Source organism: Chiloscyllium plagiosum, unplaced genomic scaffold (assembly GCF_037043375.1).
Source record: "Chiloscyllium plagiosum isolate Xiang-an unplaced genomic scaffold, Cpla_swu_hap1 HiC_scaffold_10, whole genome shotgun sequence".
In the NCBI taxonomy this organism is placed as follows: domain Eukaryota; kingdom Metazoa; phylum Chordata; class Chondrichthyes; order Orectolobiformes; family Hemiscylliidae; genus Chiloscyllium; species Chiloscyllium plagiosum.
The window spans coordinates 85,796,812-85,940,990 of record NW_028270148.1 but is presented as its reverse complement, the minus strand read 5'-3'; the positions used below and the strand labels follow the sequence as shown (position 1 = coordinate 85,940,990).

Below are 144,179 nucleotides of genomic sequence, written 5' to 3'. Positions count from 1 at the left end.
ACACAGCTGTGCAGGTTCACTGCTTGTTCACATAGCTATGATGGTTCACTGCAGGGTCACACAGATGTGCATCTTCACTGCTGGGTGACACAGCTATGCAGTTTCAGTGCTGCGTCACACAGTTGTGCAGGGTCACTGTTGGGTCATAAAGCTGTACAGGTTCACTGCTGGTCACACAGCTGTGCAGGTTCACTGCTTGGTCACAGCTGTACAGGTTCACTGCTTGGTCACACAGCTGTACAGGTTAACTGCTGGGTCACACAGATGTACAGGTTCACTGCTGGGTCACGCTATGCAGGTTCACTTCTGCGTCACGCAGCTGTGCAGGTTCACTGCTTGGTCACACAGGTATGCAGGTTCACTGCTGGGTCACATATCTGTGCAGGTTCATTGCTTGGTCACGTAGCTGTACAGGTTCACTGCTGCGTCACGCAGCTGTGCAGCTTCACTGCTTGGTCACACAGCTGTGCTGGTTCACTGCTGGGAAACACATGTGTGCAGGTTCACTGCTGGGTCACACAGATATGCAGGTTCACTGCTGGGTCACACATCTGTACAGGTTCACTGCTTGGTCACACAGATGTGCAGGTTCACTGCTTGGTCATACTGCCGTGCAGATTCACTGCTAGGTCACACAGCTGTGCAGGTTCTCTGTTGGGTCACACAGCTGTGCAGGTTCACTGCTGGATCCAACAGCTGTGCAGGTTCACTGCTGGGTCACACAGCTGTGCAGTTTCACTGCTGGGTCACACAGCTGTGCAGGTTCACTGCTGGGTCACACAGCTGTGCAGGTTCTCTGCGGGGTCACACAGCTGTGCAGGTTCTCTGCGGGGTCACACAGCTGTAGGTTCACTGCTGGATCCAACAGCTGTGCAGATTCACTGCTGGGTCACACAGTTGTGCAGGTTCATTGCTTGGTCACATAGCTGTACAGGTTCACTGCGGCGTCACGCAGCTGTGCAGGTTCACTCTTTGGTCACACAGCTGTGCAGTTTCACTGCTGGGTCACACAGCTGTACAGGTTCACTGTTTCGTCACACAGCTGTGCAGGTTCACTGCTGGACCAGACAGCTGTGCAGTTTCACTGTTTTGTCACACAACTGTGCAGGTTCACTGCAGGATCAGACAGCTGTGCAGGTTCACTGCTCGGTCACACAGCTGTACAGGTTCACTGCTGGGTCACACAGCTGTGCAGATTCACTGCTGGGTCACACAGCTGTGCAGGTTCACTGTTGGGTCACACAGCTGTACAGGATCACTCCTGGGTCACACAGCTAGGCAGGTTCAGTGCGGGGTCACACAGCTGTGCAGGTTCACCACTGGGTTACACAGATATGCAGTTTCACTGCTCGGTCACACAGCTGTGTAGGTTCACTACTGGGTCACGTAGCTGTGCAGGTTCACAGCTGGGTCACACAGCTGTGCAGGTTCACTGCTGGGTCACACAGCTGTGCAGGTTCACTGCTGGGTCACACAACTGTTCAGGTTCACTGCTGCATCACTCAGCTGTACAGGCTCACTGCTGGGTCACACAGCTGTACAGGATCACTCCTGGGTCACACAGCTGTGCAGGTTCACTGCTGCGTCACACAGCTGTACAGGCTCACTGCTGGGTCACATGGCTGTGGAGGTTCATTGCTTGGTCACACAGCTTGACAGGCTCACTGCTGGGTCACACAGCTGTACAGGTTCATTGCTTGGTCACACAGCTGTGCAGGTTCACTGCTGGGTCACACAGCTGTGCAGGTTCACTGCTGGGTCACACAGCTGTGCAGGTTCACTGCTGGGACACACAGCTGTGCAGATTCACTGCTTGGTCACACAGCTGTGCAGGTTCACTGCTGGCTGACACAGCTGTGCCATTTTCAGTGCTGGGTCACAAAGCTGTGCAGGGTCACTGTTGTGTCATACAGCTGTGCAGATTCACTGCTGGGTCACACTGGTATGCAGGTTCACTGCATGGTCACACAGCTGTGCAGTTTCACCGCTTTGTCACACAGCTGTGCAGTTTCACCGCTTGGTCACACAGCTGTGCAGTTTCACCACTTGGTCACACAGCTGTGCAGGTTCACTGGTGGGTCACACAGCTGTGCAGGTTCACTGCTGGGTCATACTGCTGTGCAGATTCACTGCTAGGTCACACAGCTGTTCAGGTTCACTGCTGGGTCACACACCTGTGCAGATTCACTGTTGGGTCACACAATTGTGCAGGTTCTCTGTTGGGTCACACAGCTGTACAGGTTCACTGCTGGATCCAACAGCTGTGCAGGTTCACTGCTTGGTCACACAGCTGTGCACTTTCACTGCTGGGTCACACAGCTGTGCAGGTTCACTGCTGGGTCACACAGCTGTGCAGATTCACTGCTGGGTCACACAGTTGTGCAGATTCACTGCTGGGTCACACAGCTGTGCGGATTCACTGCTTGGTCACACAGCTGTGCAGGTTCACTCTTTGGTCACACAGCTGTGCAGGTTCACTGCTGGACCAGACAGCTGTGCAGTTTCACTTTTTCGTCACACAGCTGTGCAGGTTCACTGGTGGGTCACACATCTGTGCAGGTTCACTGCTGGGTCACACAGCTGTGCAGGTTCTCTGTTGGGTCACACAGCTGTACAGGTTCACTGCTGGATCCAACAGCTGTGCAGGTTCTGTGCAGGGTCACACAGCTGTGTAGGTTCACTACTGGGTCACACAGCTGTGCAGGTTCACTTTTGGGTCACACAGCTGTGCAGGTTCTGTGCAGCGTCACACAGCTGTGTAGGTTCACTACTGGGTCACACAGCTGTGCAGTTTCACTGCTAGGTCACACAGCTGTGCAGGTTCACTGTTGGGTCACACAGCTGTGCAGGTTCACTCCTGGGTCACAGCTGTGCAGGTTCACTGCTGGGTCACACAGCTGTGCAGGTTCACTGCTTGGTCACACAGCTGTGCAGACTCATTGCTGGGTCACATACCTGTGCAGGTTCAGTGCTGGGTCACACAGCTGTGCAGGGTCACTGTTGGGTCAAACAGCTGTGCAGATTCACTGCTGGGTCACACAGGTATGCAGGTTCACTGCTTGGTCACACAGCTGTGCAGGTTCACTGCTTGGTCACACAGCTGTGCAGTTTCACTGCTGGGTCACACAGCTGTGCAGGTTCACTGGTGGGTCACACAGCTGTGCAGGATCACTGCTGGGTGACACAGCTGTGCATTTTCAGTGCTGGGTCACACAGCTGTGCAGGGTCACTGTTGGGTCATACAGCTGTGCAGGGTCACTGTTGGGTCACACAGGTATGCAGATTCACTGCTTGGTCACACAGCTTTGCAGGTTCACTGCTGGGTCACGTAGTTGTGCAGGTTCACTGCTGGGTCACACAGCTGTGCAGGTTCACTGCTGGGTCACACAGCTGTGCAGGTTCACTGCTTGGTCACACAGCTATGATGGTTCACTGCTGGATCACACACATGTGCAGGTTCACTGCTGGGTGACACAGCTATGCAGTTTCAGTGCTGCGTCACACAGCTGTGCAGGGTCACTGTTGGGTCATACAGCTGTACAGGGTCACTGCTGGTCACACAGCTGTACAGGTTCACTGCTTGGTCACAGCTGTACAGGTTCAGTCCTTGGTCACCCAGCTGTACAGGTTAACTGCTTGGTCACACAGATGTACAGGTTCACTGCTGGGTCACACAGATGTACAGGTTCACTGCTGGGTCACGCTATGCAGGTTCACGTCTGGGTCACGCAGCTGTGCAGGTTCACTGCTTGGTCAAAGCTGTACAGGTTCAGTGCTTGGTCACACAGCTGTACAGGTTAACTGCTTGGTCACACAGATGTACAGGTTCACTGCTGGGTCACGTAGCTCTGCAGGTTCACTGCTGGGTCACACAGCTGTGCAGGTTCACTGCTTGGTCACACAGCTATGATGGTTCACTGCTGGGTGACACAGATTTGCAGTTTCACTGCTGGGTGACACAGCTATGCAGTTTCAGTGCTGCGTCACACAGTTGTGCAGGGTCACTGTTGGGTCATACAGCTGTACAGGTTCACTGCTGGTCACACAGCTGTGCAGGTTCACTGCTTGGTCACATAGCTATGATGGTTCACTGCTGTGTCACACAGATGTGCAGCTTCACTGCTGGGTGACACAGCTATGCAGTTTCAGTGCTGCGTCACACAGTTGTGCAGGGTCACTGTTGGGTCATACAGCTGTACAGGTTCACTGCTGGTCACACAGCTGTGCAGGTTCACTGCTTGGTCACAGCTGTACAGGATCAGTGCTTGGTCACACAGATGTACAGGTTAACTGCTTGGTCACACAGATGAACAGGTTAACTGCCGGGTCACACAGATGTACAGGTTCACTGCTGGGTCAAGCTATGCAGGTTCACTTCTGGGTCACGCAGCTGTGCAGGTTCACTGCTTGGTCACACAGGTATGCAGGTTCACTGCTGGGTCACACAGATATGCAGGTTCACTGCAGGGTCACACGTCTGTACAGGTTCACTGCTGGGTCACACAGATGTGCAGGTTCACTGCTTGGTCATACTGCTGTGCATATTCACTGCTAGGTCACACGCTGTGCAGATTCACTGCTGGGTCACACAGCTGTGCAGGTTCTCTGTTGGCTCACACAGCTGTACAGGTTCACTGCTGGATCCAACAGCTGTGCAGGTTCTGTGCAGGGTCACACAGCTGTGCAGGTTCACTGCTGGGTCACACAGCTGTGCAGATTCTGTGCAGGGTCACACAGCTGTGTAGGTTCACTACTGGGTCACACAGCTGTGCAGGTTCACTGCTGGGTCACACAGCTGTGCAGGTTCACTGCTGGGTCACACAGCTGTGCAGGTTCACTGCTGGGTCACATAGGTGTGCAGGTTCACTGCTGGGTCACACAGCTGTGCAGGTTCACTGCTTGGTCACACAGGTATGCAGGTTCACTGCTTGGTCACACAGCTGTGCAGGTTCACTGCTTGGTCACGCAGCTGTGCAGGTTCATTGCTGGGTCACACAGCTGTGCAGGTTCACTGGTGGGTCACACAGCTGTGCAGGTTCACTGCTGGGTGACACAGCTGTGCATTTTCAGTGCTGGGTCACACACCTGTGCAGGGTCACTGTTGGGTCATACAGCTGTGGAGGGTCACTGTTGGGTCACACAGGTATGCAGATTCACTGCTTGGTCACACAGCTTTGCAGGTTCATGCTGGGTCACGTAGCTGTGCAGGTTCACTGCTGGGTCACACAGCTGTGCAGGTTCACTGCTGGCTGACACAGCTGTGCCATTTTCAGTGCTGGGTCACAAAGCTGTGCAGGGTCACTGTTGTGTCATACAGCTGTGCAGATTCACTGCTGGGTCACAGAGCTGTACAGGATCACTCCTGGGTCACACAGCTGTGCAGGTTCACTGCTGCGTCACACAGCTGTACAGGCTCACTGCTGGGTCACATGGCTGTGGAGGTTCATTGCTTGGTCACACAGCTGGACAGGCTCACTGCTGGGTCACACAGCTGTACAGGTTCATTGCTTGGTCACACAGCTGTGCAGGTTCACTGCTGGGTCACACAGCTGTGCAGGTTCACTGCTGGGTCACAAAGCTGTGCAGGTTCACTGCTGGGACACACAGCTGTGCAGATTCACTGCTTGGTCACACAGCTGTGCAGGTTCACTGCTGGCTGACACAGCTGTGCCATTTTCAGTGCTGGGTCACAAAGCTGTGCAGGGTCACTGTTGTGTCATACAGCTGTGCAGATTCACTGCTGGGTCACACTGGTATGCAGGTTCACTGCTTGGTCACACAGCTGTGCAGTTTCACCGCTTTGTCACACAGCTGTGCAGTTTCACCGCTTGGTCACACAGCTGTGCAGTTTCACCGCTTGGTCACACAGCTGTGCAGGTTCACTGGTGGGTCACACAGCTGTGCAGGTTCACTGCTGGGTCATACTGCTGTGCAGATTCACTGCTAGGTCACACAGCTGTTCAGGTTCACTGCTGGGTCACACACCTGTGCAGATTCACTGTTGGGTCACACAATTGTGCAGGTTCTCTGTTGGGTCACACAGCTGTACAGGTTCACTGCTGGATCCAACAGCTGTGCAGGTTCACTGCTGGGTCACACAGCTGTGCACCTTCACTGCTGGGTCACACAGCTGTGCAGGTTCACTGCTGGGTCACACAGCTGTGCAGATTCACTGCTGGGTCACACAGTTGTGCAGATTCACTGCTGGGTCACACAGCTGTGCGGATTCACTGCTTGGTCACACAGCTGTGCAGGTTCACTCTTTGGTCACACAGCTGTGCAGGTTCACTGCTGGACCAGACAGCTGTGCAGTTTCACTTTTTCGTCACACAGCTGTGCAGGTTCACTGGTGGGTCACACATCTGTGCAGGTTCACTGCTGGGTCACACAGCTGTGCAGGTTCTCTGTTGGGTCACACAGCTGTACAGGTTCACTGCTGGATCCAACAGCTGTGCAGGTTCTGTGCAGGGTCACACAGCTGTGTAGGTTCACTACTGGGTCACACAGCTGTGCAGGTTCACTTTTGGGTCACACAGCTGTGCAGGTTCTGTGCAGCGTCACACAGCTGTGTAGGTTCACTGCTGGGTCACACAGCTGTGCAGTTTCACTGCTGGGTCACACAGCTGTGCAGGTTCACTGTTGGGTCACACAGCTGTGCAGGTTCACTCCTGGGTCACAGCTGTGCAGGTTCACTGCTGGGTCACACAGCTGTGCAGGTTCACTGGTGGGTCACACAGCTGTGCAGGATCACTGCTGGGTGACACAGCTGTGCATTTTCAGTGCTGGGTCACACACCTGTGCAGGGTCACTGTTGGGTCATACAGCTGTGCAGGGTCACTGTTGGGTCACACAGGTATGCAGATTCACTGCTTGGTCACACAGCTGTGCAGGTTCACTGCTGGGTCACACAGCTGTGCAGGTTCACCGCTTGGTCACACAGCTATGATGGTTCACTGCTGGGTCACACAGATGTGCAGTTTCACTGCTGGGTGACACAGCAATGCAGTTTCAGTGCTGCGTCACACAGCTGTGCAGGGTCACTGTTGGGTCATACAGCTGTACAGGTTCACTGCTGGTCACACAGCTGTGCAGGTTCACTGCTTGGTCACAGCTGTACAGGTTCAGTCCTTGGTCACCCAGCTGTACAGGTTAACTGCTTGGTCACACAGATGTACAGGTTCACTGCTGGATCCAACAGCTGTGCAGGTTCACTGCTGGGTCACACAGCTGTGTACCTTCACTGCTGGGTCACACAGCTGTGCAGGTTCACTGCTGGGTCACACAGCTGTGCAGATTCACTGCTGGGTCACACAGCTGTGCAGATTCACTGCTGGGTCACACAGTTGTGCAGATTCACTGCTGGGTCACACAGCTGTGCGGATTCACTGCTTGGTCACACAGCTGTGCAGGTTCACTCTTTGGTCACACAGCTGTGCAGGTTCACTGCTGGACCAGACAGCTGTGCAGTTTCACTTTTTCGTCACACAGCTGTGCAGGTTCACTGGTGGGTCACACATCTGTGCAGGTTCACTGCTGGGTCACACAGCTGTGCAGGTTCTCTGTTGGGTCACACAGCTGTACAGGTTCACTGCTGGATCCAACAGCTGTGCAGGTTCTGTGCAGGGTCACACAGCTGTGTAGGTTCACTACTGGGTCACACAGCTGTGCAGGTTCACTTTTGGGTCACACAGCTGTGCAGGTTCTGTGCAGCGTCACACAGCTGTGTAGGTTCACTGCTGGGTCACACAGCTGTGCAGTTTCACTCCTGGGTCACACAGCTGTGCATGTTCACTGTTGGGTCACACAGCTGTGCAGGTTCACTCCTGGGTCACAGCTGTGCAGGTTCACTGCTGGGTCACACAGCTGTGCAGGTTCACTGCTTGGTCACACAGCTGTGCAGACTCATTGCTGGGTCACATATCTGTGCAGGTTCAGTGCTGGGTCACACAGCTGTGCAGGGTCACTGTTGGGTCAAACAGCTGTGCAGATTCACTGCTGGGTCACACAGGTATGCAGGTTCACTGCTTGGTCACACAGCTGTGCAGGTTCACTGCTTGGTCACACAGCTGTGCAGTTTCACTGCTGGGTCACACAGCTGTGCAGGTTCACTGGTGGGTCACACAGCTGTGCAGGATCACTGCTGGGTGACACAGCTGTGCATTTTCAGTGCTGGGTCACACACCTGTGCAGGGTCACTGTTGGGTCATACAGCTGTGCAGGGTCACTGTTGGGTCACACAGGTATGCAGATTCACTGCTTGGTCACACAGCTTTGCAGGTTCACTGCTGGGTCACGTAGTTGTGCAGGTTCACTGCTGAGTCACACAGCTGTGCAGGTTCACTGCTGGGTCACACAGCTGTGCAGGTTCACTGCTTGGTCACACAGCTATGATGGTTCACTGCTGGGTCACACAGATGTGCAGTTTCACTGCTGGGTGACACAGCTATGCAGTTTCAGTGCTGCGTCACACAGCTGTGCAGGGTCACTGTTGGGTCATACAGCTGTACAGGTTCACTGCTGGTCACACAGCTGTGCAGGTTCACTGCTTGGTCACAGCTGTACAGGTTCAGTCCTTGGTCACCCAGCTGTACAGGTTAACTGCTTGGTCACACAGATGTACAGGTTCACTGCTGGGTCACACAGATGTACAGGTTCACTGCTGGGTCACGCTATGCAGGTTCACGTCTGGGTCACGCAGCTGTGCAGGTTCACTGCTTGGTCAAAGCTGTACAGGTTCAGTGCTTGGTCACACAGCTGTACAGGTTAACTGCTTGGTCACACAGATGTACAGGTTCACTGCTTGGTCACACAGATGTACAGGTTCACTGCTGGGTCACGTAGCTCTGCAGGTTCACTGCTCGGTCACACAGCTGTGCAGGTTCACTGCTTGGTCACACAGCTATGATGGTTCACTGCTGGGTGACACAGATTTGCAGTTTCACTGCTGGGTGACACAGCTATGCAGTTTCAGTGCTGCGTCACACAGTTGTGCAGGGTCACTGTTGGGTCATACAGCTGTACAGGTTCACTGCTGGTCACACAGCTGTGCAGGTTCACTGCTTGGTCACATAGCTATGATGGTTCACTGCTGTGTCACACAGATGTGCAGCTTCACTGCTGGGTGACACAGCTATGCAGTTTCAGTGCTGCGTCACACAGTTGTGCAGGGTCACTGTTGGGTCATACAGCTGTACAGGTTCACTGCTGGTCACACAGCTGTGCAGGTTCACTGCTTGGTCACAGCTGTACAGGATCAGTGCTTGGTCACACAGATGTACAGGTTAACTGCTTGGTCACACAGATGAACAGGTTAACTGCCGGGTCACACAGATGTACAGGTTCACTGCTGGGTCAAGCTATGCAGGTTCACTTCTGGGTCACGCAGCTGTGCAGGTTCACTGCTTGGTCACACAGGTATGCAGGTTCACTGCTGGGTCACATATCTGTGCAGGTTCATTGCTTGGTCACATAGCTGTACAGGTTCACTGCTGCGTCAAGCAGCTGTGCATGTTCACTGCTTGGTCACACAGCTGTGCAAGTTCACTTATGGGACACACGTGTGCAGGTTCACTGCTGGGTCACACAGATATGCAGGTTCACTGCAGGGTCACACGTCTGTACAGGTTCACTGCTGGGTCACACAGATGTGCAGGTTCACTGCTTGGTCATACAGCTGTGCATATTCACTGCTAGGTCACACAGCTGTGCAGATTCACTGCTGGGTCACACAGCTGTGCAGGTTCTCTGTTGGCTCACACAGCTGTACAGGTTCACTGCTGGATCCAACAGCTGTGCAGGTTCTGTGCAGGGTCACACAGCTGTGCAGGTTCACTGCTGGGTCACACAGCTGTGCAGATTCTGTGCAGGGTCACACAGCTGTGTAGGTTCACTACTGGGTCACACAGCTGTGCAGGTTCACTGCTGGGTCACACAGCTGTGCAGGTTCACTGCTGGGACACACAGCTGTGCAGGTTCACTGCTGGGTCACACAGCTGTGCAGGTTCACTCTTTGGTCACACAGCTGTGCAGGTTCACTGCTGGGTCACATAGGTGTGCAGGTTCACTGCTGGGTCACACAGCTGTGCAGGTTCACTGCTTGGTCACACAGGTATGCAGGTTCACTGCTTGGTCACACAGCTGTGCAGGTTCACTGCTTGGTCACGCAGCTGTGCAGGTTCATTGCTGGGTCACACAGCTGTGCAGGTTCACTGGTGGGTCACACAGCTGTGCAGGTTCACTGCTGGGTGACACAGCTGTGCATTTTCAGTGCTGGGTCACACACCTGTGCAGGGTCACTGTTGGGTCATACAGCTATGGAGGGTCACTGTTGGCTCACACAGGTATGCAGATTCACTGCTTGGTCACACAGCTTTGCAGGTTCATGCTGGGTCACGTAGCTGTGCAGGTTCACTGCTGGGTCACACAGCTGTGCAGGTTCACTGCTTGGTCACACAGCTGTGCAGGTTCACTGCTTGGTCACACAGCTATGATGGTTCACTGCTGGGTCACACAGCTGTGCAGCTTCACTGCTGGGTGACACAGCTATGCAGTTTCAGTGCTGCGTCACACAGTTGTGCAGGGTCACTGTTGGGTCATACAGCTGTACAGGTTCACTGCTGGTCACACAGCTGTTCAGGTTCACTGCTGGGTCACACACCTGTGCAGATTCACTGTTGGGTCACACAACTGTGCAGGTTCTCTGTTGGGTCACACAGCTGTACAGGTTCACTGCTGGATCCAACAGCTGTGCAGGTTCACTGCTGGGTCACACAGCTGTGCAGTTTCACTGCTGGGTCACACAGCTGTGCAGGTTCACTGCTGGGTCACACAGCTGTGCAGATTCACTGCTGGGTCACACAGCTGTGCAGATTCACTGCTGGGTCACACAGTTGTGCAGATTCACTGCTGGGTCACACAGCTGTGCAGATTCACTGCTTGGTCACACAGCTGTGCAGGTTCACTCTTTGGTCACACTGCTGTGCAGGTTCACTGCTGGGTCACACAGCTGTGCAGTTTCACTGTTTCGTCACACAGCTGTGCAGGTTGACTGGTGGGTCACACATCTGTGCAGGTTCACTGCTGGGTCACACAGCTGTGCAGGTTCTCTGTGGGGTCACACAGCTGTTCAGGGTCACTGCTGGATCCAACAGCTGTGCAGGTTCTGTGCAGGGTCACACAGCTGTGTAGGTTCACTACTGGGTCACACAGCTGTGCAGGTTCACTGCTGGGTCACACAGCTGTGCAGGTTCTGTGCAGGGTCACACAGCTGTGTAGGTTCACTACTGGGTCACACAGCTGTGCAGGGTCACTGTTGGGTCAAACAGCTGTGCAGATTCACTGCTGGGTCACACAGGTATGCAGGTTCACTGCTTGGTAACACAGCTGTGCAGGTTCACTGCTTGGTCACACAGCTGTGCAGTTTCACTGCTGGGTCACACAGCTGTGCAGGTTCACTGGTGGGTCACACAGCTGTGCAGGATCACTGCTGGGTGACACAGCTGTGCATTTTCAGTGCTGGGTTACACACCTGTGCAGGGTCACTGTTGGGTCATACAGCTGTGCAGGTTCACTGCTGGGTCACGTAGCTGTGCAGGTTCACTGCTGGGTCACACAGCTGTGCAGGTTCACTGCTGGGTCACACAGCTGTGCAGGTTCACTGCTTGGTCACACAGCTATGATGGTTCACTGCTGGGTCACACAGATGTGCAGGTTCACTGCTGGGTGACACAGCTATGCAGTTTCAGTGCTGCGTCACACAGCTTTGCAGGGTCACTGCTTGGTCACACAGCTATGATGGTTCACTGCTGGGTGACACAGATTTGCAGTTTCACTGCTGGGTCACACAGCTGCGCAGGTTAACTGCTTGGTCACACAGATGTACAGGTTCACTGCTGGGTCACGTAGCTGTGCAGGTTCACTGCTCGGTCACACAGCTGTGCCGGTTCACTGCTGGGTCACACAGCTGTGCAGGTTCACTGCTTGGTCACACAGCTATGATGGTTCACTGCTGGGTGACACAGATTTGCAGTTTCACTGCTGGGTGACACAGCTATGCAGTTTCAGTGCTGCGTCACACAGTTGTGCAGGGTCACTGTTGGGTCATACAGCTGTACAGGTTCACTGCTGGTCACACAGCTGTGCAGGTTCACTGCTTGGTCACATAGCTATGATGGTTCACTGCTGTGTCACACAGATGTGCAGCTTCACTGCTGGGTGACACAGCTATGCAGTTTCAGTGCTGCGTCACACAGTTGTGCAGGGTCACTGTTGGGTCATACAGCTGTACAGGTTCACTGCTGGTCACACAGCTGTGCAGGTTCACTGCTTGGTCACAGCTGTACAGGATCAGTGCTTGGTCACACAGATGTACAGGTTAACTGCTTGGTCACACAGATGAACAGGTTAACTGCCGGGTCACACAGATGTACAGGTTCACTGCTGGGTCAAGCTATGCAGGTTCACTTCTGGGTCACGCAGCTGTGCAGGTTCACTGCTTGGTCACATAGGTATGCAGGTTCACTGCTGGGTCACATATCTGTGCAGGTTCATTGCTTGGTCACATAGCTGTACAGGTTCACTGCTGCGTCAAGCAGCTGTGCATGTTCACTGCTTGGTCACACAGCTGTGCAAGTTCACTGCTGGGACACACGTGTGCAGGTTCACTGCTGGGTCACACAGATATGCAGGTTCACTGCTGGGTCACACGTCTGTACAGGTTCACTGCTGGGTCACACAGATGTGCAGGTTCACTGCTTGGTCATACTGCTGTGCATATTCACTGCTAGGTCACACAGCTGTGCAGATTCACTGCTGGGTCACACAGCTGTGCAGGTTCTCTGTTGGCTCACACAGCTGTACAGGTTCACTGCTGGATCCAATAGCTGTGCAGGTTCTGTGCAGGGTCACACAGCTGTGCAGGTTCACTGCTGGGTCACACAGCTGTGCAGGTTCTGTGCAGGGTCACACAGCTGTGTAGGTTCACTGCTGGGTCACACAGCTGTGCAGTTTCACTGCTGGGTCACACAGCTGTGCAGGTTCACTGCTGGGTCACACAGCTGTGCAGGTTCACTGCTGGGTCACATAGGTGTGCAGGTTCACTGCTGGGTCACATAGGTGTGCAGGTTCACTGCTGGGTCACACAGCTGTGCAGGTTCACTGCTTGGTCACACAGGTATTATGGTTCACTGCTTGGTCACACAGCTGTGCAGGTTCACTGCTTGGTCATGCAGCTGTGCAGGTTCATTGCTGGGTCACACAGCTGTGCAGGTTCACTGGTGGGTCACACAGCTGTGCAGGTTCACTGCTGCGTGACACAGCTGTGCATTTTCAGTGCTGGGTCACACACCTGTGCAGGGTCACTGTTGGGTCATACAGGTATGCAGATTCACTGCTTGGTCACACAGCTTTGCAGGTTCATGCTGGGTCACGTAGCTGTGCAGGTTCACTGCTGGGACACACAGCTGTGCAGGTTCACTGCTGGTCACACAGCTGTGCAGTTTCACTGCTTGGTCACACAGCTATGATGGTTCACTGCTGGGTCACACAGATGTGCAGCTTCACTGCTGGGTGACACAGCTATGCAGTTTCAGTGCTGCGTCACACAGTTGTGCAGGGTCACTGTTGGGTCATACAGCTGTACAGGTTCACTGCTGGTCACACAGCTGTGCAGGTTCACTGCTTGGTCACAGCTGTACAGGATCAGTGCATGGTCACACAGATGTACAGGTTAACTGCTTGGTCACACAGATGAACAGTTTCACTGCTGGGTCACACAGATTTACAGGTTCAATGCTGGGTCACGCTATGCAGGTTCACTTCTGGGTCACGCAGCTGTGCAGGTTCACTGCTTGGTCACAGCTGTACAGGTTCAGTGCTTGGTCACACAGCTGTACAGGTTAACTGCTTGGTCACACAGCTGTACACGTTAACTGCTTGGTCACACAGATGTACAGGTTCACTGCTGGGTCACACAGATGTACAGGTTCACTGCTGGGTCACGCTATGCAGGTTCACTTCTGGGTCACGCGGCTGTGCAGGTTCACTGCTTGGTCACACAGCTGTGCAGGTTCACTGCTGGGTCACATATCTGTGCAGGTTCATTGCTTGGTCACATAGCTGTACGGGTTCACTGCTGCGTCACGCAGCTGTGCAGATTCACTGCTTGGTCACACAGCTGTGCTGGTTGACTGCTGGGTCACACAGCTGTGCAGGTTCACTGCTGGGTCACACAGCTGTGCAGGTTCACTGCTCGGTCATACTGCTGTGCAGATTCACTGCTAGGTCACACAGCTGTACAGGTTCACTGCTGGGTCACACAGTTGTGCAGATTCACTGCTGGGTCACACAGGTGTGCAGGTTCACTGTTTGGTCACACAGCTGTGCAGGTTCTCTGTTGGGTCACACAGCTGTACAGGTTCACTGCTGGATCTAACAGCTGTGCAGGTTCACTGCTGGGTCACACAGCTGTGCAGGTTCACTGCTGGGCCACACAGCTGTGCAGGTTCACTGCTGGGTCACACAGCTCTGCAGGTTCTCTGCGGGGTCACACAGCTGTACAGGTTCACTGCTGGGTCACACAGCTGTGCAGATTCACTGCTGGGTCACACAGCTGTGCAGATTCACTGCTGGGTCACACAGCTGTGCAGATTCACTGCTGGGTCACACAGCTGTGCAGATTCACTGCTGGGTCACACAGCTGTGCAGATTCACTGCTGGGTCACACAGCTGTGCAGATTCACTGCTGGGTCACACAGCTGTGCAGATTCACTGCTGGGTCACACAGCTGTGCAGATTCACTGCTGGGTCACACAGCTGTGCAGATTTACTGCTTGGTCACACAGTTGTGCAGGTTCACTGTTTGGTCACACAGCTGTGCAGGTTCATTGCTGGGGGGTCACACAGCTGTGCAGGTTCACTGTTTCGTCACACAGCTGTGAATGTTCACCGCTGGATCAGACAGCTGTGCAGGTTCACTGCTGGGTCACACAGCTGTGCAGGTTCACTGCAGGATCAGACAGCTGTGCAGGTTCACTGCTGAGTCACACAACTGTGCAGATTCACTGCTGGATCACACAGCTGTGCAGGTTCACTGCTGGATCACACAGCTGTGCAAGTTCACTGCTGGGTCACACAGATATGCAGTTTCACTGCTCGGTCACACAGCTGTGTAGGTTCACTACTGGGTCACGTAGCTGTGCAGGTTCACTGTTGGGTCACACAGCTGTGCAGTTTCACTGTTGGGACACACAGCTGTGCAGTTTCACTGCTGGGTCACACAGCTATGATGGTTCACTGCTGGGCCACATAGATGTGCAGCTTCACTGCTGGGTGACACAGCTATGCAGTTTCAGTGCTGCGTCACACAGTTGTGCAGGGTCACTGTTGGGTCATACAGCTGTACAGGTTCACTGCTGGTCACACAGCTGTGCAGGTTCACTGCTTGGTCACATAGCTATGATGGTTCACTGCTGGGTCACACAGCTGTGCAGGTTCACTGCTTGGTCACACAGCTATGATGGTTCACTGCTGGGTCACACAGATGTGCAGCTTCACTGCTGGGTGACACAGCTATGCAGTTTCAGTGCTGCGTCACACAGTTGTGCAGGGTCACTGTTGGGTCATACAGCTGTACAGGTTCACTGCTGGTCACACAGCTGTGCAGGATCGCTGCTTGGTTACATAGCTATGATGGTTCACTGCTGGGTCACACAGATGTGCAGCTTCACTGCTGGGTGACACAGCTATGCAGTTTCAGTGCTGCGTCACACAGTTGTGCAGGGTCACTGTTGGGTCATACAGCTGTACAGGTTCACTGCTGGTCACACAGCTGTGCAGGTTCACTGCTTGGTCACATAGCTATGATGGTTCACTGCTGGGTCACACAGCTGTGCAGGTTCACTGCTTGGTCACACAGCTATGATGGTTCACTGCTGGGTCACACAGCTGTGCAGGTTCACTGCTTGGTCACAGCTGTACAGGTTCAGTGCTTGGTCACACAGCTGTACAGGTTAACTGCTCGGTCACACAGCTGTGCCGGTTCACTGCTGGGTCACACAGCTGTGCAGGTTCACTGCTTGGTCACACAGCTATGATGGTTCACTGCTGGGTGACACAGATGAGCAGTTTCACTGCTGGGTGACACAGCTATGCAGTTTCAGTGCTGCGTCACACAGTTGTGCAGGGTCACTGTTGGGTCATACAGCTGTACAGGTTCACTGCTGGTCACACAGCTGTGCAGGTTCACTGCTTGGTCACAGCTGTACAGGTTCAGTGCTTGGTCACCCAGCTGTACAGGTTCACTGCTGGTCACACAGCTGTGCAGGATCGCTGCTTGGTTACATAGCTATGATGGTTCACTGCTGGGTCACACAGATGTGCAGCTTCACTGCTGGGTGACACAGCTATGCAGTTTCAGTGCTGCGTCACACAGTTGTGCAGGGTCACTGTTAGGTCATACAGCTGTACAGGTTCACTGCTGGTCACACAGCTGTACAGGTTCAGTGCTTGGTCACCCAGCTGTACAGGTTAACTGCTTGGTCACACAGCTGTACAGGTTAACTGCTTGGTCACACCGATGTACAGGTTCACTGCTGGGTCACACAGATGTACTGGTTCACTGCTGGGTCACGCTATGCAGGTTCACTTCTGGGTCACGCAGCTGTGCAGGTTCACTGCTTGGTCACAGCTGTACAGGTTCAGTGCTTGGTCACACAGCTGTACAGGTTAACTGCTCGGTCACACAGCTGTGCCGGTTCACTGCTGGGTCACACAGCTGTGCAGGTTCACTGCTTGGTCACACAGCTATGATGGTTCACTGCTGGGTCACACAGATGTGCAGCTTCACTGCTGGGTGACACAGCTATGCAGTTTCAGTGCTGCGTCACACAGTTGTGCAGGGTCACTGTTGGGTCATACAGCTGGACAGGTTCACTGCTGGTCACACAGCTGTGCAGGTTCACTGCTTGGTCACAGCTGTACAGGATCAGTGCTTGGTCACACAGATGTACAGGTTAACTGCTTGGTCACACAGATGTACAGGTTCACTGCTTGGTCACACAGATGTGCAGGTTCACTGCTTGGTCATACTGCTGTGCAGATTCACTGCTCAGTCACACAGCTGTACAGGTTCACTGCTGGGTCACACACCTGTGCAGATTCACTGCTGGGTCACACAGCTGTGCAGGTTCTCTGTTGGGTCACACAGGTGTACAGGTTCACTGCTGGATCCAACAGCTGTGCAGGTTCACTGCTGGGTGACACAGCTGTGCAGTTTCACTGCTGGGTCACACAGCTGTGCAGGTTCTCTGCGGGGTCACACAGCTGTACAGGTTCACTGCTGGATCCAACAGCTGTGCAGATTCACTGCTGGGTCACACAGCTGTGCAGATTCACTGCTTGGTCACACAGCTGTGCAGGTTCACTCTTTGGTCACACAGCTGTGCAGTTTCACTGCTGGGTCAGACAGCTGTACAGGTTCACTGTTTCGTCACACAGCCGTGCAGGTTCACTGCTGGACCAGATAGCTGTGCAGTTTCACTGTTTCGTCTTACAGCTGTGCAGGTTCACTGCTGGGTCACACACCTGTGCAGGTTCATTGCAGGATCAGACAGCTGTGCAGGTTCACTGCAGGATCAGACAGCTGTGCAGGTTCACTGCTGGGTCAGACAGCTGTGCAGGTTCACTGCAGGATCTGACAGCTGTGCAGGTTCACTGCTGGATCACACAGCTGTGCAGGTTCACTGCTGGGTCACACAGCTGTGCAGGTTCACTGCTGGGTCACACAGCTGTGCAGGTTCACTGCAGGGTCACACAGCTGTGCTGGTTCACTGCTGGGTCACACAGCTGTGCAGGTTCACTGTTGGGTCACACAGCTGTACAGGATCACTCCAGGGTCACACAGCTATGCAGGTTCACTGCGGGGTCACACAGCTGTGCAGGTTCACCACTCGGTTACACAGATATGCAGTATCACTGCTCGGTCACACAGCTGTGTAGGTTCACTACTGGGTCACGTAGCTGTGCAGCTTCACTGCTGGGTCACACAGCTGTGCAGGCTCATTGCTGGGTCACACAGCTGTGCAGGTTCACTGCTGGGTCACACAGCTGTGCAGGTTCACTGCTGCATCACACAGCTGTGCAGGCTCACTGCTGGGTCACATGGCTGTGCAGGTTCATTGCTTGGTCACACAGATGTACAGGCTCACTGCTGGGTCACACAGCTGTGCAGGTTCACTGCTGGGTCACACAGCTGTGCAGGTTCACTGCTGGGTCACACAGCTGTGCAGGTTCACTGCTGGGGCACACAGCTGTGCAGATTCACTGCTTGGTCACACAGCTGTGCAGGTTCACTGCTGGCTGACACAGCTGTGCCATTTTCAGTGCTGGGTCACACAGCTGTGCAGGGTCACTGTTGGGTCATACAGCTGTGCAGATTCACTGCTGAGTCACACTGGTATGCAGGTTCACTGCTGGGTCACACAGCTGTGCAGTTTCACCGCTTGGTCACACAGCTGTGAAGTTTCACCGCTTGGTCACACAGCTGTGCAGTTTCACCGCTTGGTCACACAGCTGTGCAGGTTCACTGCTGGGTCACACAGCTGTGCAGGTTCACTGCTGGGTCACACAGCTGTGCAGGTTCACTGCTGGGTCACACAGCTGTATAGGTTCACTGCTGGGTCACGCAGCTGTGCAGGTTCACTGCTTGGTCACACAGGTATGCAGGTTCACTGCTGGGTCACATATCTGTGCAGGTTCATTGCTTGGTCACATAGCTGTACAGGTTCACTGCTGCGTCAAGCAGCTGTGCATGTTCACTGCTTGGTCACACAGCTGTGCAAGTTCACTGCTGGGACACACGTGTGCAGTTTCACTGTTGGGTCACACAGATATGCAGGTTCACTGCTGGGTCACACGTCTGTACAGGTTCACTGCTGGGTCACACAGATGTGCAGGTTCACTGCTTGGTCATACTGCTGTGCATATTCACTGCTAGGTCACACAGCTGTGCAGATTCACTGCTGGGTCACACAGCTGTGCAGGTTCTCTGTTGGCTCACACAGCTGTACAGGTTCACTGCTGGATCCAACAGCTGTGCAGGTTCTGTGCAGGTTCACACAGCTGTGCAGGTTCACTGCTGGGTCACACAGCTGTGCAGGTTCTGTGCAGGGTCACACAGCTGTGTAGGTTCACTACTGGGTCACACAGCTGTGCAGGTTCACTGCTGGGTCACACAGCTGTGCAGGTTCACTGCTGGGTCACACAGCTGTGCAGGTTCACTGCTGGGTCACATAGGTGTGCAGGTTCACTGCTGGGTCACACAGCTGTGCAGGTTCACTGCTTGGTCACACAGGTATTATGGTTCACTGCTTGGTCACACAGCTGTGCAGGTTCACTGTTGGGTCACGCAGCTGTGCAGGTTCATTGCTGGGTCACACAGCTGTGCAGGTTCACTGGTGGGTCACACAGCTGTGCAGGTTCACTGCTGGGTGACACAGCTGTGCATTTTCAGTGCTGGGTCACACACCTGTGCAGGGTCACTGTTGGGTCATACAGGTATGCAGTGTCACTGTTGGGTCACACAGGTATGCAGATTCACTGCTTGGTCACACAGCTTTGCAGGTTCATGCTGGGTCACGTAGCTGTGCAGGTTCACTGCTGGGTCACACAGCTGTGCAGGTTCACTGCTGGGTCACACAGCTGTGCAGGTTCACTGCTTGGTCACACAGCTATGATGGTTCACTGCTGGGTCACACAGATGTGCAGCTTCACTGCTGGGTGACACAGCTATGCAGTTTCAGTGCTGCGTCACACAGTTGTGCAGGGTCACTGTTGGGTCATACAGCTGTACAGGTTCACTGCTGGTCACACAGCTGTGCAGGTTCACTGCTTGGTCACAGCTGTACAGGATCAGTGCATGGTCACACAGATGTACAGGTTAACTGCTTGGTCACACAGATGAACAGGTTCACTGCTGGCTCACACAGATTTACAGGTTCAATGCTGGGTCACGCTATGCAGGTTCACTTCTGGGTCACGCAGCTGTGCAGGTTCACTGCTTGGTCACAGCTGTACAGGTTCAGTGCTTGGTCACACAGCTGTACAGGTTAACTGCTGGGTCACACAGATGTACAGGTTCACTGCTGGGTCACGCTATGCAGGTTCACTTCTGGGTCACGCGGCTGTGCAGGTTCACTGCTTGGTCACACAGGTATGCAGGTTCACTGCTGGGTCACATATCTGTGCAGGTTCATTGCTTGGTCACATAGCTGTACGGGTTCACTGCTGCGTCACGCAGCTGTGCAGATTCACTGCTTGGTCACACAGCTGTGCTGGTTCACTGCTGGGACACACATGTGTGCAGGTTCACTGCTGGGTCACACGTCTGTACAGGTTCACTGCTTGGTCACACAGCTGTGCAGATTCACTGCTAGGTCACACAGCTGTACAGGTTCACTGCTAGGTCACACAGCTGTACAGGTTCACTGCTGGGTCACACAGTTGTGCAGGTTCACTGCTGGGTCACACAGCTGTGCAGTTTCACTGCTGGGTCACACAGCTGTGCAGGTTCTCTGCGGGGTCACACAGCTGTACAGGTTCACTGCTGGGTCACACAGCTGTGCAGATTCACTGCTGGATCACACAGCTGTGCAGATTCACTGCTGGGTCACACAGCTGTGCAGATTCACTGCTGGGTCACACAGCTGTGCAGATTCACTGCTGGGTCACACAGCTGTGCTGATTCACTGCTGGGTCACACAGCTGTGCAGATTCACTGCTGGGTCACACAGCTGTGCAGATTTACTGCTTGGTCACACAGCTGTGCAGGTTCATTGCTGGGGGGTCACACAGCTGTGCAGGTTCACTGTTTCGTCACACAGCTGTGCATGTTCACCGCTGGATCAGACAGCTGTGCAGGTTCACTGCTGGGTCACACAGCTGTGCAGGTTCACTGCAGGATCAGACAGCTGTGCAGGTTCACTGCTGAGTCACACAACTGTGCAGTTTCACTGCTGGGTCACACAGCTATGATGGTTCACTGCTGGGTCACATAGATGTGCAGCTTCACTGCTGGGTGACACAGCTATGCAGTTTCAGTGCTGCGTCACACAGTTGTGCAGGGTCACTGTTGGGTCATACAGCTGTACAGGTTCACTGCTGGTCACACAGCTGTGCAGGATCGCTGCTTGGTTACATAGCTATGATGGTTCACTGCTGGGTGACACAGATGTGCAGCTTCGCTGCTGGGTGACACAGCTATGCAGTTTCAGTGCTGCGTCACACGTTGTGCAGGGTCACTGTTAGGTCATACAGCTGTACAGGTTCACTGCTGGTCACACAGCTGTACAGGTTCACTGCTTGGTCACTGCTGTACAGGTTCAGTGCTTGGTCACCCAGCTGTACAGGTTAACTGCTTGGTCACACAGCTGTACAGGTTAAGTGCTTGGTCACACAGATGTACAGGTTCACTGCTGGGTCACACAGATGTACTCGTTCACTGCTGGGTCACGCTATGCAGGTTCACTTCTGGGTCACGCAGCTGTGCAGGTTCACTGCTTGGTCACAGCTGTACAGGTTCAGTGCTTGGTCACACAGCTGTACAGGTTAACTTCTCGGTCACACAGCTGTGCCGGTTCACTGCTGGGTCACACAGCTATGATGGTTCACTGCTGGGTGACACAGATGTGCAGTTTCACTGCTGGGTGACACAGCTATGCAGTTTCAGTGCTGCGTCACACAGTTGTGCGGGGTCACTGTTGGGTCATACAGCTGTACAGGTTCACTGCTGGTCACACAGCTGTGCAGGTACACTGCTTGGTCACATAGCTATGATGGTTCACTGCTTGGTCACACAGATGTGCAGCTTCACTGCTGGGTGACACAGCTATGCAGTTTCAGTGCTGCGTCACACAGTTGTGCAGAGTCACTGTTGGGTCATACAGCTGTCCAGGTTCACTGCTGGTCACACAGCTGTGCAGGTTCACTGCTTGGTCACAGCTGTACAGGATCAGTGCTTGGTCACACAGATGTACAGGTTAACTGCTTGGTCACACAGATGTACAGGTTCACTGCTTGGTCACACAGATGTGCAGGTTCACTGCTTGGTCATACTGCTGTGCAGATTCACTGCTAGGTCACACAGCTGTACAGGTTCACTGCTGGGTCACACACCTGTGCAGATTCACTGCTGGGTTACACAGCTGTGCAGGTTCTCTGTTGGGTCACACAGCTTTTCAGGTTCACTGCTGGATCCAACAGCTGTGCAGGTTCACTGCTGGGTGACACAGCTGTGCAGTTTCACTGCTGGGTCACACAGCTGTGCAGGTTCTCTGTTGGGTCACACAGCTGTACAGGTTCACTGCTGGATCCAACAGCTGTGCAGATTCACTGCTGGGTCACACAGCTGTGCAGATTCACTGCTTGGTCACACAGCTGTGCAGGTTCACTCTTTGGTCACACAGCTGTGCAGGTTCACTGCTGGGTCAGACAGCTATACAGGTTCACTGTTTCGTCACACAGCCGTGCAGGTTCACTGCTGGACCAGATAGCTGTGCAGTTTCACTGTTTCGTCACACAGCTGTGCAGGTTCACTGCTGGGTCACACACCTGTGCAGGTTCACTGCAGGATCAGACAGCTGTGCAGGTTCACTGCAGGATCTGACAGCTGTGCAGGTTCACTGCTGGATCACACAGCTATGCAGGTTCACTGCTGGGTCACACAGCTGTGCAGGTTCACTGCTGGGTCACACAGCTGTATAGGTTCACTGCTGGGTCACACAGCTGTGCAGGTTCACTGCAGGGTCACACAGCTGTGCTGGTTCACTGGTAGGTCACACAGCTGTGCAGGTTCACTGCTGGGTCACACAGCTGTGCAGGTTCACTGCTGGGTCACACAGCTGTATAGGTTCACTGCTGGGTCACACAGCTGTGCAGGTTCACTGCTGGGTCACACAGCTGTGCTGGTTCACTGCTGGGTCACACAGCTGTGCAGGTTCACTGTTGGGTCACACAGCTGTACAGGATCACTCCTGGGTCACACAGCTATGCAGGTTCACTGCGGGGTCACACAGCTGTGCAGGTTCACCACTCGGTTACACAGATATGCAGTTTCACTGCTCGGTCACACAGCTGTGTAGGTTCACTACTGGGTCACGTAGCTGTGCAGCTTCACTGCTGGGTCACACAGCTGTGCAGGTTCACTGCTGGGTCACACAGCTGTGCAGGCTCATTGCTGGGTCACACAGCTGTGCAGGTTCACTGCTGGGTCACACAGCTGTGCAGGTTCACTGCTGCGTCACACAGCTGTACAGGCTCACTGCTGGGTCACACAGCTGTGCAGGTTCATTGCTTGGTCACACAGATGTACAGGCTCACTGCTGGGTCACACAGCTGTATAGGTTCACTGCGGGGTCACACAGCTGTGCAGGTTCACTGCAGGGTCACACAGCTGTGCTGGTTCACTGTTTCGTCACACAGCTGTGCAGGTTCACTGCTGGGTCACACAGCTGTGCAGGATCACTCCTGGGTCACACAGCTATGCAGGTTCACTGCGGGGTCACACAGCTGTGCAGGTTCACTGCAGGATCTGACAGCTGTGCAGTTTCACTGCTGGATCACACAGCTGTGCAGGTTCACTGCTGGGTCACACAGCTGTGCAGGCTCACTGCTGGGTCACACAGCTGTATAGGTTCACTGCTGGGTCACACAGCTGTGCTGGTTCACTGCAGGGTCACACAGCTGTGCTGGTTCACTGCTGGGTCACACAGCTGTGCAGGTTCACTGTTGGGTCACACAGCTGTACAGGATCACTCCTGGGTCACACAGCTATGCAGGTTCACTGCGGGGTCACACAGCTGTGCAGGTTCACCACTCGGTTACACAGATATGCAGTTTCACTGCTCGGTCACACAGCTGTGTAGGTTCACTGCTGGGTCACACAGCTGTACAGAATCACTCCTGGGTCACACAGCTATGCAGGTTCACTGCGGGGTCACACAGCTGTGCAGGTTCACCACTCGGTTACACAGATATGCAGCTTCACTGCTGGGTCACACAGCTGTGCAGGTTCACTGCTGGGTCACACAGCTGTGCAGGCTCATTGCTGGGTCACACAGCTGTGCAGGTTCACTGCTGGGTCACACAGCTGTGCAGGTTCACTGCTGCGTCACACAGCTGTACAGGCTCACTGCTGGGTCACATGGCTGTGCAGGTTCATTGCTTGGTCACACAGATGTACAGGCTCACTGCTGGGTCACACAGCTGTGCAGGTTCACTGCTGGGTCACACAGCTGTGCAGGTTCACTGCTGGGTCACACAGCTGTGCAGGTTCACTGCTGGGACACACAGCTGTGCAGATTCACTGCTTGGTCACACAGCTGTGCAGGTTCACTGCTGGCTGACACAGCTGTGCCATTTTCAGTGCTGGGTCACACAGCTGTGCAGGGTCACTGTTGGGTCATACAGCTGTGCAGATTCACTGCTGAGTCACACTGGTATGCAGGTTCACTGCTGGGTCACACAGCTGTGCAGTTTCACCGCTTGGTCACACAGCTGTGCAGTTTCACCGCTTGGTCACACAGCTGTGCAGGTTCACTGGTAGGTCACACAGCTGTGCAGGTTCATTGCTTGGTCACACAGATGTACAGGCTCACTGCTGGGTCACACAGCTGTATAGGTTCACTGCTGGGTCACACAGCTGTGCAGGTTCACTGCAGGGTCACACAGCTGTGCTGGTTCACTGCTGGGTCACACAGCTGTGCAGGTTCACTGTTGGGTCACACAGCTGTACAGGATCACTCCTGGGTCACACAGCTATGCAGGTTCACTGCGGGGTCACACAGCTGTGCAGGTTCACCACTCGGTTACACAGATATGCAGTTTCACTGCTCGGTCACACAGCTGTGTAGGTTCACTACTGGGTCACGTAGCTGTGCAGGTTCACTGCTGTGTCACACAGCTGTGCAGGTTCACTGCTGCGTCACACAGCTGTACAGGTTCACTGCTGGCTGACACAACTGTGCTATTTTCAGTGCTGGGTCACACAGCTGTGCAGGGTCACTGTTGGGTCATACAGCTGTGCAGTTTCACTGCTTGGTCACACAGCTGTGCAGGTTCACTGCTGGCTGACACAGCTGTGCCATTTTCATTGCTGGGTCACACAGCTGTGCAAGGTCACTGTTGGGTCAAACAGCTGTGCCGATTCACTGCTGAGTCACACTGGTATGCAGGTTCACTGCTGGGTCACACAGCTGTGCAGTTTCACCGCTTGGTCACACAGCTGTGCAGTTTCACCGCTTGGTCACACAGCTGTGCAGGTTCGCTGGTAGGTCACACAGCTGTGCAGGTTCACTGCTGGGTTTCACAGCTGTGCAGGCTCATTGCTGGGTCACACAGCAGTGCAGGTTCACTACTTGGTCGCACAGCGGTACAGGCTCACTGCTGGGTCACAAAGCTGTACAGTTTCACTGCTGGGTCACCTAACTGCAGATTCACTGCTGGGTCACACAGGTATGCAGGTTCATTGCTTGGTCACACAGCTGTGCAGACTCACTGCTGGGTCCCACAGCTGTGCAGGTTCACTGCTGGGTCACGTAGCTGTGCATGTTCACTGCTGGGTCACACAGCTATGATGGTTCACTGCTGGGTCACACAGATGTGCAGTTTCACTGCTGGGTGACACAGCTATGCAGTTTCAGTGCTGCGTCACACAGTTGTGCAGGGTCACTGTTGGGTCATACAGCTGTACAGGTTCACTGCTGGTCACACAGCTGTGCAGGTTCACTGCTTGTTCACATAGCTATGATGGTTCACTGCAGGGTCACACAGATGTGCAGCTTCACTGCTGGGTGACACAGCTATGCAGTTTCAGTGCTGCGTCACACAGTTGTGCAGGGTCACTGTTGGGTCATACAGCTGTCCAGGTTCACTGCTGGTCACACAGCTGTGCAGGTTCACTGCTTGGTCACAGCTGTACAGGTTCACTGCTTGGTCACACAGATGTACAGGTTAACTGCTGGGTCACACAGATGTACAGGTTCACTGCTGGGTCACGCTATGCAGGTTCACTTCTGCGTCACGCAGCTGTGCAGGTTCACTGCTTGGTCACACAGGTATGCAGGTTCACTGCTGGGTCACATATCTGTGCAGGTTCATTGCTTGGTCACGTAGCTGTACAGGTTCACTGCTGCGTCACGCAGCTGTGCAGGTTCACTGCTTCATCACAAAGCTATGATGGTTCACTGCTGGGTCACACAGATGTGCATGTTCACTGCTGGGTCACACAGCTGTGCAGGTTCACTGCCTGGTCACATATCTGTGCAGGTTCATTGCTTGGTCACATAGCTGTACAGGTTCACTGCTGCATCACACAGCTGTGCAGCTTCACTGCTTGGTCACACAGCTGTGCTGGTTCACTGCTGGGACACACATGTGTGCAGGTTCACTGCTGGGTCACACAGATATGCAGGTTCACTGCTTGGTCATACTGCTGTGCAGATTCACTGCTAGGTCACACAGCTGTGCAGGTTCTCTGTTGGGTCACACATCTGTACAGGTTCACTGCTGGATCCAACAGCTGTGCAGGTTCACTGCTGGGTCACACAGCTGTGCAGGTTCACTGCTGGGTCACACAGCTGTGCAGGTTCTCTGCGGGGTCACACAGCTGTGCAGGTTCTCTGCGGGGTCACACAGCTGTAGGTTCACTGCTGGATCCAACAGCTGTGCAGATTCACTGCTGGTTCACACAGTTGTGCAGGTTCATTGCTTGGTCACATAGCTGTACAGGTTCTGTGCAGGGTCACGCAGCTGTGCAGGTTCACTCTTTGGTCACACAGCTGTGCAGTTTCACTGCTGGGTCACACAGCTGTACAGGTTCACTGTTTCGTCACACAGCTGTGCAGGTTCACTGGTGGACCAGACAGCTGTGCAGTTTCACTGCTGGGTCACACAGCTGTATAGGTTCACTGCTGGGTCACACAGCTGTGCAGGTTCACTGTTGGGTCACACAGCTGTACAGGATCACTCCTGGGTCACACAGCTGTGCAGGTTCACTGCTGGGTCACACAGCTGTGCAGGTTCACTGCTGGGTCACACAGCTGTATAGGTTCACTGCTGGGTCACACAGCTGTGCAGGTTCACTGCAGGGTCACACAGCTGTGCAGGTTCACTGCTGGGTCACACAGCTGTGCAGGTTCACTGTTGGGTCACACAGCTGTGCAGGTTCACTGCTGGGTCACACAACTGTTCAGGTTCACTGCTGCATCACACAGCTGTACAGGCTCACTGCTGGGTCACACAGCTGTGCAGGTTCATTGCTTGGTCACATAGCTGTGCAGGTTCACTGCTGGGTCACACAGCTGTACAGGATCACTCCTGGGTCACACAGCTGTGCAGGTTCACTGCTGCGTCACATGGCTGTGGAGGTTCATTGCTTGGTCACACAGCTGTACAGGCTCACTGCTGGGTCACATGGCTGTGGAGGTTAATTGCTTGGTCACACAGCTGTACAGGCTCACTGCTGGGTCACACAGCTGTGCAGGTTCACTGCTGGGTCACACAGCTGTGCAGGTTCACTGCTGCGTCACACAGCTGTACAGGCTCACTGCTGGGTCACACAGCTGTGCAGGTTCATTGCTTGGTCACACAGATGTACAGGCTCACTGCTGGGTCACACAGCTGTATAGGTTCACTGCTGGGTCACACAGCTGTGCAGGTTCACTGCAGGGTCACACAGCTGTGCTGGTTCACTGCTGGGTCACACAGCTGTGCAGGTTCACTGTTGGGTCACACAGCTGTACAGGATCACTCCTGGGTCACACAGCTATGCAGGTTCACTGCGGGGTCACACAGCTGTGCAGGTTCACCACTCGGTTACACAGATATGCAGTTTCACTGCTCGGTCACACAGCTGTGTAGGTTCACTACTGGGTCACGTAGCTGTGCAGGTTCACTGCTGGGTCACACAGCTGTGCAGGCTCATTGCTGGGTCACACAGCTGTGCAGGTTCACTGCTGGGTCACACAGCTGTGCAGGTTCACTGCTGCGTCACACAGCTGTACAGGCTCACTGCTGGGTCACATGGCTGTGCAGGTTCATTGCTTGGTCACACAGATGTACAGGCTCACTGCTGGGTCACACAGCTGTGCAGGTTCACTGCTGGGTCACACAGCTGTGCAGGTTCACTGCTGGGTCACACAGCTGTGCAGGTTCACTGCTGGGACACACAGCTGTGCAGATTCACTGCTTGGTCACACAGCTGTGCAGGTTCACTGCTGGCTGACACAGCTGTGCCATTTTCAGTGCTGGGTCACACAGCTGTGCAGGGTCACTGTTGGGTCATACAGCTGTGCAGTTTCACCGCTTGGTCACACAGCTGTGCAGGTTCACTGCTGGCTGACACAGCTGTGCCATTTTCAGTGCTGGGTCACACAGCTGTGCAAGGTCACTGTTGGGTCAAACAGCTGTGCAGATTCACTGCTGAGTCACACTGGTATGCAGGTTCACTGCTGGGTCACACAGCTGTGCAGTTTCACCGCTTGGTCACACAGCTGTGCAGTTTCACCGCTTGGTCACACAGCTGTGCAGGTTCGCTGGTAGGTCACACAGCTGTGCAGGTTCACTGCTGGGTTTCACAGCTGTGCAGGCTCATTGCTGGGTCACACAGCAGTGCAGGTTCACTACTTGGTCGCACAGCGGTACAGGCTCACCGCTGGGTCACAAAGCTGTACAGTTTCACTGCTGGGTCACCTAACTGCAGATTCACTGCTGGGTCACACAGGTATGCAGGTTCATTGCTTGGTCACACAGCTGTGCAGACTCACTGCTGAGTCCCACAGCTGTGCAGGTTCACTGCTGGGTCACGTAGCTGTGCATGTTCACTGCTGGGTCACACAGCTATGATGGTTCACTGCTGGGTCACACAGATGTGCAGTTTCACTGCTGGGTGACACAGCTATGCAGTTTCAGTGCTGCGTCACACAGTTGTGCAGGGTCACTGTTGGGTCATACAGCTGTACAGGTTCACTGCTGGTCACACAGCTGTGCAGGTTCACTGCTTGTTCACATAGCTATGATGGTTCACTGCAGGGTCATACAGATGTGCAGCTTCACTGCTGGGTGACACAGCTATGCAGTTTCAGTGCTGCGTCACACAGTTGTGCAGGGTCACTGTTGGGTCATACAGCTGTCCAGGTTCACTGCTGGTCACACAGCTGTGCAGGTTCACTGCTTGGTCACAGCTGTACAGGTTAACTGCTGGGTCACACAGATGTACAGGTTCACTGCTGGGTCACGCTATGCAGGTTCACTTCTGCGTCACACAGCTGTACAGGTTCACTGCTGGATCCAACAGCTGTGCAGGTTCACTGCTGGGTCACACAGCTGTGCAGTTTCACTGCTGGGTCACACAGCTGTGCAGGTTCTCTGCGGGGTCACACAGCTGTGCAGGTTCTCTGCGGGGTCACACAGCTGTAGGTTCACTGCTGGATCCAACAGCTGTGCAGATTCACTGCTGGGTCAAACAGTTGTGCAGGTTCATTGCTTGGTCACATAGCTGTACAGGTTCACTGCGGCGTCACGCAGCTGTGCAGGTTCACTCTTTGGTCACACAGCTGTGCAGTTTCACTGCTGGGTCACACAGCTGTACAGGTTCACTGTTTCGTCACACAGCTGTGCAGGTTCACTGGTGGACCAGACAGCTGTGCAGTTTCACTGCTGGGTCACACAGCTGTATAGGTTCACTGCTGGGTCACACAGCTGTGCAGGTTCACTGCAGGGTCACACAGCTGTGCAGGTTCACTGCTGGGTCACACAGCTGTGCAGGTTCACTGTTGGGTCACACAGCTGTACAGGATCACTCCTGGGTCACACAGCTGTGCAGGTTCACTGCTGGGTCACACAGCTGTGCAGGTTCACTGCTGGGTCACACAGCTGTATAGGTTCACTGCTGGATCACACAGCTGTGCAGGTTCACTGCAGGGTCACACAGCTGTGCAGGTTCACTGCTGGGTCACACAGCTGTGCAGGTTCACTGTTGGGTCACACAGCTGTGCAGGTTCACTGCTCGGTCACACAACTGTTCAGGTTCACTGCTGCATCACACAGCTGTACAGGCTCACTGCTGGGTCACACAGCTGTGCAGGTTCATTGCTTGGTCACATAGCTGTGCAGGTTCACTGCTGGGTCACACAGCTGTACAGGATCACTCCTGAGTCACACAGCTGTGCAGGTTCACTGCTGCGTCACATGGCTGTGGAGGTTCATTGCTTGGTCACACAGCTGTACAGGCTCACTGCTGGGTCACATGGCTGTGGAGGTTCATTGCTTGGTCACACAGCTGGACAGGCTCACTGCTGGGTCACACAGCTCTACAGGTTCATTGCTTGGTCACACAGCTGTGCAGGTTCACTGCTGGGACACACAGCTGTGCAGATTCACTGCTTGGTCACACAGCTGTGCAGGTTCACTGCTGGGTCACACTGGTATGCAGGTTCACTGCTTGGTCACACAGCTGTGCAGTTTCACCGCTTTGTCACACAGCTGTGCAGTTTCACCGCTGGGTTTCACAGCTGTGCAGACTCATTGCTGGGTCACACAGCAGTGCAGGTTCACTACTTGGTCGCACAGCAGTACAGGCTCACCGCTGGGTCACACATCTGTACAGGTTCACTGCTTGGTTACACAGATGTGCAGGTTCACTGCTTGGTCATACTGCTGTGCAGATTCACTGCTAGGTCACACAGCTGTTCAGGTTCACTGCTGGGTCACACACCTGTGCAGATTCACTGTTGGGTCACACAACTGTGCAGGTTCTCTGTTGGGTCACACAGCTGTACAGGTTCACTGCTGGATCCAACAGCTGTGCAGGTTCACTGCTGGTCACACAGCTGTGCAGTTTCACTGCTGGGTCACACAGCTGTGCAGGTTCACTGCTGGGTCACACAGCTGTGCAGATTCACTGCTGGGTCACACAGCTGTGCAGGTTCACTCTTTGGTCACACAGCTGTGCAGGTTCACTGCTGGGTCAGACAGCTGTACAGGTTCACTGTTTTGTCACGCAGCCGTGCAGGTTCACTGCTGGACCAGACAGCTGTGCAGTTTCACTGTTTCGTCACACAGCTGTGCAGGTTCTCTGTTGGGTCACACAGCTGTACAGGTTCACTGCTGGATCCAACAGCTGTGCAGGTACTGTGCAGGATCACACAGCTGTGTAGGTTCACTACTGGGTCACACAGCTGTGCAGGTTCACTGCTGGGTCACACAGCTGTGCAGGTTCTGTGCAGGGTCACACAGCTGTGTAGGTTCACTACTGGGTCACACAGCTGTGCAGTTTCACTGCTGGGTCACACAGCTGTGCAGGTTCACTGTTGGGTCACACAGCTGTGCAGGTTCACTGCTGGGTCACAGCTGTGCAGGTTCACTGCTGGGTCACAGCTGTGCAGGTTCACTGCTGGGTCACACAGCTGTGCAGGTTCACTGCTTGGTCACACAGCTGTGCAGACACATTGCTGGGTCACATACCTGTGCACGTTCAGTGCTGGGTCACATAGCTGTGCAGGGTCACTGTTGGGTCAAACAGCTGTGCAGATTAACTGCTGGGTCACACAGGTATGCAGGTTCACTGCTTGGTCACACAGCTGTGCAGGTTCACTGCTTGGTCACACAGCTGTGCAGTTTCACTGCTGGGTCACACAGCTGTGCAGGTTCACTGGTGGGTCACACAGCTGTGCAGGATCACTGCTGGGTGACACAGCTGTGCATTTTCAGTGCTGGGTCACACACCTGTGCAGGGTCACTGTTGGGTCATACAGCTGTGCAGGGTCACTGTTGGGTCACACAGGTATGCAGATTCACTGCTTGGTCACACAGCTTTGCAGGTTCACTGCTGGGTCACGTAGCTGTGCAGGTTCACTGCTGGGTCACACAGCTGTGCAGGTTCACTGCTGGGTCACACAGCTGTGCAGGTTCACTGCTTGGTCACACAGCTATGATGGTTCACTGCTGGGTCACACAGATGTGCAGGTTCACTGCTGGGTGACACAGCTATGCAGTTTCAGTGCTGCGTCACACAGCTGTGCAGGGTCACTGTTGGGTCATACAGCTGTACAGGTTCACTGCTGGTCACACAACTGTGCAGGTTCACTGCTTGGTCACAGCTGTACAGGTTCAGTCCTTGGTCACCCAGCTGTACAGGTTAACTGCTTGGTCACACAGATGTACAGGTTCACTGCTGGCTCACACAGATGTACAGGTTCACTGCTGGGTCACGCTATGCAGGTTCACGTCTGGGTCACGCAGCTGTGCAGGTTCACTGCTTGGTCACAGCTGTACAGGTTCAGTGCTTGGTCACACAGCTGTACAGGTTAACTGCTTGGTCACACAGATGTACAGGTTTACTGCTGGGTCACGTAGCTGTGCAGGTTCACTGCTCGGTCACACAACTGTGCCGGTTCACTGCTGGGTCACACAGCTGTGCAGGTTCACTGCTTGGTCACACAGCTATGATGGTTCACTGCTGGGTGACACAGATTTGCAGTTTCACTGCTGGGTGACACAGCTATGCAGTTTCAGTGCTGCGTCACACAGTTGTGCAGGGTCACTGTTGGGTCATACAGCTGTACTGGTTCACTGCTGGTCACACAGCTGTGCAGGTTCACTGCTTGGTCACATAGCTATGATGGTTCACTGCTGTGTCACACAGATGTGCAGCTTCACTGCTGGGTGACACAGCTATGCAGTTTCAGTGCTGCGTCACACAGTTGTGCAGGGTCACTGTTGGGTCATACAGCTGTCCAGGTTCACTGCTGGTCACACAGCTGTGCAGGTTCACTGCTTGGTCACAGCTGTGCAGGATCAGTGCTTGGTCACACAGATGAACAGGTTAACTGCTTGGTCACACAGATGAACAGGTTAACTGCCGGGTCACACAGATGTACAGGTTCACTGCTGGGTCAAGCTATGCAGGTTCACTTCTGGGTCACGCAGCTGTACAGGTTCACTGCTTGGTCACACAGGTATGCAGGTTCACTGCTGGGTCACACAGCTGTGCAGGTTCACTGCTGGGTCACACAGCTGTGCAGGTTCACTGTTGGGTCACACAGATGTACAGGATCACTCCTGGGTCACACAGCTATGCAGGTTCAGTGCGGGGTCACACAGCTGTGCAGGTTCACCACTGGGTTACACAGATATGCAGTTTCACTGCTCGGTCACACAGCTGTGTAGGTTCACTGCTGGGTCACAGAGCTGTGCAGGTTCACTGCTGGGTCACACAACTGTTCAGGTTCACTGCTGCATCACACAGCTGTACAGGCTCACTGCTGGGTCACACAGCTGTGCAGGTTCATTGCTTGGTCACACAGCTGTGCAGGTTCACTGCTGCGTAACACAGCTGTGCAGGTTCATTGCTTGGTCACACAGCTGTGCAGGTTCACTGCTGCGTAACACAGCTGTACAGGCTCACTGCTGGGTCACATGGCTGTGGAGGTTCATTGCTTGGTCACACAGCTGGACAGGCTCACTGCTGGGTCACACAGCTGTGCAGGTTCACTGTTGGGTCACACAGATGTACAGGATCACTCCTGGGTCACACAGCTATGCAGGTTCAGTGCGGGGTCACACAGCTGTGCAGGTTCACCACTGGGTTACACAGATATGCAGTTTCACTGCTCGGTCACACAGCTGTGTAGGTTCATTGCTTGGTCACACAGCTGTGCAGGTTCATTGCTTGGTCACACAGCTGTGCAGGTTCACTGCTGCGTAACACAGCTGTACAGGCTCACTGCTGGGTCACATGGCTGTGGAGGTTCATTGCTTGGTCACACAGCTGGACAGGCTCACTGCTGGGTCACACAGCTGTACAGGTTCATTGCTTGGTCACACAGCTGTGCAGGTTCACTGCTGGGACACACAGCTGTGCAGATTCACTGCCTGGTCACACAGCTGTGCAGGTTCACTTCTGGCTGACACAGCTGTGCCATTTTCAGTGCTGGGTCACAAAGCTGTGCAGGGTCACTGTTGTGTCACACAGCTGTACAGGTTCACTGCTTGGTCACACAGCTGTGCAGTTTCACCGCTTTGTCACACAGCTGTGCAGTTTCACCGCTTTGTCACACAGCTGTGCAGTTTCACCGCTTGGTCACACAGCTGTGCAGGTTCACTGGTGGGTCACACAGCTGTGCAGGTTCACTGCTGGGTTTCACAGCTGTGCAGACTCATTGCTGGGTCACACAGCAGTGCAGGTTCACTACTTGGTCGCACAGCAGTACAGGCTCACCGCTGGGTCACACAGATGTGCAGGTTCACTGCTTGGTTACACAGATGTGCAGGTTCACTGCTTGGTCATACTGCTGTGCAGATTCACTGCTAGGTCACACAGCTGTTCAGGTTCACTGCTGGGTCACACACCTGTGCAGGTTCTCTGTTGGGTCACACAGCTGTACAGGTTCACTGCTGGATCCAACAGCTGTGCAGGTTCACTGCTGGGTCACACAGCTGTGCAGGTTCACTGCTGGGTCACACAGCTGTGCAGATTCACTGCTGGGTCACACAGTTGTGCAGGTTCACTGCTGGGTCAGACAGCTGTACAGGTTCACTGTTTCGTCACGCAGCCGTGCAGGTTCACTGCTGGACCAGACAGCTGTGCAGTTTCATTGTTTCGTCACACAGCTGTGCAGGTTCACTGGTGGGTCACACATCTGTGCAGCTTCACTGCTGGGTGACACAGCTATGCAGTTTCAGTGCTGCGTCACACAGTTGTGCAGGGTCACTGTTGGGTCATACAGCTGTACAGGTTCACTGCTGGTCACACAGCTGTGCAGGTTCACTGCTTGGTCACAGCTGTACAGGATCAGTGCATGGTCACACAGATGTACAGGTTAACTGCTTGGTCACACAGATGAACAGGTTCACTGCTGGGTCACACAGATTTACAGGTTCAATGCTGGGTCACGCTATGCAGGTTCACTTCTGGGTCACGCAGCTGTGCGGGTTCACTGCTTGGTCACAGCTGTACAGGTTCAGTGCTTGGTCACACAGCTGTACAGGTTAACTGCTTGGTCACACAGATGTACAGGTTTACTGCTGGGTCACACAGATGTACAGGTTCACTGCTGGGTCACACAGATGTACAGGTTCACTGCTGGGTCACACAGATGTACAGGTTCACTGCTGGGTCACATAGGTGTGCAGGTTTACTGCTGGGTCACACAGCTGTGCAGGTTCACTGCTTGGTCACACAGGTATTATGGTTCACTGCTTGGTCACACAGCTGTGCAGGTTCACTGCTTGGTCACGCAGCTGTGCAGGTTCATTGCTGGGTCACACAGCTGTGCAGGTTCACTGGTGGGTCACACAGCTGTGCAGGTTCACTGCTGGGTGACACAGCTGTGCATTTTCAGTGCTGGGTCACACACCTGTGCAGGGTCACTGTTGGGTCATACAGCTATGCAGGGTCACTGTTGGGTCACACAGGTATGCAGATTCACTGCTTGGTCACACAGCTTTGCAGGTTCACTGCTGGGTCACACAGCTGTGCAGGTTCACTGCTTGATCACACAGCTATGATGGTTCACTGCTGGGTCACACAGATGTGCAGCTTCACTGCTGGGTGACACAGCTATGCAGTTTCAGTGCTGCGTCATGCAGCTGTGCAGGTTCACTTCTTGGTCACACAGGTATGCAGGTTCACTGCTGGGTCACATATCTGTGCAGGTTCATTGCTTGGTCACACAGCTGTACAGGTTCACTGCTGCATCAAGCAGCTGTGCATGTTCACTGCTTGGTCACACAGCTGTGCAAGTTCACTGCTGGGACACACGTGTGCAGGTTCACTGCTGGGTCACACAGATATGCAGGTTCACTGCTGGGTCACACGTCTGTACAGGTTCACTGCTGAGTCACACAGATGTGCAGGTTCACTGCTTGGTCATACTGCTGTGCATATTCACTGCTAGGTCACACAGCTGTGCAGATTCACTGCTGGGTCACACAGCTGTGCAGGTTCTCTGTTGGCTCACACAGCTGTACAGGTTCACTGCTGGATCCAACAGCTGTGCAGGTTCTGTGCAGGGTCACACAGCTGTGCAGGATCACTGCTGGGTCACACAGCTGTGCAGGTTCTGTGCAGGGTCACACAGCTGTGTAGGTTCACTACTGGGTCACACAGCTGTGCAGGTTCACTGCTGGGTCACACAGCTGTGCAGGTTCACTGCTGGGTCACACAGCTGTGCAGGTTCACTGCTGGGTCACACAGCTGTGTAGGTTCACTGCTGGGTCACATAGGTGTGCAGGTTCACTGCTGGGTCACACAGCTGTGCAGGTTCACTGCTTGGTCACACAGGTATTATGGTTCACTGCTTGGTCACACAGCTGTGCAGGTTCACTGCTTGGTCACGCAGCTGTGCAGGTTCATTGCTGGGTCACACAGCTGTGCAGGTTCACTGGTGGGTCACACAGCTGTGCAGGTTCACTGCTGGGTGACACAGCTGTGCATTTTCAGTGCTGGGTCACACACCGGGTCACTGTTGGGTCATACAGCTATGCAGGGTCACTGTTGGGTCACACAGGTATGCAGATTCACTGCTTGGTCACAAAGCTTTGCAGGTTCATGCTGGGTCACGTAGCTGTGCAGGTTCACTGCTGGGTCACACAGCTGTGCAGGTTCACTGCTGGGTCACACAGCTGTGCAGGTTCACTGCTTGGTCACACAGCTATGATGGTTCACTGCTGGGTCACACAGATGTGCAGCTTCACTGCTGGGTGACACAGCTATGCAGTTTCAGTGCTGCGTCACACAGTTGTGCAGGGTCACTGTTGGGTCATACAGCTGTACAGGTTCACTGCTGGTCACACAGCTGTGCAGGTTCACTGCTTGGTCACAGCTGTACAGGATCAGTGCATGGTCACACAGATGTACAGGTTAACTGCTTGGTCACACAGATGAACAGGTTCACTGCTGGGTCACACAGATTTACAGGTTCAATGCTGGGTCACGCCATGCAGGTTCACTTCTGGGTCACGCAGCTGTGCAGGTTCACTGCTTGGTCACAGCTGTACAGGTTCAGTGCTTGGTCACACAGATGTACAGGTTCACTGCTGGGTCACACAGATGTACAGGTTCACTGCTGGGTCACGCTATGCAGGTTCACTTCTGGGTCACGTGGCTGTGCAGGTTCATTGCTTGGTCACACAGGTATGCAGGTTCACTGCTGGGTCCCATATCTGTGCAGGTTCATTGCTTGGTCACATAGCTGTACGGGTTCACTGCTGCGTCACGCAGCTGTGCAGGTTCACTGCTTGGTCACACAGCTGTGCTGGTTCACTGCTGGGACACACATGTGTGCAGGTTCACTGCTGGGTCACACGTCTGTACAGGTTCACTGCTTGGTCACACAGATGTGCAGGTTCACTGCTCGGTCATACTGCTGTGCAGATTCACTGCTAGGTCACACAGCTGTACAGGTTCACTGCTGGGTCACACAGGTGTGCAGGTTCACTGTTTGGTCACACAGCTGTGCAGGTTCTCTGTTGGGTCACACAGCTATACAGGTTCACTGCTGGATCTAACAGCTGTGCAGGTTCACTGCTGGGTCACATAGCTGTGCAGGTTCACTGCTGGGTCACACAGCTGTGCAGGTTCACTGCTGGGTCACACAGCTGTGCAGGTTCTCTGCGGGGTCACACAGCTGTACAGGTTCACTGCTGGGTCACACAGCTGTGCAGATTCACTGCTGGGTCACACAGCTGTGCAGATTCACTGCTGGGTCACACAGCTGTGCAGATTCACTGCTGGGTCACACATCTGTGCAGATTCACTGCTGGGTCACACAGCTGTGCAGATTTACTGTTTGGTCACACAGTTGTGCAGGTTCACTGTTTGGTCACACAGCTGTGCAGGTTCATTGCTGGGGGGTCACACAGCTGTGCAGGTTCACTGTTTCGTCACACAGCTGTGCATGTTCACCGCTGGATCAGACAGCTGTGCAGGTTCACTGCTGGGTCACACAGCTGTGCAGGTTCACAGCAGGATCAGACAGCTGTGCAGGTTCACTGCTGAGTCACACAACTGTGCAGATTCACTGCTGGATCACACAGCTGTGCAGGTTCACTGCTGGATCACACAGCTGTGCAAGTTCACTGCTGGGTCACACAGCTGTGCAGTTTCACTGCTGGGTCACACAGCTATGATGGTTCACTGCTGGGTCACATAGATGTGCAGCTTCACTGCTGGGTGACACAGCTATGCAGTTTCAGTGCTGCGTCACACAGTTGTGCAGGGTCACTGTTGGGTCATACAGCTGTACAGGTTCACTGCTGGTCACACAGCTGTGCAGGTTCACTGCTTGGTCACATAGCTATGATGGTTCACTGCTGGGTCACACAGCTGTGCAGGTTCACTGCTTGGTCACACAGCTATGATGGTTCACTGCTGGGTCACACAGATGTGCAGCTTCCCTGCTGGGTGACACAGCTATGCAGTTTCAGTGCTGCGTCACACAGTTGTGCAGGGTCACTGATGGGTCATACAGCTGTACAGGTTCACTGCTGGTCACACAGCTGTGCAGGATCGCTGCTTGTTTACATAGGTATGATGGTTCACTGCTGGGTCACACAGATGTGCAGCTTCACTGCTGGGTGACACAGCTATTCAGTTTCAGTGCTGCGTCACACAGTTGTGCAGGGTCACTGTTGGGTCATACAGCTGTACAGGTTCACTGCTGGTCACACAGCTGTGCAAGTTCACTGCTTGGTCACATAGCTATGATGGTTCACTGCTGGGTCACACAGCTGTGCAGGTTCACTGCTGGGTCACACAGCTATGCAGTTTCAGTGCTGCGTCACACAGTTGTGCAGGGTCACTGTTGGGTCATACAGCTGTACAGGTTCACTGCTGGTCACACAGCTGTGCAGGTTCACTGCTTGGTCACATAGCTATGATGGTTCACCTTTGGGTCACACAGCTGTGCAGGTTCACTGCTTGGTCACAGCTGTACAGGTTCAGTGCTTGGTCACACAGCTGTACAGGTTCACTGCTTGGTCACACAGATGTACAGGTTCACTGCTGGGTCACACAGGTATGCAGGTTCACTGCTGGGTCACATATCTGTGCAGGTTCATTGCTTGGTCACACAGCTGTGCAGGTTCACTGCTAGGTGACACAGCTGTACAGGTTCACAGCTGGGTCACACAGCTGTGCAGGTTCACTGCTGTGTCACGCAGCTGAGCATGTTCACTGCTGGGTCACGTAACTGCAGGTTCACTGCTGGGTCACACAGCTATGATGGTTCACTGCTGGGTGACACAGATGTGCAGTTTCACTGCTGGGTGACACAGCTATGCAGTTTCAGTGCTGCGTCACACCGTTGTGCAGGGTCACTGTTGGGTCATACATCTGTGCAGGTTCACTGCTTGGTCACAGCTGTACAGGTTCAGTGTTTGGTCACACAGAAATACAGGTTCACTGCTTGGTCACACAGATGTACAGGTTCAGTGCTTGGTCACACAGCTGTACAGGTTCACTGCTTGGTCACACAGATTTACAGGTTCACTGCTGGGTCATGTAGCTATGCAGGTTCACTTCTGGGTCATGTAGCTGTGCAGGTTCACTGCTGCGTCACACAGCTGTGCATGTTCACTGCTGGGTCACATCAGTGTGCAGGTTCATTGCTTGGTCACATAGCTGTACAGTTTCACTGCTGGGTCACATGGATGTGCTGGTTCATTGCTTGGTGACACAGCTGTGCAGGTTCACTGCTTGGTCACACAGCTGTGCAGGTTCACTGGTGGGTCACACAGCTGTGCAGTTTCAGTGCTGGGTCACACACCTTTGCAGGGTCACTGTTGGGTCACACAGCTGTGCAGGGTCACTGTTGGGTCACACAGGTATGCAGGTTCACTGCTTGGTCACACAGTTTGCAGGTTCACTGCTGTGTCATGTAGCTGTGCAGGTTCACTGCTGGGTCACACAGCTGTGCAGGTTCACTGCTGGGTCACACAGCTGTGCAGGTTCACTGCTGGGTCACACAACTGTGCAGGTTCACTGCTTGGTCACACAGCTATGATGGTTCACTGCTGGGTCACACAGATGTGCAGGTTCACTGCTGGGTGACACAGCTATGCAGTTTCAGTGCTGCGTCACACACCTGTGCAGGGTCACCATTGGGTCACACAGCTGTGCAGGGTCACTGTTGGGTCACACAGGTATGCAGGTTCACTGCTTGGTCACACAGCTTTGCAGGTTCACTGCTGTATCATGTAGCTGTACAGGTCCACTGCTGGGTCACACAGCTGTGCAGGTTCACTGCTGGGTCACACAGCTGTGCAGGTTCACTGCTGGGTCACACAGCTGTGCAGGTTCACTGCTGGGTCACACAGCTATGCAGGTTCACTGCTGGGTCAAACAGCTGTGCAGGTTCACTGCTGGGTCACACAGCTGTACAGGTTCACTGCTGGTCACACAGCTGTGCAAGTTCACTGCTTGGTCACATAGTTATGATGGTTCACTGCTGGGTCACACAGCTGTGCAAGTTCACTGCTGGGTCACACAGCTATGATGGTTCACTGCTGGGTCACATAGATGTGCAGCTTCACTGCTGGGTGACACAGCTATGCAGTTTCAGTGCTGCGTCACACAGTTGTGCAGGGTCACTGTTGGGTCATACGGCTGTACAGGTTCACTGCTGGTCACACAGCTGTGCAGGTTCACTGCTTGGTCACATAGCTATGATGGTTCACTTTTGGGTCACACAGCTGTGCAGGTTCACTGCTTGGTCACACAGCTATGATGGTTTACTGCTGGGTCAAATAGATGTGCAGCTTCACTGCTGGGTCACAGCTGTGCAGGTTCACTGCTGGGTCACACAGCTGTGCAGGTTCTGTGCAGGGTCACACAGCTGTGCAGGTTCACTGTTGGGTCACACAGCTGTACAGATTCACTGCTGGGTCACACAGCTGTGCAAATTCACTGCTGGGTCAGACAGCTGTGCAGGTTCACTGTTGGGTCACACAGCTGTGCAGGTTCACTGCTGGGTCACACAGCTGTGCAGGTTCTGTGCAGGGTCACACAGCTGTGCAGGTTCACTGTTGGGTCACACAGCTGTACAGGATCACTGCTGGGTCACACAGCTATGCAGGTTCACTGCGGGGTCACACAGCTGTGCAGGTTCACCACTGGGTCACACAGATATGCAGTTTCACTGCTCGGTCCCACAGCTGTGTAGGTTCACTACTGGGTCACGTAGCTGTGCAGGTTCACTGTTGGGTCACACAGCTGTGCAGTTTCACTGCTGGGTCACACAGATGTGTAGGTTCACTGCTGGGTCACACAGCTGTGCAGGTTCACTGCTGGGTCACACAGCTGTGCAGGTTCACTGCTGGGTCACACAGCTGTGCATTTTCAGTGCTGGGTCACACAGCTGTGCATTTTCAGTGCTGGGTCACACAGCTGTGCAGGGTCACTGTTGGGTCACACAGCTGTGCAGTTTCACTGCTGGGTCACACAGAAGTGCAGGTTCACTGCTGGGTCACACAGCTGTGCAGGTTCACTGCTGGATCACATAGCTGTGCAGGTTCACTGCTGGGTCACACAGCTGTGCAGGTTCACTGCTGGGTCACACAGCTGTGCAGGTTCACTGCTGGGTCACACAGCTGTGCAGGTTCACTGCTGGGTCACACAGCTGTGCAGGGTCACTGTTGGTTCATACAGCTGTGCAGATTCACTGCTGGGTCACACAGGTATGCAGGTTCACTGCTTGGTCACACAGCTGTGCAGGTTCACTGCTTGGTCACACAACTGTGCAGGTTCATTGTTGGGTCACACAGCTGTGCAGGTTCACTGCTGGGTCACACAGCTGTGCAGGTTCACTGCTGCGTCACACAGCTGTACAGGCTCACTGCTGGGTCATGTCAGTGTGCAGGTTCATTGCTTGGTCACATAGCTGTACAGTTTCACTGCTGGGTCACATGGATGTGCAGGTTCATTGCTTGGTGACACAGCTGTGCAGGTTCACTGCTTGGTCACACAGCTGTGCAGGTTAACTGCTTGGTCACACAGCTCTGCAGGTTCACTGGTGGGTCACACAGCTGTGCAGGTTCACTGCTGGGTGACACAGCTGTGCATTTTCAGTGCTGGGTCACACACCTGTGCAGGGTCACTGTTGGGTCACACAGCTGTGCAGGGTCACTATTGGGTCACACAGGTATGCAGGTTCACTGCTTGGTCACACAGCTGTACAGGTTCACTGCTGGTCACACAGCTGTGCAGGTTCACTGCTTGGTCACATAGCTATGATGGTTCACCTTTGGGTCACACAGCTGTGCAGGTTCACTGCTTGGTCACAGCTGTACAGGTTCAGTGCTTGGTCACACAGCTGTACAGGTTCACTGCTTGGTCACACAGATGTACAGGTTCACTGCTGGGTCACACAGGTATGCAGGTTCACTGCTGGGTCACATATCTGTGCAGGTTCATTGCTTGGTCACACAGCTGTGCAGGTTCACTGCTAGGTCACACAGCTGTACAGGTTCACAGCTGGGTCACACAGCTGTGCAGGTTCACTGCTGTGTCACGCAGCTGAGCATGTTCACTGCTGGGTCACGTAACTGCAGGTTCACTGCTGGGTCACACAGCTATGATGGTTCACTGCTGGGTGACACAGATGTGCAGTTTCACTGCTGGGTGACACAGCTATGCAGTTTCAGTGCTGCGTCACACCGTTGTGCAGGGTCACTGTTGGGTCATACATCTGTGCAGGTTCACTGCTTGGTCACAGCTGTACAGGTTCAGTGTTTGGTCACACAGATGTACAGCTTCAGTGCTTGGTCACAGCTGTACAGGTTCACTGCTTGGTCACACAGAAATACAGGTTCACTGCTTGGTCACACAGATGTACAGGTTCAGTGCTTGGTCACACAGCTGTACAGGTTCACTGCTTGGTCACACAGATTTACAGGTTCACTGCTGGGTCATGTAGCTTTGCAGGTTCACTTCTGGGTCATGTAGCTGTGCAGGTTCACTGCTGCGTCACACAGCTGTGCATGTTCACTGCTGGGTCACATCAGTGTGCAGGTTCATTGCTTGGTCACATAGCTGTACAGTTTCACTGCTGGGTCACATGGATGTGCTGGTTCATTGCTTGGTGACACAGCTGTGCAGGTTCACTGCTTGGTCACACAGCTGTGCAGGTTCACTGGTGGGTCACACAGCTGTGCAGTTTCACTGCTGGGTGACACAGCTGTGCATTTTCAGTGCTCGGTCACACACCTTTGCAGGGTCACTGTTGGGTCACACAGCTGTGCAGGGTCACTGTTGGGTCACACAGGTATGCAGGTTCACTGCTTGGTCACACACCTTTGCAGGGTCACTGTTGGGTCACACAGCTGTGCAGGTTCACTGCTGGGTCACACAACTGTGCAGGTTCACTGCTTGGTCACACAGCTATGATGGTTCACTGCTGGGTCACACAGATGTGCAGGTTCACTGCTGGGTGACACAGCTATGCAGTTTCAGTGCTGCGTCACACACCTGTGCAGGGTCACCGTTGGGTCACACAGCTGTGCAGGGTCACTGTTGGGTCACACAGGTATGCAGGTTCACTGCTTGGTCACACAGCTTTGCAGGTTCACTGCTGTATCATGTAGCTGTACAGGTCCACTGCTGGGTCACACAGCTGTGCAGGTTCACTGCTGGGTCACACAGCTGTGCAGGTTCACTGCTGGGTCACACAGCTGTGCAGGTTCACTGCTGGGTCACACAGCTGTGCAGGTTCACTGCTGGGTCACACAGCTGTGCAGGTTCACTGCTGGGTCACACAGCTGTACAGGTTCACTGCTGGTCACACAGCTGTGCAAGTTCACTGCTTGGTCACATAGTTATGATGGTTCACTGCTGGGTCACACAGCTGTGCAGGTTCACTGCTGGGTCACACAGCTATGATGGTTCACTGCTGGGTCACATAGATGTGCAGCTTCACTGCTGGGTGACACAGCTATGCAGTTTCAGTGCTGCGTCACACAGTTGTGCAGGGTCACTGTTGGGTCATACGGCTGTACAGGTTCACTGCTGGTCACACAGCTGTGCAGGTTCACTGCTGGGTCACATAGCTATGATGGTTCACTTTTGGGTCACACAGCTGTGCAGGTTCACTGCTTGGTCACACAGCTATGATGGTTTACTGCTGGGTCAAATAGATGTGCAGCTTCACTGCTGGGTCACAGCTGTGCAGGTTCACTGCTGGGTCACACAGCTGTGCAGGTTCTGTGCAGGGTCACACAGCTGTGCAGGTTCACTGTTGGGTCACACAGCTGTACAGATTCACTGCTGGGTCACACAGCTGTGCAAATTCACTGCTGGGTCAGACAGCTGTGCAGGTTCACTGTTGGGTCACACAGCTGTGCAGGTTCACTGCTGGGTCACACAGCTGTGCAGGTTCTGTGCAGGGTCACACAGCTGTGCAGGTTCACTGTTGGGTCACACAGCTGTACAGGATCACTGCTGGGTCACACAGCTATGCAGGTTCACTGCGGGGTCACACAGCTGTGCAGGTTCACCACTGGGTCACACAGATATGCAGTTTCACTGCTCGGTCCCACAGCTGTGTAGGTTCACTACTGGGTCACGTAGCTGTGCAGGTTCACTGTTGGGTCACACAGCTGTGCAGTTTCACTGCTGGGTCACACAGATGTGTAGGTTCACTGCTGGGTCACACAGCTGTGCAGGTTCACTGCTGGGTCACACAGCTGTGCAGGTTCACTGCTGGGTCACACAGCTGTGCATTTTCAGTGCTGGGTCACACAGCTGTGCATTTTCAGTGCTGGGTCACACATCTGTGCAGGGTCACTGTTGGGTCACACAGCTGTGCAGTTTCACTGCTGGGTCACACAGAAGTGCAGGTTCACTGCTGGGTCACACAGCTGTGCAGGTTCACTGCTGGATCACATAGCTGTGCAGGTTCACTGCTGGGTCACACACTGTGCAGGTTCACTGCTGGGTCACACAGCTGTGCAGGTTCACTGCTGGGTCACACAGCTGTGCAGGTTCACTGCTGGGTCACACAGCTGTGCAGGGTCACTGTTGGTTCATACAGCTGTGCAGATTCACTGCTGGGTCACACAGGTATGCAGGTTCTCTGCTTGGTCACACAGCTGTGCAGGTTCACTGCTTGGTCACACAACTGTGCAGGTTCATTGTTGGGTCACACAGCTGTGCAGGTTCATTGCTGGGTCACACAGCTGTGCAGGTTCACTGGTGCGTCACACAGCTGTACAGGCTCACTGCTGGGTCATGTCAGTGTGCAGGTTCATTGCTTGGTCACATAGCTGTACAGTTTCACTGCTGGGTCACATGGATGTGCAGGTTCATTGCTTGGTGACACAGCTGTGCAGGTTCACTGCTTGGTCACACAGCTGTGCAGGTTAACTGCTTGGTCACACAGCTCTGCAGGTTCACTGGTGGGTCACACAGCTGTGCAGGTTCACTGCTGGGTGACACAGCTGTGCATTTTCAGTGCTGGGTCACACACCTGTGCAGGGTCACTGTTGGGTCACACAGCTGTGCAGGGTCACTGTTGGGTCACACAGGTATGCAGGTTCACTGCTTGGTCACACAGCTTTGCAGGTTCACTGCTGTGTCATGTAGCTGTACAGGTTCACTGTTGGGTCACACAGCTGTGCAGGTTCACTGCTGGGTCACACAGCTGTGCTGGGTCACACAACTGTGCAGGTTCACTGCTGGGTCACAACTGTGCAGGTTCACTGCTGGGTCACACAACTGTGCAGGTTCACTGCTTGGTCACACAGCTATAATGGTTCACTGCTGGGTCACACAGATGTGCAGGTTCACTGCTGGGTGACACAGCTATGCAGTTTCAGTGCTGCGTCACACACCTGTATAGGGTCACTGTTGGGTCATACAGCTGTACAGGTTCACTGCTGGGTCACACAGCTATGATGGTTCACTGCTGGGTCAAATAGATGTGCAGCTTCACTGCTGGGTGACACAGCTATGCAGTTTCAGTGCTGCGTCACACAGTTGTGCAGGGTCACTGTTGGGTCATACAGCTGTACAGGTTCACTGCTGGTCACACAGCTGTGCAGGTTCACTGCTTGGTCACATAGCTATGATGGTTCACTTTTGGGTCACACAGCTGTGCAGGTTCACTGCTTGGTCACAGCTGTGCAGGTTCACTGCTAGGTCACACAGCTGTACAGGTTCACTGCTTGGTCACACAGATGTGCAGGTTCACTGCTGGGTCACACAGCTGTTAATATTCACTGTTGGTCACACAGCTGTGCAGGTTCACTGCTGGGTCACACAGCTGTGCAGGTTCACTGCTTGGTCACAGCTGTACAGATTCAGTGCTTGGTCACACAGCTGTACAGGTTCACTGCTTGGTCACACAGATGTACAGGTTCACTGCTGGGTCACACAGCTATGCAGGTTCACTGCTGGGTCACATATCTGTGCAGGTTCATTGCTTGGTCACACAGCTGTACAGATTCACTGCTGCGTCACGCAGCTGTGCAGGTTTTCTGCTTGGTCACACAGCTGTGCTGGTTCACTGCTGGGACACACATGTGTGCAGGTTCATTGCTTGGTCACACAGCTGTGCAGGTTCACTGCTGGGTCACACATCTGTGCAGGTTCACTGCTGGGTCACACAGCTGTGCAGGTTCACTGCTAGGTCACACAGCTGTTAATATTCACTGTTGATCACACAGCTGTGCAGGTTCACTGCTGGGTCACGCAGCTGAGCATGTTCACTGCTGGGTCACGTAACTGCAGGTTCACTGCTGGGTCACACAGCTATGATGGTTCACTGCTGGGTGACACAGATGTGCAGTTTCACTGCTGGGTGACACAGCTATGCAGTTTCAGTGCTGCGTCACACAGTTGTGCAGGGTCACTGTTGGGTCATACAGCTGTGCAGGTTCACTGCTTGGTCACAGCTGTATAGGTTCAGTGCTTGGTCACACAGATGTACAGCTTCAGTGCTTGGTCACAGCTGTACAGGTTCACTGCTTGGTCACACAGCTGTACAGGTTCACTGCTTGGTCACACAGATGTACAGGTTCAGTGCTTGGTCACACAGCTGTACAGGTTCACTGCTTGGTCACACAGATTTACAGGTTCACTGCTGGGTCATGTAGCTATGCAGGTTCACTTCTGGGTCATGTAGCTATGCAGGTTCACTTCTGGGTCACACAGCTGTGCATGTTCACTGCTTGGTCACACAGCGGTGCAGGTTCATTGCTGGGTCACATAGATGTACAGGTTCACTGCTGCGTCACAAATCTGTACAGTTTCACTGCTGGGTCACACAGCTATGCGGTTTCAGTGCTGCGTCACACAGTTGTGCAGGGTCACTGTTGGGTCATACAGCTGTACAGGTTCAGTGCTGGTCACACAGCTGTGCAGGTTCACTGCTTGGTCACAGCTGTGCAGGTTCAGTGCTTGGTCACACAGATGTACAGGTTCAGTGCTTGGTCACACAGCTGTACAGGTTCACTGCTGGGTCACACAGATGTACAGGTTCACTGCTGGGTCACGTAGCTGTGCAGGTTCACTGCTTGGTCACACAGGTGTGCAGGTTCACTGCTTGGTCACACAGCTGTACAGGTTCATTGCTGGGTCACACAGCTATGCAGGTTCACTGCTGGGTCACACCGCTGTACAGGTTCATTGCTGGGTCACACAGCTATGCAGGTTCACTGCTGGGTCACATATCTGTGCAGGTTCATTGCTTGGTCACAGCTGTACAGGTTCACTGATGGGTCACACAGCTGTGCTGGTTCACTGCTGGGACACACGTGTGCAGGTTCACTGCTGGGTCACACAGGTATGCAGGTTCACTGCTTGGTCACACATCTGTACAGGTTCACTGCTTGGTCACACAGATGTGCAGGTTCACTGCTTGGTCATACTGCTGTGCAGATTCACTGCTAGGTCACACAGCTGTACAGGTTCACTGCTTGGTCACACAGCTGTGCAGGTTTACTGCTCAGTTTTCATCTCCCTTGTATTCCCTGCTTGCTCTCTATTCCTCCTTTTTTAAAGTGCTATTGTTTTGATTTCTTTTTTTCAAACTTTGAAAACAATGCATCAGCTTTGTGGTTCTGTTCGCCGAGCTGGAAGTTTTTGTTGCAAACGTTTCGTCCCCTGGCTAGGCGACATCATCAGTGCTTGGGAGCCTTCTGCGAAGCGCTTCTTTGATGTTTCCTCCGGTGTTTATAGTGGTCTGTCCCTGCCGCTTCCAGTTGTCAGATTCAGCTGTCCGCTGTAGTGGTTGGTATATTGGGTCCAGGTCGATGTGTTTGTTGATGGAGTTTGTGGATGAATGCCATGCCTCTAGGAATTCCCTGGCTGTTCTCTGTCTGGCTTGCCCTATGATAATAGTGTTGTCCCAGTCGAATTCATGTTGCTTGTTGTCTGCGTGTGTGGCTACTAAGGATAGCTGGTCGTGTCGTTTCGTGGCTAGTTGATGTTCATGTATGCGGATTGTTAGCTGTCTTCCTGTTTGTCCTATATAGTGTTTAGTGCAGTCCCTGCATGGTATTTTGTACACTACATTCGTCTTGTTCATGTTGGGTATAGGGTCCTTCGTTCTGGTGAGTTGTTGTCTGAGCGTGGCTGTTGGTTTGTGTGCCGTTATGAGTCCTAGGGGTCTCAGTAGTCTGGCAGTCAGTTCCGAGATGCTCCTGATGTATGGTAGTGTGGTTAGTCCTTTTGGTTGTGGTATGTCCTCGTTCCGTGGTCTTTCTCTTAGGCATCTGCTGATGAAGTTGCGCGGGTATACGTTTTTGGCGAATACCTTGTATAGGTGTTCCTCTTCTTCTTTTTGCAGTCCTGGTGTACTGCAGTGTGTTGTGGCCCGTTTGAATAGTGTCCTGATGCAGCTTCGTTTGTGTGTGTTGGGGTGGTTACTTTCATAGTTTAGGACTTGGTCTGTGTGTGTGGCTTTCCTGTATACTCTTGTAGTGAATTCTCCGTCTGGTGTTCTCTGTACCATCACGTCTAGGAATGGGAATTGGCTATCCTTTTCTTCTTCTCTCGTGAATCGGATTCCTGTGAGTGAATTCCTAGAGGCATGGCATTCATCCACAAACTCCATCAATAAACACATCGACCTGGACCCAATATACCAACCACTACAGCGGACAGCTGAATCTGACAACCGGAAGCGGCAGGGACAGACCACTATAAACACCGGAGGAAACATCAAAGAAGCGCTTTGCAGGAGGCTCCCAAGCACTGATGATGTCGCTTAGCCAGGGGACGAAACGTTTGCAACAAAAACTTCCAGCTCGGTGAACAGAACCACAACAACGAGCACCCAAGCTACACATCTTCGCACAAACTTTGAATGCATCAGCTTATAAAACAGTCAGTACTGCTCCAAAAATTCAAACAAACCAGCTCCAGCACTGCAAATTAATCAAATGGGAGCAGCTCTTACATACACATTTTTTTTCCCATTCTCCATCTTGGATTACCCAAATTCTTCCATATTCTGTAGTTGGTCTTCATTTAAACGGACGAAATGATGGATCGGATTGTCGCATCAGAACCCAATCCCTCATATCCAGCGTTCATCTTTCATCATTCCATTTGGAGGAATTGATCATTGGTATTCCATCTTTTGAGCCATCATGAGAGGAATCAACTGTCCCAATTGTTGTTCTAAAGGGCCAGTGGTGATTCTATTATCTTCGGCCTAATTTCCTAATCCCCAGTCATGGTTACTGAAGTTTGGTTACGATAAGTGCCAGCTCCCAGATTACTGACACTAGTCCTTTTGATAGTTGCTTCTATATTTAGGTTGAGTTATTAATTTGTTACTGAAATGGCGTTCAAAAGCCACCATGGCTTTTTTTTATTGGGATTGGAGTGACTGATATAACCTTTCACAGGCTTCCACACCTGAGAGATAATTTCAATAATGTTCACTCAGGGAATTATAGTGAATGATTTAAACACATAGCCTACACAAAGATTATTCCATTAGCAATTAATCTTTATTGTTTGTAATGGACAAGTACAACTTTGGAGTAATGAACTGTTACAAAGCACATTTCCTATGTTCCAAATTCGTAAGTAACTCCTGACTTCTAATTAGTTCATTAACAAGTTTATTGAGCCCCTATGCCTAACTTCCTTTGACCATGTAACACCAATTACCTTGTCTCCCAGACGAAAGGGAATCTTTCTTTCCTTGAGGCCCCTCCATCTTGGATTTCACCCAGATGGTCCATTGAGATCTCTTTCAGTGTTGGCCTTCTCCAGTGCTGCATTGTAGCTTTCTGGCCATTGGCAGTGGCTATGCTCCGCACCCTTTGTGGTCTTGGCTGTTTAGTGCCTATCCACTGGTCAGTTGTTTCATTTATAAAACCAAGATTGATTGTAGCAGAAGGAAGCAATTTCCCTTTTCTGGTTGTGATATGGATAAAAAATTAATTTAACCTATAACTCTGGATTAAATCTCCAATTTAATGGAAAATCAGGCACCAAATGCAAAGTGCTGAGGATTCTGAAGACTCATATATAAAGTACAGCTCCTTTGTCAATGGCAGTCGGATACAAAACACTGTCTAATATTCTGTTTTGAGTCCTAATCTTACCACACAAGAATCTCTGAAAAGAGTAGAATCGAATGCTGTTGCTCTCAGTTTAAGTATTCATGTACATTGTTAAATTATTTTTAGGACATGCACCTTTGCTGCGGAAGTATAGTATCCCGTGGTTAGAAATCTTCTCATGAGCCCATGCAGTTGCACTGGGGAAACTCCAACCACTTACATGTGAGTTAGCTGCTCCTTTGACAAAATGTATTCTTATGTACTGTCACTGAGCCCACATCATCATGAAGTTGAAAGACTGCGCTATCTTCTGGGTCTATAGATTGTTCAGATGCAAAGATGGCCTTTAGTAGAGTGATGTGCTCTTTCTGTCAGATGTGAGAGATTAGGGAGGGTTTCCACATTAACGATGATTATGTCTGCAGGAAGCATCGATCACATGGATAGATTGGAGCAGCAGTTAGTGGTAATGATGAGTTAAGAAGAGTAGGGGGTTGTGATGAATGACTGTTTCAGGGAGGTAGAAAAACCACAGATACAGTCAGGTAGATGGGTTACTTCAGGAAAGGTAGGAGGGGTAGGCAGCAGTCTCTGTGGCTATCCCTATCTCAAATAAATATGCTGTTTTGGAAAATGTAGGGGGTGATGGACTTTCAGGGGAATGTAGCATGAAACAGCCAAGTTTCTGGTACTGAGACTGTCTCAAATATAATGAGGAATACATCAAGCGGTCGTTTTTAGTAGGGGACTTAGAATCAGAGGCACAGACAGACATTTCAGTGACAAACACTGAGAAATCAGAATTGTATGTTGCGTCCCTGGTGCCAGGATCAAGGATATCTCAGAGATAGTGGAGATAGGGGAGAGGGACCAGCAGGAGGTCATTGTAAACATTGGAACTAATGACACAGGGAGAGAAAAGAAGGTTCTAAGGAAAGAATATAGGAAATTAGGCAGGAATTTAAAAAGTAAGTCTCCAGGGTAGTAATATCTGGATTACTCTGTGCCATAAGCTAGTGAGGGTAGGAATAGGTGGACCGAACAGATGAATGCATGACAGGAGCTGGTGCAGGGGAGAAAGGTTCACACTCATGGATCATTGGAATCTCTTCTGTGGTAGAAGTGATCTGTACAAGAAGGACTGATTGCACCTGAATTCGAAGAGGACTAATATACTGCAGGGAGACTTGCTGCTTGGGAGGATTTAAACCAGTGAGGGTGATGGATTTTGTGGGCTGAGGGTTGGGGTTCAGGCGAGGGGGGAATACGCCCAGCAAGATAATGAGGAAAGAGACCAGCCTGAGACTGGCACAGTTGGGAAAAGGAGCAAGTCAAACAGTCAGGTCAGGCAGGAATGAAGCAGAGAATAACGGAGGATTCATGCATTTAAATAAATGTAAGAGGCCTAACAGGTACAGCAGATGAACTCAGGGCATGGTTGGAAATTTGGAACTGAGATAGCAGAGCGATTACAGAGACATGGATCAAGAAAGGACAGGAGAAAGTGAGGTCTGCAGATGCTGGAGATCAGAGCTGGAAATGTGTTGCTGGAAAAGCGCAGCAGGTCAGGCAGCATCCAAGGAACAGGAGAATCGACGTTTCGGGCATAAGCCCTTCTTCAGGAATGAGGAAAGTTTGTCCAGCAGGCTAAGATAAAAGGTAGGGAGGAGGGACTTGGGGGAGGGGCGTCGGGAATGTGATAGGTGGAAAGAGGTCAAGGTGAGGGTGATAGGTCAGACAGGGGCGGAGAGGTCGGGAAGAAGATTGCAGGTTAGGAAGGCGGTGCTGAATTTGATGGATTTGACTGAGACAGGGTGGGGGGAGGGGAAATGAGGAAACTGGTGAAATCCGAGTTCATCCCTTGTGGTTGGAGGGTTCCTAGCCGGAAGATGAGGCGTTCTTCCTCCAACCGTCGTTTTGTTGTGGTCTGACGATGGAGGAGTCCAAAGACCTGCATATCCTTGGTGGAGTGGGGGGGGGAATTGAAATGTTGAGCTACAGGGTGGTTGGGCTACAGGGTGGTTGGGTTGGTTGGGCTACAGGGTGGTTGGATTGGTTGGGCTACAGTCCCTCCCTCGTCAGATCCACACCCCCCACCAACCCAACCTCCGCTCCCGGCACCTTCCCCTGCAACCGCAGGAGGTGCAAGACTTGCGCCCACACCTCCCCCCTCACCTCCCTCCAAGGCCCCAAAGGAAACTTCCATATCCGCCACAGATTCACCTGCACCTCCACACATATCATCTATTGTATCCTCTGCACCCGATGTGGCCTCCTCTATATTGGGGAGACAGGCCGGCTACTTGCGGAGCGTTTCAGAGAACACCTCTGGGACACCCGGACCAACCAACCCAACCACCCTGTAGCTCAACATTTCAATTCCCCCTCCCACTCCACCAAGGATATGCAGGTCTTTGGACTCCTCCATCGTCAGACCACAACAAAACAACGGTTGGAGGAAGAACGCCTCATCTTCCGGCTAGGAACCCACCAACCACAAGGGATGAACTCGGATTTCACCAGTTTCCTCATTTCCCCTCCCCCCACCCTGTCTCAGTCAAATCCATCACATTCAGCACCGCCTTCCTAACCTGCAATCTTCTTCCCGACCTCTCCGCCCCCACCCCAGTCTGACCTATCACCCTCACCTTGACCTCTTTCCACCTATCACATTCCCGACGCCCCTCCCCCAAGTCCCTCCTCCCTACCTTTTATCTTAGCCTGCTGGACAAACTTTCCTCATTCCTGAAGAAGGGCTTATGCCCGAAACGTCGATTCTCCTATTCCCTGGATGCTGCCTGACCTGCTGCGCTTTTCCAGCAACACATTTCCAGCTCAAGAAAGGACAGGACTGGCAGTTTGATGGCTCAGGAATGGATAGGATTGGCAGCTTACTGTTCCAGGGTATAGATGCTATATGAAGGATAGAAGGGGGCAGGAGAGAAGATGCAGGTTCTGGTTTGCAGACAGTAATCTGCTGATTTGACATTGTTTGAATCACCCCCCAGATCCCTGGTTCTGCTGCTGGACTTATTTAGGGAATGGTGAAATGAAGAAGGAAGTAGACAGGTATTTCGGGGTAAAAGAATCTCTGTATCTACTTAAATAAAAAAGGTAAGTGTAATACAAGAAGTACAGGGTAAAAGTACTGAACAATGAAATTAACACTATCAGTTATACAGAGGACTGTTATTATTAAATTAAACACCATTAGAACCTAAACAGCAGTTTTAATCCCAGAAACATAAATCAGGCTTCCTACCTGTGGGGTCCCATGTCCTTGCCTTCCCCTACCTGCTAGCTAGGTTGGAAGCTTTGGGGTCTCGGGAGTTTGAGCACACCACTGAGGAAAACAGGGGCGGCACGGTGGCACAGTGCTTAGCACTGCTGCCTCACAGCGCCAGAGACCCGGGTTCAATTCCCGACTCAGGCGACTGACTGTGTGGAGTTTGCACATTCTCCCCGTGTCTGCGTGGGTTTCCTCCGGGTGCTCCGGTTTCCTCCCACAGTCCAAAGATGTGCAGGTTAGGTGAATTGGCCATGCTAAATTGCCCGTAGTGTTAGGTAAAGGGGTAAATGTAGGGGTATGGGTGGGTTGCGCTTCGGCGGGTCGGTGTGGACTTGTTGGGCCGAAGGGCCTGTTTCCACACTGCAAGTAATCTAATCTAATCTAATCTAAGAAAGTGCAGCTGATTGCTCAGGTTCTGCCCATTGATTCTCTTGACTTAGAAGAGGCCTGTGTCCAGAAGCTCTTGTTCGGCTAACACTTGGTGGTTCTCACCCATTCCCCCCACTTTGTTGTGATGATGACCTTGGTTTGGTTTTTCAATTCAGCTTTTCTGTCTGGCCTCTGTGGTTCTTGATTCTGAAGCTGCTTGTTGGGGCTGAAAGCCTGTGGGGAGCTTGTTGTTGGAAAAGGCCCTCTCCCAGGTAAGACCAGGGCTAGCAGTTATGTCGACTGTGTGCCCCATTATCTTCTCTCAAATCTGCGCTGGCATTGTGTTTTTGGTGTTCCCTTTGAAGTCACTTGGTTTCCTGATAGTTAAGAGTATGTGTGAATGTATTTTGAATGAATGTTCACAATCTCTGAAGCATCATACTGTCTACACTGGGTATTCCAAGGTGTAAAAGCTTGTTTCAGTCCAGAGCGTTAGGTTTGGTTGATTCTACTCTTAGAGTAGAGATGGATATTGGAATTCCAGGCTGAACAATAGTCCAGGACTGAAATTATTCTGGATCTGTGTGTTTGTTGCAGCCTGAGCTCAGGATTTTGTCCAGTGCTTTTAGATATTAGAAAAGCCAGGGTCTTGTGTAGTATTTTAGATGAGAGGGTATTTTAGCTCAATCCTATGTAGCAGCAGTGGTATTTTTGATTAAGGATAACATTACGGCTGTACCAGGAAGGATATTCCTGGGAGTACATTCAGGCAAGTTATTTGGGTGGAATTCAGAAATAAAAAAGGGATAATTACTTTATTGAGATCGGGGAAGGTCTATGATACAATCATCAACAGGAAATTGAGAAACAAATTTGTAAGGAGATTTCAGTTATCTGTAAGAATAATAGGGTGATAATGGTAGGGGATTTTAACTTTCCAAACATAGACTGGGACTGCCATTGTGTTAAAGGCTTGGATGGAGAGAAATTTAAGTGTGTTCAGAAATTTTTCTGATTCAGTATCTGAATGTACCCACTAGAGAAGGTGCAAAACTTGACCTATTCTTGGGAAACAAGTTAAAGTTCTAAATTGGAAGAACATTAATTTTGACAGCATTCAGCAAGAACTTCTAAAAGTTGATGGGGGCGGGGGAGCGGGTAGATATTTGCAGGTAAAGAGACGGCTGGAAAGTGTGAAGTCTTCAAAAATAAGATAACAAGAGTTCAGAGACAGTATATTTCTGTTAGGGTGAAGGATATGGCACGTAGGTGTGTGGAATGCTAGATGGACAGAGAAATTGAGGTTCAGGTCAAGAAAAAGAGGAAGCATGTATCAGGTATAGTCAGCAAGGATGGAGTGAACCCCAGAGAGTATAAAGGCAGGAAAAGTATTCTTAAGGGGGGAGTCCTGAAGAAGGGTCACACCTGAAATGCTGACTTCTCCACTTCCTGATGCTGCCCGGCTTGCTGTGTTCTCCCAGCCTCCTGCCTGTCTACCTTGGATTCCAGCATCTGCTGGGTTTTTTTGTCTCTAAATGAGATAGCTTTGGCAAACAGGATTAAAGAGAATCTGTAGGGATTCTACAAATACATTAAAATAAAAGAGTAACAAGGGAGAGAATAGGGCACCTTAAAGATCAACAAGGCCTACTTTGCGTGGAAGAGCAGGAGAAGGGGGAGATACCGAACAAGTATTTTGCATCAGCGTTTACTGTGGAGAAGGATATGGAAGCTACAGAACTTGGGGAAATAAATGGCGATGTCTTGAAAATTGCGCATATGACACTGGAGGAGGTGCTGGACATCTCCAAATGCATGCAGGTAGCTAAATCCCCAGGATCTGATTAGCTGTACCCTAGAACTTTGAGAGAAGCTGGGGAAGAGATTGCTGGGCCCTTTGCTGAGATACTTGTATCATCAGTCCTGAAGAAACATTATGCCCAAAACGTCGACTCTCTTGCTCCTTGGATGCTGCCTGAATTGCTGTGCTTATTCCAGTGCATGCTTTGTCAACTCTGTTTCTCCAGCATCTGCAGTCCTCACTTTCTCCTGGTATCATCAATAGCCACAGGTGAAGTGCTAGAAGACTGGAGGTTGGTGAACATGGTGCCATTATTTAAGAAAGGTGGTAAGGAAAAGCCAAGGAACTATAGACTGCTGAACTTGACATCAGTGGTGTGTGTTGGAATAGAACAGGAGGGACAGTGCCAATCTGTAGTGTAGAAATAGGCCATTCAGCCCAACAAGTCCACACTGGAAGAGGATGCCACCCAGATACACCCACTCCCATCCTATTTCTGTAACCCTGCATTTTCCCCTGGCAAATGCACTATCCTGCATATTCCTGGACACAATGGGTAATTTAGCATGGCCAATCCACCTAACTTGCACATCTTTGGACTGTGGGAGGAAACCCACAAAGACAAAGGAAGAACATGCAAACAGGCAATCGCCTGAGACTGGAAGGGATCCTGAGAGCCAGGATTCACATGTGTTTGGAAAAGCAAAGACTGATTAGGGATAGTCAACATGGCTTTGTGCGTGGGAAATCGTGTCACACTAACTTGATTGAGTTTTTTTTGTGGAAGTAACAAAGAGCATTGATGAAGGTAGAGCCGTAGAAGTGGTCTGTATGAGTTCAGTAAGGCATTTGACAATGTTCTACATGGTAAATAGTTTAGCATGGTTTTGTCACATGGATTACAATCCATTTGAATATAGAACTGGCTTGAAGGTAAGAGACAGAGGGTGGTGGTGGAGGGTTGCTTTCTCTGTAGAGGGCAGTGTATGGGGAGTTTTTACTTTGCTGCCACTGTCATTGGAACTTGGGGGCTGAAGTGGTAACACCTGTTGTGACTGACAGTAGCTGGAGCTGTTTGAGGCTTGGAGCTTCTGGTGTTGCCGCCTGCCTGGAAGCATTTAAACCTGGGATTCTCTACTGCTGTTGACTTTGGCAGCCTGGTGGCCTGCATTTCTCCTCAGTGACTTAGACTGTTGTAAAATGATCTACTGTGCCAAGGAGAAGCTGCACCTGCTGCTTGGGGCCTGGAGGGATTTGGCAAATGGGTCTGGTTGCTTTTGATGCCCTGAGGGGTCTGGTGGCCTGTATTTCTATCCAGCTAATGTCTTGAAGCATCAGTTCCTAAAGCCTGGACCTTTCTATTCTATCTGCTGCTGGGGAGGCATGTTCCTGGAACCTGGTCTCTTTTCTTCAGTCTTAATGCCTGGGCTTTAACTGCTTAGGACCTGAACACTTATTGGTGAGTAACTGTATTCTGGAGTCTGGGGCCTGGAATTGTTTGGAGCCTGGGCCCTCTTTGTTACAGGCTACACTCTGGATATAGTATCATCTGCCAATGACTTTGCCTATGGGGAACTGCTGTTTGGGACCTGTGGATTGGGACATGGCAGCTTATGGGACCTTGCTGGCTGCTGAGACTGAACAAGACTTTGTCAGGTTCTTTTTCTGTGAGGGGTGGTGATCCTCATTTGGGGACTGGTGGGGGACGGGGTCAACAGTGCTCTAAAACAATATCTGGGGTGTAGACCAGCCATTCTTACGTGGGGGGTGGTTACATACTCTGCGTTCCCCTCCAACAACTTTCATCCTGGGCTTTGTCATCCTCTAGTCATACCATTTAGAGATGTACAGCATGGAAACAAACCCTTCAGTCCAACTTATCCATGCCAACCAGATATCCCAACCCGATATAGTCCCATCTACTGGCACCCGGTCCATATCCCTCCCACTTGAGTAGGGTGGTTACCTTGGCACCCAGGCAGGGACTTTCTGCCTTCAGACCCTGCAGTGATTCCTTTACATAAAGCCGTCTCCAAGGTGATGTCCCCTGATGATGTATTTCTTCTGTCCATGCACAGCCTCCATTACAACACCATGTTTCTGTTTGCGGAGTGGTCCTAGCCTCGGGTGGTCTTCCAGGAATTGCCTGTCTTCTATCTGGACCTGATCACAGTCTGGGACACAGTCAGCTCTCATCAGGGAGCCACTACTCAGGAACAGGTTCCTCAAGTGTGGTTTGCAGTGGCCGTGGGAGGAGAGAGCTCGGGCTGCAGGGCTGAACAGAGTTGGACATGTGATGGATGGCGGAGGAGCAGGCTGGATGACACTGGCACAGTTGACTGTGAGAACATTGGCCTACCTCGGGTTTACGTGTGGAGATACAGGAAAATCTCCAGTGCATCTCCTCCGTTTCCTGCACTTTTGCCCTTGAACCCCACTCCTCTAATCGCAACAAGGACAGAACTCCCCTGGTTCTCACCTTCTGCCCCACCAATCTCTGGGTACAACACATCACCCTCTGCCATTTCCGCCACCACTTAAGAGATTTCCTTTCCACCCCTATCTGAATTCCACAGAAACCATTCCCTCCGCTACGCCCTTATCATGTCCACAACCCATCCTCCACTCTCAGCATCTTCCCTTGCCAATGCAAGAGGTATATAATGTGTGACCACACCTTCCCCCCCAAGCCCTTCACCTCTATCCAAAGCCCCAAAGGATCCTTCCACATCCAACAGATTTTCCTTCACCTCCACACACGTCATCTACTGTGTCCATTGCTCTCTGTGATCTCCTCTACACTGGGGAGACAGGATGCCAACTTGCAGAACGTTTCAGAGAACACATGCACTAAACAATCCCACTACCCTGTTGCCGAACATTTCAACACCAGCCTCCCACTCTGCCAAGGACACTCAGGTCCTGGGCCACCTCACTGCCAAATCCTAGCCACCCAACGTGTGGAGGAAGAACACCATCTTTCACCTTGGGACCCTCCAACCACACTGCATCAATGTCAATTTCACCAGTTTCCTGAACCCCACCCTTACCCCACCCCAACCATCCTCTTGAACTGTCCTACCTGTCCATCTTCCTTCCCACCTATCTGCTCCACCCTCCTCTCTGACCTATCACTATCCGCCCCCATCTTCATCTACCTGTCACATTCCCAGACTCCTTGCTCCCTCCAGCCTACTACATTCCTGGTGAAGAGCTTATGCCTGAAACATCGACTCTCTGGCTCCTCGTATGTTGCCTGACCAGACGTGCTTTTCCAGCACCACACCTTTTGACTCTGATCTCCAGCATCTGCAGGCCTCACTTGTTCCCTGTTGCAGAGTGTTCAGTGGTGATGGAGAAGATTTATTTATTTATTTAGTCAGTTATTTGTTTTCTCTGATTTTTGTTCGTATTTATTTTTATTTTGACGCCCTGTGGTCCCGACCCAAGAGGTTGGTGGGGACAGAGTCAAAGTAGAGCCTTTTAGTTTTTAGTTGTCTATTTGTTTTTGTTTTTTCCCCAGAGTGATAGTGTGTTTAACAAAGTCAAGGCAGCTTTATTTTCTGTTGAAGAAGAGCAGAGTGGGCTTTGTTCTGTGTTTCACTCAGTACTGTCCCTGTGCTAGGAGTATCTGATAGGAGCAGTGTCAGGAGTCTTGTTATTTTTCTGTTTACATCGTTTTGTTTACAAGAGTGGAGAATTGTTTTTCCCTAGGAAGAGGGCTGTTGTATTTTCTCATTGTTCCGATTTTGGAAGCCATTTTAAATTTTTTTTTTGTTTATCCCCAGAGAAATAGGATCTTTTATTTTTGTTCAACAAAGTCAAGGTAGCTTTACTTTCTATTTTGAAAGAGCAGAGAGTGTGGCTTTACTCTGTTTTACCTGGTTCTGTCCCGGGGGTCTTAGTTTTTTTCTGTTTACACCTTCCATTTAAAAAAGTAGAAGTTTGCTTTTCAGACTGGAGGCCAGTGGTGTGCCACATGGATCGGTGCTGGGCCCACTGCTTTTTGTCACTTATATAAATGATTTGGATGTGAACATAGGAGTAAATTTGTTAACAAATTTAGTAAATTAGTTAGTAAAGTTAGTAAATTTGCAGATACACCACCAATTTTGGTGTCAGTGGACAGGAACGAAAGATCTGAGTACAAAGGTATCTTTATCAGATGGGTCAAGGAGTGGCAGATGGAGTTTAATTTAGAAAAATGTAAGGTGCTGCATTTTGGAAAGGCAAATACATTTAAAGGTAAGGTCCTGGGAAGTGTTGCTGAGCAAGGAAACTTTGAAAGTGAAGGCGGCATTTGGTACACTTGCCTTTATTGATTATTGTATTGAATATAAAAGGGAGGTCATGTTGAGACTGTATGAAACATCATTCAGGCCACTTTTGGAATAGTGTGTTCAATTCTGATCTCTCTGCTATAGGAAAGCTGTTGTGAACTTGAAAGGGTTCAGATTATCTATTAGATGGGCAGGACTGCAGAGCTTGGATCAGATCAAAATTGATCAAAAATGTTGCATCTGATGCTTGACAGGTAAGTCATCCTGTGCTGTAGCTTCGAGGTATTTCTAGTGCTCCAGGCATGCCCTCCTGCACTCTGTTATTTAACCAGGGCAGATTGCCCTTGCTTGATGGTAATGGATGCCCCACTGAGTTTCGAGATCAGATCTGAATCAATCCCATTTAGAACAGTAATATGCCACATAATCCTTATTGTGAGAACTGAGCTTTGTCTCTGCTGGAACTTTGCAGTGATCTCTCCTGCCACTATTTCCATATGCAAATGTATCTGCGACAAGTAGATTGCTGTGGTCAAGTAGGCTTTCCTTGTTGCTTTGCTCATCATCTGCTCAGGCCCAGATATATTCTTCAGCTCTCACCCAATCCATAGTAATGCTATCAAGCCACATTTGGTAATGGAGTTGAAGTAGAGTATGTTTATTTGCATTCTACTAAATTTCTCTCCAAAATGCTGGAAAGCCTTGACATTCTTCAAAAGGTTTGGATCATAAAATTCTGCAGCTGATGTCCAACCACTGCGTCACAGTGTTTAATATAATTTCTTTGCTTTTGTCTTCTGTGCCTCTTTTAATAAAGCCAAAGATACTATGTGTGTTTTTTAATGCTTTCTCTTACTTGTCCCATAATCTTCAAGTATTTCTGTACATTGTAGATAAAAAAACAGAACTCAAATTTGGAAACACAGGATGAGATCTGATGCTAGGGATATTATGATGTGGAGGAGCTGCTATTGGACTGGGGTGGACAAAGTTAAAAATCATACAACACCAGATTATAGTCCAACAGGTTTATTTGGAAGCGCGAGCTTTCAGAGCGCTGCTCCTTCATCAGGTAGTTGTGGGGCAGGACCATAAGACACAGAATTTTAGCAAAAGATTGCAGTTCATGAAACTGAAATGATATTGAACAAACCTAGAATGCTGTTAAGTTTTTCATCTTTTAGAATGGATTGCAGGTTTCGGTTCATTAACATGTAAATCCCAGAGCTGCTTTTAAGTCACATTCCCAAGATAGTGTAGGTTTTTTTTTAAAAAAGTGATGTTTCAGCTCAGATATTGCATTAAAGGTGTGAGGTTAGAGTCTGTCTGTATCCCAATCTTGAGCCAGACTGGTTCTATTTCCAAAGTGGAATTTATAAAATATTACGCAGAATGACTGCCTGCAGATTGTACACTTTTTGAGCGAAATAGAATGAATCTGAAATAATTCTGTAAATGCAGATACTGTAACCTTTTTGCTACATATTGTCTTACAGCCCTGCTCCACAGCAACCTGATAGCTAGTATTTCAAAATAAACCTGTTGGACTATAACCTGGTGTTGTGTGATTTTTAACTAGGGATATTGTTTATCTTCTTTACTACACCTCTTAGCTTGAGGCTGTTCTCTCCTAAACTGTCTCTTGATGTATACGCAACAGCGAGTTTTGAGAAGATTTGTAGCTCAGGTTGAGGTTTTGGATGTAGGTTTGCTCGCTGAGATGAAAGGTTCATTTCCAGATTTTTCATTACCTTACTAGGTAACATCTTCAGTGGACTTCATGTAAAACAATGCTGCAACTTCTTGCTTTCTATTTATATGTTTGGGTTGGTGATATCATTTCCTTTGGTGATGTTATTTCCTGTGGTGAAGTCACTTCCTGTTCTTTTCTAAGGGGGTGGTAGATGGGGTCTAACTCAATGTGTTTGTTGAGCTACAAATCTTCTCAAAACTCGCTAAGACCTATGGGCGAAATATGCTAAAACTGGCCCAAAAATGGGAAACGAATGCCATCCGACAGAGTGCCACCCGCGAACAGCTGTACTTCCTGCACAAATGCCTAAGGAAGCAGGTATGACCTAAATGTCTTCAATACAAACCTCCCCTTAACATCCCACTAGCCATAATAGCAGAGCAAAATGGCAGCAGAATGCTTAAAGAAATGATTAATAAGGCCCACAACTGACTCTGTAAATACAACCGGGAAATTTTACATCAAAAATCTTTACTTAGTCATGCAACAGACGTTGCATGAATGGACAGACACAGTACAACAAGCCGTAGATATTAGGCAATGACAAACACGGAAAATGAAAAAACTAGACCTGCAAAAAAAACTAGATAAACTTACACAAAGTAACAACAATTATAACAGAGAAGCATGGATAAAAAACTTAGCTGACTGACCTTTAACAGTCACTGAAAAAGCCGTCTTAGTAAGAGGACTAAATTACAACTGCCAGGATGCGGACAACAAAGATTTCTTATCAGCATTAGAAACAACACTAAAAGACAACCAACTCTCAGAAGAAACCCAACAATCCATCAGACAAGTAGTCACTCCAACATTAAGCAGAAAAAAGGAAGGAAACACACTCTACACAAGAAAGGAAAGCACTGGAAAGACTAAAAAAAGATAAAAACATTATTATTCTACTAAAAGACAGAGGAAGCTTGACAGTCATTCTAAATTGAAGAGACTACATTGAAAAAACAAACTCACTACTTACAGATACCAACACGTACCAACAAGTGGCAATAGACCTGACCCCACAACTAGAGAACCAAATCACAGCCCTATTTAAAACAGTTCAGAAATCTGGACAAATAAATAAGACAGACTTCCAAAAAATGAAACCAGATGGATCCAACACACCACACTTCTACGGATTACCCAATGGCAAACAGCTAATGGGGAATTTCAAACCAGCATCTACAGAAAAACAACACATACAGAACAAATATTGAACTACAGAAGTAATCATCCCAACACCAACAGACGAAACTGCATGAGAACATTACTTCAAAGAGCCAACACACACTGCAGCACAGAGGAACTATACAGAGCAGAGAAAAATCACTTATACTGTACAGTCAAAAAGACTGGGTACCCAATGAACACAGTCCGCCGATTTCTCAGTAACAAACCCAAACAAGCAGACAAACCACGTCCAGAAACCCTAGCCACATTCCCCTACATCAAAGACATTTTGGAAATGACTGCCAGACTACTCAGACCCCTTGGCATCATGGTAGCCCACAAACCCACCAACACACTAAAACAGCAGCTAATGAACTTAAAGGCTAAAGACCCTATACAGACAATGAGCAAAACTAACGTCATTTACAAAATACTGTGCAAGGACTGTAACAAACAATACATTGGAGAAACAGACAGAAAACTAGCCACCAGGATACATGAACACCAACTAGCCACAAAAAGACATGACCCTCTCTCACTAGTATCCTCACATACAGATGAGGAAGGACACCACTTCGACTGGGACCATACATCCATCCTAGGACAAGCCAAACAAAGACATGCACGAGAATTCCTAGAAGCATAGCATTGCAACCAGAACTCTATCAACAAACACATTGAGTTAGACCCCATCTACCACCCCCTGGGAAAAGGAACAGGAAGTGACTTCTCCACAGGAAATGACATCACCAACCCAAAGAAACCCAAACATATAAATAGAAAGCAGGAAATTTCAGCATTGCTTTGCATGAAGTCCACTGAAGATGTTACCTAGTAAGGTAATGAAACATCTGGAAATGAAACTTTCAGCTCAGCGAGCAAACCTACATCCAATGTATGCAATGGTTAATAGAAAGTGAGGTTTTCATTCTATTACAACAACCCTTGCAATTAGACATAACTGAATGAAGAAAGATATGAGGGGGCACAGTGATTATTGATGTCACTTAAATCAGTGTTCCTTCTGTACAATTAGTCTCGAGCCATCTTCGTTTTATGTAGGCTGAAGTTCAAGTTTAACAATAGCATCCAGTTCATTCAGTCATGCCACTGGAGACAAGACAACCCAAGCTCAAGTTTAAAATTCAAGAATTTATTTTCTTTTTTTTAAATTATTAATCACGGCTTGATTAAATATTTCATATTTAACATTACAAAGTACAGACTCAGAAAAATGCACCTTTAATTTTTAACTGATTTCTCACCTCTGATTTGTTTTACCTTGAAAGCTGTACTAATAACAAACACCAATCCTAATCACAGATATTAGTAAATCACAGGAAACAAATGGATATTATTGGATTGTGAAGCATAAACCTTAGCAGCTGTAGCCTACTATTTGTGTCAAACACTAGAAGCTAATCATTACGGTTGTTATGGTATAGGGGCAGGGTTCCCTACCTCTGAGCAAAGAACTATGCGCGCTTACCTGCTGCAAAGGTGTGTCATAGCATCTCTGAGCAAGTTGATTAGAAAGTAATAGAAGCTAATTCATTGGTGGTGTGGTGACAATGTCCCTACCTCTGGGCTAGAAGGCCTGGGTTCAAGTCCCACCTGCTCCAGAGGTGTGTCATTACCTCTTTATGGTTAATTAAAAATATCTAGAAGCTAATTCATCCTTCAACAACCATCTTCACTGAAGCTGGATCCTTGACATCTGTGGAATACAGCACCGACTGCTGGTGGTGAGTCTTCAGAATCTTTTTCTTTGGTCTAGAGAAAGAATTCACTCATGATACAGTGATCTGCAACACACATTCTCAATGTAGGATACACAAACATTGTGTTCAATAAAACCATTCAGCCCCTTGGGCCTGGTCTGCTCTTCAATAGCCATTTTCTCACCATTACCCTGTGTTCTTTAATACTTTACCTGTCTGAAAAGCTGCAGTTGTCCCATATTTCTGACGTCATTACATGTGCAACAAGACTCACTCTAAGATTTTAAATTACTTTGTTTTTATAATGTTATCTTCCATTAATGATGGTACACATTTACTAATCCTAACCTTATCATGTTAGCTTCCAAACTCTGGTATACCTTTTAGAGGGCCCTTTTGTATACTGATAGAATGGGGAACCAGTAGCTAGGCTGCTGCCTCACAGCGCCAGGGACTCGAGTTCAATTCCAGCCAAGAGTGACTGTGTAAAATTTGCACATTCTCCCCTTGTCTGCGTGCGTTTCCTCAGAATGCTCTGGTTTCCCTCCACAACAGGTTAGGTGTTTGACTATGGTGTTCCAGAATGTGTGAGGAAAGTGCATTAGTCGGGGAAATGTAAAGTAACAGGGTAGGGGAATGGGTCTGGGTGGATACTCATGGGAGGGTTGGTGTGGACTTGCTAGGTCAAATGGCCTGTTTCCACACTGTAGGGATTCTATGATTCAATTATATGGGCATTGAAAAGATATTCAGTATCACAGGATATGGTTATGTTCAGGGTCCAGATATCCAGCAATGCATAGAACAGGGCTTTGCGGGAGGTATGCCGATATTGAGCACACTTCATTGCTCCTTTGTGTATAAACATAGAACTATCTAAACACACCACTGCACTGGCTGTCAGAGGGCAAAAAACAAGCAGAGAAAACTGTGTCTCTTCCTTTAGGGGAAATTGAAGAGCAGAGTATGGTTATGTAATTGTTGTATCACTGGACTTGCAAGTCAGGGATCTGGACTAGTAAAACTGAGATTTTCAGTTTTCATCTGGCAAAAATCAAAGTTGGTTGTCTAAAACCATTCTTGTTCTGTCTGTGTTTACACCCTGAGATTGTGTAACACTTAGGGGCAAAAATATAGTTTTAAGAATACTCAGAAGAGATGATCACAATTAGTACAAAGCTCATGATATATTGAATTTCATATAGTCAGGGCAGCTTTAGTATAAATTAGACCTTCATTTTTTCTATAGTTATCACGTGTTATACACTCAATTTTGGTTGTGGGTGAGATAACAAATTTAGCAGCACTCCTTATATCCCAGCCTTTCATGACCTTTGATTACTCAAAGCACTTCAGTGATTTACTTTGGAAGTGTAGTCACTATTAGAATTTTGAAATGTGGCAGCCAATTTGCACACAGCAATCAACATGGTAATCACCAAATCATTTGTGTGTTGCTTGTCACCATCCACCCAAGTACCACGCCACATTTGTTCTTAAGATAGGTTGACTATTTTTCTCCTTTATACTCTCCACTGAAAACCTTCTCAACTTCAGTGATTTCAATTTTTGGGTTCTTCGCCATCCTGTCCTTTAATCTCTCTCTCCATGTGAAATTGCCTATCCATATTCATTGCTAATGTCCTGATCTTGGTTTCTCACATCACCTCTCAGTTAATACAGGATCAATCACAGATAAGGCCATCTTTGATCACTTTTCTGAATTGCTTTTACTGGTCTCACAACCTACTTCTGATTTCTTTGCTCTGGAAACCTCGTGCCCAAGTCATAAACAAGTACTATTGATTATCCAACTTCGCTTTCTGACTTGTTAGCCCATATCATTAATGGTCCACTGTTCCCATGTTCTAACTCTTCGCCTATAATTTGGCTGCCATCATCTAGTCCTCCAAAAACATGCTTTTCTGGCCCCATCTTTCATTTGTACCCTTCATAAATGTCAGTTCAAACTAATTTTTGCAGCTTTCATGATAACTCACTGCATGTCTCAGATCTACATTGTTCTCCAGTTAATTCACTCATCAATTTGAACATTTCCATCCTTGTTTTTAAATCTCTCAATAGCCTTCCTTCTGCACCTGACTTCCAACGTAACACTCCTCTGAAATCTCTGCAATTTGGTAAATTTAATGCTACCTTGGGCTGCCTAGAATCCAATCTCTGGAATTCCCTCCATAAACTTCTCAACTCACTACATCTCATGCCTCCATTAAAGTCTATTTTTAACAAAATTGTTGGCATCCATGTTAATATCTCCTCAGAGCAATATATGAACTGAATAGGCCTGTCAACCTTTTGACCCTATTACATCCATTCAATGAGTGATCAGTGGTATATCTCCAGATTAAGTTATACAAATTGCAGTCTAATCTTGTTTGGAAATCTCTTCTGTACAGTTCAGTTTAAAGGATACAATTTCCTTTAATAGTACTCCTGAAATGTACTCCTTTTTCCTTAACACAAGGTCTCCCTTAATTGTAGTAACCAGGAACCTTGACTGTATTCCATTTTACACATGATAGGGATCCACTTAATCTTCCTTCCTTGTCCATTTGCCTCCCTGTTTAACATATGATCTTACACCATTTCCACATCTCCAGCATGAAGTAACCACCAAATACGTTTTCCACTCACCTTGCAGCATTGTGACAGGACCACTCTCTCCTCTATACTCTAGTCCACTGTTCAATCACTCTCAATATCCCTCACCTTTCCATAGTTGTTGAAAAATGTTAGAATCTATAATAAAGGATGTGATAACTGGACCATAATATACTGAAGCAGAATTAGGCCATTCGATTCTTCAAGTCATGTCTAATATATTTCTCAACCCTATTCTCCTTCCTTCCCCCCCCCCCCCCCCCCCCATAAACCTTGGTGTCCTTACTAATCTGGAACCTATCTCTCTGTGCAAATAATACAATGACATAGCCTTAAAAACCTTCTGTGGCAACGAATTCCACAGATTCACCACCTGCTAGCTGAAGAAATTATTCCTTATCTTAGTTCTAAAGGGTCATTACTTCACTCTAAGCCTGTGCCTTTGGTCCTCATCTGTGGTATTAGTGGAAACATTGTGTTCATGTGCACTCAATTCAAGCCTTTTGGTATCCTGTAAGTTTCAATCAGATCCCCCTTCGAGAGTGCTTACCCTGAGTTAAGGGGAAGTGATGGCACAGTGGTATTATCACCAAACTATTAATCCAGAGACCCTGGTAATGTTCAGGGGACACAGGTATGAATCCTGCCATGGCAGATGGTTGAAATTGAATTCAACAAATATCTGAAATTAGGAGTCTATTGATCATAAAACTATTGAGAATTGTGGGAAAAACTCATCTGGCTCATTAGTATCCTTTGGGGGAGGAAACTGCCATTTTTACTGGCCTACATGTGACTCCAGACCCACAACAATAATCAGCTTATAGATTGCTATCTTCCGCCTCCCTCCCTTCTTAAAAAGGGGTGTTACATTAGCAATTTTTCCCTGACACCAGTGATTCCTAAACGATTATCACCAACACCACCACAATCTCCTCTGCTATCCTTCAGAACTCTGGGGTATGGTTCATCTGATTTATCCACTTTCAGCTTCCCCAGCAGCACCTCAGTGATGGGCCAATACACTTGCCTCTGCTCCCTGACTCTTTTGAAGTTCTGGTGCACTGCTGATTTCTTCCACTGTGAAAACTGATGCAAAGTACCTATTCAGTTTCTCCCCATGTCTTTGCTCCCCATTACTGCTTCTCCAGCCTTCTTTCCAGCGGTCCAATGTCCACTCTTACTGCTCCCTTACCTTTCACAGATCTAAAAAAAATTACAGTCTTTTATTACCAGCTGGTTTACTCTCATATTCCATCTTCCTCTCCCCTTTTTTGTGTTATCCTCTGGTTTTTAAAGGCTTCCCAATCCTCTGCCTTCCCACTAATCTTCACCATATTGTATGCTTCATCTTTTGCTATTAAACTCTCCCTGACTTCCCTTTTCAGCCATGGTTGCCCCATGCTCCTTAGTACATTTCTTCTTCCTTGGGATGAATTTCTGCCATACCTGCTGGAACACTCCCAGAAATCCCAACCATTGCTGTTTCACTCTTGCTAGGCTCACCTTCCAATTCATTCTGGCCAGCACCTCCCTCATGTCTTTGTAGTTACCTTTATTCAATTGTAATGCTGTTATATCCGATTCCGGCTTTCCCCTTTCAAACTGCAGAAGGAATTCCATCACCTTATGGTAACTATTCCCTTGGTGTTCCTTCACCTTAAGCTCCTTAATCATAGAACATAGAAAAATACAGCGCAGTACAGGCCCTTTGGCCCTCGATGTTGCGCCGATCCAAGCCCACCTAACCTACACTAGCCCACTATCCTCCATATGCCTATCCAATGCCCGTTTAAATGCCCATAAAGAGAGAGAGTCCACCACTGCTACTGGCAGGGCATTCCATGAACTCGCGACTCGCTGAGTAAAGAATCTACCCCTAACATCTGTCCTATACCTACCACCCCTTAATTTAAAGCTATGCCCCCTCGTAATAGCTGACTCCATACATGGAAAAAGGTTCTCATGGTCAACCCTATCTAAACCCCTAATCATCTTGTACACCTCTATCAAGTCACCCCTAAACCTTCTTTTCTCCAATGAAAACAGCCCCAAGTGCCTCAGCCTTTCCTCATACGATCTTCCTACCATACCAGGCAACATCCTGGTAAACCTCCTCTGCACCCATTCCAGCACCTCCACATCCTTCCTATAGTATGGCGACCAAAACTGCACACAATACTCCAGATGCAGCCGCACCAGAGTCTTATACAACTGCAACATGATCTCAGGACTCCGGAACTCAATTCCTCTACCAATAAAAGCCAGTATGCCATTTGCCTTCTTCACCGCACTATTTACCTGGGTGGCAACTTTCTGAGATCTGTGTACATGGACACCAAGATCCCTCTGCTCATCCACACTACCAAGCATCCAACCATTAGCCCAGTACCCCATCTTTTTGTTACTCATACCAAAGTGAATCACCTCACACTTACCTACATTGAACTCCATTTGCCACCTTTCTGCCCAGCTCTGCAGCTTATCTATATCCCGCTGTAACCTGCCACATCCTTCCTCACTGTCAACAATTCCACCGACTTTCGTATCATCCGCAAACTTGCTCACCCAACCTTCTACCCCCTCCTCCAGGTCATTTATAAAAATGACAAACAGCAATGGTCCCAAAACAGATCCTTGCGGAACACTGCTATTAACTTCGCTCCAAGATGAACCTTTACCATCAACTACTACCCTCTGTCTTCTTCCTGCCAGCCAATACCTAATCCAAACCTCCAACTCACCCTCAATGCCATAACTCTGTATTTTTTGCAGTAGCCTACCATGAGGAAACTTATCAAACGCCTTACTAAAATCTATATACACCACATCTACCGCTTTACCCTCGTCCACCTCCTTAGTCACCTTCTCAAAGAATTCAATAAGGTTTGTGAGGCATGACCTGCCCTTCACAAAACCATACTGACTATCCTTGATCACATTATTCCTATCCAGATGTTCATAAATCCTATCCCTTACAATTCTCTCTAAGACTTTGCCCACAACAGAAGTGAGACTCACCGGCCTATAGTTACTAGGGTTATCCCTACTCCCCTTCTTGAACAAGGGAACCACATTTGCTATCCTCCAGTCTTCTGGCACTATTCCTGTAGACAACGAGGACATAAAAATCAAGGCCAATGGCTCTGCAATCTCCTCCCTTGCTTCCCAGAGAATTTTAGGATAAATGCCATCAGGCCAAGGGGACTTACCTATTTTCACCCTTTCCAGAATTTCCAACACCTCTTCCCTACATACCTCAAAGCCGCCTATTCTAATTAATTGTGACTCAGTATTCACATCGGCAACAATATCCTGTTCCTGAGTGAATACTGACGAAAAGTATTCATTCAGTGTCTCCCCAATCTCTTCAGCCTCCACACTCAACTTCCCACTACTATCCTTGACTGGACCTATTCCTACCCTAGTCATTCTTTTATTCCTGACATACCTATAGAAAGCCTTTGGGTTTTCCCTAATCCTACCAACTAAGGACTTTTCATGTCCCCTCCTTGCTGCTCTTAGCTCTCTGTTCAGATCCTTACTGGCTACCTTATAACTCTCAATCGCCCCAATTTTTTTTTCCAAATACACTTTATTTACAACCTGCACAGACATAAATGGCCAGGAAAATTTCAATATTGGGCAACTGCATCATTCTTTTCAAGGAGTACAATATGTAACACTGCCAATTCATACTCTTCATCATTATAAACTCAAACCAGGGACTCACCAGTGGTGCTTGATGCACTGCTTAATGTGGCGTTAGGCATTTCAATACCTGGATCAACACACTAGAAATATTCCACATAGAAATGATCTTCAGAATAATTGAGTTGAAATGATTAACATTGTCTCTTTAAGTAAGCAATTTCATATCCTATGTTTTGGTGGTTCAAACAGCTTTCTTGTCCAAAATAATGAGTCAAAAGCATTATTTTTAAAAGAAATAGCTATCGTTCTTCAAAATAAAAATTTACATTTGAGCCATTTAAAATATTTGCTTCCCAACAGAATAAATAACTTGTTTTAATATTCAATTTCAAAGTTACAATTGGCAATGCTTGTAAATACTTGTTTACTCATTTTGGACAATTTTCTAAAGGTGGATCTCAACTATAAGTGGTTTACAAGGCAATCGAGTCTGCCCTGTTAGAGATCACTAAATCCTGAACTGCCTGACACCGATCTGGCTCTGCAACAAGCTGCTCCTAAAAAGAACATCTCGTAGACATACTACAAATCCTTCTTCTTGAAATCTACTACCAACCTGATCTTCCCAGTCCTCCTGCGTTTTGAAGTCCCCCTTGATTATTGTAACAGTGCCTTTCTTACAAGCCTTTTCCATTTCACAATTTATTTTCTGCCCCACATCCTGACTACTTTTTGAAGACCTGTACATAACTCCTTTCGGGTTATTTTCTTTCCTTTACGGTTCTTCGACTCTACCCATACTGATTCTACACCTTCCAACTCTATATCACTCTTATTGTCAATTTTGTTTTTTTTTACTAGCAAGGTAATCCTACCCCAGCCGCTATGCCCATTGCTTATCCTTTCATTAGGATACATCTCTTTGGGATACTTAGTTCCCAGTCCTGATCTCTTGGAGCCACATCTGTGAGACCAACAATATTGTGCCCAATAATTTCAGCTGTTTTAGAAAAGAATGGTAAAGTTAGGCAGAGACATGGATTTATGAACAGGAAATCATTTTTGGCAAGCTCTTTAGAGTTTCTGTTTGAGGATATTACTTGTAGAAGAAGGAATTTATTCTCTCAGACAGGTGTGATTCTTTGGGATACTCTACCTGGGTGTTGGGGGGGGGGGGGGGGGAGGGGAGGGATCAGGCTGGGTGGTGGGGGAGGTGTGGGTGGGTATGATGTTCAGTCATTGAGCATTTGCAAGACTGAAATCAATACAGTTTGGCTAGATTAGGCTAACCCTAACCTTCTGCAGGATCTAATGATACAAAGGATAGGGAGATAGTGTGGAGAAGTTGGTATTAAAATGCACGATCAGACGTGATCTAATTGAATGGCAGAGCAGGCTCCACAGGCTGAATGGTCTGCTCCTATTCCTATGTCTATGCATTGTACAAGTCTAGGAGAAGCACTCCCAAATATTCCTCCAAGGCAAAGCAACCATTTATTTGTACTTCTTTCAATTATGTATCTAATATTCACTCCCCACAATGTGGTCTCCACTACTAGATGACAACTTTGTGGAACACCTCTGTTCTGTCCACAGAAATGACCCTGAACCTCTTGTCGCTTTTCATTTTAATCTTTAACTTTTTTCACATTCTAACATTCTGTTCTCATCCTCCTCCAGAGTTCCAGTCAAGCCCACTGTCAGCCTGAAGAACAGTGGCCACATCTTACTTTTAAAGTAGGCATGTTACAGCTTTCCAAACTCAATTCTTATTTCAACAATTTTGATTTGAAACCTCTGCCCTGTTGGATTTTTTTTTGTTTGCTGATTTGACTTTTTTTTCTCTGCCTGCCTGCCTTCCTTCCTTCTGTCTGTCTGTCTAATCAATCTGCAGTTCACAATTTATCAGGACACGTCTCTTATTTCCGTACTTGTCACATGAAACCTTTTGTCAGTTAATCTATCTGCCCACCAACTTACAGCAGAGCTTTCCTTTCTTTATTTTCAGAGTGATTACCACAAACATGACAGTCAGACTGGCCACATGTGAAAATTGACCTATTTTCATCAGTTACTGATGGCAAACATCACTAGACCAGAACAGATTAGTGCATACACAGCTGACATCACTATGTTTCATGTATAATAATAACACATTGGTAATGCATGAGCAGATGAGGTCAAAATTCCAGAAGCTGTGGCAAAGACCATGAGTGGGGACAAAGGCTGGGAGCTGCAGCCAAGGCCAGAAGGAGAGACTAAGGCTGGGAGCTATAGCAAAGCTCACAGAGTAGCAGTGAGAGAAATAATGTTTCGACTTGGTTGGGCGGCAGGGAGGGAGAACTGCACCAACAGCACTGAGGACCTGCCACCTTCCAATCATTGAGCATCGAGGCTTGATAGACCTTGTGATTGGTCTTTTGGCAGTGATGTAGCATTGCCAGAGATAGGAATTTTTGCCAGTGCGTGCACAATGTGGAGTAAGGTTAATGGCAAGAGCACATCAATGGGTAAGGGCTTCTCTCACTGTTTGCTTACCGTCTGAGATTCTCCACATCTTCAACGGTGTCTGGTAAAGTCATGCCCTTTGTTTCAGGCAAGAGCAACACTAGGCCACCAACAATCAAACCAAGCACCCCTGGCAATGAATGGACAGAACAGTAAAAGATTTATTTGCAACTAGACAAATGAATTAGTTTAAATTAAATTTGTAAAACATTCACTCGGGAATATAATTCTTTCTGATGCACTAGGAAAACACATTTTCAGACTGTTTAGTTTTTCATATCACTGAATCATGAAACAGAAGTGAGGAATGTGTGTTTGCAGAAAAAATAGTTTTGTTTATGATTAATATAGAACTGCTCGGTCTTGAGAAGTAATTTCATCACTTTGTGACTTCCTCACAAAGATTAAGTGAGTTTAGATTAGATTAGATTAGATTAGATTAGATTACTTACAGTGTGGAAACAGGCCCTTCGGCCCAACAAGTCCACACCGCCCCGCCGAAGCGTAACCCACCCATACCCCTACATTTACCCCTTTACCTAACACTACGGGCAATTTAGCATGGCCAATTCACCTGACCTGCACATCTTTGGACTATGGGAGGAAACCGGAGCACCCAGAGGAAACCCACGCAGACACGGGGAGAACGTGCAAACTCCACACAGTCAGTCGCCTGAGGCAGGAATTGAATCCGGGTCTCTGGCGCTGCGAGGCAGCAGTGCTAACCACTGTGCCACCGTGCCCTTAAAAACTGAAATTACTGTGGATGCTATAAATCAGAAACAAAAACAGAAGTTGCTGGAAAAGCTCAGCAGGTCTGGCAACATCTGCGAAGAGAAATCAAAATTAAAGTTCAGAACTGAGCAATGGTTGTGAGGAACGGTCACGGGACCTGAAACATTAACTCTGTTTGCTCTTCACAGATGTTGCCAGACCTGAGAGTTTCAAGCAGCTTCTGTTTTTAATTTAGGTTTCTTTATTCTGGTGAGCATTAACTGATCTAGACTAGCAAAGGCCAAGAGATCATTTCCCAATGTGATCGGTCCTGAAATTTAATTCAATAAATCTGGCAATCAATTGAGACTGCTCCAGAAAAATACCCAGGAGAACTGCCCGTGGCAATTAAAAATGGTACTGCATGATTAGGCTGTCTTATAATTCCAGCTGCTTCTCACTGTTTATTCCTTCCCCCATCCCCTCCTGCCATTCTCCCCACCCCCCCATTCCTCCCCACCTTCAGTCTTCATCACCATCTTTTCGTAATTACAATCAGTTCTGAAGAAGGGTCACTGGACCCAAGACATTGACTCTGTTTGTTCTCCACAGACAATCCAGGCCTGCTGAGGTTTTCCAGCAATTTCTATTTTTGTTCCTTTAAATTGAGCTCGCTTGTGTTGTGATAGTTCACTAAATTTACATTCTTTGCTTCTCTTGTTTTATCAATTACTTGTCACTTGGTAAATAATCATTACCACAAACTTTGCACAGCCCATTCTATTGAACACCAACTTGAACCTGTGCAGTGCCTTTAACATAATATAATATTCCAAGGTGCTTCATAGAGATGTTGACGAAATAAAATTCGAGTTAATATACCGAAGAGACATGAGATACTACAGCTGACTAAAACTTGGTCAAAGAAGTCAACTTTGCAAGGATCATTTGAAAAGAGGAGGAGGTATGTACAGCTGTATGGTTGTTAAATAAGGGAATTCGAGTTTTAATGGCCTTGGAAGCTGAAAGTATTATCACCAAGGTGGAGTGATGAATGCTGGGGGGGGGTACAAGAAGCCAGAATTGGAGAAATGCAGGGATCTTTGGTGGTTGAAGGGGGTTACAGAGATTGGAAGGGACCTGGTCATGGAGCAATTTGAAACCAAGGATGCCAATTCTAAAAATGTATGTCTAGACTAGCAGACAAGGTAGGTCAGCAGCTAGTTAGAAAATGTAACAGAGTTTTGGATAATCGTTAGTTTACAGAGGATAAGTGGGAGGCCAGCAAAGGGATACATTGGAATAGTCAAGTCTTATGGTATCCATGGCCTGACTGAAGTTTCCAATAACTGATGAGTTGGTACAGAGTGGAGACAGGTTGTGTTCGATAGGTAGAAGTAGGCAGAGGATAGGAAATCCAAAGTTAATTTTAGGAACATAGGAAGAGTAGGTCATTGAACCCCTCAGGCTTGCTCTGCCATTACAGATCATGCCTGATCACCTACTTCAAAGGCATTTTCTCATACTATCTGCACAATCCTTGATGTTGTCCTATCTAGAAATCTATCAATTTTCTTCAACTACCTCGACTTTCATAGTCCTCTGAGATAGAAAATTCCAAAGATAGTCCACCCTCTCAGTGAAGAAATATCTTCCTATCTCTATCCTGACTGATCCGATTTATTCTAATACTGAGTCTCCTTGTTCAGGGTCCTGTAGCTCACCGTGTTTTTAATTGGTCTTCTTTTAGTCTCAGTTGTTAAGGGAAAGGAATGAAATTGGTGATTGGAGAATGGAGTTTGTAGTTGGGACAATTCATTTTGTCTGCCTGACATTTAATTACAGCAAATTTTTGTAACTTACTACTCGATGGACAAACATCATAACAAATCAAAGGTAGTAGAGTGATTGATGGCAGTGTTAGTGGCTATCGCCAGCATAGCTGTGGAATCTGACATTTTTTTAAAAATGATGTCACTGTTCGGCTGCATGTAGATGAAAAATCGAGTGAGACCCAGGAGAGATTCTTGGGAGACACCAGAAGTGGGAGTGGGATGAGAAGGCAGAACCCTGGCTCCTGTTGGATTGATAGAAATGCTAAATATCTTTATGTGTCAGGCGACACTGAGAAAGAAATAATTCATTCGCATTTAATTTTGATGCTCCTTTGTTAGAAATGAAAAGATTTAAGACATGGAATGAACTTTCTGAGGAAGTAATGGTTGCAGGCACAGTTACAATGTTTAACAGACGCTTAGGTAAGTACATGAAGGGGAAAGATTTGGAAGGATATGGGCCAGGAGCAGGAAGGTGGGCCTAGTTTAGTTTGGGATTATGGACTGGCTAGATCAAAGGGTCTGTTTGTGTGTTGTATGACTCTGTTGGTCAAAGGACTATGGAAAAGTAATTTAAGGTTTGGACATGAGATGCAGGGAGAATGTCAGGACAAACCAATTCATGCCACAAGTGGAAATAAATAATTCATATGGCTGGGAAAGCTATTGAAGTCCAATGTTGAGTTGAACAATCTAACCAATAACTTCAGCTGATGCAAAGTATTTGGTATGCCACTAGAATTGGATCTCATGGGATCTCCCTCATATTGGCCATAACAATGGGCACCATTTTCTCCTTTAAAGGTAAAGAATGGTAGTAAGAGTGTTGAAACGCATAATCTTTGTCATCAACCAGATCAACATATCTCATGGAATCACATGCTTCTCAATTTATTTATCTATGCAAATAAAATATTGTACAGAGCCAGAAGCTCTGTCCACTGACAAAACCTTCTGGATTTGAAGCCTCTGTGCCATTTTTTAAGCCTAGCAGGACCTGCCCCTCAGGCTGTAGTGATTGGCACTAGGAATGACTCTGAAGAAGGCCTAACTGACTCCCATATTTCTAAACACTGCCCTGGAGGTGATGCTCAGCAGAGTTACTCAAGAGGAAGTTGGTCCTCTCCTGACTGACCACAGTGGGAGGCCAGTTCACCAGCCTCACCCAGCCTGAACACAGATCCTAATGCAGACCAGTTCTGTAACTGCAATAAAACAGGATGAGCAACAATGCCGAAAGAAGGTGAATAACCTTCTGCATACTGCAAGGTTAACCATCTTCTCTGTAGAATCTCAAGCCCTAGGGCTATCACACAGTCTAGATCTGCCAGTGGCAATACATCTCATCAAGGATGTTGGATCATGTCCACTTAAGGGCTCATGCTTACTTCATCCTCTCAAACTACTAACCCTTCCTGCCCTCAATGCTTCCTACCTACTTGGGATGCTTTACCATGCTGTACAACTGTGTATAGTTACAAATTGTTCTTGGACTCATTCCCATCATTCTTGAGCTTTCCCTGTCTCGTTGCAGGGAAAACTGGCACTCGACCGGGTCAAGAGGTTGAAGACCAATGGGAAGGTGGCAGACATCAAGCATCTCAGCCCCTTTTTGGAAAGAATCATCGAACACCCAACGCAGGGTAAATTATACTGTTCCTGTGATGACAGGATACCAGAAAGACCACTTACACAGTGAGCAAAATGGTGCTTTGCAATTCCTGGATGAGCATCACCTGGCATTTTGCTCCACATCATTAATGGGCAGCACGGTGGCACAGTGGTTAACACTGCTGCCTCAGTGCCAGAGACCCAGGTTCAATTCCCGCCTCAGGCAACTGTCTGGGTGGAGTTTGGACATTCTCCCTGTGTCTGCGTGGGTTTCCTCCACAGTCCAAAAATGTGTAGGTCAGGTGAATTGGCCATGCTAAATTGTCCATAGTGATAGGTGAAGGGGTGAATGTAGGGGAATGGGTCTGGGTGGGTTGCTCTTCGGATGATCGGTATGGACTTGTTGGGCTGAAGGGCCTGTTTCCATATTGTAAGTAATCTAATGAACTGCTCTACAGGGTCATCAACTCATTCCCACTTCTGTTATGGCAGACTAATGGCAACCTGGGAATCTCAGCGAGTAAGGGCCCACCACCTGAACTGCTTCTCACCAGCACCACCTCAGAAGTGGAAGAGAGTGAAGCCTCATGAAAAATATTGACCAGGTATTCACCTACACCCTTTTCCAGCACAGAGACAATCACCTCTCCCTACCTGAGAGGTCCAGCTCCAGCAAAATGCTCAGTGGCTCTCTGACCTGCACTAGCATCAGGAGCAAGGCCAGAGGAGGGCAAGGCATTTCAGTTTCAATCCAGATGCCCCTTCTTATCAAGAAAACAGATAATGCCAGGAGGGCTCCACAGAGAGGGGCAGGGATCATACAGACATTCCAGCAGTTCCTCTATAGTTTCTGGTCTTTTCTTAATAAAAAAAATAAATGACCACATTTCTCTAACCTGGAACATTATTTGCCACCATTATGTCTCTTCAAAACTTTTTGCTACCAATCGTAAAACATACAGCACCTTTGAAATTCATCTTCACATTTTGACATTAGCTTTCTACTCCCCCACTTAGTAAAAAAATAACAAAAAGCCAAGCTCCATTATATTCTCCTTAAGCAGTCCTTCGGGAGCAAGGTTGACTTTTTTTTTTCACCCCAATATTCCGGGTCATGAGATGGGATGAATAAACAATCTATTGTTGATCTGCACACCCTACCACTGATTGGACAGGTGATGTTTGAAGACACAATTGAGTGGGGTTTTGAATTTTCACCTGCTCTTTCTGTTGTTTATGCTTGTTCTCCACCTGGGCCTACCAGGAAGCTCAAAATGGTGGCATCTTCTTGGATGCTTCTCCCACACATTTGGACAATCTTAGGAAACACATTCCCACAAGTTAGTGGGGATATTGCATTTTTTTTTAAGGGAGGACTTGGGGTCATCCTTGAAGCAATTCCTCCGACCTCTTGGTAAACACTTGTGACAAAGCTTAGAGTAGAGAACTTCTTTTGGGAATTCACAGACCTCGCATTCGTTCACAACTCTGGGAACATTACTTGTCACATATTGCCAATCAGAATATGTTTACTGCATCTCTACACTGTCTCCTAACTCCCAAAAAAGTTAACATGTCATAACGTTGCCTCTAATTTTATGTACTTTTATATTTGTTAATAATCTTGTCAACCTTATGAAATACCTCTGAAAGGCTATTTGGACAATATCCAGAATCACTCCAATATCCACCATCCTAGTGATCTCCTCAAAAAGTTCAATTATGTGAGTGAGACAGTATACAAACATGAGGCTCCTGATAATGGGAGGGTTTTACAACTAAACCCCTCTGGGATGGAAAGCTGGCAAGTTAGCTTGTGGATAAATTTTGTCATTTTTTCAGAATAAAATAGTGTTTTTGTGAGACACATACTTTATGTGGTGGAGGTTTAATGTATGGTTAATATAGTTACTAGAAAAACTTGGAGAGGGAAAGGAGTAGAATTGGTTATTTTTTTGAGGATGGAAACTCTTACAGAAAGTGGCATGAGTGTATGCTTCTTAGACAATTAAAATCTGAAGTCTCTCTCCATTCTGGACATATTGAAACTTCTGAAAATTACAATTAGGGGCAGAGATATAGTTGTGATAAAAGTGCAGCATTAAAATAGCAGAGTGCATTATACTTGATACACAATCCTCACCTAAAACCACAAGAGGTAACCCCATCCAGATTTCTGACAGTCGGTACACAATGAATGGAGCAGCAATCCCTCCAATATCGCACAGTGATGAGCATGCTGAAACACCAAGGTTCCTGTTTTTTAAAAAAAAAATGTTTATTGGCATGCAAAATAGTTTCCACATTTCACAAGCACTAAGTATTTTCAACAAGTCAGATTTTGCCTTGACAGCATAGTTCAAGAGAATGGATAATGATATTCAGTGTAATCAATAACTGAATTAGAGCTATACTTTTATTCAGAATCATTGATGAACTTTTGTTAATGTGGAGAACATCTATTCAGTTCACACCTTATAAATGTTGGGTATAGTTCAGTATTTACAAATATCACCATTTCGATGCAGATAGTGATTCCTAATTTACCCACAAAGGCTATTGCTGTTGCCAACCAACTGATACCTGAAATGGAAGATATAGATAAAAAGTACCATTAGCAAGACTGAATTTTCAGAAAACAAATTAAGTAATTGTTCATAACTAGTTATGGTTGTTGAGAGATTTAAAATAACTAATTGCATTTCTGCAAGATTTCACAATTATTCTTTAGGTCAATACCCACAGGTTTGAGGCAGGTGTGATGTGCAGTGAGTACAAGTTGGTGCAGTCACTAACCTGAGTAATGAAATAACCAATTTCCATGTCAGTTGGCAAAAACAGAAAGTAGAGCTCAATTGACAGGTGAACAGCTTTTAACAGGGCAGGAATAGGATGCCAATTATTTTGTGACACAAAAAGGATCAATTACTGACTTCAAAAAAGGGCCCTGAGTTTTTTTTTAAACAGTAATCTGGACAAAATAAACAGTCCATTATCGCAATTGCGTAACAAGAATTAGTCACTGAGAAAATGTTAGCGAATTTTGAGAAGACTTGTAGCTCAGGTTCAGGTTTTGGATGTATATTTGCTCGCTGAGCTGTAAGGTTCATTTCCAGATGTTTCGTTACCCTACTAAGTAACATCTTCAGTGGGCCTCAGGCGAAGGAATGTTGAAAATTCCTGCTTTCTATTTATATGCTTGGGTTTCTTTGGGTTGCTGATGTCATTTCCTGTGGTGATGTTATTTCCTGTGGTGAAGTAACTTCCTGTTCCTTTTCTCATGGGGTGATAGATGGGTTTTAACTCGATGTGTTTGTTGTTAGAGTTCTGGTTTGTCGCTGAGAAATGGCAGACTGTGTTCATTGGGTCTGTCAGCAACAAACACAGAAAATGAAAAAAACTAGACCCGCAGGAAAAACTAGACAAACTCGCACAAAGTAACAACAATGACAACACAGAAGCATGTTAAAAAACTTATCTAATCGACCCTTAACAGACATTGAAAACGCCAGCTTATTAAAGGATTAAATTACAACTGCCAGGATGTGGACAATTTCTTAGCAGCATTAGAAACAACACTAAAAGACAACCAACTCACAGAAGAAACCCAGCAAACCATCAGACAGGTAGTCGCACGAACATTAAGCAGAAAAAAGGAAGGAAACACACTCAATATACAAGAAAGGAAAGGACTGGAAAGACTTTAAAAAGATAAAAACATTGTTATCCTATCTGTAGACAAAGGATGCTTGACAGTCATTCTAAATTGAAGAGACTACACTGAAAAAGCAAACGCACTACTTACAGATACCAACACTTAAACACTTACCAACAAGTGGTGATAGACCCAACCCCACAACTAGAGAACTGAATCACAGCCTGACTCAGAAATCTGGAGAAATAAATAAGACCGACTTTCAAAAACTGAAACCAGACGGATCTAACACACTTCCAAAGATTACCCAAAACTCTCAAACCAGGATCCCCCTTCAGACCCATAGTCTCGCTACCTGGAACACCAACTTACAGATTGGCCAAGGAGTTAAAACACTTAGACTTATGCCACTCCACCCAAGAATTCCTGAAGACCATCGAAGACACTGAGATAGAAGAGGAGGAAATAATGGTCTCCTTTGATGTAACAGCCCTGTTTACTTCAATCAACATTAACCTGGCCAAGGAAATACTGATAACACTATTAGAAGAGCTGGAAGTTTTTGTTGCAAACGTTTCGTCCCCTGGCTAGGCGACATCATCAGTGCTTGGGAGCCTCCTGCGAAGCGCTTCTTTGATGTTTCCTCCGGTGTTTATAGTGGTCTGTCCCTGCCGCTTCCGGTTGTCAGTTTCAGCTGTCCGCTGTAGTGGTTGGTATATCGGGTCCAGGTCGATGTGTTTGTTAATGGAGTTTGTGGATGAATGCCATGCCTCTAGGAATTCCCTGGCTGTTCTCTGTCTGGCTTGCCCTATGTTAGTAGTGTTGTCCCAGTCAAATTCATGTTGCTTGTTGTCTGCGTGTGTGGCTACTAAGGATAGCTGGTCGTGTCGTTTCGTGGCTAGTTGATACCCAACATGAGCAAGACGAATGTAGTGTACAAAATACCATGCAAGGACTGCACTAAACACTATATAGGACAAACAGGAAGACAGCTAACAATCCGCATACATGAACATCAACTAGCCACGAAACGACACGACCAGCTATCCTTAGTAGCCACACACGCAGACAACAAGCAACATGAATTCGACTGGGACAACACTACTATCATAGGGCAAGCCAGACAGAGAACAGCCAGGGAATTCCTAGAGGCATGGCATTCATCCACAAACTCCATCAACAAACACATCGACCTGGATCCAATATACCAACCACTACAGCGGACAGCTGAAACTGACAACCGGAAGCGGCAGGGACAGACCACTATAAACACCGGAGGAAACATCAAAGAAGCACTTCGCAGGAGGCTCCCAAGCATTGATGATGTCGCCTAGCCAGGGGACGAAACGTTTGCAACAAAAACTTCCAGCTCGGCGAACAGAACCACAACAACGAGCACCCGAGCTACAAATCTTCGTACAAACTTTGAACTATTAGAAGATCCAAAGACACAGACACCAAATACCACTAACTTCATCAACAAGGAGAATATTATCAAGCTAGTGGACCTATGCCTTACCACCCACTTCACCTACAACACCAAAAACCTACAGACAAACCAACGGAACACCCATGGGATCTCCAATATCAGGGTTCTTAGCAGAGGCAGTAATGCAGAGTCTTGTGCAAACAGCTCTGTCAACCATCCAACTCAAATTCTGGGTCCGCTATGTGGATGACACCTTTGTCATCACTAAACGAAACAAATTAGAGAAACCTTCAAGACCATCAATAATATCCTTACTAGCATAAAATTCACTAAAGAGGAGGAAAACAACAACAAACTGCCATTCCTAGATGTCGCAGTGGAGCAAACAGCCAATGGGGAACTTCAAACCAACATCTACAGGAAAACAACACATACAGGCCAAATATTGAACTACAGAAGCAATCATCCCAACATCCACAAACGAAGCTGCATCAGAACATTATTTCAACAAACCAACACACACTGCAGTACAGAGGAACTACACACAGCAGAGAAGAATCACCTATACTATGTAGTCAAAAAGAATGGGTACCCAATGAACACAGTCCACTGATTTCTCAGCAACAAATCCAAACAAGCAGACAAACCACGTCCAGAAACCCTCGCCACTCTCCCCTACATCAAAGACATCTCAGAAATGACTGCCAGACTACTCAGACTCCTTGGCATCACAGTAGCCCACAAACCCACCAACAAACTAAAACAGCAGCTAATGAACTTGAAAGACCCTATACAGAAAACAAGCAAAACTAATGTCATTTACAAAACACCATGCAAGGACACCGTAACAAACACTATTTTGGACAAACAGGCAGAAAACTAGCCACAAAAAGACATGACCCTCTCTCACTAGTATCCTCACATACGGAAGAGGAAGGACACTACTTCGACTGGGACAACACATCCATTTTAGGATAAGCCAAACAAAGAAATGCATGAGAATTCCTAGAAGCATGGCATTCCAACCAGAACTCTATCAACAAACACATCGAGTTAAACCCCATCTACCACCACATGAGAAAAGGAACAGGAAGTGACTTCACCACAGGAAATGATATAATCAACCCAAAGAAACCAAAATATAAATAGAAAGCAGGAATTTTCAGCATTGCTTTGCCTGAGGCCCACTGAAGATGTTACCTAGTAGGGTAACAAAACGTCTGGAAATGAACCTTCCAGCTGAGAGAGAATGTGTCTCCTATGACCTTCAATGTTGATGCTCTGAGATATAATGCATTAGTGCATTTTCTCACTTTACTGGAACCAAGTACGTTTCATGTACATGTCAGTTACTTCACCAGATTGTAACCAGAGATGAGTACCTTCAGTCATATGGGGAAATTGGAGAAGTTAGGATAGAGCAATTTAGGGTGGGATTTAATAGAAGTATTTGAAATGATGAAGGATTTTGATATAGTGGATGGGAAAGATCTGTTTCTATCAGAAGGGCAGTCAGTAGCCAGAGGGCACAGGAACTAAGATAATTGAGAAATTAATCAGGGAAGAGATTAGGAATATTTTTCTATAGTGAATTTTTACAATTTAAGGTCATAAAATCATTTGGCCATCAAGCCTTCTCTGCCATGTGATAAAATCACACAGTTGATCTGATTGTGATCTTAACTCAACTATTTTTGCCTGACCCCATACTTTACTCAATCAATCATCAAACTCTGTCTAAATCACCCTTGAATATATTCAATGAACTGAAATGCACTGACTGAAAAAGGTGGTAGAAGCAGATTCAATAGCAATATTCAAAAGGAAGTTGGATAAGTATTTGAAAATTTTAAAAAAGGGCAATAAGGAAAAATTGGAGTATTGGAACAAATGAGAAGTTTTTATGGAGGTCTGGAATGGAGATTATGGGTTCAATTCCTTTGTTCTGTGCTCTAAGATTTTATTCCATTGGCATAGCAGACACCTAATCCAGTTTGTTGGGCTGGGTCTGTATCAGAATCCCAGTGCTAACCATAGTACTTACTTTCAGGTATGAATGCAGCTATTAGACAAGTGCTCCCTGACAACAGACCACCTGCCGCAAAGGGAAGGCGCCGTCCAATCCGCTCAATGGTTGAAAGGATGAGAATTGCTGCTGGGATTTCTACTGCTCCCGAAATGAAGAAGTCAAGGTAAATATTTCCTCCCAGAGTTCCCAAACGCATGATAAGCCCTTGGTATACCAAGGTAATAGCAAACCTGTAATGAAGTTGCGTGCATATTACTCCAGTGGCAACTTAACAGAATCAAGATAATTCCAGATGACAGTGTGCCATTCTTAAGATAACAGGCTATATGTCATTGCAAAGATTATTGTATCACAGTATCACAGATCATTGTGATACATGAAAATATGAACGTTTCCTTTCTACTGCACAGTGTGTGTTCAGGCAATCAAATTGGATAAACCTCAACAGGAACCATCCATATTCAAGCTGGAATTTACCCAGCAGATGTCAATGGAAATCATCAGCAGGTAAAGGACACTCAGACATTGCCCCATTAACAAGGTTTTTGTGTGTAATTCTGCAATTCTTAGAACTAGGTATTTAGGCAGTGATTTTGTAAAGGCTACATTACACTGTTTATAAATGTAATGATTACATAGTGAGAAATAATTAAATTAAATGCATACAATTGATTATTCTATCAGAGTGAAACAGGATAAAATGGTTAGTGATTGAATTTCAAAAGAATATACAGAATGTAGACTATTTCACACCCTTTCTCCATTTGTAGAATAACATGATAGAATGAATGAGAGCAGCCAATGAATGCTTTCAGCTATTTTTTAACTACAGGTTCACAGAGCACAATATCTCCACCCTCCAGAGTGTAGTTCCATTCAATAAGGCTGAATAAAAGACTGCCAATTCTTTGACACTGCTATCTTAAAAATGAGCTTAAAGCCCCAGTCTTGGCAAAAACAGTCATGAGGGAGTGCAGAAAAGGTTAATCTGGTCCATTGAATGAGTGAGTGAATCATTTAGACATGGTATCTACACCTGCGAACCATAATGTCATAGAGATGTACAGCAAGGAAACAGACCCTTCAGTCCAACTCGTCCATGCTGACCTATATCCTAAATAAATCTAGTCCCATTTGCCAACATTTGGCCCATATCCCTCCACACCCTTCCTATTGATATACCAATCCAGATGCCTTTTAAATTCTGTAATTGTTCCAGTCTCCACCACTTCCTCTGGCAGCTCATTCCATACATGCACCACCTTCTACATGAAAAAGTTGCCCTTTAGATTCCTTTTAAATCATTCCCCTTTCACCTTAGGGCAATGCCCTCTAATGTTGGACTCCTCTACCGCAGGGAAAAGACCATATTTATTTACCCTATCCATTGCCCTTCATGATGTTATGAACTTCTATAAGTTCACCCCTCAGCCTCTGATGCTCCAGGGAAAATGGCCCCAATCTATTCAACCTCTCCCTCTAGCTCAAACCCTCCTACACTGGCAACATCCTTGTAAATGTTTTCTGAGCTCTTCCAAATTTCACAACAACCTTCCTAAAGCAGGGAGACCAGAATTTCTTGCAGTATTCCAAAAGCCCTAACCAATGCCCTGTACAACCAGAACGTGAACTCCCAACTCCTATACTCTATGGACTGACCAATAAAGGCAAATGTACCAAACCCTTCTTCAATATCCATCTACCTGCGATTCCATTTTCAAGGAACTATGAACCTGCACTCCAAGGTCTCTCTGTTCAGCAACACTTCTCAGGGTCTTGCCATTAAGTGTATAAGTCCTGCCTTGATTTGCCTTTCCAAAATGCAACACCTTATATTTATCTAAATTAAACTCCATCTGCCACTCCTCAGCCCATTGGTTCATTTGATTAAGATCCTGTTGTACTCTGTCTACTGCACCTCTAATTTTGGTGTCATCTGCAAACTTCCTAACCATACGTCCTATGTTCACATCCAAATAATTTATATCCATCATGAAAAGCAATGATCCCAGCACCGATCCTTGTGGCACAGGCCTCCAGTCCGAAAAAACAACCATCCACTCCCATCCTTTTCTTTTACCTTCGAGCCAGTTCTGTATCCAAATAGTTAGTTCTCACGGTATTTCATATGATCTAACCTTGCTAACCAGTCTACCATGAGGTATAGACCTAGCCATTTTTGGACTAATGTTAATTAATTAAAATCAAACAGCACCAGGTAATAGTCCAATAGCTTTATTTGGTAGCTAGGACCCTGGTGCAATCTTGTGATGAGATTGTGCTTTTTATGCCCACTGGATGCAACCAGGGTGGACTTAGTTAGATAGGTTAAAGATAGAAGATTGATAATGTCCAAGGAATAGTCTCTTAACAATGTAAAGGTAAGATTAGAGCCTGATAAGTTTCAGATTACCATGCATGCGATAAACAAAGACGACTAAGCCTGAAGACAGTTCTTGACCTTGCCTTTACCTCCATCAGTCTGTCTCAAACCCAGCTCTTAGTGGACAGAAAACCACATGATAAAAGTAGATGGCAGCAGTGGGATCCACTATTTTGAAAATCATGACATTAGTGTAGATCAAGAATCAGACTAAAATCAATGGAGAAGCAAAGAACTAAAAACAAAACTACTTTTCCAAAACAACACTTTTAAGACCAGTGAGAAATCAGCTATCAAACTGAATAGAAGCTATGAATTAAAAACAAAGTTCCTACAGAGAAGCCACCAAAGACACTTGTAAGGATATTTTTAAAAGTTAGCAGTAGGGGGAACAAGGGAAAAGAAAAATCAATGAGATAAGTTTTTTAAAAAAAAAACCCAGCAACCAAGGAGAGAAATTCAGATCAAGCACCCATTAAAAGCGGCTAACTATAGGACTTGTAAAGCAGATTAAATCTCTTAGAGGGTATTAAAAAAAACCCTGAAAAATTAGGCTGAGAGGAAGAATTAACATACCTGTCAGTGTTTAGCAGCTTTTAGATTATTTCCTCAATGGCAGATTTGACAGTGAACAAGTTAAGAAAATTATTCAGAGACAGGTTGAAGAGACATTGATTGGGGGAAAAAAACTGTATTAGTACTTTTTCCTAGAATCAGAAGTTTCAGAGACCTAAAGGTTTATTAGTTAAATCCATTAATATTTCAACAATTTGGGTGAGTAACACAAATATTATTCAGTAGCTAAGAAGTATTGTTAAGTTTAATTGTTAGAAAAATGGCATTGGAGACAAAGCAAAGAAGTGTGGATCTGTTCGCATTGTATCAAGTTCAGCATGAAAATACCTCAGATGGGGAAAGATTTGCACAAACATTATCAATGGCAGCCATCTTTGAGACTGTCAGGAGTTCATTAAATCTTATTGACTGAAGCTTTTTTTTTTGAGAGACGGAATTTCTACCCACAGATCTTTTGGAAATCCTTCAGCAATTTGGAAAGAAATATTTTATTCATCTCTATAAAGACATCATACTGGAAAGGAAAAGCAAACTTTACATGAAGCACCATTTAAAGCAACATAATCTTCAAAAGATTTCCATTTTAACATGATAACAATAAGCATCCTTACAACATAAATTAAACAACTTTAAACAATTGAAACTACTCGATAACAAAATGAGTGTCATACCAAGCGACCAAAATCCTATCAATCATTATCCAAATCAAGAACAAATAAGACAATGGCAAAATCATGCTTCAATAGCAGATACTAGCTCTCTGGTAAATTTGTAAATGGTTTCATTAATGATGCAACTACTATCTGAACTATTAACCTATAGAAATGTACAATAAGAGATTATTTGCAACAGAATACTAATTGGTCTCAGAAAAAGCAATTATTAAACTTCTTCAAACAAAAGAGGATCTAGTTATAGAACAAACAGTCCAAATGGAAGTGAATACAGAGTCTAGGGAATTGTTCAATAAGCATTATACAGTAAAGGTACATTTAATCCAAAATGTTAACTACATAAAACACAATAAAACATTTAACCAGAGGACACAAACCTCTCATCTGAAAACTATACAAAATGTGACACATTCAATGCACGATCCAAAACAATCCAATGCTACAGTATCTTATCACAGCTGTAGCACCAAAGCAGCACATCAGCAAAAACCTAACTGTCCAGATTTATTTGAACAATGTATTCATTATATGAAAATATGTCACTTCTAAAAGATGTGCTATTCTCTAAAGGATTACATATGAACAAACATAATTCTCTTCTCCGAGAAATAACACCATCACCAAAGCCTGAAGCTAATGATGAAGAAGAAAATACAGTCTGTCTTCCCCATTTATTCCTGCAGTTACATCCATACAAGACCCTTCAGCAATTACTACTTCAGGGTGCATGGTAAACCTGCCAGATAAATTAAAATTGGAAGCTCGTAGTGTAGGCATAAGGCCACACAACAAAGGACTTCCCACTGTACTATCCACAAAAGTACAACTGTCCCTGATCTCCTTAGATAACTAGAGATAATCTTGACTCTCAGAAAATGCAGTTTCCTCTTTGAAGGACTGTGATAAATCCAAATTTATTTCATTATATTTCGATGTCAGTGACTCTGCGTAAGGACTCTGGCAGCTAATCTCTTTTTTTTTTTATTTACACTGATGCCTCCTCGTTCATTCATTCCTACCTAGTTGAAATCACCCACCTGCCCAAAAAGCATCCTTTCCCACCATGTGCGGCATGGTGGCACAGTGGTTAGCACTGCTGCCTCACAGCGCCTGAGACCCAGGTTCAATTCCCGTCTCAGGCGACTGACTGTGTGGAGTTTGCACGTTCTCCCCGTGTCTGTGTGAGTTTCTTCCGGGTGCTCCGGTTTCCTCCCACAGTCCAAAGATGTGCAGGTCAGGTGAATTGGCCACGCTAAATTGCCCGTAGTGTTAGGTAAGGGGTAAATGTAGGGGTATGGGTGGGTTGCGCTTCGGCGGGTCGGTGTGGACTTGTTGGGCCGAAGGGCCTGTTTCCACACTGTCATGTAATCTAATCTAATCTAATGTAATCTAATCTAATCTAATTTTTAAAAAATAAATAATCACATCACTTCAAACTTTTTCAATAGAACAAAAGCTTCTCAATAAGAAAGAAAGTTTTACATTTATATACTGCCTTTCATGACCTTAGGATGTTCCAAATCTCCTTCCAGACAATGAAGCACTTGTGTAATACAGCAACAGTTATGATGATTTCTCCACAATTCTTGCGAACTACAATGTTCTAAAGTACCAGGTAATGTTAGTTGTGGCTCGGGATACAGGATTACTGTGAACACTCAAACCTGTTGATAATACCCAGTCTTTAGATCCCAAATTGTGATTTTTAAGCCTATCCTGACTGATTTCCTTTGCAACATTAATCTACTCCAACATGTGATGAGGCAAAGCCAGACACAGGGCAGCATTGAGGAAGAAATCCACAGAAGCAGGGAAAGAGGTGGGTCATCCATCAAAAAGCATGGGACTGAATGTTAAGTCCCCATCAACAGGATGGAAGCATTAAGTTATCCTGGCAGCAGGAAAAAAAGGTGCAATGGCAATAACAATGGCATTATGGGGAGCTAATTTGTAATGGTTTTGAATGCAGTGATGAGTTATTAAACCACAACTTCCAATAATTAAATGTTACATGCGATTAATTGGGGAGGCACATGGGATCCATGGCCCTTCATTTTCCCACCTGTTTCGAGATAAGTGGGTGAGTCAGACCTCAAAGTGGAAGGTAATCAAAGTGGACCTCGAAGTGGAACTGACCATCACTGTTCAGAATTTTGGAAAGGCGAGGGAAAGCTGAGAAGCATCAGAGGGAATGTGACCATGGCTGAGAGAAGGTCAAGGGTCACTAAGGGAAGTTCGAAGGGGCTTGGTGAAGATGGGGTTTAGTAGAGTCATAGTCATAGAGATGTACAGAAGGAAACAGACCCTTCAGTCCAACCCGTCCATGCCGACCAGATATCCCAACCCAATCTAGTCCCACCTGCCAGCAGCCGGCCCATGTCCCTTCAAACCCTTCCTATTCATATAGCCATCCAAATGCTTCTTAAATGTTGCAGTTGTACCAGCCTCCACCACTTCCTCTGGCAGCTCATTCCATACACGTACCATCTTTTGTGTGAAAAAGTTGCCCCGTAGGTCTCTTTTATATCTTTCCCCTCTCACCCTAAACCTATGCCCTCTAGTTCTGGACTCCCTGACCCCAGGGAAAATATTTTGTCTATTTACCCTATCCATGCCCCTCATCATTTTGTAAACCTCTATAAGGTCACCCCTTAGCTCCAGGGAAAACAGCCCCAGCCTGTTCAGCCTCTCCCTATAGCTCAAATCCTCCAACCCTGGCAACATCCTTGTAAATCTTTTCTGAACCCTTTCAAGTTTCACAACATCTTTCCGATAGGAAGGAGACCAGAATTGCACACAATATTCCAATAGTGGCCTACTTCAATTGATCTTGAGGAAGGAGGGGTCTCATGATACAGTTGGACAAAGAGTGCAAAATAATCCTAGCATGTTGTCCCCTGCCCAACTGGAGTAGGCAAAGAGGAGGTGTGATAGAAGATTATAGGTTAAGACAGCAGGAGCAGTCTTCCAAGGAGAAAAATCAGAACATTGAGCAGGAGGAACCTTCTGCACAATGCAGCACAGCAGAATCAGGCACTAAGCCAGTGAGGATTTAATTCTAACTCTGAACTTAGCTGCTCAAACAGCAAACGCTTATTTCTGATGTGCTAGCCTTCATACTGGTGCCCATGAGCTTCTGTAGTCATAGCACATCACCATCCCTGCCATCATTAATTAATCTTAAGTAATTATGTGATGAATTATTACATAACGAATTTCTCTTTTAACTACCACTTTCTGTACTACTTAAAGCCTGGAATCCAATGCATTTACTGCTTTAGGATGATGTAAATAATTAAATCACTCATATCTTACTACTATTCTGTTAGATTCTCTGATAGAATTATTTCGCTTATAATTATTTATTGTTTGAAAGAAATATTTTCTCAATGTCAGCATTTGCACAGAATTCCGAAAACAACTTGTGACTTTCCTATGATGTCATTGCTTGATTTTCTACAAGCCCAACATTTTTATCATCCTCCCTGCTTTGCATATCTGCTGCGGGTCCATATTTTTCCATTCTTTAGAATAATTTATGCAATTAAGGTTAAATATTGGAAGAGACATGGAACTTTACAGTATGAGAGGAGGCCATGTAAAACATCATGTTGGTGCCAGACCTCAAAGAGCTATCACGTGGTTCCCAATCTTCTGCATTTTCCCTATAGCCCTGAAAATTTCACCCGTTTAAGAAAGTTAATTCATTTTACTTTGGTCAACACAGAGCCTCATAACTTGCTGGATAAAAAATATTCTTTATTTCCACTATTCTTGGCCTCTACTGTTAAATCTGTCCTATAATCTGCCCTGATACATCTGATGTCAGATGCAATTTATTCCTATCTACTCTAACAAAACCCTTTTAACAAAAAAAAGACTGCTTTTATATCTAAACTGCAATTCAAACGTTCAGCTTAAATAAGCTGTGAAGCTTCAATGATGGGTATAATGTAATTAGGTGTGGAGAGAACAGGCTAAATGAACAAGGTTTTTTAATCAAATACTTTTCTTAATATTGGTCCTTCACTCTGTTTTCTATATAATGCATGTATTTTATAAAACAGTTTATTTTCTCTAGGGAGTCTCCTAAAATCAAACATTTATAGAAAAAAAATCTCACCAGTTAAACGTCAAGATAAAGGTGTGTTTCCTCATCTGAGGAGTCCGTACCAGCTCTACAAAGGAAGGACGATTAAAGTCCTCACTGTGCTCTTCAACTATCTATAGGAATAAGAAAGTCATGCCTCAATATACAAATCTTCAATGAATGAAAGCGAACTAACAGAAAGCAATGTGACTCAAGAGGGTTGGAATATAAAAGCACCGTTGTGCTACTGAGACTTTTTAAAGCTCTGGTTAGGCCCCATTTGGAGTACTGTGTCCAGTTTTGGTCCCCACACCTCAGGAAGGACATACTGGCACTGGAGCGTGTCCAGCGGAGATTCACACAGATGATCCCTGGAATGGTAGGTCTAACATACGAGTAACGGCTGAGGATCCTGGGATTGTATTCATTGGAGTTTAGAAGATTAAGGGGAGATCTAATAGAAACCTACAAGATAATACATGGCTTGGAAAGGGTGGACGCTAGGAAATTGTTTCCGTTAGGCGAGGAGACTAGGACCCGTGGACATAACCTTAGAATTAGAGGGGGTAAATTCAGAACAGAAATGCGGAGACATTTCTTCAGCCAGAGAGTGGTGGGCCTGTGGAATTCATTGCCGCAGAGTGCAGTTGAGGCTGGGACGATAAATTCTTGATGTCACAAGGAATTAAGGGCTACGGGGAGAATGAGGGTAAGTGGAGTTGAAATGCCCATCAGCCATGATTGAATGGCGGAGTGGACTCGATGGGCCAAATGGCCTTATTTCCACTCCTATGTCTTATGGACTGGGGCTGTTCTGACTATGCCAGACTCTCATACTGACCCAAGAAGACAAAATTGGATTTGTTAGTCAATATAACACAAATTTTAAAAACAGTTGATGTTACCTCTAAAACAGTGTTAAAAATTTGCCTTTTAACAATTTCAAATCCATTAGCCTTCAAAGTGCTCAAGAGACATTGTGTCGTACTTTGAAAACATTTTGGTTCCATCAGGGAAAGGAAAAGTAATTCCACCTAGAGGGTGATTAGAGTCTTGAGCTCATTGCTTAAAAAGATTGGTAGTGGCAGAAATTTTTGTCACATTTCAAAGTACTTGCATATGCACTTGCATTGGTACAAGCTACAGAATGATGGGCCAACAGCTGGCAACTGCGATTGGACTGGATAGCTCTTTTATAAGTGGCAAAGAAACAACGAGCCAAGTTACTTCCTTTGTGCCAGAGATTTTCAATGTATGTCTGATGAATAATGATGTTTCTCTGTAATAATGTATAGCCGAAGTGGTTTCTCATTCAAACTGCTGGTGAAATTTTCAATCATACAAGAAATGACATTTTTTAAAAAGCAGAAGAATTGGTGAGTGTCAATACTACAAGTCTTCTCCATGTTAATTCACTCTCTCACATTTTGTCATGAATTAGGCTGCTTACCAGGCATCTCATGTGAAGCTTCTGATACTTGCTATGTACTTGGTAAATGTTTACATTTAGGGGAGAAAGTGAGGTCTGCAGATGCTGGAGATCAAAGTTGAAACTTTATTGCTGGAACAGCACAGCAGGTCAGGCAGCATCCAGGGAACAGGAGATTCGACGTTTCGGGCACAGGCCCTTCTTCAGGAATGAGCAGAGAGTGTTCAGCAGGAGAAGATAAAAGGTAGGGAGGAGGGACTTGGAGGAGGGGTGTTGGAAATGTGATAGGTGGAAAGAGGTCAAGGTGAGGGTGATAGGTCGGAGTAGGATGGAGGCGGAGAGGTCAAGAAGAAGACTGCAGGTCAGATGTTTACATTTACCCTTGCCAAACAACTAATTATCAACAAGTGACAACCATCTCCTTGGGATCAATGGGAAAATGGATTTTACTGGGGTTGAGGAGCTTCAATGGAAATTTATCTTTTGGAGGTCATTCCAAACCATGTGAAACCTTTCAGATGCTCTGATATCCAAAAGCTGAACTAGACTGGTCTAAGAAGACTTGACTAGACAGTCAAATTAGCAGTAAAGACCAAAGTTACTGGAAAAGCTGAGCAGGTCTGGCAGCATCTATCAAGAGAAGCCAGAGTTAAAATTTTGAGTCCAGTGACACTTCATCAAAACCAATGGTAGCTAGGAAAACATTATTTTTTTGCAGAAGACAGGGTGGAGGAGGGGGTAGGAAGTAAACAATAGATGGGGATAGAGCCTAAGGAGAGAGAAGAACAGTTGGAAAGACAAAGGAGTGGATAACAATCTGGTGAGGAGAGTGAATAGCTATTAAAGGAGAATGTTAGTGGTTAACAATAGGTAGTGTGTAATGACAGACTATGTCATAACAAGGCCTGGTGTGTGTGGTAGGGGACTAGGCCATGGGAGAGTTCAGGCCCTAAAATTATTGAACTTGATTTTGAGTCCGGAGGGCTGCAAGGTTGCCAAGTGGAAAAAGAGGTGTTTTTCTTCCAGTTTGTGCAGACCTTTGTTGGAACACTGCAGCAAGCCTGAGACAGAGATATTGGCCAGGGAACAGGGTGGTGTGTTAAAGTGGCAAGCAATTGGAGGCGCAGGGTTTTATTTGTGGGCAGAATTTCAGTGTTCTGTAAAGTGTTCACCCAGTTTACGCTTCATTTCCCCAATGTTGAGGACACCACATTGTGAGCAGTGAATGCAGGATAGACTAGCTTGTGAGAAGTGCAGGTAAAGCGTTGCTTCACCTGGTAGGTATGTTTGGGATCTTGGATTGTGGGGAGGGAGGTGGTGAACTGGCCTGTGTTACACCTTCGGTGGTTGCACAGGAAGGTGCCGTGAGGCTGTGGGTATTGTTGGGAGTGAAGGAAGAATGGACCAAGATGTCCTGGAGGGAAGGTCCCTGCAAAAGGCAGACTAAGGATGGAAGGGGAATATGGAAGATGTGTCTGGTGGTGGCATCTTACTGGAGGTGGTGGAAATGATGGCTGATGATCTCCTGGATATGGATGTTGGTGGGATGGAAGGTAAGGACAAAGGAAACCCTATTGCTGGTACGAAAGGGAAGAGAGTGAGAGCCAAAGTGCGGGAGATGGGTTGGACCCGGTTGAGAGCCTTGTCGACAATGATGCTGGGAAATCCTCGATTGAGGAAGAAGGTGGAAGCTTTGGAGGCTCTTGTTGAAGTTGGTCTCATCGGAACAAATACTATGGAGCCCGAGGAATTGGGAAAATGGATCAAAAGACCACAAGACAAAGGAGCAGAAATTAGGCCATTCAGCCTATCGAGTCTGTTTCACTATTCAATCATGACTGCAAAGATTTTTCAACCCCATTTTCCTGCGTTCTCCCCGTAATCTTTGATCTCCTTGGTAATCAAAAACCTATCTATCTATGTTTTAAAGGTACTCAATGACCTGGCCTCCACAGCCTCCCGTGGCAATGAATTTCACAGATTCACCACTCTCTCTGACTGAAGAGGTTTCTCCTTATCTCCATTTTTAAGGGTCTTTTCTTTACTGTAAGGCTGTGCCCTTGGGTCCTCATCTCTCCTGCCACTGGAAACATCTCCATGTCAGTTTTGAAAATTTCAATCAGATACCCCCCACTCCTAAACTCCATCAAGTATAGTCCCAGAGTTCTCGAACATTCCTCATATGTTAAACTTTTCATTCTTGTGAACTGCTCTGGACCCGCTCCAGAGCCATGTGTTCCGAGGAAGGGTCATTGAACATTAACTTTGATATGTCTTCACAGATGCTGCCAGATCTCCAGAGTTTTTCCAGCAATTTCTGTTTTTGTTTCTGATTTACAACATCTGCTGTTCTTTTGATTTTTGCTCAAATTAGCAGGTTAATTACAAAACCTGGAAGCCATAATTATTCTTCTTTGGCTCCAAGTCACTGCCATAACAAGGAGATGGTGCCGGTTAGACTAAGATTAGAAGGACAAGGGCAGCAGATACATGGGAATGCCACCACTTTCAAGTTCCCCTCCAAGCAACTTGTTATTCTGACTTGGAAATACGTCATCGTTCCTTCACTGTCGCTTGGTCAAAATCCTGGAATTCCCTTCCTAATGGCATTGTAGGTCACCCTGCTGCTCACCACCACCTTCTCAAGGGCAACTTGGGACGGGCAATAAATGTTGGCCAGCCAGCAACACCCAGATCCCACAAACGAATAAATAAAAAACTCAAAAGATTTCTAATCGCTAAAGCTGAGTTTCTCCAACCACACACCCAGCTAAACAAATCTTTAAAAAGTCTATTATATGTTAAACAAATTGTGGCAAGATATTCACGTATGGTTGCCTTTACTGGTCAGTGCATTCAGTATAGGAGTCGGGAGCTGTACAGGACATTTGTTAGGCCATTTTTAGAATATCATGGGCAATTCTGGTCTCCCTGCTGTAGGTAGGATGCTGTAAAACTCAAAAGGGTTCAGAATGTTGCCAGGATTGGAGGGTTTGAGCTATAGGGACAAGCTGAATAGACTGGGGATATGTTCCTTGGAGTGTTGGAGGCTGAGGGGAGATCTTACAGAAATTTATAAAATCATGAGGAGCATGGATAGGGTGATTAGTCAAGGACTTTTTCCCAGGGTGGGAGAGTCCACAACTAGAGGGCATAGGTTTAAGGTGAGAAAGAAAAGATTTATAGGGGACCTAAAGGGCAGCTTTGTCACACAGAGGGTAGTGTGTCTGTGGAACAAGGTGCCTGAGGAAGTGGTGGAGACTACTACAATTACAACATTTTAATGGTATCTGGATGGGTATATGAATATGAAGAGTTTAGAGGGATATGGGCCAAATGTTGGCATAATGAGACAAGATTAATTTAATATGTCTGGTCGGCATGGACGAGCTGGACAGAAGGGTCTGTTTTCGTGCTGTACAGTTCTATGACTCTAGGTTAATCACCTCAATTTTCTTTGAAAAGCTTTTCCCGTTCCTTTTTGCCATTTGCTGTATGACATTCACAGCTTCAGTATTCTTCTTTTGAGACAGCATCCACCTGGGAGACTCTGGGATCAACCTGCAAATGGAATACATCTAGTTTATTGTTAAGCTTGAAATACCTTTACTCAACTCAGATAATGGTAATCTTTACAGATGTTACCAGTAGTAGGTCAGGAAGAAAAAGCCTGGAATGGTAGTTGCCAGCTGTAGATTTCTCCAGTCTGGTATAAAATAAGCAACAGCTGCAAGTAGCATCATCCCCGAGCTGAAACACACTTGATATAGAATACCCACTGTTCTTCTGTACTGTAGTCCAACAAGCTCTGTAACTGAAACAAAATGTTAGCTCATAAATTAGTGATATGCTTTGTGGTAAAAAAGAATGCACCAATGATTTAATATTCTATTACCTACACTAAGGAACCAAACCAAGCTGGTTCCATTGTTCTGCCGACTAAAAACTCCAGAAAGTTAGAAAACTATACCAAACCTGCCATTTTGAACAATTTTACCGATGTAGATGTTAATTTGTGGAACTATATTCTGATTGAAAAGCTGTCTAGATAGGAGCAAGGACGAGAAACACAACCTCAGTTTTATCACAAAGAGAGTGCCTGAAACATCTGACTATTTCTCTGATGTTACTTAGTGTGCTCTAACATCCAGGTTTTGCTCAAGAACCATTACACTCTACAGCCTTTGCTTAAGCATGCTGTCTTCTGATACTTAGATGGTATTTTGATTCCAGACACTGGAATCTATTTTGTATTGGCAATTATCATTACATTTCCAGAATGTTAGTTTAATGTGAACATGATTTTACCATTTTTAAAATAAGTCTGGTGTGACAATTGGTTCAGTGGGAAGGAAACATCGTTTGGGGCATACGGTTCTTTTTCAGGTTGGTGACCTACGACCTGTGGGTCCATAGGGATCAGCACTTGGACCACAACTGTTTACAATACATATTACTGAGGTTAGATCACATGGAATACAGGGAGAACTAGTCATTTAGATACAGAACTGGCTTGAAGGGAGAAGTTAGAGGGTGGTGGTGGAGGGCTGCTTTACAGACTGGAGGCCTGTGACCTGCAAAGATTGGTGTTGGGTCCACTGCTTTTCATAAATGATTTGGTCAGCATGGATGAATTGGACTTGAAGGGTCTGTTTCAGTCATGTCTATGATTCTATGATTTGGAAGGAAGTGAATGTGTTATTAGCAAATTTGCAGATGACTCAAAATTAGGTGGAAAGGTAAGTTGTGAGAGAAGTACAATCAGTTTATAGAGAAATATTGGGAGGTAAAGAAAATGGGCAAAACATTTCCAAATGAAGTGAAAATGCAAAGTTGTTTAATTTGGAAGAATTGAGTACAGAATATTATTTAATTGAGAAAAATGCAGTATGCTACAACACAAAAGGTCTTGAGGGCATTTGTGCATGAAACACAAAGCACAAAGGTGCAACCAGTAATCAGGAAGGCTAGTGAAATGTTGGCTCTTTTCTCAAGAATGTTGGAGTATAAGAGTAGGAAAGTCTTACTGCAACCGCACAAAGTGCTGGTGAGACCATATCTGGAATGCTTTGAGCAGTTTTGGTTCCCTTATTTAAGCCAAGAAATCATTTCATTGGAGGCAGTCAGAGAGCGTCCACTCGGATGATCCTTTAGCATGGTGGGGTTGTCTTATGAGCAACAGCTAAACAAGTAGTAGCTCTACTCACTTGAGCTTAGAAGAATGAAAGGTGATTTCATTGAAACATACAGGATTCCTAAGGGTCTTGACAGGGTAAATGCTGGGAGAATGTTTCCCCTCATGGGAGTATTTGGATCAGGCGGCATTGTCTCAGAGTAAATTTGCACTAATTTATAACTGAGATAAGGAGGAATTTCTTCTCTCAGAAGATTGCTAATCTTTGGAACTCCTTACCACAAACAGCAATGGGGTAGAGTCCATGTGTATATTTAGGGCTGAAATAGATGGTTCCTCTACTGATTGAGAACCTAAGGGAAAGGGCAAGAAAGTGGACATGAGGAATATTGGATCAGCCACGATCCTATTGGAAGGCAAAACAGACTCAAGAGGCCAAACGATCTATTCCTGTTCCTATTTATGGTCTCTCATAACTACAGCTAAACAAATGTCCTCCTAGTGTTACAATTTATTAAATGATATTACTGAAGAGGACTTCGCATTTTTAGTTACTGAAATATATTAGTAAATATATATATCATCACATCAGAAAAAATATTAGCCAAAGAATGTAGTTGTTAATAACTACATTAACTTAATGGCGCAATAATACATAAAATGATACATACTATATTGAAGATTTATATGGCAGAAATTATGTAAACATCAATGTTAGCTAATTTAATTGGCAGATTATGTGCTAAAGGGAAGTTCAGCACTGCAGTAGCTATTATTGTAAAAGACATTGACTGTGTTATTAACATGTGGGTAAAAGTATAATTCTTACTGAAGACATATGCGCACACCCAACTTCCTTTGCTGAACAAGCCTTGCAACGTACGGAAAATCAAAAACCAAGTGTAATTCGGTAAGAATGGTACTACAAGTCCCAGAGCTGAAGTTACAAATGTTGCAAACAGGAAGCTCGATTTTCTGCCAAACCTACAAGTAAATTAATTGTATGATTAAATAATATAAGAAAATCGGCATTACACTGCAAAGTTTTGATTGGTTGATGACAGTATGCATACCTGTCTGCTCCATAACCCATGATTACTGTTCCAAGCGTAAATCCCAGGTTTAAACATGCTTGAGACAGATCCAGTTTCCAGGAATCAGCACATACCAGTTCAAACTGTACAATTTGTAGAATTAGAACAAGAAATGGTATTCATGAGTAGTTTCATGTTTGAGAGATTTCAGGTATAGCTATTCATTGCATTAAAAGCCGAACAACTTGGAATCAAATGATTATATAACACAAAAGGAGGCCATTAAGTCAATGCTGTTTGTGACAGTCCTTTGGTAGTGTTATCTGATTAACCCTATGCCCCGATTTTCCTCTATGGAGGAAAACTTCTCTACTGTAAAGAGAAATTCTGTTTTCTCTGGGATCGCCATGTAACTGAGGTCCCTCATTCCTTTAACACTATTTTCTTCTGCTGCACTTGGTGAGCTATCTAAAAGGGTAGTACCCAGTATTGACTAATGCAGTTTTTCTGGATGGGAGATAGTTTTTGGAGGGAGTCTAGGTTTTCCCTACGCTGTAGAATTTTATTATAACAGAAATGTTTCTGATGTGACTCCAGTCCAGAAGTCAACCTGGTTTACAGGATTTGCTTCTAGTTGAATAGATAACAGTTTGGAGAAGACCGCAGTTCCAGGTAAAGAGCCTGCAGCTGCTAGTCTAAGTATTGTGAGGATGTAATGTAGGGCTGGACAGGGCGGGATACAGGGGCTGTTATTCTATTACCTATCAGTGAGGAATAGAGTTCAATTCCATGGAAGCAGTTTCTGGTGGATGTGATTGCTAGAGTGAACTACACTGCAATGCTATAAGGACTCTCACTGCTTCCCGCCAGTTATGCTTACCTATACTTTAGTTGCTTGTTCCCTAAGGCTTGACCTGCCAATAATAGACTGATAAAAGAAGTGGAATGGGAGGTGTTCCAGCCTTGTTATAATATTTAAATGGTCAAGCTGCCTCCTGGGAACAAGTTGCCAATTTATCCCATATCCTAAGTCCTGCAAATTGACCAGTCAAACCATCAGTTTTAGGGGTTTAAAATTTGCTCTAATGTCTTAGCTGAGGCTTAACCAGCATTCTTTACAGGTTTAGAATAACTTCCTTGATTTCGTACTTATAATGAAGCTAAGAATCATGGCCCGGAAACTTGGGCCAGAATCGTATAGGAGTCTAAGTGACGTAGGCTGTGGCAAGATATGTGGCCAAATCAGACAAGAAGAGTGGCGAGGTCTATCTCTATATCAGGAGCAACAGACTCTGACACCTACATTTTTCACAAGAAATGTGGTACGTTTCTCACTAGGTGGCAGCAATTTGCCAATTAAGGGGGTTATTGCTGTTAATCATCTTGTTGATGGTGTAACTTGACTCATTAATACTCATCATCTTACCTTACCAAACAAACTAAATATCAAGAGCTCAAGGCAAGGAAGGATTACAATTTAAGACCAAACCTCTTTGCCCTTGAGCAGCTAGTGATGTGTCACCTCCTTGAATTCCTACAATCCATGTGGTATAGGTACACTCTCAATGATGTTAGGGAGGGAGTTCCAGGATTTTGACCTAAGGAACAGGATGCATCAACCATGTTGCCCCCATCCTATCCCACCAATAGATCAGCAAAAAACAAATCAAGTTCATCAAATAACATTTGCCTTTAACAAATCAGAGATTTAGGATAAGGGGAGGAACATAGTCAGGCTGACAACTTATAACTAGTGGTATGCCACAGGGATCAGTGCTGGCCCACAATTTGTTAAGGAGTTGTACGTGCAAAGTGAAGATACTATAGTAAAGTTTGCAGATGAGACCAAAGCAATTGGGAAAGGAAGTGGTAAAGATGACACAGTTTCTACAGAGAGCTGGAGACAAGTGAATGGGTGAAAACTTGGCAGATGGAATATAATGGGAGGAAATGTGAGATTATGCATTTTGGCAGGAAGAATAGAGGAGCTGAATATTATTTAAATGGAGAAAGATTTCAGAAAGCTACACAATAGAAGGATTTGTAAGTCCTAATCTGTGCATCACAAAAAACAAAAAAACAACTGTCCTATGAGAAGAGGTTGAATAGCTTGAGCCTTAGTTAGACCATTGACAGGTACCCTCATTGGAATGCACAAGATTCTCAGAGAATTTGACAAGGTAGATGTGGAAAGGTTGCTTCCATTTGTGGAAGAACCTAGGTCCAAGGACATAATGTCAGAAAATGTGGTTATAGATTTGAGACACGGAGGGCCAGGAATTCCTTCTCGCAGAGGATTGTGAAACTATGGAATTCTTTTTAACAGAGGCTGTCAAGGTTCTGCCATGAAGCATGTCTGAGGCTGAAACAGACAGAATTTTAATCAGAAAAGGAATCAAGGGTTATAGGGAAAAAGCAGGAAAGTGGAGCTGAGGATTATCAGATCAGACATGACTTCACTGAATGGCAAAGTAAACCAGATGGGTTGAATGGCCTACTTCTGTTCCTGGGTTGTCTGGTCTTATAAGCTGATGATCATTTAATAATCCATAATTTTTCTAAGGGTTTGATATTGTCTCAAAGTTTCTTGGAGTATACAAATATATATAAGTGCTGGGTTGACCTCTCTCCCCATTTTCATAGAATCCCTACAGTGCGGAAGCAGTCTATTTGGCCTGTTGAGCCCAACCCTCTGGAAGGCAGACCAGCCCCCTACCCTATCCCTGTAAGCCTGCATTTTCCATGGCTAATACACCTATTCTGCATATCCCTGGATATTACAGGCAATTTAACCTGGCCAGTCTACATAACCTGGACATCTTTGCACTGTAGGAGGAAACAGAAGGAAACCTGCGAAGGGGAGAATGTACAAACTCGACACAGACAGTTGCCTAAGGCTAGAATCAAACCCAGGTCCCTGGCACTGTGAGGCAGTGTTAACCACTGAGCCACCATGTTGCCCATAATGGGGTGTGATATTTGCAATCCTCTGGCACCACCCCCATTTCTAAAGAATGTGGTGCCCGAGATTATGATCAGTGCCTTGCAACTTCTACCTTACTTCCCTCAGTAATCTAGGATACACCTGATTGGGTCATTTTTTAATGCAAGATTTTAAATACATTGTCTTTGTTTTTTTATTGAATATTATTTCTATCTCCTAGATTAATAATACCCCCTTTGGGTGAAACCAATAGATGCAAAGTGCATAGTTAATACCTCAGCCATTTGCACGGTCTCCAATAGATATTTTTATCCCAATAGATCATTTTCTACTTGGACCGATATCAGGTGCACTCTATCTTTAATGATTACTTATATTATAGTTATTTTATGTTAGCTGCTAATCTATTCTTAAAGACTCCTTTCTTATTTCTTTTTGTGATCTGTGTCTTTCATATGCAACATTTGTGATACACCTCACTTTTCAATTTCATTTTAATCTCTATAATCTTTAGTCATGGATGGAGTTCTAGCTTTGGTGCCCTTCCTTTCCCCGATCGAGGAATATGTTCATCGGGTACCCCACTCATTTACTCTTTGTAAATCTCCCATTGTTTAATTATTGTTTACCTGCTCAAATTTTAATTCTAATCCATCTGTATAAGGTTTTTCTTCAACTCATTGAAATCTTTTCAGATTAGATTAGATTACAGTGTGGAAACAGGCCCTTCAGCCCAACAAGTCCACACCGACCCGCCGAAGCGAAACCCACCCATACATTTACTCCTTACCTAACACTACGGGCAATTTAGCGTGGCCAATTCACCTGACATGCACACCTTTGGACTGTGGGAGGAAACCGGAGCACCCGGAGGAAACCCACGCCGACACGGGCAGAATGTGCAAACTCCACACAGTCAGTCGCCTGAGGCGGGAATTGAACCCGGGTCTCTGGCGCTGTGAGGCAGCAGTGCTAACCACTGTGCCACCGTGCCGCCCAAAAATCTACTGTTATGTATTCATACATTTGGCTTTCTTGTCTTTCTCAGGTGTAATTTTAACTCTAATTGACTATTTCTCAAATGCTTCCCCGCAGAAGAGTGGTTTACTTGCCTGATTTTGTAATATGATCACATATGGGTTATTGAGAGAAGGTAGTTTACACCCATTTAAGTGAACATTATTAATTCTAAACATAAGATGGCAGGAATTGCCTTCTATGAAACCCTATAGACTTCTGTTCTAGTTCTCTATCATCTGAAGCATCATGACATTGCTACTTATTTGCATGCTCAGTTGCTACAGTTAAATGTATAATTAACTCTTTACTACACATTTCCTTCCTCTTCAAGCTTACTCTTCTCTCAAACTATTGACCTCATGAACTATTTACAGTTTCCATCCAAATCCTACTTCCAACATTTCCCCTCCCACTCCAACTTTCCAAAACTTTCTCTTAGAGCATTAATCTCAAAAGTGTTGCACATAGTTTTGGAAGACAAACCGGATATATTGCTCTGTCATCATTTCCTTGATAGGTGAACTTATTGGTGGAGTGGGATGGCACCTTCTCACAATGCTGACATGAAAGTAATGGCAATGATAACTTTTAATGGAAAACTGATTCAAGACATGAACCTCCAGGACCCAAATCATCAAAACTCCTTGAAGAGGAAGATTGAATCATCACGTTATACAGCATGGAAATAGACCCTTCGTTCTAACTCGTCCACACCAACTAGATATTCTAAACTGATGTAGTCCCATTTGCCAGCATTTGGCCCATATTCCTTTAATTCCTTCCTATTCGTGTACCCAAGCACAAGTCTTTTAAAAGTTGTAATTGTACCTGCTTCACCACCACCGCTGGCAGCTTGATCCATACCTGCACTACCCTCTGTGGGAAAACGTTGCCCCTCAGTTCCTTTTTAAGTCTTTCCCCTCTCACCTTGAACCTGTGCCCTTTAGTTTTAGACTCCCCTAACCTGAGAAATAGACCTCAGCAATTCACCCTATGATTTTTTTAAAACCTCTGTAAGTCACCCTTCAGCCTCCGACAGTTGAGGGAAAAAAGCCAAAAATCCAAAAATAGGAGTACACCACTATCAACAATAGAATGAACCAGAAGATTGAAAGATATGGGACCCTTTGGGAGATACTCTGAGCTGCAGGTTTGCCCAAACGTTCAGCATCAGCATCATGTATTTCATTTATAAGGGACTTACTGGTGAGGTGGGGGAGTAGTGTTAATATTATTGGACTAGTAATCCAGGTTAGTGTTCTTGGCAAATTGTGAAATTTGAATCCAACAAAAGTGTGGAAGAAAAACAAACTGTCCAAACGGTGATCATGTGACTACTGTTGATTGTCATTTTAAAAAGACTGGTTCATTAGTAAGATTTACTGAGTTAACTTTGAATTGCCCTCTTGGCGATGAATGATGGCCTAGCAAGCTATACATACATTCCGTGAATGAAGAATAAAAAAGGTAGAGAAGCCAGCATGTCTTCAGAGAGAGTTGCTGCATCACCAACACTTCTGCATGATGCTCTTTAAATGCAGTTCTGCATTTGTGCACTCCTACACTACAATATGTTTACTTCTGTTTGCAGTAAGATAAGGTCTGCACTCTAAGTGACTGTTAACAGGTTTTATTACATATAACAGTACAGTAAAGGGTGCAAGAAATAAAACCTCATACACTCTACACATTTGCTTTATCAACAAGTATCTGTCACTATTCTGACATTATCATGACATAGATGTTATGCACAAGCTGAGTATCCATTATTAAAGATGACTTTAATCCTTTTAGATTAACCCTTTACTCCACATTTCTCTCCAAGTTCATCTGCTGTATTCCATTTAACCATCAACATTTCACTTTACTGTCACTTCCCAACTCCTACAACCAAAAAGTCTCTTCTAGTTAAGGTATCAATCTCCAACAATATTCCAACCTCTTTTTGAAGGTAGATGGGACTGATGCACTATTACTTCTCAGACATTGTAGTCATCTTGTTGCCTTTGGAGAATCTGCCAGTTTGTTGGTGTTTGTTTGTGGTTAAACTACTATAAGCTCTTCTTCATTTGCTGTTCCTTTTAGCATTAGGGCATTTACTGTTTCTGCCTGTTTATTGCCCGACTATGACACAACCAGCCTTCAGTTGAGTTTCCTGAAATATTGCCAAGGTCCCATTCATCTCTACTAGATGTTTAAATGCAGCTGGGAGCAGCTGAGACTTCAGAATGTCAATCTCTCTCTTATTTCTTGTAATATCTTGACCTTCATCACAGGAAGGAATCTGTGTCTAAGTGTAGTTGCTATTATTGTTATATTTTCTGTAACTACAAAATGAAGAAAATGCAAAGCCAGACAAGAATCTCCATTTACTAAAGTATAGTGATAATTAGGAATGACATTCAAAATATCAGTGATTGCTTTCCCATTATAACAACGAACAACTCCATCTTGTGTCTCACTCAGATTTTACTAACTCCTGTGCTGCAAAACTAAAAAGATGACGACAGATAATTTTGGCCTCAACCACAATGTTGAATCTGAAACAACAGACACACCTGCCTTTGTATCCAACTTAAAATTAGTTTTCTTGCCATCTTTCGCCATAATATCTGCACGCCAGTATGCAGTTTGTGAATTGGTGTTGTTCTAAAGATGTGAGGTCTAAATATTAATTGATAAGTACATTCTTATACATTGTGAGCTTTTGAAAGGGGCACTTTGCAAAGGAGCAGTTTTGTTCACACCAACAATGAAGCATCTGCAAGAAACAGAGGTTCAGATAGAGACAGCCTATGAGACTTCCCAAGAGCGGTCACCCAGTTTGTGGATGAAATAACGTTTTTGTGCTCCGAACCTAGACGGTCAGACAATTAAAGGGAATCTGAGAAAAACTACCTGAGGAGCAATAGCTCTTTGCTTCCTCACTCCTTTAAACTCCTGTCAACAAAATATGGGAATGAAAATCAATGAGAAATTATCTTTACCAGTGAAAGTGGAACTCAGAATCCATCTCACTGTCTCCAGCAAAAATATTTCAACCTGCCACAATAGTTTGAGTTGTGGGATTTTTAGAAGGGCAGTTGGATATATTTGTATTGTCCTAACATTCATTTTTTTGGTGTCTCTGTTTGAGTAATTTTTTTGGTAATGAATAGGTCATTAATATTTTCTAAATAATTACAGAAACTAAATACTTGTTTTTCAAATTAAACCAGATACAGTCTGAGACCTAGATAATTGGCCAAATCACTACCTGAATTAGATTTAAGTTTTATTATGGGCTGTAGAAGAATGGGACTAGGAAATAAGGTAGTGTACCCCTTCAAGCTTGGTCATGACAGTATAATCAGAGGAGCCAAAATCCTGTAGTGCACTTTGAGTCATACAGTCATAAAGATGTACAGCATGGAAACAGACCCTTCAGTCCAACTATCCATGCTGACCAGATATCCTAAATTAATCTTGTCCCATTTGCCAGCATTTGGCCCATATCCCTCTGAACCTTTGTTATTCATATACAAGTTCTGATGCTTTTTAAATGTTGTAATTATACCAAACTCCACCATTTCCTCTGGCAGCTCATTCCATACATGCACCACCCTCCGTGCGAAAATGTTACCCCTTAGGTCCCTTTTAAATCTTTCCCTTCTCACCTTAATCCTCTGCCCCCTACTTTTGGACTCCCCTGCTGGGGAAAAGACCTTGACTACTCACCCTATCCATGCCCATCATTTTATAAACCTCTACAAGGTCACCCCTCAGCCTCTGACACTCCAGAGAAAAAAAGCCTCAGCTAATTCAGCCTCTCCGTATAGTTCAAACTCTCCAACCCTGGCATCATCTTTGTAAATCTTTTCTGAACCATTTCAAATTTAACAACATGCTTCCTATACAAGGGGACCAGAATTAAATACAATATTCCAAAATTTGCTCAATTTCCTCCTGACCACTTTTTATATCCCCTATGAAGAATTCATCCTAATCTTCTAATCCTTGAAATCCAATGGACTGCAGTGGTCTGTTTTTAAACTTTCTATGTTACTAATGTAGTTCTGATACAGTCTCTCTCTTTGAACTCATGGCTCTTAGTAATACTGGCTGGGCAAAGCTCCCATCAATAAGGTCCCTTATTGTGAGACTGCATCTTGTTTCTTTCCACATTTCTGCTGATGACCGTTGTGTGCCTTTTTATTTCCCATTTCTATAAGGACCTCTACTCTGCAGTAATCTCCAACTCAGTGTCAGGCTGATTTTGAGATGGTAAGGTGGTGGCAGAGTAGGGCGTTTCAGCTGGAGATCTTCCACTCCGCCCATTCATTTACTACTTTATCTTTTTTTCTCCCCCTCTCCTCCTTTCTATCAGCCTCAAACACCCAGCCCTGGCCTCTGAAGCAGAGCCAATGATCACCAGAGATGCCAGTGGATGGAGCAGGGTGGCAGGGATGTCTCGGGCCTGGTACAGGTGCATGATGTCAGTGGCCCAGTGTAAGCGTGGCGGCAGCCAGCAGACAGACCTTGTGGAGGCCCCCTGTGTCAGTCTACTGCGGAGAGCCTTTAGAGAGAGACTAATGTTTGTCTTTTTAACTTTCCTTTTATTTTCTGACCTATGGTCATACAATGCATAGTTGCAATGTAACCTCTTTTCCTTCATTTATCTATTCTGTACTAAGGGTTGTATCTAGGTACCCTTGTGCTTTAGATGTTGTTGTAAGTGGTGACTTATAAACTTTTCACTGTACTCATTTGAGTACATGTGACCATAAAATTAATTCAACGCAATTTTTTTTCTGCGTGCCTTATTCCCTGTTATTTTTTCCCATACTCTTTTTAGTGTTGCATGGAATTTCCCTCACTGCAAGCCAATAACTACATAAAACTTGAAATCCTTTGCCCACTGCACTATACTGCCACTGAGCTTTACTCCAGGGTTCCATTTTTGCCACTTCTTTGAGTCTACTCATTGCTAGATTAAAACATAGAGAATAGGAACGGGGTAAGCCATTGAGCCCTTTAAGCCAGCTCTATAGTTCAGTATGATCATTGTTGATCATTCAACTCAGTACTCTGTTTCTACTTTTGCCCTGTACTCTTTGATCCTTTTTGACTTATGAATTATATCTAACTCCTTCTTGAAACCATTAAATGTTTTAGCCTCAACCAATTTCTGTGCGAGAGAATCCTAGGTGGCTCAGCACTCTCTGGATGAAGAAACGTCTCCTCATTTCAGTTCTAAATGGCCTACCTTATATTCTTAAATAGTGAGCCCTGGTTTTGGACTCTCTCATCTTCAGGAACATCTTTCCTGTGTTTATCCTGTCTTGTTAGAATTTTACAGGTTTCCATGAGATTCCTTCCTTATTCTTCTAAACCCCTGTGATTTTAGTCCTAACTGATCCAATCTCTCTTCACAGGTCAGCCCTACCGTCCTAAGAATCACTTCCTCCATAGCCAGAACTTCCTCAGATAAGGAGACTAAAGCTGCACAATATTTCAGGTGTAGTCTGAAGAAGGCCCTATACGATTGTAGAAAGGTAGCCTTGAACCTGTACTCAATTCCTCTTTCTATGGAGGCCAACATACCATTTCTCTTCTTCATTGTCTACTCCATCTACGAGTTTACTTTCAGTGACTGGTGGACCAAGACATCCAGATGTCATTGTACCTCCCAGTCTGTCAGCATTCAGATCTGTCTTCCTGTTTTTGCTACTTCACATTTATCCACACTATACTTCATCAGCTATGGATTTGCCTACTTATTCAACTTCTCCAATTTGCTGATGTCATAGTTCACCCTCCCACCTAGCTTTTAGTTGTCTGCAAACTTGGCAATTACATTTAATTTCCTGATCAAAATAATCAATATAAATTGCAAATAGCTCTGGTCCAAGCACTGATCTCGACAGTTGCCCGTTGGTCACTTGCATCAGTGTGATTTGGAGAAGTTGGATGAGTCAGCAAATGCATGCCATTTATTCCTACTCTTTGCTTCCCACCTTCCAAGCTGTTCTCTGTAATTTAAGTGGTAAATTAGAGCATTAATTGTACATGGTAATCTTTTAATGTGGGACCTTAAAAAAGCCTTATGAAAGTTCAAGGCAACGATATTCACTTAACCCCAATCAATTCTCCGATATTCATCCTCAAAAACTTCCAGTAAATTTGTCAAGCATGATTTCCCTTTTGTAAACTATGCTGACTCTATCCAATCCTGGCAGATTGGTTACAGAAGGTGAAAGATAATATGAAAATAAATCTTTGCCATCTGAAAGACTTGGGTTTCAGTTCCATGTGCTTTAATGTCATCATGACATTAGGTGTTTAATTATGACTCAAGTAAAGATATAGTTAACCTATTGATCCAAAGGTTTCATCCCCAAAATATGATCCATCGCCTTGTCCTTCTGTGTTAATAGGAACCACATTGATCAAAAAGGTTTTCTTGTACACATTTCACAAATACCTCTATTTTCTGCTTATTCTACTCCTATCTTGGAATAACTGAAACTCCCATTATCAATATTCTATTTTCTTGCAGCCTTCTGTAACCTGTTGCACATTTGCCCCTTTATCTCCTTACCTTTTCAATTATAACAAAATAAATTATTTTTAACCCTCCAACTGCATCATCCCACATCGGTACTATAACAACTACTGACACTCCTTCACCCTTCTTTTTTCCTTCTTTCAAGAACACCTCAAAACCAGAAATGTTACCTTCCAAAAACATCCTCTTCAAGCCTTGTTTCAATTATTACTTCTACACCATAATGATCTTAGTCTCAGGTTTTATATCTCAAACCTATCATTCAAATACTCCTTATTCTTTTTGTCTATTTGCTAAAGGCTTTTATTAACAACAGGCAACATTTCATTCCCAATGTTTGAATTCAAGTCTCTCTCTTTCTTTCTTTCCCATCCTTCATTATTGATTGAATTTCCATATCTTTGACAGCTTAATCCAGTCTTAGAACTAGCTCAAAATTCCATAGGAGCTCCACACTCTGCTTCTTCATTCTAAAAGATGGTTCAAAGCACAAGGATAAGAACAATATAGGAACATAAGTGAATTGCTTTGGATTAGTTTTACTGTCACATGTACTCAAATGAGTACAGTGAAAAGTTTACAAGTTGTCACTTATTCACTTATAGTGTCATCTTACGTACAAAGGTACATAGGTCCAATTTTTCAGTACGAGTTCTTAGGGAAAAAAAAATAGAAAATAAAGACATCAAAAGTGCAACATTGTAGATTGTAGAAATAAATTAGAAAATAGAGAAATGAAAAGTTCAGAACAATTGCCCTCTAACACTGCACGTAGCCTCCAGTCCGTATTGGGCATTGACTCCAGATTGCACCGGGCATTACCTCCAGGTTCTCGAGGTCCCGAGATCACTCTGGAACCGTTTTGAGATGTAAGATCAAGGAGAAAGTGCAGGCAATTCAGTCCTTTGAGCCTGATTTGCCATTTAATGCAATTACGTCTGATCTCATTTCAGCTTCAACTCTATTTACCTGCCTACTCCCCATAACCCTTCAACCCTTTAATAATTAAAAGTCTGCCTATCTTCCCTTTAAATTTATTTAGTGCTCCAGCATCCATGACACGTTGGGGTATAAATTCCACAGATTTGTCATCCTTTGTGAGAAATAATTTCACCTCATCTGTGTTTTGCTTCTGCTATCCCTTATTCTCTCATTCTAGACTGTCCCACAAGGAAACTTTCTTTCTGCAAGCACTTTGTGGATCCCTTTTATCAACTTATATAGCTCAGTTAGAGATATAAAGGTGCAATAATTAGAGGTAGAATATTATTAGTGTTACGAATGTCTATCTATTGAGTGGTTGACCATGAAATACAGTTCAACATAAGTAAAATCATAGTACACATAATACTATACAAAAAGAAAAGGACTCTCACTACCTTACAAACAGATACATGACAAGGCAAATTAATTCATGTATAACTAACGGACTTAATGGAATCACTGACAAATCTGATTCAAAAGAGGATACAAAGAGTACACCTGAAGTAAATTCAAAGCAAGAATATGTGCTGTGTGAAACTGCTAAAGATTATGTTCAGGGCTCAAGGTCAGGAAATGTGTCTTCGCACAAAATAATTAAAACCCGTGTTGAGAAAACACATTTATGCATTATGAGAATTGGAAATTGAAAGATCTGGACAATTCCTGGCTTGCAAAGGACTTACAATATAATTTCTTGGAAAAAATAATGTCAATGAGAATTGTGGGGTTATTTGTTGTTTATGAAAAAAAGCAAGTTACTTTGAAAAGCAAAGCTTTTAAAAGAGAGCTAAGACATCACTTTTACGCTCTTAATTGCAAGAGAAGCAGAATGTGTTTAGAATAGGCCTTGTGCTGAATGTTGTCCAGCAACAGTATCTGGACTGTACTGAGTCCTGAAAGTTTCAAATATTAGGATTCCTAACTGCTTCCTAGCTGAATTGAGAAAATTATTTTCAGATTGCCCTGTGACTAACATCAATCAGATCTTGTTGAGAAGCGAAACCATCACTACTTCTACACATCATCTCAGCTCATCCTGTCCATACATGTGTTTTTGTTTGGGATAAAGAAGGATGTCTTTAATTCTACATAGTACTTTAATAAATAACGTCATGTAAAAATACATTTTGCTCTAGTAAAAGTGCTAATTTGGGTTTGATTGAATAAATCTGGCAAAGTCTCTTTTATTCTGGATAACTAATAAAAAGAATCAAATTGACCATTTTGGTGACTAAGTAAGACACTGAGGCATTTGAAAAGACAGACATTTGATTTGGCTCAGAGTATTGGGACTTGACTTCTAACACACTCTTCCCATCACCAAGTGTAACACCAGGAGTATCCTTCAGATGGAGTAATGGAAATGCAAACTCCACAACCATGAAAAGGCAAAAATGATGAATCAAGGAGGTTGCAGGTTTTGATGCAAGGATGAAAAGAATAGTCTTCAATATTTAGAGTTATGTCTATATTCATCCACAGCATTGCTTTTAAATACTACTATATCTCTGGAGGTGACCCTGAGATGCATCAGGACACTAGGCAGAATTTGTACATTTGGTCAAATCAACCAGAAATCAAAGTCAAGGTTAATTAGATTAATTGATTCTGAGAGTAATCTGATGAAACTTCCACATTCTATGCAAGGAGTCAAACACACTATACACTGACTAGGATGTCAATATATCAGGTTTGTCCGAATTTATTAGGTGATGTTAATTAAGTGCCATCTCTGCTGACTGCAGACAATTGAGATACTAAATGAATATTTTGCATCAGTATTTACTGTGGAAAAGGATATGGAAGATATAGATTGTCGGGAAATAGATGGTGACATCTTGCAAAATGTCCAGATTACAGAGGAGGAAGTGCTGGATGTCTTGAAACGGTTAAAAGTGGATAAATCCCCAGGACCTGATCAGGTGTACCCGAGAACTCTGTGGGAAGCTAGAGAAGTGATTGCTGGGCCTCTTGCTGAGATATTTGTATCATCGATAGTCACAGGTGAGGTGCCGGAAGACTGGAGGTTGGCAAACATGGTACCACTGTTTAAGAAGGGCAGTAAAGACAAGCCAGGGAACTATAGACCGGTGAGCCTGACCTCGGTGGTGGGCAAGTTGTTGGAGGGAATCCTGAGGGACTGGATGTACATGTATTTGGAAAGGCAAGGACTGATTCGGGATAGTCAACATGGCTTTGTGTGTAGGAAATCATGTCTCACAAACTTGATTGAGTTTTTTGAAGAAGTAACAAAGAAGATTGATGAGGGCAGAGCAGTAGATGTGATCTCTATGGAATTCAGTAAAGTGTTCGACAAGGTTCCCCATGGGAGACTGATTAGCAAGGTTAGATCTCATGGAATACAGGGTGAATTAGCCATTTGGATACAGAACTGGCTCAAAGGTAGAAGACAGAGGGTGGTGGTTGAGGGTTGTTTTACAGACTGGAGGCCTGTGACCAGTGGAGTGCCACAAGGATTGGTGCTGGGCCCTCTACTCTTTGTCAGTTACATAAATGATTTGGATGCGAGCATAAGAGGTACAGTTAGTAAGTTTGTAGATGACACCAAAATTGGAGGTGTAGTGGACAGTGAAGAGGGTTACCTCAGATTACAACAGGATCTTGACCAGATGGGCCAATGGGCTGAGAAGTGGCAGATGGAGTTTAATTCAGATAAATGTGAGGTGCTGCATTTTGGGAAAGCAAATCTTAGCAGGACTTATACACTTAATGGTAAGGTCCTAGGGAGTGTTGCTGAACAAACAGATCTTGGAGTGTAGATTCATAGCTCCTTGAAAATGGAGTCGCAGGTAGATAGGATAGTGAAGGCGGCGTTTGGTATGATTTCCTTTATTGGTCAGAGTATTGAGTACAGGAGTTGGGAGGTCATGTTGTGGCTGTACAGGACATTGGTTAGGCCAGTGTTGGAATATTGCGTGTAATTCTGGTCTCCTTCCTATCGGAAAGATGTTGTGAAACTTGAAAGGGTTCAGAAAAGATTTACAAGGATGTTGCCAGAGTTGGAGGATCTGAGCTACAGGGAGCGGCTGAACAGGCTGGGGCTGTTTTCCTTGGAGCATCGGAGGCTGAGAGGTGACCTTATAGAGGTTTACAAAATTATGAGGGGCATGGATAGGGTAAATAGACAAAGTCTTTTCCCTGGGGTTGGGGAGTCCAGAACTAGAGGGCATAGGTTTAGAATGAGGGGGGAAAAGATATAAAAGAGACCTCAGGGGCAACTTTTCCACGCAGAGGGTGGTATGTGTATGGAATGAGCTGCCAGAGGATGTGGTGGAGGCTGGTACAATTGCAACATTTAAGAGGCATTTGGATGGGTATATGAATAGGAAAGGTTGGGAGGGATATGGGCCAGGTGCTGGCAGGTGGGACTAGATTGGGTTGGGGTATCTCGTTGGCATGGACGGGTTGGACCGAAGGGTCTGTTTTCATGCTGTACATCTCTATGACTCTATGACTCTAAATGCAGATTAAAAACAAAAGGCATGCTTACAGCCTATGAAACGGATTCCTAATGCTGTGAAGGAATTGATTTCAAATTCAATTCCACTTAGTATAGCCGCACAAGTTTTAATATGAATTTAACTGTTAGCACATAGGTAGAAATTCATGAATGTTTCAAATAGCCATGTGCACATTCACTTATAAATAGCTTTAAATGTGTCAAAGTGAAGTGATTTCACTCATCTGAGTCAAAAGGCGGTGAGTTGAAAGCCCATTTCACAACAGGACTCAGTGCAGTGTAACTTTAATTACTGACATTAATTCCAGTATGCAAATTGTTTATTACAGTAAATACAGATCATTCAGCTGTAATGCGTGTTTTGTTAATGGAAATTTGTTATAATGTGATTGACGGATTCGGGGACACTGTTTCTATAGAGTGAACTTTTAAAGCATGTTCTGGTTATAAAGCGATTTCGGTCCATTAGTCTAAATGGCGCTGCTAATACGCAATTTTTGTATAACACGGGATTGTATGAGAACGGAACTATTGCGTTATGGCAGAACTGACTGTGGTGCCAAAGCAGAGTATAAACAGACAAAAAAAATTGGCTCCCAACCCCATTAGAAGATACTACGATTGAAAGATGGGGATTTTAAGTGGTGCCATAGAAGCAGGAGAGAAAAATGAAACAACAGAGATTTTGGGAGGGAGTTCCAGCATTTAGAGCATAGCAAACTCTCATGATTGCAATTTGGACACTGATGTTTTAACAACTGTGTATCATTAGCAAGAGTTGACATATTAAGTTAGCAGCATGCAATATTAACAACATAATTGGAATTAATGTTTCTAACTAAAATTAAAACATACCTCCGTCACAATACTGGAGATGGAGCCATTTTCAAAAACCCACCCGTCCTGGCAAGTTGTACGTGGTAGATCTTGGGATCCATTCTGGACAAAAAGCAGTGGATTTTCACAGCTGCCTGAAGAAGAGTTCCAGTCAATATCGTATTTCTCACACTGACTGTATGAGGAGCTGCCAGATTGCCCCACAGGTAACGTATAATTCTTCTCCTGTTCCAGAGACCAGTTGCATTTATCTCTCAGCTCAGTCACCCCAGGACTCCTGCACCAATGGTCAGGAGTAACTGCTAAAAAAACAAATCCAACATAGAGATAGGCGAACGCCGCTGAGGTCAGGCATACAAAAAAGAATGTGATCTTCTGATATAATCCAAATCCTCCTACTTCTTCCAAAACATCATCAAAAGTCAACATTATGATGTATCTGTTCAACAATAAGTGAAAAAAGCAAATTGACAGTGACTGAATGTCCTGCTTGCACAAGACCTGCAGTAGTGTATCCCAACAAACCAATGTGAAATCTTGGTCTACCAATCAACTGTGTAAACTGAAGAGTTAGCCAATTTAGTAAATGAATGAACAAATGAAACGTGACGCTGAATTATTCAGAGCAATTACAAACTACTATTGGTAACCACTTTTCAAAACTTCAAGTTTAATACACAACTCAAAGTCCTATGCTTTAATGATTTTTTTCAAAAAATGTATTATTTTTGAGCTGCCCACACATCAGTTAATGAGATTCAAAGCAACTTGTGGAAATATTGTAAGTAATTTCAACATGTGTACTAATTAGTGAAAAAACATGAATTTTTTTTTTGCATCTGAAAGCTCCTTACCTCTCTGAAGAAAAAAGTTGAAGTAAAAAGTATATTACACATTCCCACAGACCCACTTTCCACCACATTGTGATTGAGAGAAAGTGAGGACTGCAGATGCTGGATGATGGGCTTATGCCCAAATGTCGACTGTCCTGCTCTTTGGATGTTGCCTGACCTGCTGTGCTTTCCCAGTACCACACTTTTCACCTTCCACTACATTGCATTGGGTTTGCAGTGCCATTGGAGGTAATAAAGCAAAATAATCTGATTTTATCATAGAACCCAAATAACTTGGATAGATTGTCACTCACCTATCATATTTATGACTGTTTTACAAACACCTTCATGTTTCCTGAGAAACTGCATACAGAAATAAGATAAAATGTAGCAGCACCAACAAAACAAAAGCTTTTTAGCTGATGCAAAATAAAAGGGTAATAGTATGTGATTGTGAATGTAAATTATTATTCTGCTTCTCTATAGATATAATTTTAATCAAAAATCAGCCAAGGGTCAGTTTTGACAAGTTTCACGAAGACTTTCTCTCCATGAGGCCTGGTGAATTTCCTTATGCTATCCTCATACCTACGCATCATGCCTCCATGGCACCTGCTCATTCTTATCTCCCACTCATTGTAGGTGAAAGTATTCATCACAGTCTTTGAGCTGGTACTATCTTTAAAACCCACAGTGCCCCAATTCAAGCATTGGTAGTCTGAAGCTGCCCTTAACCTTGAAAATAATCGGAGGTCAACTAGAAATAAATGCTTCACAGTGCAAAAGGTGGCATGGCTGACACCTCATTGTACATTATATTAGTGCATTAGTACAACTGTTGTTAATTAAGAAACAAGCCACACAGCTTATCCATTCTTAGTCTCATTACATCTTACTTCATGTAGCCCAACATTTTCTCATCATTCAATGTCAGACCATTATATACAGGAAGGAGGAACAAAAGTTATTAAGGATATAGGCAAAAAGATAGCTTCGAGGGTATTTGGTACAGAACTCTAAGATGTGGTGCTGATGATCACAGGTGACTGTACATTGAACTAATAGAATCCTTTTCCATTGAAGACGTCTGCCAAAGTGGCTCTCTCAAAGTCGATTGCCCTTGCACCTGGAAGAAACCAACATTGTTGACAAAGGCCACAACTCCAGTTGTAGCTCTAATCTCTAATACCCCCCTATGAGAATTGGAAAAGTCGTACAAAATCCTGGTTAGACCTCACTTGGAGTACAATGAGCAGATCTGGCCACTATACTTTAGGAAAGATATATTGACCCTGGAGTGAGTACATTGTAGGTTTATAAGAGTGACACCTGGAATTTAAGGGTTATGAGGAGTGATTATAGAATTTAGGCCTGTTTTCTCCAGAATTTAGAAGGTTAAGAGGTGATCTGACCAAAGTCTTCAAGATATTAACAAGAAAGATAAACCATTTCCATTGACTGGAGATTCTTTAACTAGGGAACATTGTCTCAAATTAGGGCTAGACCTTTCAGAAGAGATGTTTGGAGGCACTTTTACATACAAAGGGTAGTTGATGCTATATCAGTTGTTAGTTAATTTGAGATAGATAATTCTTTGTTAACAAAGTTATAACGGGATTTGGACAAACGACAGACATAGGGAGTTAGGCCACAGATCAGCCTTGAACTCATGAAATGGTGCAATAGGCTTGAGATTGAATGACTTACTGCTGTTCCTGTGTTCCTACATAACCTCATCACTAAGAAACAAGATGACGTGGTGTGATCAGGAACAAATTTCATACATTTGTGGGTTGAGGATTGAGATATCTCACACAGGTCCTTGGTGACTTCCTGGAAACATTGCATGAACGTTTAATGTATCTGTCACCTTGATGGGATAGCGTGGCTGCCCATTCCTTCATGTCACTCGTCCCCCTCCAGCAGTTGGCACAGTTCTGTGTCAGTGCCCTGGGACATCCTTAGTATGTGGTGATGTGGCACCTCACTCATCTGGAGGAAATGGCATTGAGAAAAAGAGACTCTGGGACTCTTGAACCTTTTACACATTGTGAAGGGACCTTCTGCTGAGACCTCTTCATATGGAGCCTGATTGGCATTTACTGGAAGTTATTGCTAGTCTTGGGATTGCTGGTGCATCTGTTTCTCCACCTCCCTGGGCCTTCACAATAGCAACAGTGATGATATCTCCTGCAGGGTCTAGATCCATTGGTCACATTTCCAATGAACATGTGTGGGCAGTATAAGAAACAGAATAATTCCTTAGTAATGTAAGCATCACTCACAAATGACAATTTAGCTTAGTCATTCATATAGTGGGATATGGAGGACTCCGACATGGAGGACCATGGAATGCCTCTACATAGATCTTTGACAAAAGTTCTTTATACCAATGAAAGCAGCATCTGTCGTAAAGAGACAGTAGCAGATTTCAAGTGTTGTATAAGTGTGGAGACTTATGGTATCATTGCACATAAGAGCATGTTGTTGAATGCTTACAATTCATAAGGAAATCAGTACTGTGCCCCTGTGCAGCCTCTGAGATCTTGTAGTATTGAGCTTTGTGGCCTGCAAATGCCACTGTTAAGGTCACCTGTGATTATTTGTTTTATAGAGATGACCAATTTTAAATCAGCAGTAACCAGTGCCATGATCAAGATTGCTTGTGACAAGGATTTATATTCTATGCAATTAGAAACTGCATGCATTTCACATGCACATGCGATGATTACAGACTCTTCAATGTTGATTAATACACTTACCCTTGAAGTGTCTCACATCATTCATTTGTTGAGGTTCACCCTTCACATTTATTACCCCCTCTATATTCCTGCATGCTGCCTCCAATTCCCTACCTCCCTGTCACAGCAGTGATCTTTGATAGCCATTTGATCTTTATTTCACTGACCCTCAGGAAAGACTATGACTCACCTCGCTAACGGACTTCAAAGAAAAATTAATTCTGCCTACTTCAGGTGTGGTCCCAGTCATTTTCTATTTCCTGTGTACATTTATAAGTCGTACAATATGGAAGGAAATGCAAGGTCATGGACGGCTCAGTTAGACACAGGCTCAGCTTGTTATTTAAGGTGCCCTTCCCAAATCTCCATATTCAGTTCTTCCTGGCACTCTGTCGAATCATCAGTACTGAGATTCCAAACATTTCCGCTTACCACTTTGATCTGCATGAGCACTAAGAAATCAAGATGCAGCCAGATCCATATCCAGGCTGAATTCAGTGCTTGTCCCGTAGCATGTTTGTCCCTGCAATATCATTCCAATTAAAGGGGCCGGTGTGCTCCAACGTGCACTCCATAACACAGAACCGTGTTGCAAGTGCATCGGAAATATGCCAAATAGGTGCAGTGAGGCTGGTATGTGTCCAATGGACAAGAGGTATCAGCAGTTGCTGCCTCTGGAGCAAGCCCTGAGATGTTGGTGACTAGTGTCCAAAATAGTGACTCAGCAGAGCAAGGGACAAGCTGGAGGTGCCAAGCAACCACTTTGACTTTTATATTGGGAAATGCCACTGTCTAGGTTCTTGCTACCAGGCAGAAGAATGACAAACTGCATAAAACTTAGGTCTGATAGTAACGAGATGTTAATGCATGAAAATAGATCTCAGTGTTCACTGCTGAGAGTCACATCTTGCCATTCACCACCTGGTGGGAAAATGGAGCTTTTTGCTGTCGGTGTAAAAAAAGCTCCTCACTAGCTATCTCATGATTTTCTCAACCATCTTGCCAATACCTGGAAAGATGCTGTCCTATTTGTCTGCAGCCTTTTATTACAGTTATCTAAAACATTCTCATCTAAACACATGCTCTATAATCCAAATGGTGGCACTGCATTCACTTAGGCACATGCTTATCTTTGCAAAGATTTATGTAGAGAAGCTCTTATCATTGGTGTCTCCCCACAAATCTATTCTCGACTCCATCCTGTTTCTTATTTGCAAGATGTGAAATTGCAACATTAATTTCCATATGTACATTAATGACACCCAACTTCATCCCTGCTGCTCTTAACCCTTCTACCAATTCTACATTGTCTGAACTGCTCATCTGATGTTCAGCACGGTATGAGCAGAGTTATCCTTCTATAAAATATTGAGAATTCAAAACTGTTGTCTTTGGTTACCACTATAAACTCGATTTCCTAGCCACCGATTTCCATACCTCTCAATTTAAGATTGATGACAGTTCACAACATTGCTATCATATTTCATCTGAGTTGAGCTTTTAAGTACACTTCCATGGAATCATTAAAATTGTCTATCTCCATGTCTGAATCATAGGACTGTTCCTGCCTCTGCTTATCTGCTGCTGAAACATTCATTCAGTCATGTCGCTGTAAATCTAAACTTCACAATTCTAAGGCATGCCTGGCCAGGCTCCCATCTTCCACACCCTGTAAATCAAACTCATCCAAAACACTGTTGCTCATGTTCTATCTTATACAAAGCTCCATTCCCCCATTATCACTGTGCCATTTGACATGCCATCTCCTGTTGAGCAGTGTCTTAATTTTAACATCTTCATCCCTTGGTTTTTAATTTCCTGCATGGCTTCATCCTTTTCTCCATTCCACAAACTTCTAGTTTAACTTCCTAGATGTGTCTTATAAATACTAGCCTCTTGCACATCTACAATTTTAATTTCTTGTTAGCCATGAAGCTCTTTATTGCAATTAAGGCATTAGTAGTTGTGGATTGATTTTGCTGGTATTGGAGATGTGAACAGGAATTTTGATCAACAGTTCTTCAGATTTACACAACAGATTGGGTATTGATGTGTCAGCATTGGGCTCGGCAGCCCCAGGCAATTAACAGCCATAATCACTAGATCATACTCAAGATCCCTTGGATTACAATTAAATTGCTTCAGTTTTATTGAGGTTAGACTCATAGGATGGACTGGAAATCTGCAATGGTATTTTCTGCCCTTGTCTAATGAGGAAGTATAAGATCAGTTCACTACTATGCTTAGCCACAAGGGGATGAGAAATCAACAAGATGCTGTGCAAGTCACTGCTTTTTTCCCCAGATTCCCTACAGTATGGAAATATGCCCTTCAGCCCAACCAGTCCACACTGACTCTCCGAAGAGTAACGCACCCAGGCCCATTTCCCTCTGACTAATAGCATGTATTTCCTCACCACAAATTCTCTGTAACGCGATTGACGAATTGGGGAGGCTATTTGTAAAGCATGAACTTTTAAGTCACCAACACGAAGTGTTGTTTCTAAAGCATGATTTTTCTATCGTGCTATCGTGCGGGTGCTATCGTGTTACCATTGTGTGATGGAAGAGCTGACTGTACCTTAAAGAACCAAGCAACATCTTTTTAAAGTAGCATGTATGCAATTATGTTTTATGCTAAGAGGGTTGCTGTATTACAGGAGGATAATGGGATGGAATTTTGGCAAGGATTCCAAAAGGTCTCGGATAGCTCAAGGAACAATATCACATTACATTACTTCTGGAAGCCAAGCCAATGTCTCCAGGAAGACTACAATTACCATTGCTAGAGAAAGCTAAAGCTGAGATTGACAGTATGCTGCACAGTGGAGTGATATCACTTTTGTCACAATGCCAACTATGTAATGTGTTCCCAAGCCAAATGGAGAACTCAAGCTATATTGAAATATTATATCATCAAACAAAGTAATCCAGTAAGAAGGCTATTGTCCTCAGTGATGATAATCTGGCAAGAGTCACTAATAGCATATTTTTCACAAAATTAGATGCTAACAGATTTTGGCAAATACCATCAGACTATGAGTCAATGTTGTTAACCACCTTCTTGACACCATTTGGGTGATTTTGCTTTAATCACTTTGATATATCACTAGCACCAAATATATTTCAACATGCAATATCTCAGACCTTAGAAGGGAAAAAGGAGTAATTTGTCTTTTGATGTCATACTTATGGATGCTATAACAAGAACATGGTCACTATTTCTTTTGCTGTTACAGAAAACAAGTCTCACATTGAATGAGAAGTGCATAAATTATAGGAGCTCTCCTTTAGGCTAAAACAAGAGCAATAATAAATGTCCACAGCCACAGTATCAATGACATTCTGCAATTCCTAGGAATTATCAATTCCCTGGGAAATGAATTCTAAATTTGGCTACAATCTTTAAAAAGTCCTTTGAGACGAGGTCAATAGTGGCTTTCCAATATAAAGTGATCATAGCATTTCAGAAGGCAATGAAGAAATTGCTTTCTTCAGATGTGCCAGCCAATACAGTCCAAGGTTGTCTATGTTGTGAGCTGTAATGACTGCTGTGGAGCTCTCGGCATGGAGCATGAATGCCCCAGGATCCTCATACCCTCATTCTTTGAGGAATGGTGGTCTGACCTAACTAATCTTTGAGGTCTGATTCCTACTTAAAAAAAGCTAGCAAAAACATCGGTTTGTGGTTATGGCAATCTTTAAGCTTTAAAATTAGGGCAGAATGGGAGACATTTTGGGCAAAACTGACATCTGGGTCAACAAGTTATTAGATTTATAAAGACATATTGAATGAGCACTTAGAAAGTAAGTTGATTAGGGAAACAAATCATAGATTTGACAGGTAAGTTCCAAGGGAAGCAATATACTGCAGATGCTGGGAATCTGAAACAAACCACAGAGAATGCTAGGGGAGCTGCACAGGTCTGGCAGCATCTCTGGGGAGAAAAACAGAATTAACATGTTAAATCTAGTATGATTCTTCTCCAGAACTTTAACGAACCTAATTAATTTTTTTGAGCTATTAAGTAGTGGCAGAGGAATGTGTATGGACCAGTTTCCTAATTTATCGTGTGTAGGATTTATATAAAAGTTGCAACAGGTATTCAATAAGGTTCCACTTAAGTGATCCTAAACTAACATTAAAGCTTACAACATTGGCACCAGCCTGACAAGTAGGAAAGTATGATCAATGCATAAAAAGCAGGACAAATCTAACCTGGCCAATTACCAATAAATCAATCATTTTTTGATCATATCAAAGTGATGGAAAATTTTATTTGCTGATCTACCAAATGGCACTTGCAAATGAGTAACTTGGTCACTGATATTCAGTTTGGTGTCTGCCAGGTCCACTCCACTCCTGAACATATTACTGCTTTAGCCTAACTATGAACAAAAAAGCTGAACTCTCGTTGTGAGCTCAACGCAACGTTTGATCAAGATTTCATCAGGGACCGCTACTAAACACAGTCAATGGGATTCAGGACAAAATTTCTCTCTGGACTGAATCATTTCTGGCACAAACAAAAATGTTGGAGGTCAGTTACCTCTGGTCCAGAACATTTCTGCAGGAGTTCTTCAGAGTTGTGTCTTACACCCAACCATTTTCCGCTGCTTCATCGATGACTTCCCTCCATTACATGGTCGAGAGTGGGAATGTTTATTGATGATTGCACCAATGTTCAGCATCATTTTCGATACCTCAGATACTGAAGCAGCTTGTGTCCACATGGAATAAGGCCTGAGCAACATCCAGGCTTTAGCTGATACTTGTCTAGTAATATTTGTGCCACACAATTACCAGCTAATGACAATTGCCAACAAATAGCTATTTAATCATTGCTCCTTGATATTCAATAGAACATAGGTAGTGTCTCCCACGCACCCTCTAAGTAGCGTTTCGTGTAAAGGAACTGCCCAAATACATAACCTCATTTACTCGGCCATCCCATGTCCGCTCCTGCTCAGCATGCACTCCGCCTATTCACGAAGTAAATTTGTATAGGATTAATTTGCCTTCCCAGCTGCCCCCCCGGCCCTCTCTAATCCCACTGCAAACAGGAATGGCAATGCTATTACTAAATCTAAGAACAATAGCCTGGTGGTTACCATTGACCAGAAATTGAAATAGACCATCCACATTAACTTTATGGTTACATTGCTGACCATAGGCATGGGGCATCATATTGTGGTTAAACAAGACCACCGCGATACGGCCACTCTGCGCTGTTGTGAATCTTGAAATCTGCCTGAAGGATGCTTTCTTGATCAAAAGCTGAATGTCCTTGATCACTGAAGTTCCTCCACTGGAAAGGTATGGAGATTGTTGCATGTCCATTCATCCATTGTCATAGCATCTGCATAGTCTCATCAATACACCATGCCTCAGGGCATCCTGGCCTGCAGCATAGAAGGTCGACACCAGTGGCCAAGTCACATGTGTATCTGCTATGCATGTGGTGAATGATGCTCCCACATGTGGTGGTAGTATCCATGTCAATAATCTGACATGGCTTGCAACAGTTGCCATGACAAGGTGTCATGGTCCATGTTGTCCTGAAGACTGGGTAATTTGCTGCGAACAATGGTCTGTTTAAGGTTTGGCAGTTGTTTGAAGATGAGAAGTGGCGGTGTAAGGATGACCCTGGTGAGATGCTAGTTGTCATCGATGACATGCTGAAGGCTGCAAAGAACCTGGTGTAGTTACTCAGCTCTGGGGGAAGTACTGGAGGACAAAGAGCACTCTATCGGTTACATTGGGTGCCTGTCTTCTGAGGAGATCGTTACAGTTATTCACTGCGGCACTGGTGATTTGAGCAACATATATTTTTAGATGAGTGAGGCAATTTAGAAAGAAACAAGTCAGAAATTACAATTTCTATTTATACCTATCACAGATCTTTATATTTCAACTGAGACACTTTTACAGCCATTGGTTTAATAATGCCTGAATTCTAGGTCCAGAGCAGTACAAGGAAGATTAATTTTATAGAAATGTTGGAGCTGTTGCTTTTTCTATAGCCTTGTTCAATCCCAATTATGAGATTTGCTCCATGAAAGGGGAAGGAAAACCGTATTTGAAACTGATCCTGTCCTTGTTTATGTAATTCTTGATCAGATGCAAGGGGATCTTTCATAATGAAATTAGTTTGGTAAATCTGATTGCTCTGCCTGCCACTATCCAGAATGTCTGCAAATATTCAAGTCACAATTCAACAGGAATTTAAGTCAATGCATCAATAATGATCAAGACCTTTCAACAAACATTACCGACAATGGCCTCACTAACTGCCAGCTTCGACGTCAAAAGTGTTTTACAACATTCCCAAGATCTGAAGTACCAACTTGGGTTATTAGATTTCAGTGGAGAAATCGAAAATCTAAGAAATCAATGACTGATGGAACCAAGCATTTTAAGTTTACTTTGGCTAAGTTGCAACCTGTGACCCAAAATAAATTATAATGTTTAACTTTAGTGCAGGACATTGCAGAAGTAAAAGATTACAAATGGTATAAACAATTCAAACATGCTCTAATGTAACTATTTGGATAATGAAATTTCTAACCTCAGGAATTTCAGATTACAATTTCCTTGTTCTTCTCATGTTCTTTGACCTGGTAATTTAAAACTATGCAAGACACTAGTCAGGCTATATCTATCATATTGTGAACAGACTTTGTCCCCTTATTGAAGGAAATATATTCACTGACATTGGAGACAGTCCAGCAATGGTGGACTAGGTCGATCCTGGGTATGGAGGGATTGCCTTATGAGGAGAGGTTGAGTAGGTTGATTTTGCACTTATTGGAGTTAAGAAAAATAAGAGATTACCTTATTTAAATATTCAAGATTCTTAGGGGGCTTGACAGGATAGCGTCCAGGACCAGAGTAAGGGGTATCCCACTTGAATCAGAGGAGAAGCTACTTCTCTCAGTCAGAGGTGAATCTGGATTTGTTTTAAGCTCAGTGGGCTGTCAAGGCTGAGCTGTTAAAAATATTCAAGGTTGGAATAGTCAGATTTCTAACCAGTAAGGGAATCAAGGGTTACATGGGAAAGCAGAAAAGTGGAACTGAAGATCATCAGATCAGCCACAATCTCATTAAATGGATTTCAGTAAGGCATTCAACAAGGTTCCCCATGGGAGACTGATTAGCACGCTTAGATCTCATGGAATACAGGAACTACCCATTTGGATAGGAACTGGCTCAAAGGTAGAAGACAGAGGGTGGTGGTGGACGGTTGTTTTTCAGACTGGAGGCCTGTGATTAGTGGAGTGCCACAAGGATTGGTGCTGGGCCCTCTACTTTTTGTCATTTACATAAATGATTTGGATGCGAGCATAAGCGGTACAGTTAGTAAGTTTGCAGATGACACCAAAATTGGAGGTGTAGTGGACAGCGAAGAGGGTTACCTCAGATTACAACAGGATCTTGACCAGATGGGCCAATGGGCTGAGAAGTGGCAGATGGAGTTTAATTCAGATAAATGTGAGGTGCTGCATTTTGGGAAAGCAAATCTTAGCAGGACTTATACACTTAATGGTAAGGTCCTAGGGAGTGTTGCTGAACAAACAGAATGGAGTCGTAGGTAGATAGGATAGTGAAGAAGGCGTTTGGTATGATTTCCTTTATTGGTCAGAGTATTGAGTACAGGAGTTGGGAGGTCATGTTGCGGCTGTACAGGACATTGGTTAGGCCAGTGTTGGAATATTGCGTGCAATTCTGGTCTCCTTCCTATCGGAAAGATGTTGTGAAACTTGAAAGGGTTCAGAAAAGATTTACAAGGATGTTGCCAGAGTTGGAGGATCTGAGCTACAGGGAGAGGCTGAACAGGCTGGGGCTGTTTTCCCTGGAGCTTTGGAGGCTGAAGGGTGACCTTATAGAGGTTTACAAAATTATGAGGGGCATGGATAGGATAAATAGACAAAGTCTTTTCTCTGGGGTTGGAGAGTCCAGAACTAGAGGACATAGGTTTAGGGTGAGAGGGGAAAGATATAAGAGAGACCTAAAGGGCAACTTTTTCCACACAGAGGGTGGTATGTGTATGGAATGAGCTGCCAGAGGATGTGGAGGAGGCTGGTACAATTGCAACATTTAAGAGGCATTTGGATGGGTATATGAATCGGAAGGGTTGAAGGATATGGGCCGGGTGCTGGCAGGTGGGACTAGATTGGGTTGCGATATCTGGTCAGCATGGACGGGTTGGACCGAAGGGTTTGTTTCCATGCTGTACACATCTCTATGACTATGACTAAATATAGGAGCAGACTCAATGGGCTTAATGGACTACTTCTGCTCCTACCTTACATGGTCTTATGATAGAACACTGGCACCAGAACACATACACTAAATAGTATTAAAGATAACCAGTCTAAGCTGTACCAAACCTAGTTGTCAATGGCATAATTCAATAACAGCTTTCAGCCTACAATGTCTCAGGATTCAAATACTTCAAACTTTCCCTCACTATTTACAACATGAAAGCAATGCACTAAAACCAAGCTGAACACATCTGCACCTTTCAAGCTGGTAAAATTTAGTCTGTGCTAAAGCAGACCATTATTCCCACTGATGTATTCATTCATAGCTTTAATAAGTCTCTAGGTAACTTGATACTTATTGTAAGTGCTATTTGATCAAGTAGTGTAGTTAGTCTAAGCAAACAAGTTGCAAAAGGGTGCGTACAAATGGAGATTTGACTAGTAACTGATTGATAACTGGTCACCAGTCCACAAACCAATGGCAAAGGCTCTCTGCCTACCAGTATGTGACTGGCTCCCAGGCAGCTGAAGTGTATGAATGGTTGGTTAGAAGTCAACAAATCTCTAGCAAGGAAGGAACTGTCCTCCTGAATTTTTGTTTTAAATACCAAGCTTGAAGAAAGCCAGTTTGTTTCCCCTCATCAGTCACTGGTAAAGAGCGAAAGCTTTCAGCAAGTCAGAAATGCAAGTATGAACCAATCACAGTGTGCCTCCTACAAACAAGTGGGAATACCTGGAGCTGGTATATCAAAAGATGCAGAAGGTCCCAAAATGATCATCTCAGCAAACCCTGTGGACAGCGTAAATAATGATTTTGTTTTTTTGAGTATGCACTGAATGGGAAAAGAATTGGTTTAAAACCAAGAATGGTTGAACGATTACTGCAGTTTTAAAAATCAAGTAATCGTACGCTCATTGCAAGCACTGTTTAGACAGCTGCTAGTTCAAGCAGCAGTAGAAAGTGTAGATTTGGAGTCAGGTCTGTGTACAAATGGAGAATCAACCCACAAGTAGCTGATCAGTCCGTGGACCAATGACCAGTTCTCAACGCTAAAGGCATCTTTTGCCTTCCATCAACTGTCTGGTTCTCTCATAACAGAACATCTTAAATCTGTGAATAAGATGGGAATAAGCAATCAGATCACCAGCAGTTCAGGAACTGCACCTTTTCTCAGCAGCAAAACCACTTTAAACCTGAAGAAAACGTTTTTTCTTTCTTCAATCATTGTTGTAAGCGTAGACTTTTATAAAAGTTCTGAATTTTAAATAAGTATGAACCAGCTACCCTATGCCTCCAAAAATCTAGCATTTTAACTAGTATTACTTGCTGATGGTTCACAATTGTGCACATGTTGCTAGGATCAATTTAGTTCTAATAAGTAATTCATAAGCAAAATCAAATTGTTGGAAAAGCTCAGCAGGTCTGGCAGCATCTGTGGAGACAAATGCTTTGGGTTGAGAGTGCCTTCCTCAGAACTCAGGCTGCCAGTCTGCTGAGCTTGTCCAGCAATTTACGTTTTTGTTTGATTTACAGCATGCACAGTTCTTTCAGCTTTTAAATAATTTATGTTAAGAACAGAAACCTGATCAATAGTTTCTGTCAACCGAGGTTGAAGAGACAAGTAAATTGGGAAATTAAATGCACTTAAAATCTTAAAGTTTTATGACGACTTTGGGAATAGCAAGGATTGATTTCTAGTCCAGTGAGGCAGAACATTGGAATTCATTTTCCTCCACAGAATTCCTTAGAACTCATTTTCCTCCACAGTCCTTAGAATTCTCATGAATCTAGTGCAGACTGTGTCATTAAATATATTCAAGACTGAGCTGGACAGATTTTTATCAATAAGGAAATTAAAGAATAAGGAGGCAAACAGGGATGTTGAGCTAAGGCCATAATCATATCAGCATAATCTGATGGATTGGCATAGGTCTGCTTATTTATGATCAGAGGCCGACTGAAGCATTGTACATGCAGGATAAAATTGCTGTCATATTTTCCAGGTCTTGCTGCACTGTAATATTACAAGATGTTCAGGAAAGGCATTATATAATTTAAAGCATTATATTTAATTCCAATAGGTGTAAATATTGCCCAGAAGTGTAATAATCCCTCTAAAATCAAAGGCCTTTTGAAAATTCTTACATATAACATCATCTGCCCTGATCAAAAACTCAGATTAGTCAAACATAAACATGGACTTAATATGGGAAAGTTAATCTAAATGTTAGGTAATTTTCCCCAAACGATGGTTTCTAAAAGCTTTCCTATTAGTGATAATAAACATTTTTTTTCAAAAATCACATGGCTGGGAATGACTAACATTTGATGCTAAATTAACAATCTATTCAACAATTTCAGCTGAGGCAGTGTGCAGGGTTATGTTGCCACCAGGAATGGATTTCTCAGGGCAGAAGTTCAGTACATGGGTGATGTCCTGGATTGGATGACTTCAGCTCTTCATGTGCCATCTGCAATGCAAGTGGCCACATGCTAAACTGGTAACTCCCAGAATGGTAATGCCATTGAATGTCAAGGGACCATGGTACGATTTGTATGTGTTGGAGATAATAATTGTTTAGCACTGAAACTAGTTAGCTCGAGGAAATCTAAGACTGACATTTCAGTGAGTTCTCCATGTAACACAATTGTATTAGCCCCCAGTACCCCTCAGCCTCCAAATACACCACCTCCCAATCCTGAAAGAGGACTCTACATACAGATGGCATGACAGATCATCAATACAATATGAAAATGAAAAGATTCAACCAGATCATGAAGGAAAAAAAATCAATAAATTACACAATCAAGATGTGACCTGTTGTTTTTTTTAAAAAAAGAACTGCCTAAATTAGATTCATACTACCAATAATGATGGAAAATCTAGGCTCAAAATTAATTTCAAGTTTCCAATAACTTTGAACTGATATGGAAATGTGATTCTCTTAGGAGATCAGTAGTGCTTAGTGAAGGCTACATTATGTACAATAGTCAAAGATTTCAGTTAAAATCACACAACACTAGGTTATAGTCAAAGAGGTTTAATTGGAAGCACTAGCTTTTTGAGAGCTGCTCCTTCATCAGTTGGTTGTGGAGAATTTATAGCAAAAGTTTATAATGTGATATAACTGAAATTATACAGTATGTTGAAACTGTGTCCTCCAGTTCTAGATACTCCCAGCACCTACTCAGTCCAGGGCCTGGACAAAGTGGAGATACACTGGGGCTCAACAAGTTTAAGTGCACACACACACCTTCTCACAGACTTCGACCCCTGTACACGCTCATATACTCACAAACACAAACTGCCACCCTCCTCCACCACACACACCCCACATTTCAATGTATAACTCCTGTGGTGACATCATTTCCTGTTCTTTTTCTCACAGGATGGTAAATGGGATCCAAATAATGTGTTTGTTGAGTGTGTTTCGGTTGGAATACCATGCTTCTCGGAATTCCGTATGTAAGGATACTAATGAGAGTGGGTCATTTTGACTGGGACAACACATCCATCCTAGGACAAGCCAAACATACACGGGAATTCCTAGAAGCATGACATTGCAACCGGCACTCTATCAAGTGTGACTTGGATCCCATTTATCACCCCAAGAAAAATATGAAATGACATAATCACAGGAAATACATCACCAACCCAAGGAAACCCAAACAAAGGGGGCTACATCACCAGTGCTTCATCTGGACACTCACTGAAGATGTTACCAGTACAGTGACAAAACATCTGAAAACAAACCTTCCATCTTAGCGAGCAAACCTGCATCTACCATATGTCTTTACATATATTTTACATCTTCAACTTCGTTTCCTACCCATTGTATTGCAGCACTGTTTGCTTTTACCTTCAATGTGATTTCATCTTTAGTTTTGATTTGATGCTGATGTACAAAGTTAAAAATCACAACATCAGGTAATAGCCCAACTGTACAACCAACTGATGAAGGAGCAACGCTCCGAAAGCTAGTGCTTCCAAATAAACCTACTGGGCTAAAACCTGGTGTTGTGATTTTTATCTTTAGCTTTCCTTTGTTTCTCTCAATGGAGTACATCTTTGTTGAGTTGAAAAATATCTTAAACAATCCAAACATCAATTACCTGAATTTCGTATTATCCAATCAAGATCGCAAGGTCCTGATGTTTGACTAAACAGTTATCCAGCATTTGTTTATCCAATATTCGATTACCCAAACAAAATACTTCCCATCCGTGTCATTCGGATAATCAAGGCTCTCTGTATTTGCTGCTGTTTATGTACCATCTTTCCCTTTGACCCACTTTTCCAATTCACTGCAGTTAACTATATCCTAGCTTTTCCATTTGCCTTTAAGGTATTAGTTTCAGACCCAAGTTTCTCACCTTCAAATACAATGTAAAACTCTATCATGTTATGATCACCCTTGTGGTAAAAAAATTCTTTACTCAAGATTCATTCATCTCATTACACATTCGGAGATTTCAAACAGTTGTTCCTTAGTAGTTCCATGACACCATCCCCTCTGTACTCTGAATTCATCCTCAAGGCTGCCTTGGCCAATTGTATTTTTTCAACCCAAAAAAGGTTAAAATTGCACAATTGTGGTATTTAAGAACCCACGAAACAAAAAAAAAAAGAACAAATTTTCACTTTAATTATTCTGAAAAGGTGATGGGCTGCAATGGCAAAATGAGCTCAGAATTGGATACAAAGCTTTGAGAAACAGGACATCCTTTACAGAATTGTTATAAACACCAGCTAATTTCCTCAAGGGTAGATGATTTCCCAAAGGTTAATCCTGGATTGGTCTAAAAATGAAGTAGTAATTTCAATATTATAGCTCTCAACCTTGCTTCAAAGGTTCCCAATCATCTAAAGTAAAAATCAATGCTGAGTTTAACATGGCAACAGTTTATGCATTTGCTCAATGTGGCGTAAATAAACATGCATATTTATGTCACAAACATCTATGTCAGATACCACCATCCATATTTCAGTTGTAAATGTTTATTAACTCTCATTTACCAAGTAATTAATTTTAATGACAGCTTTACTGGATCCTCCATAGAATTTGGATTTCCAGGTCTGGAAGATATCACTGGCATGGCAGCATCCTTACAGAAACAAGGCAAATCAAGATAGCACAGTTACATGAAACTGACGCATCAGCTGTGTTGTCCCTCAGTCATTTCCTATTTTAATACATAAATTGACTGATTTTGCTTTAATGTATTTCAGTTATAATTAATTTATAACTATTTACCCACTAATGTGAATTACCAGGCTTATGTCCATGTGGAATCAAGGGTTATGGGGATAAGGCAGGATACTGATTGAGGATGATCAGCCATAGTCATAATGAATGGTGGTGCTGGCTCGAAGAGCTGAATGGCCTATTCCTGCACCTATTGTCCATTGTCATGATTTTGTAATTTCTTTCTTGTCTACTCTATCATTTTATTACAATATCTTTGTATGGGGGTGGGGAGGTGGTGAGAAACCACTGACCAGAAATTCAAGTGGACTCAAATAAATTATGGCTACAACGGGACTTGGCAATATTGCCACAAGTAACTCACCTCCTGACTTCCCAAAGCTAGTCCTCAATCTATATATTACACAAGTCAGGAGTGTGCTGTAATATTCCCCCACTAGCCTGGCTGAGTGTAACTTCAAACACTTAAGCAGCTTGACACCATCCAGAATAAAGCAGCCTATTGACTGGCACTACATCCACAAATATCCACTTCCTCTACCACTGACGTTCAGGAGCAACAGTATGTATCTATAATGTGCACTGTAGAAATTTAGCAAAAAAAGTGTTAGATCATACCTTCCAAAGCTACACCCACTTCCACCTGGAAGGATAAGAGTAGTAGATATATGGGAACACCAACATAAGTTCCCTCCAAACCACTCACCATCCTGACTTGGAATTCCTGATGAAGGGCTTATGTCCGATAAGTGGATTTTACTGCTCCGCAGATGCTGCCCCTGCTGTGCTTTTCCAGCAGCACTCAAATCTGGACTCTGATCTCCAGCATCTGCAGTCCTCACTTTTGCCTTGGAACTATATCACCCTTCCATCAGTGTCACTGGGTCAAAATCCTGAAATTCCACACCTAATGGCCCAGGGGAGGTCCACCTAAAACACAGATTGCAACCGTTCAAGGTTGCAGCACCTTCATCACTATCTTCACTCAAGGGTAATTAGGGACAATTAGAAGTAACTATTCAAGTCAGACCAAGTTAAAAGAAACAATTTTTGGCAATACTGATCATTCTAAAATGGGAGACTATTACAGAAAGTGGAAACAACAAAAAAAAGTCAATGTTCTAGGACATATGAGTATGCATTAGGACAAAATAGGCAACTGATAATTGCTAACTGGAAAGAAACCAGAGGATCATACTTTAAGTTTCATAAACAATTCTGAAAACAAAGAATGGCACAACAAGAGGTGACACGGATTTATGCTGCATTAAAATAGGAGGGTTTCAACTGAATGTGCAATTGCATGGATGGAGAATGAAGGGAAAAAAAGCATTTTGCAGCAGGATGTACACACATGCATTCATGACTCTTTTTTGCTGCACTTTCCAAAATATGGATCACATTGCCAAGGCTGGCAAATAACAGATCATTTGAAGATTATACCCAAGTTGCTTATAAAGTGCTGTTTCTCTTTCTTTAATCTTATAAATATCAAAAACTTAATGAGAAAATGAACATATTTTCAAAAGAAAGCAAATGCTGCAACTAATTTTAAATCAAATTTAACATTAAAATTTAGTGTGTGAAAAGACGCAGCATTTTATGCGAATGCACTGATGAAATGACAAAGTATTACGTGGAGCATTACAAGAATGGAATATTTTCATCTTTTATTGAAATGGGTGTTGTGCTTCATATTACAACAAAATTATCAAACCTTCGGTAGAAACAAAAAACCACACATCTTTGATTTGAAAATAATTAAAAACCTTTGAACCCAAAACAGAAATAGATACAAAAAAAAAACACCTGCCCAACACATTGTTGCACTTTGGTATCAATCCATCAAATATGCACAATAATATTGTAAAAATACTTCATAGGAGGGTCATGCAAAAGGATTAGAGCCGACACATCTTGAATAAATTTCCTGTCAACTTTCATACTTGCATTTAACACATTTTTTGCAACACTGTGTAGCCTTTTGTCAAATGTTTCCTTTCAGTATATGAATCAAACAATTTTCCAAAAATGATGATTATGTCCAAACCCTCTGCATTTCCCTACATCACTGTACCGGTTCTGGTTGGGAGGATGAAGAAAGTACCAGTGTTCACTAACCCTTTCCTCTTTTAACTTGCAATAAATATTGACGCAAAAAGGGCAGTGCTTCATGGAAGCTAATCAAAGATATTGAGCTGCAAAGTAACAAATATTCTTTTACTCTGCTCCCCTTCCTTCTCATTGTCAGAAGAATAAGGTCAAAGCTAAAGAAAGCATCATAGAGCTCTTTGCAATACTTAGGTGCAATAATTATTGCCCCAAAGAAATGGCCATGTGCACAAGCTTTAATATATAAATATCCCTCAGGCAAATGCTAGGAAATCAAAGATTTGTCCCTTTACACATTATTGTAAACAATCAGGAGCGTTTATGCAGTTCCCTTCTTGCGTATAATTTGCAAAAAAATCAGCAGGGTTATTCAAACATTCAGCAGAATAAATGACAGGCAAGTTCCTCTCATCCAGACTGCTGGGCTGGGTGTCCTATCAGGCTATTAGATAGGCACAATGGTTAACCCTTTAGCATGTCCTCATCACTGTCATCATGAAAAGTGATATTTGTGGAGTCATTTGCTGGCCTGTTTTGCTTCATTTGTGGTTTCAATTTTCCCTTTGTTTCCTTCTTTTCATTATTTAAACCAAGTAAATCCTCATCACTTTCATCATGAAAGTGCTTGTTTTGTGGATGCCGCTGCTTTTGATTACCCCTGATCTTGGGCTCTCCTGTTCTGGTTGAGCTGATTTTCACTTGTGGCACAGTCAAAACCTCATCTTCACTGTCCTGATCATCCAGTGGGAATGACCCAAATACATCAGCATTTACAGCTTTAGTGACATGGGTCAAGCCATTTTGCTGATACTCTTTTGCTGGTTTCTGTCCATTCTCAGACGAGGAGATTTCTTCCATCAACCATTCAGTCTCATTTTCATCACCGTCCTCTTGCCCATTAATCTGATTGGGGAAAAAAATACAAAATAACTTCCCAGCCTGATTTTACTGAGACCCTAGCCTTTAATCTAAAGAAATCCAATAGAACAGCTTCAATTAATCTTATTTTAATGGTCACCCAATGCTGGATACCGATGGCTAAATGGCAAAGGATAGATATCCAGCTGGTGGGAAAGACTGAATAAATTTATAATTATTCACCTCACGTGCAGCATAGTCTTGATGTTAGTACTTCTATTTTGTAGCTTAATATTCCATTTGACAACTTGCTTTAAGCAATACACATTTTTCTGCAAGCATGACTTCTCAATAGTGCTAGTTGAAAGGATAATCAAACTGCTTACGTGTTAGTTGATGACTGACTACTTTTACTTATTGCTAAAAAGCTGCATGTTAAATTCATTGAAACACGAAACAAAGTATGTAGGGTGTAATATAGCAGACGTGTGTTCTTTTGCTGATTTTCTGCCCAAACCAGCTGTTCCTAGGCTCCAAATGTTGGTGTGCTCGTCAACATTTCTCTTGGAATCGAGCACAACTGGGAGAATTGGAGTCACAATTTTCACAGGGGGCATATCATAGAGCAATTCCCCTATCTGAATTTTGGGGAGAAAAACCAGCGTGATATTGGAACTTCTTAATGAAGTCCTCACTGAAAGCTGTTAACTGCTGCAGTCACAATTCTAACTTCAGGGCACAGCCAGTTACTGTAAAAAGGTGACCATGTATGTATTTGGGACATTAATAACAACTTATAAGTTGCTGTCCGCTACTGCGCAGAGGCCACTTTAGCTGTCCTTCGGAGAGCCTAACAGCATTCTATGCTTTCTTACAGGAGACATGCACATGGATGGAGTATAATTTTTTGTTTACAATTATGAATGCTACACAATGGAAAGTAGTGACAAATACACAAAAATAAGGAATAGGAGAAGTTACCAGTCTGTGAGGTCTGCTCCATCATTCAATACGATCATTTTTTAGATTAGATTCCCTGTGTGGAAACAGGCCCTTCAGCCCAACAAGTCCACACTGACCCTCCGAAGAGTAACCCATCCAGATCTATTCCGTCTAACTGATGCACCTAACACTACGGGCAATTTAGCATGGCCAATTCACCTGACCTGCACATCCTTTGGACTGTGGAAGGAAACCGGAACACCCGGAGGAAACCCACGCAGACAAGGGGAGAATGGGCAAACTCCACACAGACAGTCGCCAGAGGCTGGAACCAAACCTGGGACCCTGGTGCTGCGAGGCAGCAGTGCTAACCACGATCTTCAGATTAAACTTCACTTTCCTGCCTACTCCTTTAACCCTTATTTTCCCTAGAGACCAAAATCTCTATCCTAGCCTTAAATGTAATCAACTATGGAAATTCCTCAAACATGCCAGCAAACAAAAATCTCTCCTTAGTCCTAAATGATCAGCCAGCTCCTTAATGTTTTGGATGCATTGACCAGTAGACAATTTTTCAACATTATTCCAATCAAATCACCTCAATCTTTTACAATTAAATGAGATTCTTCTAAACCCTAATGAAGCTAGATCAATTTAGAAAGTTCAAAATTTTGACATTGCCTTACAGTAATAAAAACTAAGATAATGATACTATGATGTAGAATATATGGCATATAGGCCCTATATATCAGCTTTGAAAAATGTGTTGATGGAAAAGCGCAGCAGGTCAGGCAGCAAAGGAGCAGGAGAATTGACGTTACAGGGATGTCACTTCATTATTATAATTTGCACTTGTACAGCACATTTAACAAAACAAAACTTAGTCAGCCGTGTCAGCCTTGGTTGTGATAATGCACTCAGACAAATCAGTTTATCATGAATCAAAGCTTCACTTCAGAAACTGGAGCACATTATTTAAGGCACCACGAAAATGCAACATTGAAGGTGTGCTACAATGTGCTTTGATTTGAAGAGGTCAGATTCTATACTTAGCACCCTATTTGTTTAGGAAGTAATGCAAATCCTTCGGCATTTTTTGAAGAGCAATCTTATCACTTATCCCATACAATAATCCAAAATATTTTGGTAATTTTCTCCCTGCACAAACTGGTTGCTTCTCTGGTTTGCATAACAGTATCAGACTTCAAATCAAACCTATTACCTGTGAAATGTTTTGAGATACATGAGATACATCAAATTCTTTCAATTACTCTGGTGATAAACTAACCTCCCACTTTCATACTGATTTATTGTAGCGACGCCATCCTACCCTCCTGTCCAATCAGGTTAGCCTAATAGTTTTGCACTTAAATTCACTAATTAATATATTTCAAGTGCATACCTTTAAATAATAGCTACAGCTGTCTTCTGTACTTGTCCTTAACTATCATTTCTTCCCACATAGAAAAAGCCCACACAAAGTTTAGAAAGTTTTACCTTTGTGTATTTGTATGCAACTCCACCTCCTCTTCTGCAACAACCAGTCACTTTTTGCATAATAATTTCCCTAGAAAGAGGTACAGAATTTTTCAAAGATAGGCTGCAAGTTAAAAGGTGGAAAAATACAACTAATATATCCATGCAGAATCTTCAATGCAACAATTACAGGGATGTTACTTCATTATTATAATTTGCACTTGTACAGCACATTTAACAAAACAAATGTTGTCTCATGGCAGCATTAACAAATAAAATTTGACATCATGCATATCCGGAGATCTCTTGCTAAGTGACAAAGGGCATAGTCAAAGAGTTAGGTTTTAAGGATCACCTTAAGTGATGGAGAGGTAAAGGGAAGAAATTACCCAGCTCAGGTTTCGGTAACAGAAGGCATGGCTGACAATGACAGTGTCATGAAAATTAGGGATGTGCAAAAGTCCAGAAATAGGACAGACAGGTTTGCAAAAACAAAGAATAGAGGCAGGAGGGGCAAGACAAAGAAGAAATTTAATTGAGAGCATCACTAGACCAGGAATTGATTATTAATTTAGTCAAAGGTCAGTCATTAACATTAACTAGACAGTACAAGACAGTTAGAGGAAGCAAGTGCTTTTCAATAAAAGTCGCCATAATTCTACCAGACCAGTGGATTGCCCTCAGAGGCAGGACAACTGGCAGCTGTTTAACCTGAGGGTCACCATGCCTCAAGCAAGGGGAGAGGTTGAGAAGGCAGAACCTTTGTGGCGGTAACCTCAGCCTGCACTGGAATTGACTCTGCCTTGCAAATCAGTTTTCCAGCTAACTAACCCCCTTTCTAATGTTTTTCTAATAAGCATCAATTGGGCAATAAGATTAAAAACAAAGGACTGCATTTTGGTTATTCAGGACTCCATGTGAAATACTTGTTTCATTTCACAAACAGGGGACTGGAGGAGCACCAAGGGTTTTGTAGGGGGAAAAAAGTGAGCTGGCAAGTATTTGGCAAGCCTTTTACTTGGGACAGATTAAAGAAACTGCAAGGGAATGGTATGGAGGCAACGGCTGCCAGAAAGAGGCTGGAGTGGGGAGTAGGGCAGCACAACAGCAGTAGGGCAACACTGGGGAGATAGCAGCTTCCAGAGTGGGATGGGGAAGAGGGGGAAAAACTATGAAGGAGAATATTTTTAAACCAGTCAACAGAAGGCAATATTAATAGAGGACTCTATCACTGATGAGTAATGACAATAAAAATACCCTAAAATTCAAAAAAAACATCTTTAGACAAATCATATCAAAGTCCCCTCCAACAGACACTATACAGACCTAGGATCTTATTTTGACTGCTGATGCAAAGGGCTAAGAATCAAGCTGGATGCCACAAAGTATTTCTTCTGCTGTTTTCGCACCATTGTAGTTGACACACAGACATTTGTTGAAACATTTTTGCCAGACACATGTTGAGCGAGGGAGACTTGCAGCATTATTACAAAAGGGTGATGGGTTGAGGGTTTGATAAAATCTAATTTTGAATCATGGATAATCAGTCACCTACAATTTAGAGTCATACGGTTTTACAACACAAACAAATCCTTTGGTTCAACTCGTCCAGGCTGACCAGATATCCTAAATTAATATAATCGCATCTGCCAGCATTTGGCCCATATTCCTCAAAACCCTTCCTATTCACATACCCATTCGGACACCGTTTAAATGCTGTAATTATACCAGCCTCCACCACTTCCTCTGGCAGCTCATTCCATAATGCACTTCCTGTGTGCGAAAAGGTTGCCCCTTAGGTTTAAGCTGAGGGGGGAAACATTTTGAAGGGACCCATGTCCTATAATTTTAGACTTGCCTAGCCTGAGGAAAAGTGACCTTGACTAGTTGACCTATCCAGGTTCATCTTGATTTTAAGCCTTTAAGGTTGCCCCTCAGCTTCTGACGCTCCAGGAAAAATAGCCACAGCCTATTCAGCCTCTCCCTATAGCTCAAACCCTCCAACGTTGGCAACATCCTTGTAAATCTTTTCTAAACCCTTTCAAGTTTCACAACACCTATCCTATTAGCAGGAAGATCAGAATTGAACAGAGTATACCAAATGTAGTACAGCCACAACAGGGCCTCCCAATTCCTATACTCAATGCACTGACTCAAAGGGTAAAAACTAGGACTGCAGATGCTGGAAACCAGAGTCTGGATTAGAGAGTGGTGCTGGAAAAGCACAGCAGGTCAGGCAGCATCCAAGGAGTAGGAAAATCGATGTTTCGGGCAAAAGCCCTTCATCAGGAATAGATCAGCCCTCTATTCCTGATGAAGAGCTTTTGCCCGAAACATGGATTTTCCTGCACCTTGGATGCTGCCTGACCCGCTGTGCTTTTCCAGCGCCACTCTAATCCAGCACTGACCAATAAAGGCAAGCATACCAAACACCATCTTCACTACCCTGTCCACTTTCAAAGAACTATGAACCTGCACTCCAAGGTCTTTGTTCAGCAACACACTCCAGATCCCAAAGTGTACAAGTCCTGCCCTGATTTGCCTCCACCAAAATGCAATACCTCACAGTTATCTAAATTAAACTCCATTTGCCACTCTTTAGCCCGTCAGCTTATATGAACGAGGTCCTGTTGTAGTCTGAAGTAACCTTCTTCGCTTTCCACTACACCACCAATTTTGGCATCATCTGCATATTTACTAACATACCTCGTATGTTCACTTCCAAACTATTTATACAAGTGATCAAAAACAGTGGACCCAGTACTGATCCTTGCAGCACACTAATGGTCACAGGCCTCCAGTCTGAAAAGCAACTCTTCACCACAAGCTAAATTTCTACCCTCAAGCTAAACTTTGTAACTTGATTGAAAAGCTTTCCAATCTTCCTGAAATAGGTCATTTCTCCCCTCCCCCTTCTTTTCTTGGGTAATTAATATCATGACAGAGTGGACACTGAAGTACTTAGGTGAATACAAAAAGAGGACTACCGTAGTTTACTCCCCCTTCAATCTACTTATAGCTTTTAAAATGAGCCTGACAAGTCGAAGAGGGAGTGCAGTACTCGAATTAAAATGAAATTCATTTTATTCATACCTTCTTTCCTGCTTATAAAATAATAAGATGAGGAGGCAGGCAGTCAGTACCACCAACAACACACTGAGCACTGCTCCCACAGCTTTGCTTCTTCTGGACAAACCCTTGATATTATCTCCATTCTGTGACTTATCATCTGGAATCGCAGGATTGACAGATCTGCAGCAAACGGGAAAAATAAATTAGACAGTCTGCACTTATTCAACTTACAAGACTTTTCAACTGACTGCAAAAGTTCCTCATCTACATTTTTTCTGCATATCTACAGTATAGAATCCTGTTAAAAACTAATTCCAGCAAACTACAAGGCCAATCCTATCAATTCATGCACTTTGCCTTATACTTTTTTTTAAAAAGTGAAGTACATCAGAAACTTGCATTTGTGTAGCACCTTCTATACTTTAAAATGCCTGAAACAGTTTATATTCAAAGTACTGTTCAAAGCTACTCACTGTTAAAACATAGGAAACGTAGCACCAAATTGTATACAGAAACCTCCCATAAATAGAAACGTGAAACTGGCCAGATAATCCTCTTGTGATGTCAGTTTTTGGGAGGGTGATGCTAAGGTTTGGAAGAATTACTGGTCAGGTTCCACGGGAGAACTGTCCTGCCTATAATTAAATAGTGGTAGGCGATCAAGTGCATTTCAGGCATGCCTTTGATTAATCTCATCTGAAATGGTGGCACTTCCAACAATAAGACACTTAGCACTGCACTGGAATGCCTGCCTAGATATACATGGAGTATAACTTGAACCCACAGCCTTCCGACTAAAAGTGAATGTACTATACACAAGCACAATTAGTTTGTCAGTGTGAGGATGTTAAGCAAACAAATTGATAATTTCCTCTGGAAAGCAAAGGTCTCATACTTTGTATCCTGGGGGCATTGTTTTGTTGCTTACCATGTAGACATTGTCAGTCTTACATTACCATTTTTGGTTCAACCTTATATATCATATGGCTATCAAGCTTTCAGTTACACAGATTTAGCTTTCCTTTGGGTTAAAGCATGAAATAGGACCTCCTGGTCTCCAACTATACACTCTACTTATGTACTTTATTATTTGTGCAAGACTTCTACTATAGTTCATCTAAAAATGAAGGGTCAAATTTGTATTTTTTGAGTAATTAAATTTGGAGATTTTATTTTACAAGCAAAATCTCTTTTTGCAAGCTGCAAACCTCTGCCATATGGCCAACTGCACACATTAATTTGTTAATGCCTTTCATTTTCACACCTTACATATAAGTCAGTCAGAATGCATTTCCATTCTCTATTCCCATTTATAATGTTTGATGTAATACAAAACACATTTCAATATCCAAAATGAAGTACACTCTTGAAGGAGAAAACTTTAATATAATCTTGGGAAATAAATGCATATTATTTGCAAAAATACTTAAACAAATACAGTTAAAAATCACAACACCAGGTTAGAGTCCAACAGGTTTATCTGGAAGCACTAGCTTTCGGAGCACCGCTCCATCAGTATATTTTATTCCACAACCACCTGAAGGAGCAGCGCTCCGTAAGTTAGTGCTTCCAGATAAACCTGTTGGATTATAACCTGGTGTTTTGTGATTTTTAACTTTGTCCACCCCAATCCAACACTAGCAATACCAAACCATGATGACCAAACAAATACATGTTGAGTGAGATTAAGTTTAAAAGCTTTGAAAGCTTCCATAGATTTTTAAAGATGGTTCTTAGTCCAGTACAATAAAAATTTAGTAATTACGAAAATGTAGAAGCAGGAAAACTGAAAAAAAAATCAAGTCAGTCTTTCTGGAGAAACTCACGTTAGTGCACAGACTGTTGATGTGTACCAGGTAAACAGATACTGGCAGTCTGAAGTTTCATGAAGGAAGTCTGGGTTCCCTTCCCCTGTCAATTCACTACAGTGAAGTATTATAGTGGATGAGACATTCTTGGATTTGTCGCGGCCACACACCGAGTTAGAAGAGAAAACTATATCCAGGTCATCATCTGGAAACAAAAGCGAATAGAAATGAAAAGCTACATCACCAGATCAATAAAGGCCTCCATATTATAGGTGGTCACCTGTGTTGGAAATACTGTTGTTAATCATGTTACAAAAACATAGGGAAAATGCTAACATGAGGATTGAAGTTGAAGAACATTTCGGGGGGGCGCTGGGGGAGAAGAGAGATGAGATGAAAAGAAAAGAAACATTTGATTTAGGTATAATTAAGAGCTTTTATGATTGAGATATTTGCCAAGGGGAAGTACACCATCAACACTTAAATAAAAACATGATACCCATCAGGATTTTTAAACCACAAAGTTGTTGCAGGAAGAATTGAAAATTAGTTATTGAAGCAAATGTCAGATGCACCAAGATGAAGGTACATTATGTCACCATCCTCTTCAACACACTGCTTGTAATATCAGGCCCAATGAAGCACATTACGGACAAGGCGACAGAACTAACGAAATCCATGTTCAATCTATTTTCCATGATCAATACGCTTTCAAAAAAGAAGAGCAGCTTAT

General features: G+C 45.2%; 3 protein-coding genes across 4 annotated transcripts in view; 1 reads left to right on the top strand and 2 right to left on the bottom strand.

Moving 5' to 3' along the window:
- Positions 1-62,296: 62,296 nt before the first annotated feature.
- LOC148148996 (uncharacterized) lies at positions 62,297-64,219 on the top strand. Its single transcript, XM_087991729.1, has 2 exons — positions 62,297-62,372; positions 63,137-64,219. The coding sequence occupies exons 1-2, from the start codon at positions 62,297-62,299 to the stop codon at positions 63,865-63,867; spliced, it is 807 nt and encodes a 268-aa protein (XP_087847855.1). The 3' UTR covers positions 63,868-64,219.
- Positions 64,220-64,353: 134 nt separating this feature from the next.
- Positions 64,354-116,643, bottom strand: slc22a2 (solute carrier family 22 member 2). Of its 2 annotated transcripts, XM_043696290.2 has the most exons (11): positions 116,151-116,643; positions 100,359-100,462; positions 100,115-100,269; positions 97,797-97,965; positions 97,598-97,712; positions 92,756-92,856; positions 85,015-85,229; positions 80,361-80,469; positions 80,030-80,142; positions 73,757-73,856; positions 64,354-64,994 (listed from the first exon to the last, which is right to left on the bottom strand). In XM_043696290.2, the coding sequence occupies exons 1-11, from the start codon at positions 116,559-116,561 to the stop codon at positions 64,895-64,897; spliced, it is 1,692 nt and encodes a 563-aa protein (XP_043552225.2). In that variant the 5' UTR covers positions 116,562-116,643; the 3' UTR covers positions 64,354-64,894. The 2 variants fall into 2 exon arrangements, with proteins under 2 accessions (XP_043552225.2, XP_043552228.2); XM_043696293.2 differs by lacking the exons at positions 80,361-80,469; positions 85,015-85,229.
- Positions 116,644-134,833: 18,190 nt separating this feature from the next.
- igf2r (insulin-like growth factor 2 receptor) overlaps positions 134,834-144,179 on the bottom strand; it is a 218,934-nt gene continuing 209,588 nt past the window's right edge. The window contains exons 44-47 of the mRNA XM_043696288.2: positions 143,465-143,651; positions 141,660-141,818; positions 138,588-138,657; positions 134,834-136,193 (exon numbers count right to left, since the gene is read on the bottom strand). Coding sequence (XP_043552223.2) covers positions 135,753-136,193; positions 138,588-138,657; positions 141,660-141,818; positions 143,465-143,651 — 857 coding nt within the window. The 3' untranslated portion in view covers positions 134,834-135,752. The remainder of the gene's footprint in view (positions 136,194-138,587; positions 138,658-141,659; positions 141,819-143,464; positions 143,652-144,179) is intronic.

What these genes read in the sequence shown, in the direction of transcription:
- slc22a2 (XM_043696290.2), bottom strand. Translation starts at nt 116,561, where the DNA reads ATGTTGACTTTTGATGATGTTTTGGAAGAAGTAGGAGGATTTGGATTA. An exon ending in ATGGGTTATGGAGCAGACAG is followed by an intron (nt 100,270 to 100,358) that starts GTATGCATACTG and finishes ATTTACTTGTAG; the next exon opens with GTTTGGCAGAAAATCGAGCT. An exon ending in GATGTGGAGAATCTCAGACG is followed by an intron (nt 64,995 to 73,756) that starts GTAAGCAAACAG and finishes TTCTTTCTCTAG; the next exon opens with ACCAAAGAAAAAGATTCTGA.
- LOC148148996 (XM_087991729.1), top strand. Translation starts at nt 62,297, where the DNA reads ATGGGAAACGAATGCCATCCGACAGAGTGCCACCCGCGAACAGCTGTA. An exon ending in ACAAATGCCTAAGGAAGCAG is followed by an intron (nt 62,373 to 63,136) that starts GTATGACCTAAA and finishes CAAATAAATAAG; the next exon opens with ACAGACTTCCAAAAAATGAA.